Source organism: Macrobrachium nipponense, chromosome 13, assembly GCF_015104395.2.
Source record: "Macrobrachium nipponense isolate FS-2020 chromosome 13, ASM1510439v2, whole genome shotgun sequence".
NCBI lineage: Eukaryota > Metazoa > Arthropoda > Malacostraca > Decapoda > Palaemonidae > Macrobrachium > Macrobrachium nipponense.
The window spans coordinates 190,001-325,741 of record NC_087206.1 but is presented as its reverse complement, the minus strand read 5'-3'; the positions used below and the strand labels follow the sequence as shown (position 1 = coordinate 325,741).

The following is a 135,741-nucleotide window of genomic DNA, read 5'->3' as shown; positions in this document are numbered from 1 at the left end:
CATCGTCAGAAGAAAGGTGTCTGAAGGACCTTCACTTCACTTTGGCTTTGGCGAAGTCCCGTGGGACTTCTGGTCAACCTCGAAAAGTCGCATCTGAACCCACCCCAACACGTCTATCGTGTATCTGGGGATTCAGATGGATTCAGTGGCCTTTTCGAGCGTTTCCGTCCCAGGAACGACAGCTGCAAGGCTTAGAGAGAGTTTCGGCCTTCCTGGGGAGGAAGAACTTGCTCGGCGAGGGAATGGATGAGTCTGCTGGGAACCATTTCCTCGCTGAAAAGTTTGTTTTCCCTGGAAGACTACACCTCAGACCTCTCCAGTTTTTCTTAGCAGACGAATGGAGAGTCAGAGAGGATCTGAATGCGACCCTTTCATCACCAAATCGGTGAAGAATCCATCTAAGATGGTGGTTAGATCCTCGGAAGTTTCGAGAGGGGTTGTCCCTAAACTTCTGAGCCCAGACCTAGTGTTGTTTTCCGAGCCTCGGTGTCGGGATGGGAGCAACACTGGGAGGGGAGGAAGTGTCAGGCACCTGGAGGGGGGAACAGGTGTCCTGGCACATCAATGTAAAGGCGGAACATAGCGGCGTTTTTCTGGCGCTACAGTTCTTCCAACAAAAGGTTGCAGAGAAAGTAGTCCAAGTCAACTCGGACAACACACAGCCCTTGCGTACCTAAAGAAGCAGGGAGGTACACACTCCCGTCCTCTGTTTTATTTAGCGAGGGAGATTCTGCTGTGGGCAGATGCGAGACGGATAAGGATCCTGACGATTTATCGCAGGAGTCCAGAACGTCAGAGCAGACCTTCTCAGCCGACAAGATCAGATCCTGCCGACGGAATGGACGTTGCACCAGGACGTCTGTCGAGAGCTCTGGAGACTGTGGGGGTGTCCGTTAGTCGACCTATTTGCGACGTCGAGAACAAAGAGGTTGCCTCTTTATTGCTCCCCTGTGCTGGATCCGGGAGCAGTCGCGATAGACGCTCTGCTCTGGGACTGGACGAACCTAGACTTGTATGCCTTCCCGCCATTCAAGATCATGGGGGAAGTAGTAAGGAAGTTCGCGGCATCGGAGGGGACGAGGTTGACCCTGATCGCCCGATGTGGCCCGCGAAAGAATGGTTCACGGAGGTAATGTCATTCATCATAGACTTTCCGAGGACATTGCCCTGGAGGAAAGATCATACTCAGGTACAGCCCGCCCACTTCGCAAAGATATGCACCAGAAACCTCTCCTCTCTGGGTCTGACTGCGTTCAGGACTATCGAAAAAGCTGGCATCCAGAGCGAGAGGTTTTTCTAAAGCAGCTGCAAAGGCGATCGCCAATGCTAGGAGAACGTCCTCGAGAGCTGTTTACCAGTCGAAGTGGGGCTTCCTTCAGGGCATGGTGTAGAAAGGAGGGAATTTCCTCTTCCACTACCTCTGTGAGCCAGATAGCCGATTTCCTGCTTTGTTCCGACACGGCATACAAACCTCGGTCCTTTTACAATAGGAAGGTACTAGCGGCAGCTGGATAGGTCGTAAGCTTTCGAACAAGGGGTTCGGTAGTTAACTGCTTGTCCGACAGGCGCGTCGCTACGCGCGACTGGGAGGGTAGGTAACAAATCACTTTTGCTTTCCGCCTGCTGCGTGTGGAGTGTATCATCGCTCTCTGCCCGCTTCATCGTCGTTGCTTTCCGCATGGTTGTGTTTTTCTTTTTCTATTATCTAGTGAAACCTGAATTGTAAGTACAATAATTTCTATTTATTTCCATTGAATTCAATTGTGAATTAAAGGATCTTGGTTTCACCAACCCGCCCCACCGTTACCTCCCGAGTGCCGGGACTTGAAAGGGCGTAAGTGCGGGCAATTCATTTTCCCAGACAAATGATCTTCCCGTATTTGTGTTGATGCCGGTGCCGAGGGCGGGAGAGCGCTCGCTCTGAGCGTATATTTTGGTTGGAAATGTGTAGATGAAAATCGTAAGTAAGTGCTCTTTTCATTTATATTTTTTTTTTACCTGTATGCTCGTTGCCGAGCGAATGCGCTCGGCACGAAAACTTATTCTGTATGGAAGTGGAATCGCAAGTACAGTATTCTTTTTCATTTTCATATATATTATTTTGATTGTACAATACTCATTTTGGATCAGTTTCCGAGCTTACCCGAAATTGATCCTTTCCCCTTTTTAATAAAATTGAATGAAGTGAAATCGCAAGTGCAGTTCTTTTTCATTTTCATATTTATTGAGATTGCATTGTTACTTGGATCAATGTTTTCCGCTATCCCGGAATTGATCCTTCCCCATTTTATTTGTATGAAGTGAAATCGCAAGCGCAGTATTCTTTTTCATTTTCATATATATTTTGATTGCATCAATTCATTATGGATCAAGGTTCCATCATAATCGGAATGGATCCTTTTACCCTTGCGCTCGGTACGAGGGCGCAAATGCGCTCGATCCGAGCCCTTATTCATTGTGAAGTGAATCGTAATGCAAGATTCTTTTTCATTTATTCCTTTTATTATTGATTGCATCAATATTATTTGGTTCAAGTTCCGCTCAGTCAGGGAATTGATCCTTATGCCCTTGCATTCGGGCCGAGGGCACGATTGCTCTCGGGCTCTTATTATTATTGTTGGGTACATGGGTGCGTGCGGGGGGTGGGGAACGAGACCACCCCCCCCCCCCCCCCCCCCCGCTCAGCTCCCACAGATTGGCCCTTCCCCTTGGGGGGGAGGTTATCTGCGTTCTTCTCCTCGCCCGACCCGTCGAGCGCGGGGGAGGGCGCTCGGTGCCCGATGTACAATTGTATTCGGGTCTTCACTCGTTCGGAGAGGGCTCACCCCCCCGCGCGAGGGGACTTCCCCCCCACTAATCGCTATACTGTTATTTCCGCAGGTGCTACTGCACGAGGGTGGACCTTGGTGAGGTATGGCGTCCTTCCATTTGCAGGGCGTGCTAGTGTCCAGGGGCTGCGGTTCTATGTCTGGGCCTACTGCGGTCACCCATGGAGTGGTGACCACGCTCCAGGTGACGACGTCCCTCCTCACCTGGTGTACTCGCCTCACGTTGGTAACAGTCTTGCCTACAGCCGCTGTGAAGTGGCCGTTCGCCGTACCGATTATCCGAGGGCGGCGTGCCGCCGCGCTCGTGGTTGCCGCGCTGTCGTGGTTGCCCAGCGCTTGCCGCGATCCACACGTTACCGCTGCCCTAGAGCTCGCCCTGGACCTGCTGCCGGTACCAGGATGTTGCTGGCTGCTGCTCCACTTCCTGTGTTTCCGGTTGGTGCTGCCTGCCGTACCTGCCGATTCTGGGCTGACTGTCCATGCAGTTTGCTGCGCTGGCTGTCCCTGCAGTTGCTGCGCTGGCTGTCCCTGCCGTTGCTTGCGCTGGCTGTCCCTCTGATGCTGTGCTGGCTGTGCCTGCCTGTTCCTGAGATGCCCATACCTGCTGACGTCGTCCCTGTTCGTGGGGGTTACTACCCCAGACTTTGGTCTGTCTGTACAGGTGCGCCGGTCGCCCTGTGGCTTCGGCTACAGCAGCCCGGCTCCGCCCTGGATAGCAGATCTTACGTCTGTCCTGAGGAAGCTGACGAAGAAGAGGAGGAAGGTGTCGTCGTCGTCGTCTTCATCTTCTTCATCGTCGTCGGCTGCCGCCTCTTCCCCTTCGACTTCTAAGGCTTCACAGCCGAGGAAGAAGAAGGTTGCCTCCTCCTCCTAAGAAGTCTCCCTTGGGAGCTTCTCGGGACCTCCCCGTCTCACCTCGGTGGGACTGGAGGGTTCCTTCCGCTGGTCCTCCTGCTCCTTCGGGAGTGTGGCCCGTCTCTTCTCCGCAAGGAAGAAGACTACGGGGACCAGAGGGGTACCGGCTAACACCGGTACTTCCTCGCCTGGTGTCAGTGGTTCTGCTACTGCAACAGGGTCCGTCTCGGCCTCTCGTTCGCGGGAGGTACCGAGTGTACGGTCGCCTACCAGCGACCGTGCAGCCAGGAACCGACCTCTGAGTCCGCTCAGCGTCAGGTTCACGGCACGGGGGCGGAAGACTGGTGACAGCCGTCACTGCGACTCTCACCAGACCAGCTCTCGCTCTCGCGGCGACCAGCTGGCTACCCGGGGACGTGACGGTCCACGACCGGCCACGGGCTGAGGATGGGAAGACAAGGTCCTCCTCCCGTTCGCCTCCGGTGCCATCTTCACCCGGCTGGAACCAGCGCACGTGAACGTGCCGTGAGGACAAGCACCGGTCTCACTGTGACAGTGGAGCCTGCAGGTCGCCTGACCGTCGCTCTCACAGAGAGCGATCGGGTATGGCAACCAGCACCAGCTTCTTCTGACACTCGAGATCATGGGCCGCTGTGCTCAGTCCAGCCGTTCTCCACAGCGAGACGGTTCGACCAGGCCTGCAGCTCGATCGCCACCGCTGGGTTGACGATCGCTGCAGCCCTCCAAGCCTGCTGGTTCTGCCAGCGAGCGAGGAGGGAGCGTCAGGTCTGCCTCTCCCGTACCTTCAGCCTCCTCGGGTTACACCGGGAGGAGCGAGGTATTGGAGGAGTGATCGTGAGGGGTGCGCCCCTCATGATCCCACCACGACGCCCTACGTGCCAGGCACGGTTTCTTGGACCGGCCAGGACGTATGCGCAAGTGGATGGAGAAGACCGAGAGGGCTGTCGCTGTTCCCCCTTCTTAGGAGGAAGGTTCTCGGAATATGCTCTTGTTCGAAGGGCTTAACGGTCCCACTCTGCAAGATGCTGTGACTTCCGAGATCCAGAGGAACTTTGCCGAGGTTATGGCGCTGATTCGTCAGCACAACGACCTCGGGGAAGGATCGCCGCTCCCACCAGCAGAGCCACGTCTCGGCTCGAGTCGTTTTGGGGGCGGGGGCCCGAGAGGGAACCCAAATCGACGGTGGGGGTCTGCCAGCGATCGGAGCTTGCCGACTGTGTTGAACCAGGTAGTCTCTCGTCTCCGGACAAGAAGGCTCTCTCAGTTCTGGCCGGTCGAACAAGCTACTTCACCTCCTCTACTGCGACAGAGGCGTTTCTACGTGTCTTCGGACACCGTATTTTGAATACACCCCTTCGGTCCTCCTGAGGTTTCGACCTCGACGAGGACTGGAATGAGTCGGAGGACGGTATCGGCTCTCTCCTGTCAGGTGTCGATCAGCCCCACCCAGACGACGTTCACAGTGGCGGCAGACCCTTACCTACAGTATGAGTTCGTACCCTCCTCGGGAAAACGTTTTCTCCTGACGATACGTTTTCCCAGGCTCTGAGAGGCCATCGCCGTAAGGCGATGGCTGCTCCTTTTCTTCTCCAACTGCTAGTTCCGCTGGGAAGGCGAGCCAGTATCCAATTCCTCCCCCATTCCCTCTCTCCTTACGGCTACGAGGGAAAGGGGAGGGATCCTACAGAGATTTCTCTAAGATCCCACGTTAGGGGCTGCGCTACCGGGGGGACCTTCGGGTCCTACCTGACGTAAGCCCCGGTCGTTGAGGAGGGATCCTGCCCCTTTCTCGATTTCTATGGGAATCGGGAGGATCACCAGCCGATATCGTTTGATGAATTCGGTGGGGGGTTTCGCAGAGTGCTTAGAATTCTACGGAATTTCTAGCGCACTCAGAGTGTTCGAGTTTTTTTACGATCTCCAAACACTTAGGCGAGACCACGGTCCAAAGTGAGCGAGAATCCCCGATAATTGTTACACGATAATCAGAACCTCGCTTATGCTCGAATTCCTGTAATTTCTAGCATTTGGAAGAAGACTGCTGCTGAAAGAAGAGTATCTCACAGTAGGCGATTAACCTGGAATAGAGAAGAACGGACGGGAACTTCCAGTTTGGCTTGAACTATCGTCTTCGGTATTCTGTTCACCATTGAAGCTTTCCTTTGGGGAAGACTTCTCCTTCACTCTCTTGACTAGAGAACGAAGGCGGTCGATCTCCAATCCTTATTCTCATTCCTCGAGAGGAAAAGAATTTAGGATGGAGGTCGTGGTACAGAACCTACAAATATACTACGTATATTACCCTCGCGACATGATTCTTTTAACAGTTGAATTGTCCGGGGGGTAGGCACATACCGTAGTTAACTCTACGGTTTGTGACCGAGACGAATTGTATCTTAATGAACTGCAACTCGGGGTTGCCTGCAACCTCCCCAGCAGTTATCAGTTTCGATTTTAGATACTTGGTATTGTCATGACAACACCAAATCAGCTTTTGTATTTACCGAAATCCGTTTCAGGTTAAATATAATTGCCTCGAGCGTATTCTTTATGCTCGATGGTTCTAGCCGAACGCATTTCCTTCGTGGAATAATGGATTACTGGCAACTCAGGATGACGAGTCACGAGAGCTACTGCGTATTGAACTGCCTGATAGCGGCTCAGTATCAGCTAGGTCTCGGAGATGCACGGTCGGTTACGTCTCTCTCTCCCCTGGTTTGATTGACTACCGAACCGTATCTCTGCCCAACAATCATGGACTTAGGTATCTGATTAACGGGGATTCTCGCAATTTAATTGAAGGACCATCTACTGCTGTGACGCTCGATTTCATCGCCTTCGACATTGCGAGAATTTTCAACAGAGATATCTCTTGGACTCTTTCATCTTTCTGTTTACCGCACGGTAACAGAAGTCTGTACTAGTCACCCGCTGCATCGCACCGCGATAATGCGAATGATTTTTTGCAGACATCTGAGTTTGTCTTCAAAATATCTCGTATTCGTAGGTGTGCAATTATTCATTGCTCGCCCCGAATTAACAGATATGTCAGAAGACATCGCCTACTCTCCGACCTGACAGCTCTACTTCCAAATGTTCAGCCCATGAGAAGCAGTTCTTCAGGCAGTATTTCCCTGTCTTCATTACTGAAAAGCGCTCCGCTTTTATTGCAACTACGATCCTCACCGGACAGCAATGAATAGCGGTTAGCGTTCTCAGTCTTTGTAGCACAGGTTCAGAATCTTGAGAATCCTTCTCTCGGTTCAACTGTGAAGACGTAGGTTGCATTTTCTGTACACCTTCGTCTTCAACGACACATAGTGTTTTTTTTCCTTAGCCGAGAATCAACTATACTATGAGATATCTTGCCATCAGGGACCTCGGTCTCTAGAAGGCAATTGACTTTCGCCTGTTGGGCACATGCCTTAAGAGAGTCATCACCTTGCCTTCTGGCATCGGTGACGAACAAATTATTTGTTTAGTCTCTTGGCATAACCCTTTTAAGGCGAAGGTCACGTGACTTGCTCGGGTGCTTGGACAACTTGCCTCCTACCGAACGCAGTCAGTCGGCAGCTGTCAGAGCGCCCCAAGTCTGTTTACGAACTTCGCTGTGGACTTAGTTCGGTTGTTCCATAACAGTCTTTTCTTCGTCCTAACGGCTTGTCACAGTACCCATACCATCGACACCCACCATTGAGTGTCGGTGTCCTATCCACTACCGAGAAGAACAACTTCGCTGCAGACGGATAGACCAGTATGGGTACAGGACATCACCGAAGTCGAGAAGAGGGATAGGTCATACGACCATTCCCTTCTTTTCCTCTGAGGTAATTGCATGACTTTTCCTGCGAAGTCAAGCATCCAGGGGATGGGGATTCGTGACGCTCGATTTCGTACCGAATTCGTAGCGAAGACTCTGAACCCTTCGGTTCCTGACGATCGGTTTAGAGTCCTTCACAATCCCCTCCCTAATGGACTTCACCGCCTTCGATGCGAAGGAGATGCTGCTTTGTCCTGTGAAAGCGCGACCGCGCTTTCTGAAGAAACTCGACATCCCAGGCTGAGTGTTGAAGACTCTTCGTCAGCACCAAGATGACCTAGAAGTACACTCCCTCGAGTTACACAAGAACTTCTCCGTGGCGCAGGTACTGAAGGCAGGGGTCTGGTACAACCAGACCACTGGCACCTCCTTCTACCTTTTGGATATTGCCCACAGGTCCTTGGATCGTTTTCCTTAGGACCCTTGGTGGCTGCTCAACACGTTGTGTAGCTAACCCAGACCCTAGCAGGCTGAACAGCATCGAGTCCTGGTGTGACTGTAAAGAATAGATAAGTGAATGAGAGAGTGACTGGCTTCTCTTCCTATCTTTTCCCCCCCCTCTACCTGTGGGTAGAGGGATACGGTCATCACCTTGCTGGATAAGGACGAGATGCCGGTGAGCTACTCGACAGAGCCCCATCCTATCCCTTTCACTAGGGATGGGAGCGAATATCCACCACTTCCTCCCTACAAGGGGGGGGAAGTGGATGCCAACAAGAGACAAACCATAACTTTATGTTGCCTCTTGCAAATAGGAACTTGTTCTTGTTTGCTGGTACGAAGAGATACGCTTGCCTCTCTCTTAGTACTTGGTCCAGAGGTCTGACCATTGATCCTGCGGTGCACACCCCGATCAATCGGACAGAGGCTTGGATCCCTCCCTCGCTCTTACGACCAGGGAGGCATTCCAAGGTTGGGCGAACACCAGTCTGTTCACAAAAGACTCAGATTCCTCCCACCAAGAAGTGAGTCTTCCTATTGTAAAAGGACCGAAGGTTTGTATGCCGTGTCGGAACAAATGACAATTTGTCCAAAATTGCATTTTTCCTAACTATACAAACCTGAGGTCCTTTTACACATAGTCCCACCTCATGCCACCCCTCACTCTGCAGTTTTTGCTTGGGCCAAAAGCAAAAGTGATTTGTTTACCTCCCAGTCGCGCGCGCGCGCCTGTCGGACAAGCAGTTAACTACCGAACCCCTTGTTCGAAAGCTTACGACCTATCCAGCTGCCGCTAGTACCTTCCTATTGTAAAAGGACCTCAGGTTTGTATAGTTAGGAAAAATGCAATTTTGGACAAATTGTCATATTTTTAAGAAATGTACAGAAGCTGGCTGTCCCGACCATCAAGGGATATAAGAGTATGCTGTCGGCAGTCTTCCGACACAGAGGACTAGACCTGTCTGATAACAGGGATCTTCACGATCTCCTGAGATCATTTGAGACATCCAAGATACCTCAGGCGAGGCCTCCTTCTTGGAACTTGGACTTAGTCCTTAGACTTTAATGTCGAGTCCTTTCGAACCTCTACATGAAGCGTCTCTTAGGAACTTGACTAAGAAGGCTCTTTTCCTAACTGCTCTGGCGACGGCGAAGAGAGTTAGCGAAATTCAGGCCATTTGTAAGAGAGTGGGCTTCAAAGGGGACAATGCTGTCTGCTCTTTGAGTCCCACTTTCTTAGCAAAGAATGAAAACCCGTCGAACCCTTGGCCAAGGAGCTTTGAAATCAAGGGTATGACAAGCCTTGTGGGCCAAGAACCTGAGAGAGTCCTGTGCCCTGTCAGGGCTCTAAAGTTTTATGTCCACAAGACTAAAGAAGTACGAGGTCCCTCAGATAATCTCTGGTGTTTCGGTTAAACGACCCGATATCCACCAATTATCCAAGAACGCTTTGGCGTTCTTTCTGAGGGACGTCATTAAAGAGGCTCATTTGTCTTCCACACAGATCGATTTGAGCCTCTTGCGAGTGAAAGCTCACGAGGTCAGAGCTGTCGCAACCTCGCTTGCCTTCCAAAGGAACATGTCGATCAAGGACATCCTTGACGCCACCTTTTGGAGGAGCAATTCAGTATTCGCCTCACACTACTTGAGAGATGTGAGAACGATATATGAGGACTGTTGTTCTCTTGGGCCATACGTTTCTGCAGACACAGTCTTGGGGGCTGAAGGTAGCTCTCTCCCTATCCCTTAGTTAGGTTTAGGTTAGGTTTTAGTTGTTGTGTTTTTGGTTGTGGTGAGGCTTTGGTGAAGACCTCCCATCTCTTAGCTTAGTGTTCAGGGGGTCTTGGATAGTTGGTCAGGTGGTGGTCAGTTGCTTCGTTGCCCTCATTTGTATGGCTCTATGCTCTTGTCACATTGAGGTCACGTCCCCGTTGACAGAGCATCCAGAGCGCACCAGCACTACAGGTCTCCACCTGGCTGGCAACTCTGATTAAGCACAAGCAGGCTGAGGTGACAGTAATCACAGAGTCTACTTTGCTAACAGGTGAGGAACCAAGGTGTATATCATCTACTTAATTTAAGTTTCCTACAAATCCTATTCTGTCTCTTCCCACCATCCGAAGGTGGGATTCAGCTATATATATATCTGCCAAGTAAGTTTCATGAACAAAATGTTATTGTTATAATACAATTAAGTTTGTTCATACTTACCTGGCAGATATATATAATTAAGTGCCCACCCACCTCCCCTCAGGAGACAGTGGCACTGATAAAATATGAATAGAAAATGGGAATGGTTCCTGATATCCACCTCCCAGCGGCGGGAATGGGTACTACCACCTGGCCGCCCACTGCGTGTGCCGCGAGTTTTGAAATTCTGTCGGACTTCGGAGAATACAGCTATATATATATCTGCCAGGTAAGTATGAACAAACTTAATTGTATTATAACAATAACATGTTTACGGATTAATGTTTTAAGGCTTAGTAAATTTCATATTCATGGGAAAACATTTTGCATGAGCCAGTAAATGTCATGTAATAAGAAACTTGAACCAAAGAAAACTTCCTAGGTTCTTAAGTGAAGTTCCCTTGAAGGATTTCAGTTACACGGATGGGGTTGTACTACCAGATGGTAAGTGCAAATGTAGAAAACTTAGATGTTGGTCATTTCACAAATGGAAATAAAGAAATGTTAGACCTTTCTAATCTAAGTACGATGTTGATGAACAGAAAAATGTTAGACAGTTCTAATGGAAGCATTAAGTGAAAACGAGGTTTTAGATAGTTAAAACAGAAATTTACAGAATTTAATTCAAAGTTGTATCAGGTTATTTTTTTAACTAAGTACTATAGTCATTGCTATCCATTTTATGCACTGGATACAAATATCAAGCCTCATATTGTCTTTATAGAAGAAGGTTTTTCATAAAAAGTTGCTTTCATATAATAAAAATTAGACAATTAGATTTTAGGGAAATTCACTCAGTAGAAAGTAAAATAGTACATGGAACCCTTCCAAAAATGCTTATGACTTCCTGTTTTGATTCAAACACAGTTCTATCACAACAAATGCATTTAATCACCAAAATTATATAAAAATACAGTAGTTAGTGAGAACTATTTTTCAGTGAACAATTCCAAAAATTTTCTGCTAATAATGTGTATATATGTTCTTAAGAAAACCCGCTTATCCAGAACCACAAATAGGTGGTGGTCGACTGTAGTCTGTTTCATGTTTACACTATAATTTCTATCATTATTTTTCAATAAGAATATTTAGACAGAATTCATTTGCACTACTCCGATTTCCGAACATTAACGAATCATCTGTGAGGCTTAATGAAAATAAAATATTTACAATTAGACATTTATTATTCGATTGTTAACTCTTGGAGATTCTTGGTTCGTAAAACTCACGTCTGATTTGGTCTACCACATAATGTAGGTTTTGCAGTCATTTTCTGTTGCTCACCATAAATTTATTAGCGCCTCAGTGGCGTGGTTGGTATGGTGCTGGCGTCGTACCTTGGTGGTCGTGAGTTCGATTCTTGGGCATTCCATTGAGTGAGAGATGTGTATTTCTGGTGATTTAAGTTCACTCTCGACGTGGTTCGGAAGATACATAAAGTAGTTGGTTCCGTTGCTGAATAACCGCTGGTTCCATGCAACGTAAAAACACCATACAAACAAACCATAAATTTATTTTCGTCCACTGCATACTAATGAAGGTTTTAGTTTTATTCTGAAGTATTGAGTGCATTTGAAAATTAAAATTGTTTAAAAATTAAAACAAAAACATACTGTACAGTGTAGGCCGTCCCCGATTATCGGAGCGGGCTCCGTTCCCCGGGGGCTGTCGATAAGCGAAAAACGCCATTAACCGAAACTTGGTGGGTTATGGTGCCTCTCTTAGGGATGCCATGGCACCATAACTATTATTGGTGCCTCATGGGCATTGATAACCGGAACTCGGCCTGTTACGGTGCCATAAATCGCCAATTTTACAGCACCATAAAACCGGATCGGTGATAACCGGTGACTGCGTGTACATGTTAAAGTTTGCTGAGAGCAGATGTCTCCCCATTTCAGTAGATCAGTATTTGAAAAGAAGTACAATATCAGATTTATAAATTCAGTTTGCTCTTTGAAAAATTACAACAAAACTTCTTTCTTTTTGCATATATTTTTTTGCAATTTGTGAATGTTATTGCACTCAAAAGTTACGTATATATTTTTAACCAGACCACTGAGTTGATTAACATCTCTCCTAGGGCTGGCCCAAAGGATTAGATATGAATTTATAATCACCAGAAATAAATTCCTCTGATTCCACGTTGGCAGAGCGTAAAATCGAACTTCGTACTACCAAATCAGTAGGCGAGCACATAAGCCACTCGTCCAACGAGGAACTATTGCACACAAAAAATGTAAGGAAAAGAGGTGAACATTTTAAGATTCTATGCTTATAACTACTTTAGTAATAATTGTTTTGGAAGGACCCCACTCTTTTGGGTGGTAAAGTTAAACTACTTCCCAGCACCTTCTAGGCATCGTTGTAGTTCTACTTGTCAAAATATTTATGATTAATTTGTTATCTGTTGAAGACGTCACTGGAGTCTGAGGAAATTACATTTGTTTGAGTTATTAGAATCTCAGTTAAAATATACAGATTATTTATTGTAATAGACAGACATATTTGTTGACTGAAAACTATGACAGTTTGAAGTGAAGCAACTGGGGATTAATTTTCAAGGGTGTGGTTGTGATCCTCTCTCTCTCTCTCTCTCTCTCTCTCTCTCTCTCTCTCTCTCTCTCTCTCTCTCTCTCTCTCTCTCTCTCTCCACAAGTCACCCTTGTGGGTGCATTTAGGAACCAACACTATGTATAGGCTTTTATTAGTGGCTGCTCAGCAGCCTCCAAGAAATTAGAATGGAAGTGAGCGCATCGTTATTAGCCACCACTTTCCATATCTTATACTTTGAGGTCTCTCCTAGATTTTAAAAGAGGGAGCTGGTTCTTCCATTCAGTTGTGTCTAGTCCTATCCCAGGAATTTTAAAAGGGATCTGATTCTTCTAAAACAGAATCTCACAGGTGTCCTCTCAGGATCTGGCCTTGAGACAGCTTTCCACCAAACTTTGCTTTGAAAAAGATCCTCATGTTCTGTCATGAAAAAAAAAAAACTGCTGTTTATGTCCTATGTAATTGTGAAATTTACCCTGAAATTCTTTTGTCCAAAATATTGTAATTTACTGTGTCAAGACCTTGTTTACTGGTTTTTCATTTTTTTTATTTTTTATTTTGCAGATAAATGGCATTTAAATGCAGCTACTGTTGCACTTTTTTAGCTCACAAGAACGATGTAAGGAGAAAACTGTTCAGCTATCAAGCAAAGACATCTTAGTACCAAGATGACGACTTGTAAGGAGTTGCTTGCCGTAACTCTTCATAGATTTTCTTCTTGAAGTGTTTCATTTTTAAGACAAAGAGATACTACAGCATTTTCGTAGCTCTCACTTCCTCAGGAATTTGCAGTGAACTGTGTCATTTGTAAATACTAATAAGTAATAGATATCTATAGCAATTATTTTGCTACATTTTTTGCATTTCAAATGAAACTATTAAGTTTAAGGGTAATGATATTGTAACACTTATTTGTGTATGTATACTGTGTGCGTGTGCATTTCATAAAGTCTTTATAGCCATTTATCTTTTGACTTACAATTTTAAAAAGGAACTGATTGAATGTATAATCTGTCAGAACTTTTCACGCAGTGGTGAGATCTGTGTAATTTTGTAAGAAAATAATTACATTGTCGTGTTAGGGCTATTACTGTTAGTTGTAGGCAAGGACAGGGATATGAGTGTGCAGTTTGCTTTAAGCTTATATAGCAGGACCTGTCAGGTGTTTACATTTTTTCAGAATTTTGCTATGCATGAAATTATTGTGTGTTTTCCTTACACTTGCAAAATGTCAGACATATGCAAAAGTCTATCATTTAAACAATATGTTAGTAGTTGCATACATTGTATGCCACTTTGGTAGATATGTAGAGGTTTTTCATCAAAGTGACTAAGCTGATATGATGTTCCATGCTGACTTAAGTGGAATTTCAACAGTTATTCCAGGTATACCGACCACCTCAATTCATGCCCACGCCTCAACCTCTAGCGAAGACAAACCCTTCAACTGCCCCGAGTGTCATCGTGGATTCACCCAAAAGGTTCATTTGAAGACGCATCTAATGCAGCATTCCGGAGAGAAACCATTTGCTTGCGAAATATGTGGTAAAGGCTTCATTCAGAAAGTTCACTTGAAGACTCACATGGGTTTACACATTGATCAGAAAATTCATTCCTGTGCGCTCTGTGGAGAGGAGTTTCCGTTGAAGGATCTTTTGACTGTGCATGCGTTGGTCCATGCCATTGAGAACCCTTTTACGTGTATTGTGTGTAAGAAAGAATTCACTCAGAAGATCCATTTGGACACTCACGTGTCAGTGCACTGTAGAGAGAAACCTTTTGTGTGTACCCAGTGTGGGAAAGCATTCATACAAAAAGGACACCTCAAGACTCACATGATGGTGCACACGGGCGAGAAACCGTTTGGCTGTACTCAGTGTGGCAAAGGTTTTACCCAGAAGGTTCACCTTCAGACACACTTGGCAGTTCATTCAGGTCTAAAACAGTTCAAATGCAGTGTTTGTGATAAGGAGTTCACCCAGAGAGGGAATTTGGATCGGCATCTCAGAATTCATTCAGGGATTAGACCTTTTAAGTGTGCAGTTTGTGGAGTATCCTTTACTCAGAAAGCTAACTTGAAGTCCCACATGGTTGTTCACGCATTAAAGAAAAAAAACTCCAATGATACCGGGAACACAAATGATGTTCCCGAGGTATATATTGCACATGATTCTGTTTTGTTGCCATCAGAAATTAAACTCTACAGGTGTAATGTCTGCAGTAAAGATTTTACTCGTAATGGTAACTTGAAAACACACATGTCTGTACACTCTGGAGACAGGCCTTACCAGTGTAGCATTTGTCAGAAGAGATTTACCCAGAATGTTCATTTAAAGAAGCACATGGGTGTTCATGCCGGGCCGACAGGTGATGGCGGCTATTTGTCCAGCGCACAAGTGGCTGAATGCGTGTCCGGTCATTTCAGTGACGGAGGTTCTTTAAACAGGAGTTCTCCAGAGTACAATAAATCCTCTCCTTATTACGTCAAAGAGGAGCCACGTCCCGGGATCAAAAATGAATCGGATGATTTAGGGGTTCATGGTGAAATGGATGACCGACGCCCTGCTCGATCTGGAAAGCAGGTAACCAACAGTTCCATTGGTGTTAATACTCAGGTAGGTGACCAAATTGTTGGAAGCACCTTGCCTGTAAGGAGTCAAGCAAATGATCATATTGGAGCTAACAGTATGGTTGATAGATCACTAGCAAATGACCATGTACCTACCTCTGTGGCTGTTAGATCACAAGCAGGTGAGCCTGTTAATTCAATGGCAGCCAGAACTCAGACTAATCATTTACTCCCTCATGCCTCCTTAAATGCCCGCTCCCAAGCAAATGACCTAAGAGCCCAGGCTACTGGATACTTGGCAACTGTTAACTCTCTAGCTTCCCGAAACCACGGCACTGAATTGCTCGCAGCCAATATAATGGGCGTTAGGAACCCCGCCAACGGGCAGGTAGCGATGAATGCTGTAGGCCTCAGAGATATATCCCTCGAAAATCCCATGAATCGAAACCAGCTTGATCCAGTGAATGCCCTTACTGCTGACAAGGTAAATAGTTCAAAAGAAATCACTGCCCATAATAAGAAATTACTGATTAATAGTTATGTCTCCCCATTTCCTGCGTATCATTATCACAACCCAATTGTCTTGGCTGCAAGAGAGGAGGTTAACAAGTACGATGAAAGTAATGTAGATATATTAGGGTAGAGATTTCTTCAAAATGTTCTAGAGCATCAAAATAAGAAGTATTGGAATTCAAAACCACATTTATGTTGGTCTTGTACCCTCCTGTATAAGATAAAAAAGTACAGTAGTTTAGTATTGTCTCATGGTTACCCTTGTGTAAGTCAGTACGTACTGTACTACCCGAGACAGAGACATCTGCCGTGTGTCACATTTTTTTCTGTTCTTGTGCTACTTTGGAGTCTTTTACGAGGTGTGGCAATCATGACATCATGAAATTATATCCTGGAAGTCAGAAGAGAACACAGAAAACTTGTGATGTAGAACTTGTGCTTGAATTGCAACACAATTATCCTCAAGATGCACTCAAGCAAGGTACAGCAAGTGAACGTTAATAACACCAAATTTGGAGACAATATAGTTAAGTGATCTAAGTGATATTTGCGCTCGCCTACATAGGATAAAATTTGAAACTATCCAGGATAGGTGGCCAGCATCACAAGAGAACATTTCAGTTCTCATTTAGTATAATGCATGTGTTTCTTGTAGTGAAAAAAAAGCTATGGAACTAAGACTTGTATGTAATATATTGCCATTATTGCAGTTATCATGCTATGTGTTTGATTTTATACATTTAATTTTTTCTATGTGAAAATGAAAAAATTTTCTGTGTACTTTTCAAGATAAATACCGAATTCAGGGTAGAGGGACACGACTTCTTCCTAAGTGCATTCATTGCTGCTCTATGATCCTCAGTTTTTCAACGTTATGTCTGTCGGACATTTTATCATGATTTTCCATTATATCAGGGGGACTGGATGACCCAGTCAAACTACCTTCTCCATAGATCTTGCCAAGGTGTGCATGCCCATAGCATGTTCATTTAAAAGGGGATAAAAACAACCATTGAGTCCTGCTGAGGCACACCCTGTTCATTCAAAATACATGAAAGCACTTTGGCAGAAGACTTATTTTTGCTTTGAAGCTGGTGGGTGTCTGTCATGTAATTCATCACTTGGTTGAAGTGACCACAATGCATAAATTTGTCAATTTGTAAGTATTGCCGTAGGAATTTTATTCATTTGAATTTGAAATTTGCACAAATGTATATTGTTTCCCATATTTTTGTATGAATTGTATATTTGTTGTGTTTTAATTTGAAATTGTTTTTTTTTTTTTTTTTTTAATTTCAGTGAAAAGTTCATGTAGTACCATGTGAATTCATTTTAAAAGTAGGCTTGTGTAAAAATGCCCACACTGTATTATTTTAGATGCAAAGAGGATATGCACAATTCAAGTGATTGTTCATTGTAATTTGCAAGGTTAATTAAGTTGTTCTAGTACCAGAGAGGAAGAGGGTTGTATGCAGCATCCAATTATTTTGTGCAAAGGTAATTATTCCTTACCCTCAGCATTTTCTTCGTGTTATCAGTCATTATGGAAAACAATTTTATTTCAAATATACAGACTTTTGAGAAGCTAGTTCCTTGGCCTATAAGTTTCTAGTTGTAGATATTAAGGTAACTTGTAAATAAGTTGTGTGTAGTCTCATAGTCTATTTTTAAATACCGAATGTCACAGAGCAAGCTCAGCAGGCTGGGAAGTGTTCGTACTTGGTTGAAAAATTATGCTGTTGTGAAAATTTGCTTTGTGTTGAATGCAACTTTAGTTGCTGGTACGAAACTGTAATACAGTAATTACATCTCTTCCCATGAACAGGCTATACCTTGCAAGGTACAAGAAAACCCTGATCATTTTTTGCCATGTAAGGTAAGGAAGCTTTCGAACTCCCATGATAGTTTGTATTTAGGGAGCTGATTGCACTGGAGATCACAGTCCTGTCCTCTACTGCAATGTACTCTTCTGTCCCTTTGCCATATATATATATACATATACTAAATGTACAAATGGTACGTTCTTGTTCCCAGATGAGAGGTTTTTACATTTTCTGTTTTGTATATTTGTTTTGTGGAAGCATCCAGACAAGTGGTTTAGTCTCACAGCATGATCTTGCAAAATCTGTTGGAATAAACTATATTTGTTATAAGAAACTAATCTTGAATGGAAGAAGTGTCAGCATCACCTTCATTTGTAGTTGAAGTTTGTTACTTACTGCTATTGGTATTTGCCTGTCTTCACATTTGTTAGTACCAGTTAATTAGGTATGTGTACTATCTTGTTTTAATAAGAATACAGTGTTTTTTCATCTATTTTTGGCCAGACTTAACAATCAAAATTAGTGTGCTCACACTATCTAAAAAAACATTTTATTTATATATGTAATATGCTGCATCAAAAGAGTTGACCATCCATGATGTTTCATTTGGTAAAAAGAATTTTAGCAACCACATTAAGTTGCTTAATTGAATTAAAGATTATGGTATGCTGTGGCACTACTATGCTATACTTCAGTGTTGAATTTATTGCTGAACTACTGTCTTTAATCCATATTTGCACTTCCTTCACATACCCCTCCACAGGTAATGGTTAGTAACGATGGTTCTTGAAACAAAAACAAAGAATTTTATTTACAACATTTTAGTTGTAAGCAATATTTTTTCACGTAGACCTTATTCCCATTTTTTGGAACTTTGTGCTGGATACTGCACATCTTGTTATGTTAGTCAAACTTATCTCTTGGATGCAGACAGACGCACACCTTTCTTACATTTTGTACAGCCAAAAGTAGTAAGAGAAGACATTCAAAATGAGTCAAAAGTTAAGGTTGAAATCTCTTCAAGTGTATTGTATATTTACAAATGCAAGTAAAAATGTCAAGTTAAAAATATTCATGGGGGTCAAGGATTTCAAATGAATGATAAATATTAGTGTTATAAAATGCTTAACAGCCGCTGAAAATTAATCTAGCTTGACCTACTTTTTTAATAGTTTTTCTGGCATACAAGGATTTATTGTTAATTGCAGTTGTGGTACCATCAGATGTTTCTGTATTCTTTGAAATATAGTGTCCTTTTAAATTCTCCTTTCAAATTTCACCTGTTCATGGATCCTTGTTTAATACATGCAAGTGCAGAATCCAAAACAAGGAAAATTTAAGCAAAATCAGCAAGGTTCATGAGTGAAGAAACAATGTAAAGTTCCTGCCCATATCAACTTTACACAAACCAGATACTTATAACTCTACCAAAAAGTGTGGGCAGCAATTAGTACATAGAAGTTCTAAGGAGGTACTTTATGTCAAAGCCTCTAAAACAAAGTTTGAGCATAAAATTTTTTTTTATACTATCCTAGAAGAGGATGCATATAGACTATGCACGCTGCCCTCAATTAGTACCTTATCCTGCACTTCTTCCTCTGCATCTGACTTAACTGTCTCCATTGTCTTGACATTACCATTTAAATATGCAATTAGATAGCTAATGAATAGAAAGAGGAAGCGATCTATTCGCTGAAATACTGTATGGTTGACAATCAGGGTTACAGCCTGTCTGCAGTACATCCTCCTAGATAACATGCAAAGCTAAATTTCTTTACTTGGCAGCTTGGTGCATCGGAATCTTGCAAGTTAATCATTAAAAATTGTTTACAGTGGATGTTTTAGAATGGTATTTAGCCAGACACGTTGGCTTATTTCCAATCAGCAGGTTTTTATTCATATGTGCATCAATAAACTAAATTATAAACATTATTATTATTGCAAAGCACAAACTGTAATTGTATATTAAGTATGAAAGTACTTAACACTCTCTCTCTCTCTCTCTCTCTCTCTCTCTCTCTCTCTCTCTCTCTCTCTCTCTCTCTCTCTCTCTCTCTCTCTCTCTCTCTCTCTCAAACAAAAGATAAGTACAATTATGTAGTACAGCACTATATTGTTATCAGTTACTTGAGGTCAGGTTTATTTTCCCTTTGTAAAGAACATGTAACACTGCTTGATGTAATCTGCTTGAGCAGTTGGAAAATGGTGTTCATTTAACAAAAACATGCAGTATCTGTTGCCTTTTCTTCTGAGCCAGTTTATTCCACAGATTCGTAAAATGTATCATGATATGTACATCACATCTTTTATTAAATCCATTCAACATAAATTTTAGCTATGTAATTTAAGGTGCTTTACTTTGCTCTGGCATTGCTTATTTTATTTGCTTTTTTCTTTTAAATGCATGTAAACATTCATATTGTAGTCTTTAGTATTTCCTCCCCCTTGCAGTATTGAAAAGTGTGGAAATGTTGAGGAAGTTGCCAACATAGCTACAAATTTAATATGAATTTTATGTGAAATGATATTATAAAAGAAGGAAGATTTTTTTAACACCTCTTAGATGTGGGATTCATCTGCTGCATGATGATGTTCTGCTCTGTATTTTACGGAACTTGAATACAGTATACATGCATTTTACTAGCACAGGTCAGCAGCATGCGTAACATGCATCAATAACTCCTGGGCTTAGATGTGTTTGAAAGTCAGCGAAAGATCGGATGGTGTATGAGTCTTTTGACACAGCAGTAGCAAGGAGATACTCAAGATGATACAGACTGTAGAGTGACTGCGATTGCATTATGGATTTCTTTTTAATCATAAGAATTGAAACTTGTACATGATGCGTTAAATTATTTTTGGTATATTTTTATAGCACTAATTTATATTTATATGTGAATGTACAACTATGTATGGTGTATGAAAGCAGTTTAGTGCCAATTCGTGAAAACTTTGAATCTAATTAGTTTTATTCTTTAAATTTGAAATTTTAGTGTGTCAATTGTTTTCTGAATCTGAGGATGTACCCTACAAAGGTGGAAACTAATGGGGACCATGATTTTTAAAAGACTGTAGATGCCAAACCTCTCGGACATATAAACTTGCCTGGAAAGAGAACAATATATACAGTTTGTCCATTTTGAAAGAGTAGTGTTGGGTGCTTTTGGTGAAGCATGCGGTAAATGCCATCCATTTTTTAATTTTCAAAGCTGTCCTTGGCCTGTGTGAAGACTGTTCAAGTGCAATCAGGATTATTTAGTGAAAGTGTTCCCTGTGTGATTAACCAGTGTACTATCCTTGTTGCTTTGATAACCTCACAGAAACTGACAGTGTGGAGTCCTGTGCCCCTTCCTAAAAGAAGTGGATCATTATCACGTTACTGCTTCTTTCCAAATTGGGGGGTTTCATGCAAGTGTTTTATATGAAAACTTCTTTTGATGCATCTCAAAGGAGTGATTTTGTGATTTTTCGTTTTATTTTATTTTTAAATCGTGATAATTTATTTCAAAGCCTTTTAAGTGATGCTGGTTCAGTAATGGCTGTATAGAACATTCACTAGCTTACATATATTATACTGTATATAGGAATGTGTTATTAGTATTTGATCATTTGTATATGGAAAAAAATGGACGTAGTTGCGAAGGTGGGAAATATAACCCTGAATACATCTGATGTCTTCAAAGCCATAATTTTTACTAACCTGTAATATTTTTAGTATTAAGAAAATCATTAAATCAAATTAGCAAAAAAATATTGTTTTATTTTGCCATGTATTTACATATACAAAAGATGGTGACTGTTGGGTCCCTGATAATTGTGTGAACAGTGAAATTCAGAGCTTTGCGTAGATTTTTGACAGGCCATGATATATTATAGTAAAACAACACTTTAACCTTGGTTATCATGAATTGATAATTTCTTTAAAGATTAATTCTTAGACTAGATAGATAAAAAAGGAAATGTAAAAATTATGTTTTCAAGTAAATATGGAAGTAATGTAGTCATTTCATTAAAATAAGAGTTTCTAAATAGCCCTACTCCCGTTTTCTTTCAAGAGGCACTAAGATGTTTTACCTTAAAATCAACTATTCCCTAGCTGTTTTTACCTCCATTTCTTGAGCAATTTTACCTTGCATTTATTTATTATGTTTCTCGTTGGGGCTTGAACATTTTACATGAAAATACCACGATAAATTCACTTTAGATTTATTTGTTAATTTTACCATATCAATCTCTCTATATATTATCATGACTTAGGATAGAATATTTGTACATACTACATAAATGCATATTTCTTGCTATTTAATTTGTTTTTTCTTCAATGCCTCTTGCAAAATAGCAAGACCGCTTTTATCTTCCCTTCCTACCATTCCACAGGAGTGCAGATCACGATTCCCTGGCATCGGGAAAGGAGGTTCCAATGCCGTTTTTACAGGTATTTATTTTACTGACCGGGGGTCCAGCACGTACCAATGACGACCCCCAGGAATAAGGTCCTCGGTAAGTAGATGGATGCTGAGACTCGACAAGTTCAGGGAGGCGAATTACTACTACCAAAATCTTGGTGATTTTGGTGGCCATGTTTTCATACACCTTCCTACAGCTGGCTACGGGTGTGTATAGTTATTAATATATATAAATTATTGTTCTGATCTGTAATTTCCTACGCGTTTCCTCTCTCGGCTACGTTTCCACAATTTGTGCAAGGGTTATTCTGAGTTTGCAGAGAAGTGTTATTTAAATGTTTGCCTATTATGAGTAATGAAGTTAATGGCAACACTAGAAGGTCAAGCACCCATCCTGTTCTTTATCAACAGTAAAAACTAATATGAAACAAAAGAATTTATATGAAGTATTGAAATTAGTCATAGCTAGCTGGAAAGTGGTCTTAATTGGTGTAATATTGCCAAAAACTACACTTCTTAGTGTCGAATGTAAATGACTGGTAAGCTTCAAAGTATTACTATTTTTTTCAACGTGCCATGGGTCTTTTGGGAATTAATTTACCTGTTGACTGAAATGTCGAATATAAATTTTAAGATACCTAAATAATATGGGAGAATAGCGTTCGACTAACCATAAAACAGCCTCTACTGAACTTATCAAGAACCAAAGTTAAAGATTATACCATGTCTTGCGTAAGATGAACAGGCTATTAGTAACCTACACTGATCCTAACAGCAATAACAGCTTAATTATGGAGGTGGTTAAATTTGCAGTTGGCGAAGGACACGAAAAAGCTGATTTTGATTTTTATAAACTGATGTGCATTGATCTAGAGAAGGAGAACGGGCAGGAATATTGATATGCAATAATTGGAACCCCAGTTATTAGGTCTGGAAAGACTGTGAGAATCACAGCATATAATAAAACTTAAACGAAGGTTGTGGTACAAGGGCAGTAATTTGACCTTATCTATAGCACAAAGATTGTAGAATTGCCTGTTCTCGGGATACAGAGGAAAATAAAAACAAAAGTTTGACTTGAAAACCAAAAAGCAATATAGTATACGAAGAATCTGCATTATCATTAATCTCTGGTAAATGTCAAAAATGAAATGGACTCCAGTTAAAGGATACTTAGAAAAGCAAATGAATCAGTTTGAAAGTAAAACATATCCCTTTTCTGTATCACGAATTTTACCAAAAAGAGGATATGCCTCTGGTCTTCTGTGAAATTCATTACTAAAATTTCCTGGTTTATGAATGTAGCTGATCGTGAACACTTGTTACACGAGAAAAGTTTCGTTCGTTAGAATCAGTTAGTGGTCAAATAGCTTTCGACCTGACTTGCACAGCGTTTTAATCCTGTGAGTATGAATTCTATTATCAAGGATGAGATGGAAGGACGACCCATGGGACCAGAAACCCCGTACCTCCCCCACCCCATACCTCCCAAAAAGTGAGATTCTATTGCCTAATGGCGGAAAGCGCAAATGCCATATATTCTGCATTGAGTTACGCCATTACAAATGACTTATTTGAGTTATGAACATGAAGGGATGAGACGGAGGATAAGGACCCAACCCCCGCCCCTCTACATCCCCCCAAAAGCCAGATCTATGGTATAATGGTGGAAGGCGCAAATTCCATACATGTCACGTCAACTGACGCAATTGCAAATGTCCATCGTGCGTTATGAATATGTTTTATGCATTATCGCCCAGAGGTTAAAAAACGAGGCAAACAGACCCCTGGGGGAAATATATTCGGGCGTGACATCATCATGAAGCCCACCCCCCCTGGAAGAATAGGCTGTTTTCCCCATTTTGTTGCCGAAACGGTTTTCCTCGGGAGGGTGACGATCGAGAATACGCCTTTGTTTACATTCGTTCTGGGAGAGAGAGAGAAAGAGGGAGAGGGACGACCGTCGCTCCTCTCGTCCCCGTCGCTCAAATGACCGACTTTCCATCCTCCTCCTGTCCCGATTTACCTCCGAAGGCCTCCGTCGTGGAAGTCGTTTAGTCCCGCCGGAGCCTCCTGTGCGATTTTGAAGAGGATAGGACGGATTTCGCCGCCTCGCGAAGATGAGCGACTACTCGCAGAGCCGGACCGACGTAAGTGTCAAAAGTGACAAGTTGAACACTCTTACGTTGATATTATTCGTCAATTTTCCAAGTTTCCCTTATTATTTGCTGTTTTGTATATATATTGTATCAAAAGACACTTTCCTTTGATTGAAAACACCCCCAGGTTGTCCTAAACACTTCGGTTAGACGGGTTTAGATTGAGTTAAACAAAGAGTACGTTCTATGATCCTGTAAGGACGACATTCGGGTGACTGTAGGATCTTAGGTCAATCAGGGTCGATCAAAATGACCTCAAAACGCCCCCAGATTGTCCTAAACACTGGTATGACGGGGTTAGATTAAGCTAAACAAAGACTACGTATAGTCTATGATCCTAGCTAGCTATAGGATCGTAAGTCAATCATGGTCGATCAGAATGACCTTAAAAATACTTTTATTTACCTATATATATTTTTATCAAAAGACACTTTCCTTTCATTATAAACACCCCAGGTTGTCCTAAACACTTTGGTATGACAGGTTTAGATTGAGCTAAACAAAGACTACTTAGTAGTCTGTGATCCTATAGGATCTTAAGTCAATCAAGGTCGATCAAAAAATGGCCTTATAAAACTACGTGTTTACGTCAGAATGAGACTATAGGCCGATGAAACTTTACACGTCCTAATGTCTTATCTTTGTCTGTTACCTTTTCAGGCAGTAGAAAGGTTAGCTACCTACCTATTTTATTTACATCAGAAGTATAAGTTTTCGCTCTCCTGGGTTTATAACGTGATTGTGAAAGTAGGCCTACTAATCCCCACCTAAGTATCGTATTAGGTATGTCCAGGACTATCAAAAAAATTTATATCGTACCAAAAAAGCGCCTCGGTGGCGTAGTCGGTTAGCTCTTGCCCTACCACCTCGGTGGCTGCGAGTTCAATTCTCAGGCATTCCATTGAAGGGTCAGAGATGTGTATTTCTGGTGATAGAAGTTCACTCTTGGCGTGTTTCGGAAGTCGTGTAAAGCCGTTGGTCCCGTTGTTGAATAACACTGGTTCCAGGCAACATAAAAAGGCCATACAAACAAAATATCACACCAAAAGACTTGGTAGTGACATAATGTAGCTATGGCCTAGGTTACCCTTTAGTTAATTGGAGACAGACCTCATAAGTAAAACTGAAGGCTACTGCCACACAGCTCTAGGTTTGGTAGGTACAAGTTTACATACAAAATGACCTTGGTCCCATGTTTAGTTCCTGCGTCTTGGGGATGAATTTATTCTCAATTAAAGATAAACATTATAAACCTAAACAGCAGACATAAACATTAACAAAGACATGCCTAAAAGGTGGTACTAATTACCCCAGTTGGCAACTGGCAGGAACCAGGCCACTGTAGCCTAGTAGGCCTAGTCTCTAGTTTTACTGACTTCATATGAATCCTTTGAACCAAAGCTAGGTTATGTGCACTGAACAAAAATGCGCTTGGGATAGGCCTAGGGAGAGCATAGGTTAATTTGTGTCATGCTCCTTCAGATAGGTAGTACTAGATGATCTCCAGATCATAATTATCTTATACAATATAATTGCTCTTGTTTAGCAATTTTCTCAACACTAAGTCTTACTTGAATGTTTTGTTGCTGTCACGCAGTTGTGGAAATGTTGTCTATTGCCAGTGATAGATTGAAATGCAAATTTTTCAACCTAATTTTTAGCATGTAGTAGAATTTTCACAAATTTCTCTTAATTTATTTGTTGTGTTAAGAACTTAGATGAATATGTCGGCAGTTAGGAAATAAAAGATATAAATGCTTCTATTAGGTAGGCTATTTAGGTAATACGCACAGTTCAAATGTAAAGTAAATGCTTTCTTATAGTTTTTATGGTATTGTGGAAAATTTATGTTAATTTCAATTCCAAATTTTTTATTTCAACCCCCCCCAACCCCCCCCCACCCCCCCAATTAAATCTAACAGTGATGGGGACACGAGAAACGAGTTTATGGGTAGAGGAAAATGCATATTAGCATAATGCAGAGCATCTTAATCTAACTTCACCTGGGCACCAAATCTCCCGCACTGCTCAAAGAGGGGGATGACCAACTGGAAACCCTCCCTGCCACCTTATTTCCCCCCATCTACCCTGACCTAGGGCACACAGAAAATCAGAGTGAGAGACTGGGTTGCTTGCTAGCATGCTAACATAACCTAACTTAACAAAGGGTTCGACATCCTGTTTGGACCAGGAGCTTTCCCTCTCTTAGACCCCACCCACAAAGCCTAACTAGGGTGGCCTAAATCACAGGAACAATAACAACAACAACACCCATTAACAACAAGTTAAATGGTGGCCCCTGCACCCAAACAGCCTAACCAAAACCCAGAACTCCCTCCTTGGTCTCCTATAATTATTAGGCACATGGGGCCAGGATTATAATCCATTAACCAGGTGTTTTCTAAAGAAATTGATGTCAGGTTGTCAGAATCACAAAAAAACAACCGGGAAAACTATATTTGGCATATCAAGTCATGTAAGTAGTACTAGCTTTAGTGTATTGTAAGTGCCATTTTGAAAACCAATATACCTGGTTTATTCTGTATCGAGTACACTTCACCGACTGCATAGATGCCTCATTGGCTAAAAAAATTTTATGTGAACCAGCATTTTTGAAAGATTTTTACAATTCTTGAAATGTTACTATGATGGTTCTGGTTAAAGATTGGGAATCTGTTATTAAAAGCACCTAAACTCTTGCGAAACTAATGCAAGTAAGCAGGGAAAACAAGAAAAGAATGAGTGACAAAAAAAAGTTTCAGGAAACATCATTACAAAAGATGTATTGACCACATTGAGCTGAATTTTACTACTTTTTCTGCTTCCTTTCTTCCCTCTTGCTGTATAATCTTTTATCTTGCTGTCTTACCATTCCAACTCCCTCTTTTCACTGTCTTGAGTGTTGGAAGGCTGAAAGTGACCCAATAGTACTTCTTTCATTTATTTGTTCAACAATGATGATCACAGAGAAATTTTTATCATTTTTTGTTTTTGCAGAAAGGTGAAGTAAGATTTTTGAATATTCACAATAGCAGTGTTGAAAAATGCTTAAAGCAAAAGAGAAGTAGTATGAAGAAGTATGCACTTCCTGTGTGTCATTGTTAGAGAATAAAAAATCTCAGCATCCTACCTGCTGTAGGAGGGGTCCCCATTTAACAGGCCGCTCATCTGAGCAAGGACCTCTCCTGGCATAAGGACATTTTTACTAATCTGAGCTATCAGTGCAGAGCATCCTTCCCAACCAGCCTTCCCCCCATCCTCTAATTTATCTTAAAAGTTACTGATTACTTCATATTTGGCAGTTTTAATGTTTTGGTTGTTTACTACCAGAGTGATGGTCTTTGAAAGTTCAGTGTCAACAATGTATAGTGCTTATTTCTCTCTCTCAAAAACTCTCTTTAACATATCCACTTACATGGCTGTCTATATAAGCCAGGGCACAAGAGTAGGACCATAATGAGCTAGCCTATACAAGGGACAAAAACATTTGTTTGAGACGGTGTTCCATGCAAAGCATCCTTTTTGGGTGTATAAATTGTATTCAAGGCTTTTAAGTGTGTGAGGCAATTTATTGAACTTCATCAGCATGCATTGATGGCAAACTTCAGTCACTGGAATGAGACAGACAGACAAGAGAGAGCTAGTCCCAAACCCATCTGTATTTTTGGTATTACACATGATTATTATTATTGCTATTTCATGGCAAGTGTTTGTTTCAAATGAACTTTTCACTGTCGAGACTTTTAACTCGAGGCTTTTTTATTTATGGTTAAGGTTTAATTTGTTTAAAAGATGTTAGAACTGTACAGTTACATAATTCTAGTTCTTTGAAACGCTTCCATTTATTCTTGTGTTTTTATGATTTCAGCACTACAGGATGACTTATATTGGAGAAAATCAGCCACATGAGACAGGGAATTCGAAACCATTAACTCAGTCTCACAGCTTACAGGATCAAGCACATTTAATGGCTCTGACATCTGAGTGGGGACATAGCGTTTTTGAGGTAAGGGCAACTGTCTATTTACTTTTTTCAGTTATTGACTTTTGTTTTATGTTTGAAACTGTAAAGAGGGAGAAAATAAAATGAGTAGTGATCGATAGACCATCTTTTGAAGATATCAATTTTTATTTTTAAACCAAAGTAAATTGAAGGACTCTGGGAACAGAGGAATGCAATTTTGTGTGATTTAGAAGTAATGCTCACAAAGGAGTGATCAAATTGGTAAATTTTTCCAAATACGGTAGAGTCTGGTAATTTGAGATTTTATACATTCAACTTCCCTGCCAGATATATACTTAGCTATAGACTCCGTCGTCTCCGACAGAATTTCAAATTTCGCGGCACACGCTACAGGTAGGTCAGGTGATCTACCGCCCTGCCCTGGGTGGCAGGACTAGGAACCATCCCCGTTTTCTAATCAGAATTCTTCTGTCGCCCGGACCATCAACATTGTTGTTGGTTCCTCTCGATTGGTTTTTCTTTTTTCACCGGCAATTGATCTTCTTGACCGACTTTTGGTGACGTATCTGGATTGTTGGATTGGCATACGCTTTTGTGGACTGTTTTGTGGACTTGATTTTGGAATTTTCTTTAATAATGTCTGACTCTGGTATGGTTGTGAGACGTTGTGTGAATGTAGGCTGTAAGGTGAGGTTGCCGAAAGCTTCGGTAGACCCTCACACGGTATGCAAGAGGTGCAGGGAGTATGAATGTTCTTTTACTAATACTTGTAAGGAATGTGAGAACTTGAGTGAGAACGAATGGAAGAATCTAACTACTATTTAAAAAAGTTACACAGAGAAAGAGTGAGGAAGGCTTCTCATAGAATTGTAAGTAGTTCTAGATCTGAACTAATTCCAAGCTTGGGATCTTCCCAAGGGTAAGTATTGCTACTTCTCCTTCCATTGCAGCCCCTTCTCCTATTGCAGAACCTGTAGATCCAGCAAAAGAACTTGCGGATCTAAAAGCAGCCTTCAAGTTGATGGAAAACAAAATGGCTGCCATACAAGGTAAGGCTAGTGATTTTTCAGTGGACAGTGATATGAGTGTCCCCAGTTGTAGTGGAGGGGGCATCTGGTCGGCTCAGCAACGCTCCTAGGTCTAGACCTCTTCCAAGCTCACATGCCCAGAGGAGAAGGAATGTCGAAAGCCGAAAGGAGGTTGTGGAGAATCCCCACCGATCAGGTGTCCCTTCGGCGGTTTCTGTGACACCCCAGACTGCCAAGGACCGCTATTGTAAAAGCGTCCTACGTGAGTGTTTCTCGTCGTCGGGATCTTCATCACCGAGACGTGATTGGAGAGATTCAGATCGATCTCGGCCTCTCAAGAGGAGTTGGAAGGCTCCGAATATTGACTCGAGCCCTGAAAACTTCCCTGAGGAGTCTCCATCGGGAGTGAAGAAGGCAAGAAGAGCCATTCTTTCAACTAGAGTGAGAAGGAGGCAGGAGGTGGAGGCTATGGACTCCTCCCCTCCTCCTTCCCCTCCTCCCGAAGAGGATAAAGAGGAGGCTACAAAGAGGTTCATGATGGCGATGCAGGAACAGATTTCGTCGTTTGTAGGAGTCCTGTCAAAGGAGCCTCCTAGAAGGAAAGACACTTCCCTTCCTATTAAAAGATCCTCCAGGCGTATGGAGGTATCTGCCTCCAGGATCGATACTCCTACTCGAGGTGAGGTTTCCGGTACGAACCTGGATGAAACGATCAGACGTCTGGCACCGGCCAGGAGTGAGGGAGTCACCCAGGAGGCAGGAGCCAAGAGCCAGGAGGTGAGGAGTCAACCAGGAGGCATGAGACCCCAGAGCCAGGAGTTAGAGGCTGCCAGAGGCAATCCAGGCATGAGGCCAAGGGAGACATGAGGCAAGAGGCCAGGAGGCAAGGAGGCCAAGGAGGCAGGAGGACCGGGCAGGTCCAAGGAGGCCAGGAAGCGGAGGCAAGAAGGCAGGGCCAGGAGTCCGGAGGAGTCAGGAGGCAGGAGTCCGGGAGTTCAGGACGGCAGGACGTCCAGGAGGCAGGAGGAGTCCAGGAGCCAGGACAGGAGTCAGGGATGGACAAGAGTTTCCAAGAGCCAGGAGGCAAGAGGTCGGGGGGACTCGTTCCTGGAGGTTATAACTCTTTCTCCAAATTATGACTCTTCTCCAAATAGGAGCTCCTCTCCTTCAGAACATAGGAGGTCTTGGAAGGACTCTCCCTCCAAACGTGAACTTTCTCCTTCGTCTGATCGAGGGTTAGACGAGTTGTCTGATGACGAACCTCCTGCTAATGAGGGACTTTCTAGTTATAAAGTCTTAGCCTCATTACTACTTCAAGAGTTTGGAGATTCTCTTAGTCCGGCGGCTCCTCCTTCCTCCTCGTTCGCTCTTTTCGAGCTCAGCTACGGCAAAATCGTCGGCCTTTTTAAAAATGAAGCCTGCGATATTTATGAAGAAGGCACTCCATTCTTTAGATTCTTGGATGGACAAGAAGAAGGAGTTAGGAAAGACGGTATTCTGCATGCCTCCTTCCAGATTGCACGGGAAGAGAGGTATTTGGTATGGGACAGGAGAGACTATGGGTCTTTCTCTACCTGCCTCTGCAGATGCCGACTTTTCCAATTTAGTGGAGGCCTCTAGACTTCACTCCTTAGGATCGGTCAGAGCGACGTGGAGCACTTCAGAGTTGAACCACTTTCTAAAGGGACTTTTTGTCACTTTAGAGGTGTTCAATTTTCTGGATTGGTCACTCGGAGTTCTGGCCAACAAATCTAAGGATCCGGAGTTTCTGAAAAACCCAGAAATTCTCCATAGCGTCCTGTCCTGCATGGACAAGGCAGTACAGGACGGTTCGGGTGAAGTGGCTTCCCTTTTTGGTGCTGGTCTCCTGAAAAAGAGATCAGTTTATGGATCCCTATTATCGAAAGGGGTTTCTCCGAGCCAGAGGACTGCCTTACTGTTCGCTCCTCTATCAGATCATCTGTTTCCTTCTCAGTTAGTGAAGGATATATCTCGCTCGCTAACTGAGAAGGCGACACAAGACCTACTAACGCAAACGTCCAAGAAAGGACGCCCTGTAGTGTCGACGGTTAAGAAGGAATCTCGTCCTCCTCAGCAGCCCTTTCGTGGAGGTGCAGCGGCTCGTCCCCCTGCCAGAAAGAAGAGCTCTGAAAAGAGAGGAAGGTCTTCATTTAGACCCTGCAAGAAATCAAAGTGACTTGTTGCTCCTCCAAGCACCAGTGGGCGCCAGACTCCTGAACTTTGCAGGAGTATGGGCAAAAAGGGGAGCCGACCCTTGGTCAGTGTCGGTCCTGAAGAAGGGATATGTAATCCCCTTCGACGACAGCCCGCCCCTAACATCTACGCCTCGGGAACTGTCAGCGAGGTACAGAGACCCGTTAATGAGAAAGACTCTCCTTCAAATGGTGGAGCAAATGTGGGAAAAAGAGGCCATCGAACTTGTGCAGGATCCACACTCCCCGGATTTTACAATCGCCTTTTTCTAGTACCAAAGGCATCGGGGGGGTGGAGGCCAGTTCTGGACGTAAGCGCTCTGAATCGCTTCGTACAGAAAAAGAAGTTTCGCATGGAAACGTCCGCCTCTGTAATGTCGGCTCTTCGTCCAGGAGATTGGATGGTCTCTCTGGACCTGCAAGACGCATATTTCCACGTTCCCATTCACCATTTGTCAAAGAAATATCTTCGCTTTGTAATAGGAGACAAGATCTTTCAGTTCAGGGCTCTGTGCTTCGGTCTGTCTACAGCCCCACAAGTATTCACCAACCTGATGGCGAATGTAGCAAGATGGCTTCACCTAGAGGGGATAAACATCTCCCTCTACTTGGACGACTGGCTGATCAGGGCCAAGTCGAAGATTCAGTGCTTGGAGGACTTAGAAGTAACAAGGAACATGATAGATTCGCTAGGGTTGCTCGTCAACCTCGAGAAGTCACAACTGATCCCCAGCCAGAACTTGGTCTATCTGGGGATTCAGATGGATTCTCGGGGTTTTCGGGTATATCCTTCGCGAGAAAGAATCGCTCGAGGTTTGTCGAGAATCTCGAGCTTCTTAGAGAGAAAGAACAGCTCAGCGAGGGATTACCTGAGCCTTTTAGGGACCCTGTCCTCATTGGAAAAGTTCTTCTCGCTAGGGAGACTTCACCTTCGCCCTCTTCAGTTTTTCCTCAAAGAGGTGTGGAGTTGGAACAAGACGGGTCAACTCTCGGACATCTTCCAACTTCCACAAGATGTAAAAGATCATCTGAAGTGGTGGATCCCTCCACTTCAAAAGAACGAAGGCGTATCGCTTGCTCTGCAGAACCCAGACCAAGTGTTATTTACCGACGCTTCGGAGTCGGGATGGGGAGCGACGCTAGGAGCAAGGGAGGTGTCAGGCACCTGGACAAAGGAACAGGTGTCCTGGCACATCAATTGCAAGGAACTTGTGGCCATACACCTAGCCTTAAAGTTCTTCGAAGAGATAGTCAGAGACGGGGTGATACAGATAAACTCGGACAACACCACGGCTCTGGCTTACATACGCAAGCAAGGAGGCACGCACTCTTTCTCCCTCTATCAGTTGACAAGAAACCTGTTAACCTGGACGGAAGAAAGAGGCATATCTCCCTGTGGGGGAGACCTCACATAGACCTGTTTGCGACGTTCCTCTCCAAAAGAATAGAGATCTTTTGCTCTCTAGTGGAAGATCCGAGAGCCTTCGCAATAGACGCGTTTCTCATGGATTGGTCGGGTGTGGACGCATACGCCTTTCCCCCGTTCAAAATCTGGGGGAAGTGCTCAGGAAGTTCGTAGCTTCGAAGAGCACGAAGTTGACACTCATAGCCCCATTTTGGCCAGCCCAGGAAAATGGTTCACGGAGGTACTGGAGTGGATAGTGGACTTCCCCAGATCGCTTCCAAACAGACACGATCTACTCAGACAACCCCACTTCGAGAGGTTTCATCACAACCTCCCAGGTCTCGCTCTGACTGCCTTTCGACTATCGAAAGACTTGTCAGAGCGAGAGGCTTTTCTCGCAAGCTGCGGGCTCTATCGCTAGAGCCCGCAGAGCTTCGACGAGAAGAGTATACCAGTCAAGTGGGAAGTCTTTAGGAGGTGGTGTAAGGGTCAGAAGCTGTCCTCCTCCAGTACCTCTATAGTGAATATTGCCGATTTCCTCCTCTTTCTGAGAGAGGAATCACACCTATCTGTCTCGACAATAAAAGGATACAGAAGCATGCTGTCTTCAGTATTCAGGAATCGAGGCCTGGACATTGCTAACGACAAAGATCTACACGATCTAATTAGATCTTTTGAGACTTCGAAAGCAGCTACTCCTAGAACACCTAGTTGGAATCTAGACGTGGTCCTGAAATTCCTTTCATCGGATAAATTCGAGCCTTTACATCTGGCGTCCTTCCGCGACGTCACTAGGAAATGCTTGTTCCTGGTGGCTCTCACTACAGCCAAGAGGACGAGCGAATTACACGCTCTGGATTCCACGGTGGGGTTCAAAGGAGATGCTGCCATCTGTTCTTTCCAGACAATGTTTCTGGCAAAGAACGAAAACACCCGTCAAAACCTTGGCCCAGAAGTTTTGAGGTAAAAGGCCTATCTAACCTGGTAGGCAGAGAGATAGAGAGATCTCTCTGTCCAGTGAGAGCTCTTAAATACTATTTAGAGAGGAAGAGACAGATGGGAGCTTGTCAACAAGGTCTTTGGTGTGCGGTGAAGAACCCCAAAAGACTCATGTCCAAGAACGCCTTGGCTTTCTTTGTGAGAAGCGTTATTACGGACGCTCACAAGAACTGCTCGGAGGAATCCTTCGGTCTTCTAAAGGTCAAGACTCATGAAGTGAGGGCAGTAGCAACGTCCTTGGCGTTCCAAAAGAATATGTCTCTAAAGAATATCATTGAGACTACATATTGGAGGTGCAATTCAGTGTTTTGCATCTCATTATCTGAAGGATGTGAGAGTGACCTATGAGAAGTGCTTCTCGCTAGGTCCTTTTGTATCAGCAGATACAGTACTGGGTCTTGGAGCAAAGACTGATCCTTAATTTTGTGTTTTTATCGTACATAAACCCTCTTGTCAGATATGTGCTTGGTTTTCTATTAGCAAGCTCACTACTGTCGCACGGGAGCAGAGTGTCATTGCTGGTAGGGGATCAAGGGTATGTATGACTAGTAGGGGAGTACAAAATTTTTTTGTATATTTTGTAATGAAAGTGTAATTATGTTTCGAGTTTTTGGTTGTTTGTAAGGAGTTTCGGGGATAACTCCTTACAATCTTAGAACTAACATGCATGTTAGGATCAGGTGATCGGGATCGGTTTTGTGCTCCTTGAACAAGGTGTATTGTCATGTTAGTGGAATAGCACCCAAATGACAAAGGCCTTTAGGCTCTGCCGAGTAAGTGGATAAGACCCCATTGGCAGACCCACAAGAACTCTTAGCCATAGATCAATATCTCGCTGAGGCTCTTGAGGCTAAGCAGACTCCAAGGCAGTAGCCCGCAAGTCTTCAGCCTAATAAGGTAGGAACCAAGGTTTATTAATACCTACAACATATGTTGTTTACCTGTCTATTTCAGTTGTTAGCTGTCTCTTACCACCACCAATGGGTGCTAATCAGCTAAGTATATATCTGGCAGGGAAGTGAATGTATAAAAATGATATTGTCATGTTACAATAAAGTTTTATACATACTTACCTGACAGATATATACGATTAATGGCCCACCCAGCCTCCCCGCAGGAGACAGGTGGAAGAGAAGAATTCTGATTAGAAAACGGGGATGGTTCCTAGTCCTGCCACCCAGGGCAGGGCGGTAGATCACCTGACCTACCTGTAGCGTGTGCCGCGAAATTTGAAATTCTGTCTGAGACGACGGAGTCTATAGCTAAGTATATATCTGTCAGGTAAGTATGTATAAAACTTTATTGTAACATGACAATATCATTTTGAATTGCCCAACATGATTAAGGAAGGGAATGAGCGCACAGTAAAACAAGAACAGTTTACCCATTAGCACATAACAGGTTGAATTACTTTATTTTGGCGTGTGTGTATCATTCATTTAATGTGGGTAAGAGATATTGATAGCTTATGAAATATCCGCTTATGAAACACTGGATTGTTTGTAGGTTAATTTTCTTACTCATGCGCTATTTCTGCTCTTTTCGGCATTATGCATAAATAGAATAAGAGGTTTTATACATTACAAGTATTAACTAGAATGTTTATATTTTGTGCAGTGTGGAGGGGCAGGTATAGTTAGTACTTGTACTTTATCTAATTATACCTGCCGCCTGAATGGATAACTTCAAATATCAATCATAAAAAGAGGTGACCCAGGGTTTATCATTTACTAGTTTTTTTTTAAATTCTATTTTGCAGCTCCACGGTTCCAGGGATAGCATAGAACGTAGTCATGGAAAGCATGTGCCTGATGTTCCTTATAAAATGCCTATATATGAATCACAGAATATTAGTGGCATGATCCATAATACGGAAGAACCTACGTATGTACGGCCCAGTTACATGTATAGGCAGGAATCACATGCTAATAATAGTGGACATCCTTATCCTGTGCAGGAGAAACTCAAAGAAGAGCCAGAGGATGCTAACTGTGTAGAATATATACCACAAAAAAGTGATAGACACCAATCTGAAAATGTGCCAGATAAAGTTGAAAAGCATTATAGCCCTGAATTGCCAAAAGAAAAAAAGTGTAGTCCAGAAAATGTTATACAAAAACCTCCATCTGTTCCAAGAACTATAAGTCCTAAATGTAGGCCTTCACAATGGAAAGGTACAAAATTATCAGATGATGAAATTTCATCAAAACGAGCTGCTCAAGCTGCAGCGCAAAGGGAAGTTCGGCGTCGCAGAAGAGAGAAAATGACAGAGGAAGAGATCAGAGCAGAACTTGCAGTATTAGCAGCCAATCAAAGAGAATCACGACGGCGACAGAGGGAAAGAATGACAGAAGAAGAGATACATTTAAGGCGAACGTTAAGTGCAATTACTCAAAGAGAAATACGTAGGCGTAGGATGAGCAACATGTCTGAAGATGAACTCAAATCTTACCGATCACGTGAAGCACAAAGACAAAAAGAACTAAGACATCGTAAACGAATGGCAATGACTGAAGAGGAGCTTAAACTTGTCAAGGCCAAAGAAGCTGCTGCATCAGCAGCTCGAAGGGCACGGCGATTAGGAAAAGAAGTCAAAACTTCTCGTCTTAAAGTAGACAAACCGGACTCCTCTCCTAGTTGAGGTTAAAATTGCAGCATATTCTTTAGGAGGATTGACATCTTATCAAACATGACTTTGTCTCCTTAAGATTTAACAGGTTTATTACAGGAAAAGTCCGCAAAATAAACTGAAACAAGGAAGAGGAGCTATTACAAATAAAGTCTAGTGCGATAACCTTCAAGCATTAGAGGTTTTGCTAGTGGACTTTATATATATCAGGTAAACATTGTTCAGTCAAAAGTACCTTTACAGTTTTAGTCCAGTCTTAGTCTTGTACTTTTCTGATTGTTTCGAAAACAGACACCAGTTGTTTCATTCTTTGTTGTTGTCTACAAAGATTTGAATTAAATTCTTAAAGGCAGCTGTACTTGATATACAATCCAAGGTTGTATCCCAGCTTGCACAGTTGGTGAATAGATTATAAAGCATTATTTAACCTAAGTCAATAAATAAAGTATGTGAAGATTTCATCAGCATCTTGGGTCTTTAAGACCATAAGATGCTTATGTGCTTTTCTGAGGTTTTAGAGAAACTTGATCAATAAATGAGACAATTTTTTACCTTGACAACTTTTCCAACAGCATCCTTTCAAAACTGACACGTCACCCATTGTCACAGAACAGGTTACTACTCCCAGTTACTCATTGTGTATAATTAGGACTTGGGTTTTGATTAAACAATTGGCCTGCTAAGAAAAATGGAATGCTAGGTTTTATGCGATGGTATTACCAGTCATTCAGGACCAGGCATTCATGATTTAAAGCACATTAGTTAAAAAGTAAATTTTGTTGCTGCTGGTGTACTATCCAGTATTTGTAGCTTTAGTAATTCCTCATCATTTACAAATAGGTTCTTAGGAAGTCATTGCAGATTTCAGATTTTCTTATTACCAGTTGTAGTAATCAAATCCTGAAAAAAATTTCATTTTCTCTGAACAATAAAGTCTTAAAAGATTGTTATAACTCTTGGCCTTCGTATTTTGTGGTTACCGTGGGCTTGAACATGTTGCATAAGCCACCCCACAGAAGCAGAGAATTTATTGCTGGATCTGATTCATGTACCTCTTAGCGAAGTTGTTGACGATAAGCAGCCGCCTTGGAACGGATGGCGTACAGGTGCTAACTCATAGAACCCCACTGAAGTAATCACGTCAGTGTGATACAGTTGTCCTGTCAAACTGCTTTTTAATAGGAATAATCACATTTCGGTATTCATTTTATTACCCTGTAGACATTGATTTTATACAAGTGATCTGTATCCTCTCCCTTTAGAGTATAGGAACCTTCACCTCTGTTTTCTTTAGCTATATTGATGATTGTCTCCACCTTTGTGATTTTCTTGGAGCCTTCAGAGCAGAAAATTCTGTTAGGTCCCATAGAATTTATGGAACACATTTTCTCAGGAACATCACTCCTCCATGCCAAGGAAATAAAGTCAGTGATGTCACAGATTTTCAAACTTCCAATAGTCCAGCGTGAACAAAGTTTCCAAGTCAGTCGGAGGGACACAAAGTACATAGTGGCTATTGAGGCCCTGACCATATGTCAAATTTTGGAAAAAGTTAATGGTTCGGACATTTTTTTATTGTGTTTAGGTATTGAACAGGTTTATTCAACATTAAAAATACTCCTGAAATTAAAGGGTTCACCCTTTGGAGACAAAAATAGGGTTGTTTCAGTTCCAGTGTGTAAGGTATTCATACAGATTTCTTTTCCAGCTCATGTTCTGGCACATTTATGTACGTTCTTTTACCCTTTTCAGTTGTTGATGTGTTTTAATAATTTGGAAGGAATGTCACCTTCTTAAATTTAGCTTATATCTTTGCACTGTCAGTTATGATCGGTATCCAAAATATGTAAACAAAAGAATAATACTTGGCTGACAGCAAGGACTGTCTCTGCACATCAGGTGGTAGTGGAATATTTTTGTTCTTGTTAGAATTTTTCATGCTGTGTCCTTGTGCCTATAGTGAGAATTGGCATTAATAATTATTTTTATATTTCTGACTGAGTTTTTCCAGTGCCGTATTGTGCTTGTTTTTTTGTTTTCAGTATGTCATCTACAGCAAGCAGATAGAACCAATAAGGCTGTAAAGGAACAAGTTTTGTGTAAACTGTTTCAGTTGTGGATGGTGGTTACACTCGTGTTAACCTACCTATAGGGACACGACTGCGCTTTTTCTTTTCTTAGTGGAGAAAGTAAGGAGAGGAATAATCTTGCAAAATATCAGAATATACAAAAGGCTGATCAGTTTCTGAAAATGTAAAAATTATGGGTAAATTTCTTTGACCAATTTCCAATTTCAAAATTTAGACAACTGGTTAGTTCTTGCCAGTTCATTTCAAGCAATCTCCTCTGCACAAGTGAGGGGTATCTTCCTACAAGTGGTATTTGTTAGTATAGTAGATGTTTTAAGGCATCACCTGGTTGCTGTGTTATAGTTACACAGTGCAGAACTTACTCTGACTATCTGGATGACTTTCTATAATTCTTTTCCTGCCTCCTAAGTTTTATTTTGTCGATGTTGATTAACAGCCCTTTTCTCTCCATTCCACTCCTCCACTTTGTAAATTCATGACCTTTCTCAAATTTTGCAGTGAACACTAGGACATTGCTGTAGCAGCTCTCATGAACCTCCTTTTCTGTGCTTTTCTGCTCCATTACTCAGGTAGACATCTGAGGGCTCATTGCACATAGTTAATGGACACCAAATTTTATGTTCACATTATCTGGTACACCGATCAGTCTTCACTCTGGTTGAGTGTTATGGCAGAGTAACATCAATAGTTTAGACTCATTATTTTTCATGGGATTGATATGAAGTGGCTTTTCAAGAGCTACAAGTAAGTGGTAAAATTTGGATGTCATACCCTAAGAGAAGTAATGTATTTGGCTGGTTCAAAATTTTGTTACATGAATACAGATGCCTGAACTCACTACCCATCTAAGAAGGTACTTGAAGAGTGCCTTGTCTACCCTTCATGCTTGCATGTCTTTACATAGTCAAGATGTCTTTGTATTTATTTGCCAGGATTTAGCGTCTAGGTGATTTTTACCATAGTGCATCCATTATTAATTTTGTGTGCATTCCAGCAACTTTAATTTTTACCAAAGTATTGTTGTACCATTTCATGTGTTGAGGGCATCTAGATAGTATGTTTCACCAGTTTGACCAAGGAAAAAGGTCAACATCTGTTCACTCTGCTTAACCTAGTAATGTATCAATGCTTTTGTTTTCAGTTTGTCATGTGCCTTCACTTCTCTACCATGTGTAAAGGTTTTCATTAGCTTTATATAATTCATTGTTTGTATTGTGGTATATATTATTTCTGATCATGTTAATTACCTTGATTTTTTTTAACACTGTGGTTTGAGTATTTCTTATGGCTAGCATTTCTTCTGGATTAATTGGTTGACCAACAGTTTCAGCAGGTTGCCATATCATAATTGTGGTTTATTCCTAATTGGATTATGCCATGGTGGTCACAGTAATCCCCCTTCCAGTGACACCTGTACCATCACCATGTACTCGATGGATTCCTCAAATTTATTGTTTTTCCCTGCCCACTGCCTGCTTTGTTCGTTTGTTTGTATGGTGTTTTTACGTTGCATGGAACCAGTGATTATTCAGCAATGGGACCAACAGTTTTAAATGACTTTCCAACCACGTTGATAGTGAACTCCTATCACCAGAAATACTCTAACCCCTCAGTGGAATGCCCAAGACTCAAAATCGAACTCGCGGCCACCGAGGTGGCATGCCAAGGCCATACCGATCATGCCACTGAGGCAAAGCCCATTGCCTGCTGCTGCTGCTGCTTCTTCCCTGCTTTTGTTAGTTGTCCGGCATTCTCATTGGCCACGGTTGGCCTTCAATGGTTTGTTTGTATGGTGTTTTTATGTTGTATGGAACCAGTGGTTTTATTCAAGAACAGGACAGCTTTACGTGACTTCCGAACCACGTCAAAAGTGAACTTCTATCACCAGAAATACACATTTCTCACTCCTCAGTGGAATGTCAGAGAATTGCAATCGGTTACCAAGTAGAACAATTAAGTTTGGCTTTAATGGCTAGTGAAATGCATGAATGCCTTCAAGTCAGTTGTTAATGCTGCAAGATTGTACCACCTTTTCTAAACATCTGCCGAGGTTGTGGTGCTTCCGTTTGTTGGCAACCAGCGGAGGCTACGTCCTCCTGCTTGGTGCACATTCAGTTCTACCAGTGAATCACCGTTCCTATTTCTACTGCTGTGCAGATGGCTTAGGATAATTTGTATTTAGGATGACTTTTGGCATCATCACCAACTGGCCACATTATCCCTTCAGGGTACCTCACCACCATAACTGCAGTGGATGCCACATCTCTACATCTTACTTCCACTGAACTGTTAACAGCGTTATTCATCACTGGGCTCTTTGTAATGTAATTTCAGGGCTAATGAAACCCTTTTGATAATATGCATGTGTATCCAAAACTGTATACTACAGACAAGGTTTGTAATCATACTTTCATTTTCATTGTCATAATTTAGCACCGAAACTATTAGTCTGAATATTCGCATTTTAAAATTGTATTTCAGGCAGTGATAGTGAAAGGATACAAGTAAAACACCTAGTTACATATACTATAAAAATTCTTGGGTATTTATTTGTATTTAGAAAAAAAATAATTTCATTGTTTTCATCTTAATGAAATAACAAAATTGACCTTAAAGCTGTAGAAATCAACAATTCTAAGCTATTTACTTTAAGGAAAAATCACTCATTTCACATTATTCAATAATGCAATAGAAAATGGACCTTAAATTAAAGCTGTAGGAAACATTCAATCATATAACAACTGCATGCATAAATTTGGTCAAATACATTTCAGTCACTTACTACGGTATTCATTGTATACTTGACAGTCCACAAAAGGATTTAATAGCAATGTGAATAAAGATGGCCAGAAATATAGGGAAGAAAATGAGACTAAAGATTTAAAGTGAATACGTACTATACAAGTTACCTGCATTGCAAAGGAAATTAATTTGGGACTAGTTATTGAAAATGTAACAAACAAAGTGAAGACCTAAAGGTCATACAATACTGAAGTCTAACTTTACAAAAATAATAAAAACACTGAGAAAGAAAAATGCAATTCAAAAAGGTATAAGTTGTCTGTAAACACAGCCTCAAAACTTCGTGAGTGGAAACTGCCGAAATGTTTAAGGCACTAGACTGTGTTGTGACATTGGGAGGAGTGACAGTAAAATACATGGTAATGGGATTTGGCAGCACAAGAAGAACAGACCCTTCAAGCTCAGGCACAGACTGAGGTACAAGGATGAGTGGCTAAATGATACTGAAGGTGAAAGGATTAAAATATATCATCATACAGAAGAAAATGTTCCAGATAGCATTGTTGTTGAAAGTCTGAGCAAGCATTATGACGATAAGGGCACTTACACTGAAAGAATGAAAATTCATGAATTGCAAGACTAGAATTGGAATTCCTCGACCAGTCACTTATGAGCTAACCAGGAGACACAAAACAAAACCAACAAACAAGAATGTAGTGCAAGGAAAGTTTGACAGCAGTAGGGGAATGGAAAGATGGGTATTTTCAAAATACAGTACTACTGTCAGAGGTTCATGAGGAAAGTTTCTGTAAGTTGAATATAGCTTTCAAAAGCACAAATGCCTACTAAAGAATACAAAAACAAAGAGGCAGTTGCTATTATGTAGCAACTCGATGAAAAGTACCATTCAAAATATCAGTTGCACCATTTTATAACATTAGCATATTGAAAGCTGTTCATCAGGAAGAAATAAAGCTGGTTCTATCTATATACAATAAATTTAAGTCTGCAGTGAAAAGTTATGTACTACTGGACCAAAATTTTGATAAACGCCTTATCTAGCCGACTGTCTAAACAATAAAACAAATCCAAGAGTGCAGTGAAAATTATATATCAGTAAAAGATGCTACACATAATCCCTATTAGGGACCAACATTAAGTCTTATTGCTCTTCATGCTATTAGAGGACATTAAAAAAAGAAAGAAAAAAGTGTTGCAAGGAGAACCAGAAGAAATTGTTTCAAGATGCAAGATTGCAAAATATGAGCAGTTTCTTCAATATCTCGATACACTGATAAAGACCTACTACAACACAACAGAATTCAAGCAAATTGTGCTCAAGACACTGGAGACTTAAATGCAGTACCACAAACAAATACAGTAGTTTTTCAAATTTCACAGTACAAGTACCACTTAACTAATCTGAAATGCTAATTCTATTCACTTCTGCAATGGCTCAATTGGAACTGCATTATGTATACGTACAATGTTTGATTATTTCTGCTGTCTCCTAAGTGCCATTTTTTCATGATTTTGTGGGTCTTTTGCTTTCATTTTTATTTTAATATACTTTTGGACATTAAAAACCTCTACTCAAATTATCTTTTGCAATCCTTAGCACTTATATGCTTACATAGATTTTTTTATCCTCATCTCTCTTTTCCACTTTCCTCAGGTTCTACTGTTAAACACTGTACCATCAATCTGTAACATCTTATAGAGGCCTCGTTTTTGTCCTCTTGTACATTTATTTAGTCTATTTCCTTCTGGAAGAGAACATGGCAAATAACATTACAAATACATGACTCAACAATATATCCTGGGATCTTCATATGTCCCAAACATCACAAAAAATTTATGCAAAAAAAAAAAAAACAAAGGGGGCCCTTTTGAGCATTGCAACATAATTTTTTTAACACGTACATACAAAACCAATAAAATGCATTAAAGAATAAACATGAGCATTAGCTGTACTGGATGGTTTCAAGTGAACTTGTCTGTTTCATCATTTGACTGAGTTCCATATGACAATTATTGACAATTACCAATTAAAAAAATATACAAGCTGAAAGTTACCAAATAAAAAAATTGACAAGCAAAATCTGCCCATCTACATTGTTTAATAATTTATACCCATATTATTACTGGAAACTTGACTAGACCACTTAAAGCATCAGTTAAAATATCCATATCTATATTTAAATTTGTATAACAAGTTTACCTAAGCCAAAAATATAATCCTCTGAGAATTTACAATAAAAAAAAAAAAAAAAAAAAAAGGGGGGGGGGGGGGGGGGGGGGGCTGCATAACCTTGATATGCAACACAAATTGAAAGATATTGTAGCCAGGAATGGCAATGGGTTATCATAATCCCTGTCATGAGAAAAATATCGGACAATTAGTGAAATGTAAGGTGTCTGAAGTAATTTCAATGGGCAATATCTTCAAATAAAAAAAATAAAAACTTAAGCAAAAACACCAGTCTTGAAGTATGAGGTATTTGTAAACCATATCAACCATGGGTTGGTTAGCTTTTCATTTTCACTATGAAATGTTCATTGTAAAAATACATTAATAGAAGTACCTGAACCAGAAGATTAATAAAATCCTAGCCAATATGTGCAGCAATTTTGTCCTAATGCAGCTTTGTCTTCCTTCGATAACTTAAGTTACACAGCCCTAATCCATCCATGCTGTTCAAGTACATGTGTGTGTACTAAACATCATCACATTGCTGAAGATTTCAGTCTTGTCATAATCTTCATCACTTCAATATACAGCCAATAACTTTCAATACAAAAACAAATCAAACCTTCACATTTTTTTATATAATTTTGGTAAAAACCACTACTGCAATTCATATATTTTCAATCTACATTTTCAAAACACAAGTACTACATAACTGGAATTCTGAAATGTATTTGGCCAATTACTATCTAGGAAAAAATAATTCATTAATTACCTACAACATTAAACTACAAAATATTTTCTCAGAAAAACTGAAAGACAATGGTTTTTTGAGCTTATAATTATTAAAAATAAATTCTCCTCTTCGGCAAATGCCATATTTTTTTTTTAAGCCAAGGACAAATGCTGACAATGGTCATGTAAAATATTTGGAATTGACATGCATGAGCAAATCTTATCTTAAAAACATATGTGGAATGAACTGTTACCTTTGAATCAAATACTCATCTTTAATGTTAAAGTAAGTAATCTATAAATGCTATCATACATAAAACTAAGGTTAATTAACACCAGCAAAATGTTGAATACCATCATCAGCCTTGTACATTATTTTGTCATCTTCTAGGAAGTTCAGTAGCAGTCTTATCAAAAAGTTTCTCTCTCGGACTCTGCAAAGAACAAATTTTTACAACAATGAATGGCCAAGATAAGGAACTTTTTGTACTTGTAAAGTTGCACATGGACAGATGCTATAAAAATGGTGTAAACTATATGAGAATAACAGACGATTCATAAGAACAATTACTGTTAATAAATAATTTAACCACACCACAGACTTTACATCCAAACTCAAAGACTGACCCAAAAGGTTTGTTCTTAATGATATTGGATCCTAAAATAAAATGTATAAAATTAAAATTATAGGGAATCTGATGAAACTTCTTTCAAGGATATGGTCCAATTTTCGGCATATGCATTTGTTCATATACGAAACAAACCTTTGGTCTTAATGTTAAGATAATACTAGCGCCAAGCTGGAAACCGGTAGGAATTAAAATTAAACTTGTGAGATCCAGGGACTATTGGCATCTATATCAGGTCACGGGGCATGTATTACCCAGAATGCCCTTGGCGTCCCATGACCCACCAGTTACTTTCCAACCACCTTCAAGATAAGACGCGTTACTTTCTATCTGTTTTAAAGCAGATTTTAGTTTGCCCGATTTCATTTCATTTCACTTTTTAATTTTTCTATCTCGGGTGTGCTCAGTGTGGGTGTGATCTGAAGGGTGTGTACATTGCGAGATGGATTTTGTTGCTTCATCAACGGGAACTTCTTCCACTTCTAGGAAGTGACAAAGGAAATGCCCTGGAGTGAGTGGGTTTCCTTGTTCAATTTCTAACTTCGGTGTCGACAGATCCTCATCCAACGTGTAGTAGGTGCAGAGAAAACGTATTGTTCAGTTTGTCGTGGTTGGTCGGTGGATCAGGAGGAAGTTTTATGAGAAAGGCCAGTACAAGAGAAAGGAGCGACACCATCTTTGGATGACCAAGCGTCGCTGGCTTCTGTTGTGTCGGCAATACACCAGACTGCTCCATATGTTTCGTCGCCTGTTTTTTATTTTCCCATACTCCTTCAGTTTCTTCTAGTGATTCGCTATCGGAAACTCGAGGAGGGGTTTTGGGTAATTTTATAAATAATTACGCTCCGCTGTCCCGGTAGGGAGGGGAGGAGCATCGCCATCTTTGTTCCAGGTGACACCTCCCGATGCGCAGAGAATGGAAGGTACGTGGACAGCTTTAGGCCTACCAGGCATACCAACCTTGGAGGGCTTGCGGTCTCATTATATGGCGTCGCGATTCCAGCAGAGCCCGACAGCGCTGAATGTTCCCCATCCCCCTGGCCTGCACTTTATGGGAAGCAATGCCACGGCTACGTCAACAACTTCAATGTTTCTGACAATGCAGAACATTGAAGATAGTTTTGCTGCAAACGCAGGGATGCCAGCAGCAGCCTCCCAGTCACTCCCTACAAGATTGGTGACGTCACAACAGGCACCACAAACCAACATGGCAGATGCGATGACGTCACAGCCTACTGCTTCTCGATCTACTTCGCTACCTCCTGAGCCAAATACGCTTTCTGACTCGTTGGTACACACAGTCATGAAGAAATTGCAAGATCTAGAGAAGTTGGTTAAGAAAGACAAAAAGAAAAGGCTGATTCGTATTCGTCTTCTTCCTCTAGCTCAGCATCATCGCCAAGTTCGATGGCGTCACTGCGTGTACCAGTCAAGCGTTGGAGGATACGGGACTTCATGACTGATCCTCGGGCCAAGAGGAGAAGAGTGAATTCTTCATCTTCGGGCCAGGACTGTCACAGCCCAGTCAGCAAGAAAGTCAAGAAGTCAGTGGCTGGTAGGCTTAAAGCTAAAGGACGAAGCCGTTTACAAGCATTCGAACGAGCGAAAGCGTCGACGGTCTCTGGGCTAGCAGCCAACGCGGAGATGCCAGTAGAGACTACAAAGAGTCTAAGAGAGACTACAATGCCGTTGGTAAAATCAACGATGGGCGCAAAGAGTGCAACAAAGAATACAGAGCAGATACCAGTTTCGCCTGTGAGACCTTTTAAAATACGGAGAAAGGATGAAAGAGCTCTCATTAAAAGGTCGAATAATAGAGAGTTGGTAACCTCGTCAGGTACGTTGGTGGAAGGCATTGTTCGCCTAGATGAGGGATCAAGGTTGAATTCTCCGACGCTCGTTGGAGACGATATCAATAGTCATAGAGAGGAAATCAGCTCGGTTTCGAGAGAGCCTTCATCTTGGAGGTATAAGCGAGATTCTCGCTCTAGATCTGCGAGCAGAGAAGGAGTTAGGCAGTCTCGTTCTCCTAATGACTATTCGGGATCGAGCCGTCGGCGGCCATCAGAGATCAAAGATGCCATGGCCGTAGGATCAGACGGCCATGAAGCACCCGGACGTTTGTCAGCGGATAGTAGTGAGCTAGCGTCTCCTGTGGCTGAACACAGTACGTTAGAACCAGAGGTGGGAGAAAATCAAGTGTTTCTGGCTTTGTATGCGGAGGCGATTGATTTGATTCGTCAATTCAATAACCTTTCAGGGAGCACGGAGACACCTGCCAGTATGCTTCCTCCGGGGATTGACATGGTGTTTGGATTGAAAAAGGATACGAAAGTGTCGTATGAATTGCCTTGTTCAAGTCATGCGGAGTCCGTTTTACAACACGTAAATGCATGGATTGCAGGAAGGGATAATTCCTTAAGAACAAACAGATCATTTAAGTTTATCCCACCCCCAATGATGAAACAAGAAATATTATACGACACCAATGGTTCCTTTGCTATCTAGACAAATTAACCCAAATGTGGTAAGGTAAGGCCTGGATTAACCTTGGATCAAGTTGAGATGGAATGCCCTTCGATGACTTGCCAGAAGGCTGCTACGTTAGAAGCGACGGCTTCTTCCGTCTTTCAGACTGCTTCTTGGTTGGATCTTTGGTCAACAGCAGCGGTGAAAATTGCATCCTCAGAGGTAACGAGAAAAGTAGTGGATGAATCAATGTTTATCAGGTTGCTACAATCAGGTTCCAAAGCAATTGCGTAGTTGACAAATTCAAGTGCCAATGTATGGGCAAATATCCTGTTAATGAGGAGAGATGCAGCTTTGGCTAGATTAAGCCGCACTGTTGATTTGGATTCCCTGCTAGCTATGAGGAATAGGGATATCCCAGAGTCGCAATTGCTGTTGCCAGAGGGCATACTGGAAGAGGCTATAGATAGAAGGATGGACACTAACGATAGATTAGTACAGCAGGCAGTTAGAAAAACATCCACAAGTCAAGCTAATCCTATTGAGGTAAGGCAGCAGCGAATACCTCGAAAGAAGCCAGTAAGACATAACATCCCTAATAGAGCAACAAGACCCTCTTCCCCAAAGAAGTTAGCACACCAGCCCTTTCACGATAGAAATAACAGAGAAAGTGGGATTAGGGGAAGAGGGAGAGGTTCAAGACGATAGGATGGGCGCCTCTCATCACTCAGCCACACCAGTGGAGGGTTGCCTGGCAAATCACTGGAAGGTGTGGCAGGAATTTGGAGCAGAGCAGTGGGTAGTGGATTTTCTCAGGATCAGTTATTTGATTCTGTTCGAAGTAACCCCACCCCTGACAGAACCACCATTACCTCACCTAGCTTATGCTCGGGAACCTCAGAAGGCATTTATTCTGCAAGCGGAAGTGAAGAAGATGATGGAAAAAGGGGCTGTGGAGCAGGGGCTGTGGTCAAGTATCCATTCTGTCAAAGGGGTTTTACAGCAGGATTTTCCTGGTCCCCAAGGCCAACGGGGATTGGAGGACAGTAATAGATCTGTCAACATTTGTTTATAAGAAAAACCAGATTCAGGATGGAAACCCCAGAGACGGTTCTACAAGCAGCCAGGGTCAAGGACTTTATGTTGACAATCGACTTGAAGGACGCATACTTTCAGATCCCAGTCTATCCGTCTTCCAGGAATTTTCTCTGCTTCAGTCTTGCAGAGAAAGTTTTCCAGTTCAAAGTCCTGTGCTTTGGATTGACGTCTCCTCAAGTTTTTACAAGTGTTCACTCTCGTGTCAACATGGGAGCATGCTCAGGGGATCAGGCTAATAAGATACCTAGACGATTGGCTGGTGATAGCAGAGTCCAGAGAGGTCCGGAGAGAAGTTACTTCGGAACAGGGTGACCCTCCTGCAGTTTTGTCACAGCTTTGCATTTTTGGGTTGTGGCTTATCCCTTAACGGACGGACCACCTCATATGGGTAGCAATAATGCATTCACGAACAGACCACCCTACATGAGTAGCAATATCCACTTATGGGTGGTGGACTGGCCCAATCCTGGTGAGCATCAGTATTACAAGCCATCGATTTGGCGGAATCAGGCGGGGAAAGAAGTGCCATTACTTCCATAGGCCATAAATTCACTAATGGCAACTTTTAGACTAGCTAAGATCAAGGAAACTGGCTGCTCAGGGATTACAGCCAGTTAGTAAATTTACGTAAATACTTGGCGACGAATATGCTCAGAATTTGTTACTGATTTTAGTTCTTAGTTTTGATAATGTATGAGCTGTAATTCTAACTTTACAAAATAAACTTATTAGAAAAAAAACATGTATGTTTAACTTGGTCAAATTTACGGTTCTCACAAAAGAGGCCCAAAAGGCGTTGTAAACAGTCATTTTCAACTTCTCGTAGAAGGTAGGGAAAATTTTTTAAATTTATCTTCCTCTTTCCAAGGATGAATTTTTTCTTAAAGTAGTCAACCTCAAAGTTTACCATGGCCTGGGGTGCTGCTTATTGATTATTTAGCCTGCTCTTAATGATTAATTATCAGTGTCAATGGTTCATCAGATGGTGGAACGAAATTAGAAGACCAAGTAATATTACTTTAATGTGGAACAATATTTGGGAATGAACACCACCAGAACCCCATGGTCTTGTGGATAAAAAAAAAATTGATAAAAGATTTCTGGTATAGACTATATTTACATGACTTGTCATCAGTAGTATGAAACAAAGACTTCTAATATAGACTATATTTAACTTGGCTTTTCATCAGCTGTATGAAACCAATCTAATACCAACCTCAGAAGTCTACTTAAGAGGTCTGGTAAAACTAAGCCCTATTATAATTATAATAATGACAAATTAGGTAATCAAATTGCACAAGAATTGGGTTCAACAGAGGCAAAAGCTGCTTAATGATGTCCATTGTACTATTTCTAATGGTTAACCACACAATTAACGAACTGTTGTAAAACACCACTATTGGGTTTCTGTTTGGATAAACAGGAAAATGCTCCTGACAATGACAACTGTGGCAAAATAAATAATATTTATGAACACTGAGGATGTAATGCAACTGGTTAATTGTTAACTTATATCATAAGCGTCATTTTTTACATTTGGACTTTATGATGATTAATTACCTTATGTAGACATTTGTTTTAGGATTAATTATCGTAAAATTAATCATCCTAAAATCCAAGTTTACTTTCCATTCTTATCATTATCCATGAACATTTTTCTGTTTATCCGACCAAAACCCAATAACGGTGTTCTACAGTAGTTTGTTGAGTGGAATAGTAAAATGGACATAATTATGCTAATAAGGAGAGCAAATAACAGCTGCTTATTTCTCATGGCCAAACCATATAACAAAAGTGAGTCGACTGCAGGCAAAAAATTTGGGAGTAAAACAATATTAAAATACTTCTCTCACCTGTAGAGTCACTGTCAGCTTCTGGATAGAGGAGAAGGTCTGGGCGGTTTCTTCTTAGATGTCTGGTTGCCATAAGGCCATTCACAAACCTCTTGACCTCTGGCTCAAATTCAACAGGAACCTAAAATTCAAAAATCAAATGAACAAAAATAAATACAAGACCTACAAACACTGATAAAATTATACAGCCTGGAGTGCAACAAACACCAACATAACCATGAAATAATAAGGTATTATCCAACAACCAACAATATACATCTTACAACTGCACAATATATGATAAAGGACTCTTTCACCAGTGATAAATAGCCCTGGAGAAATGTGTACTGTAACAATAAAATTTATGTAAATATATTCAAAAGCAAGTGTTCCCTTAAAAAAAAAAAAAATCGTGCAGGCCTGTCTATCCTCAGTTGGTGGTAGTTCTATACCATTCCTCATCTTCAACACAAAACCCTATAAATGAGTACAAGTCACCCATGACAGATGTTAGTTATATAATCCTCATCAAAGGAGAAGCCTGTAAATGTTTCAATGATGGAAGGATATCGTCCAACTCAAAAATACTAAGACTGTCCAGTCAAGATATCTTGCAACTCAATAATGGAGTTGAAAATAAAAAGGAATTGTTGTACAGCAAGCTGCAAACTAAACTAAATCCCAAATTTGAGATGGCTACACCTGAAGAAAATCTGGAATAGAGTCATTGTGCATCTTGGGTTCTAAATGCATTCCATGTTTAAAACCTACATGAAATACAGAAGGGACCTAATCATCATAAAATCAATTAATTCCATTCTCCTCTATCCATTGCACTTTTATTTGATCCTTGTTCTCCTTGGTTCCACTTTTCTCACATAGAATATAAAATCTAGGAAAAAGACCAAGCACTGGGACCTATGAGATCATCCAGTGCTGGAAGGGAAACTGAGAGCAAAAATGTTTTAAAGGGGATAACAGAAGGAATGAAAAAATACTGTTAGGAGAGTGTGGAAAGTAAGGCTGAGGAGAATCTGAAAGGGGTTGCAGTTTGGGGCTTAATGCCATGCAGTGCATTGACAGCACTACCCCTGTACCAATGACCCCTGCAGGGCCTTTTTCTTTCATGATTTTCTTTACCATCTTGCTGGTAAGAATTACATCAGTGTGCTATGAGATGGCTACTCTCTCTTATGATGTGACAAAACCATTTAAGCAATTTTCTAGCCTATGAACTCCATCAGTCAATCTCAACACTGTGGCCACCTTTCCCAAATATCTTCAGTCATGAATGAAGAAGCAAAATTTATGAATTACTCTTAAAAATTAGAATATTACAGACTTCTATAAGCTGAAATGCATACCGATAGGAATACTTACAGATATATTAACAAAACCAGACTGCGCTCGTGGTTCAGTTCTCTCAACAATTTCCAGCTCAAATGTCCTGGTTGTCCTTTTACGCTTCTGTCCAACTTTAATTTCCGAAGCTAACTGCCTAACCTGTAAGTGGTAAATACAGTTATATGGTAAAAACAAAATTAACAAATTCCATTACAGTGTACAGAAACAAATCAGCATGGTACAGAGAGATACTTGGTTACCAAAGAGTTGATACACTTGTACAGATATATGGTTACCTAATATTTGATCGACTATGAACACTGGTAATAGCAGAAAAATACAAGAGACCACTCTTGGGAGGCTCTTTGTTGATTTGTACAAAGAACAACAAGAGTATACATACCCTCTGACCTGTCCCTTCATCTAGACTTGGTGCATTTACTGTGTTATTTGAATTGGGATTTCTAGTTCTCGTAGCTTGTCTCTCTTCATTCACCATGTCTCGGTATGGACACTTACAACATTTTATATCCACAATCTGTCGGCCAATCACCCTTCCACTCTTACTGCAAAGTAAACAAGTAATTTGTAAGTATAGATTAGTTTCACATTTAAAATGTAAAAACCTCTTTACTTAATGCGTGCATGCCCAGCATAAGACATAAGACACACTTTTGTATTTTTACACAGTAGAATATTTTTACTCATTAAAACCATGTACTCATAAAAACCCCGTTCCAAATATGAAGTTCGTGCTTACGTCACAAACATTATGAAGGAATGAACACAAAAATATTTACACAAACCTGCAATGAAGTGTTAAAACAAGACTAAAGGGTCTTCTGTTTGGTCCTCCAATGCAAGATGTCAGGCACATTAATTTGAAAAGTATTGTTGAATGACTCTCCCCTGGTGGTGGTCGAGGCAAAGGTACAGTAACAACCCGTCGCTCATCAGGAAGCATTCTATAATGGCAATGTGAACTCTCTATCTGCACAATATGATCAGCTGCCTCTATGTCACCTGTTAAGAAAAATAAGTCAACTGTTCTTAAAGTAGTAATTGAAAGACTGGAATCAATAAAATGTAAAACTTGAAGCATCATTGTTTTCTTGAGTCACAAGTGAGAGTACTTTAAAAGTATCAGCCAACTGGGAAGGAGTAGCTTCATGTCAAAAAAAAAAAAGGTATCAGGCTATGCCATAATTAATTTTGCTATCACACGTTGAGTTTCTAATAATTACCATTAAGAAGTGCAATGCAAACTGATCTGAGAGAAAACAAACTGCACATTATCATTTAAATAAACAACCAAACCTCATAAGCAATACCATAAATGAATTTAGGACACTCATTATCCGAACCCAACAACTTGAAAATTGTATTCTAACAAGGATCAAATTTCATTTACATGGCTTCCCCTTCTTGGGCCTCGAAATGATTTGTGGGTTTGCATTATATATTACAATATATACCAATATACATCCAAAACACACAAGAAAAAAGGCAAAAACTCAGTGGTCTGGCAAAAACAAGCTGGAGGCCAGAGAGGGACGAGAGGGACTCCAATTACAGCCAACATCAAATGTACTTAGGAGCGAGTCTGTAATTGTTCCAAAGGATGTAGACTAACCAGGAATGCTTCCCAAGCCACTGGCCAGATTACCTATTGCCACTGGTTACCACCTACTCATGGCAGCTGGATTCAGAACAGGTTCCAGAGAACATGAATACATGGGATATACATGAACCTCTGACTCTCCCATAGTACCTCTGGGAAAGCTTAATCACCAAGGCAAGAGTTTGTGCCTAAGAAGAAAGAGAAGCCGGATTGTGAGCAAGCAAAAATGCAATGTGTTATTCCCCTAATATTATTCTTGCATTTCAATACATTTTAATCTATTCATATATTTTTCTTTTTTAATAAGTGGGATCTCTTCTTCATGTATTACCCTATACCTTTTCTCACTTCTTCCTAATGAACAAATATTCTTAGGAAGCTTAAATTTCAAATCAATATCCCTCGTCGGCTGTTCCATATGGATAGGTTTTATCTTCTGAATAATAAAATAATAATATCCAAGCCAACCCCACCTAAAGACATACGTTCACAGGGAGGTGATGTACGTAGTCATCCCCACTCATATGAAGTCTTCACCCCCACCCCTCCTAAACACGAGTTCCGGTCTACTCTCCTACAAAATCTTAAGAAAAGGTCAAGGCAGATAGATGTCAAGACCAGACCTACCAGGAATAGGAGGAACCACAGGGGGTTTCTCCAACAGGAATCAAAACAGAAATGGGAGGGTCAACATGGTTGACTCCTTGAGCCAAGACAGCACGAACATCAACATCAAAACCAGTGGATGGACTCATTAACTGAAAGTGGTAAAATAATGTGGGTATTCCACAACATCTTATGCTGTTCTCATGACTCCATGGCCATACTCTGAGGAGCCAGCACAGCAGGAGCAGGCACAGACAAACCACAACCCATGGTTGGAAAGTGCATACTACATCATCTCCATGCATTCATGGTAAGGGTAGACTTCAACAAACAAACGCACGGGCTGCCGAGGTCAAACAGCACAAATTGGGATACCTCCACACACTCTTCCCCTTCATTCTAGGAAACCAATGGAGAACGAGCTGAAGCACCGATTTGTCAGATTAAATGGACCTAAAAAGGTTTAGCAGTACTAAAAGATGAGTACCAAATTTCTGCTGCATAGCATAGTATAAATGCAAACTTTCTATTTAAAATTCTGCAAAAGCTAATAAGAACAATCTAATAATTCTTACTCAATCATGTTTACAGTCAACAGCCAAGAGTTCTATCAGTTATGGGAGACCAAACCTATATAACTACAATTTTGGCTACAATATGTACATGAACACCAAATTCAAGACGAAACAAAATTTTTAAATACTTGTTCCACAAGCTTAACAGAAACTTCAAAGTCTTTTATATCAGTTCTTGGGCCTTAAATACCGAAGGCATAATAGTAAGGAAGTATACTGTACCACAAAAATACATTAAATGCCTTTATGAGATCAACATTTACTATCCTTTTGCCAGGAAGCTACCAAATTTACGACAGCACGTAGTTGACGTCTTACCACTGCCATTACTTTTGCAGTTGTAACATCTCATAACTGGCTCCTTCATGTGCTGACTCTGCTTGAAGACTGGGGTAAATGTAACAGACCCCTCAACTAAGGGATTTACAGAGATTTGCAATGGGACTGCTATCTGAGACACAACATACAGCTTGTTCATGGTCTGACTGTAGCACCACTGGAAGAGAAAAAATTTACACAATAAGGTTACCATAGCTAATAAAGAAAATCCTAGACATTTACTATGGCTAATAAAGAAAATCCCAGACATTTACTATAGCTAATAAAGCTAATAAAGAAAATCCTAGACTTCCTCAAACCAGCTAAAAGCAACTGATAGATCTGCAGAAATATTCAGTATATTAATAAACTGTAAAAAAAAAAAATCACATTTGTAAAACAAAAAACACTGTATACATAAAAAATATACATAAGATAAAGTAAACTCCTTAGAAGTGGGGAAATACTACTATGAAGGTTGCAAATTCAAATTCTACCAAATAAAAATTGTTTAACCTGTCAGCTTCCGAAGAACACTTCCTTAACTTTGACCATACAAACAAACACCATTACAGCGTTGCCTTTCAAGCTTGAAGGAAAGGCCGAAAGTACGTATGTTGCAGATACATACCTTATTTCTTTCCTTATTATCTGCAGTAATTGAGGCAGTGAAGTTAAACTGACCACTCCAAGGTTGTAGAGAAGGCACTTCCAATTGTAAAACAGGAGCAACTGTAGGAGGTGCCATTAGTTCTGGTAATGATGAGTCACCAATAAACCCGGATCTGCTGACATCTGACGGCTAGATATTAATGTACTTTACTTTTTTACATATAGTAACACTAAACTGAATACAAACGTTAAATTTCATTTTATAATGACACTAACTCTAAGTAAAGAGGCAGCTAGACACATTCCAACCTTAGTGAAACACATACTCCAACCTTAGTGAATGTTAAACTGTCAAGCATGTGTCATGGGTACTGTATAAATTAAGTTTCATTACTCTTAAAAATCACATACAAATATGAAGCAGTATATAGTACTTAACAGGCACCTTGATTAGTGAGCAATTCAGTTAAAGGAGGTTTTATTCCAAGACATACCCACTCCTTTACTGGAACTTGTTCAGCTAAATGGACTAAGACAATCAACTAATTCACATATGAGAATAATGCATCATGTGTACAGTTCCTAACTGCAACAAAGAGGTGGTTTCAATCTACATGTGGGTCTCAGTGTACATCTCTGCTAAATGATGTTTTCATTTTGACTATAGAGTGCCGAGTACAACTGTATGCAACAGAATATTTCCTTGAAAGATACCATGTCAAAGCTTTAACAAATCACAAGATCGCAGAATAAAAACGTTATCTCTGCTTTTAGGAACATTTGACACTCCACACAAAAACAAACATTACTGGACAGGTTTTTAGCGCGGAAAAAACATGGTGCACCTCAAGAAAGCAGCAGCAAGAGATGGAAGAGAGAAGAACCCCTAGAAACACAGTTGCCTGTTGCTTTTATAGTTGAGGAACCCCATTCCAGCTAACCTTCCCACAGGCTATCAACTCTGCAATTACTATATAAGCCCTATACATTCAGTTCAAGAACAGCCTTCTAGCCTACTACAAGATTAAGTCCATTAACTAAGGTCTGACTAAACATTTTATACTATCATATACACTACATGTTATCCCATACACACCAGTGTCAATGCATATACATGCATCACATACAAATGTAAATGCTTGAAATCTGGGAATACAGTACAACTCTGTTCTAAATCAAATTTACTCCAAATGCAAAACAAATCCTATTAGTGAGCTTTTGAACTCGTGCAGAGAGAGGGGTAAACTCTTGCCATAATTATACTATCCTGACTGGACGCGAGCATGAATAGCTTGCGACAAATATCAGAACCATCATTTAACCAGTATTAATAGTGACAAGTTTTTATAAATCAAATCAAAACATACGAACAACAGACTTGACCATGAAGCAAGTATCAATATAACTAAGATTCAAGTATGGGTGCAAGATATAAGAAAACAAGTTCCCATGCACTGTAAAAGGTGTAAGTATAAATGTGCGGGAAAACCCACCAACATTACTGCCATACTACCATGAGAGGAAATTGAGACACCTTAAAAGTACTATCTCATGACCAGCAAAGAGAATTCTTAGATTAAGCACATCAAATAACATTCACCAGGACATTACATTATACTACTTAAAATTCTGCCATAATCCATGAAGTACTATACTGTACTATCTCGTGACCAACAAAGCGAATTCTTCGATTAAACGCATCAAAAAGGTTTACTAGAACATTACATTATACTACTAAAAATTCAGCCATAATGCACGTACGTAGTACTACATATACTTTTCAGTCACTCACCATCTCCTCCACTGAATCCCATGGCGTAGTGTTCATTAACGGCTGCCCGTCTTGATAATTATCTACTAATTGTTGCACCTCATGATTCTGTTGGCCCTGGTGCCCATCAAAGCCCTGTTCAACCAAAGGCTCTCTCTGCAACTGATTTGGGTACTGAATGTTCGGGTGCTGACCTTCAACATAAACTGAAGTGCCTTGATTATACTGGTATGCTTGTAAATGATTGGTCAACACCCTCTGTTCAGCAGGGAGTGGAGATTCTACCAACCTTGCAAAGTTTCCTGTTATCCCATGAGAGAGACCTTGATTACTTATCCCATGTGAGAGATCTTGGTCACTTATCCCACGAGAGAGATCTTGGTCAATCATATCGTATATGTCGTCACTCAAGAGGTGCTCTTCTTTTTCCATTTTCTGTGAAAAGAAATGAGAAATTTTTTTTAAAATACACATGACACAAACACCATCACAGTGTCAACTCTGACTAGTAGAAGTTGAATGCAGAATTCTGATAAATTTAATGCATGTGGAGTACACAGTATATGTATGGATGAAAAAAAAATTTTTAAAGTTTACTATAGAATTCAAGATTAACTATACAGTTTCAATAAGTTAAATTAATAGAAATAATCACAATACTGTATACAATGCACGTCCATTCTAAAGTCAAATAAAATCCTCACATCAAAAACACTAGGTTCATTTGCTGAAATAAATGTAGCTTTCAGAGACTTTACTTCACTTATAAAAACATTCAATACGAAGTCCACTCATTTCACTCTCTTAGAAGTCATATCTTTACATACAACCACTGATGATGGGTGCAAAAAGCCAGTACTACATACATGGAAAGTTAAAATTACTAATGGATGCTGTAAAAAGGTATGAGGGCTGGAGAGCATACCAAAAACTCAATGACTACAATAGAAACGAATCAGGAGAGACCAAGACTTTGTATACCTGATGACTTCAGGCAGAAAACACAAACAACAAGAGTCAACTTATTACAGACCCAGCTCATATGGGGATGTACTCATTATTTGTAGAGATAGAGAGAAAAATAAAGGTAACCTATTCTGCCAAACCTCGTCAGAAAACAAGTTGTACTTAACCCTTAAACGCCGAAGCGGTAAAAAAAAAAATGTCTCCCGTGTGCCGGAGACTTTTCAGAGTGAGCGCGGGAGCGGAAAAAATATTTTTTTCAAAAAATCATAGCGCGCTTAGTTTTGAAGATTAAGAGTTCATTTTTGGCTCCTTTTTTTGTCATTGCCTGAAGTTTAGTATGCAACCATCAGAAATAAAAAAAATTATCATTATCATATATAAATAATGCGATATATGATAGCGCAAAAACGAAATTTCATATATAATTGTATTCAAATCGCGCTGTGCGCGAAACGGTTGAAGGTAACAAGTTACTTTTTTTTTCGTTGTAATGTACACTAAATTGCAATCATTTTGGTATATAACAAATTGTAAAACGATAAAAGCAACACAGAGAAAATATTATCACAAAATAATGCATGAATTCGTAACGCGCAGACGTAAACACATATTTTTTCAAAAATTCACCATAAATCTAAATATTGTCCTAGAGACTTCCAATTTCTTTCAAAATGAAGAAAAATGATTGAATATTACTATACTGTAAGAATATTAGCTTACAAATGCAGTTCTCGACCATATCTGACGAGTTAAAGTTGACCGAATGTCGAATTTTTTTATATATATTTTTTTATATGCAATTATTTCGGAAATAAGAAAAGCTACAACTTTCAAATATTTTTCGTTTTATTTTACATAAAATTGCGCACATTTTCATATATAAAACTCTATGAAATGCCTAATATGAAACGGAGCAAATATTCCGAGAATGGGACTTACGCATTTCGGAGATTTGTGGCGGAGAATCCGCGCGCGGAGGGAAGGAAAGTTTTTTTTAAAAATTCACCATAAATTTAAATATTGTGCTAGAGACTTAGAATTTGTTTCACGATGAAGATAAATGACTGAATATTACTAGACTGTAAGAGTTTTATCTTACAATTGCGTTTTCGACCATTTCGGTAGAGTCAAATTTGACCGAACGTGGTTTTTTTTCTATTTATCGTGATTTATATGCAAATATTTCAAAAATGAGAAAAGCTACAACCTTCAACTATTTTTTGTTGTATTATACATGAAATTGCGCACATTTTCATATATAAAACGTTATGTAACGGCTAATTTAAAATGGTGCAAACATTACCACAATCGCACGTATGATTTTTTCGGAAGAGTTACCGCGCGGACGTAAAGAAAATGTTATTTTTTTCATAAATTCTCCATAAATCGAAATATTGTGCTAGAGACTTCCAATTTGTTGCAAAATGAAGGTAAATGCTTGAATATTACTAGAATATAAGCGTTTTAGCTTACAATTGCGTTTTTCGACCATTTCGGTAGAGTCAAAATTGACCGAAGGTTGAAAATTTGTCACATCATTTTTATATGAAAATATTTCAAAATTGATAAAAGCTACAACTATGGGTTGTTTTTTAGTTGTATTGTGCATGAAATTGCGCACATTTTCATATATAAAACTTTATGTAACGGCTAATTTAAAATGGTGCAAACATTACCACAATCGCATGTATGATTATTTTCGGAAGAGTTACCGCGAGGACGTAAGGAAAAAGTTTTTTCATAAATTCACCATAAATCGAAATATTGTGCTAGAGACTTCCAATTAGTTGCAAAATTAAGTTAAATGATTGAATATTACTAAAATATAAGCGTTTTAGCTTACAATTGCGTTTTTCGACCATTTCGGTAGAGTCAAAGTTGACCGAAGGTTGAAATTTTGGCACATCGTTATTTATATGAAAATATCTCAAAACTGATAAAAGCTACAATCATGAGTATTTTTTTTGTTGTATTCTACATAAAAATGCGCACATTTTCATATATAATAGTCCATGTAACGGCTAATTTAAAATGGTAAAAAAATTATGTCAAAGTGACGAAATAATTTCAGAGATGTGTCACAGATACTTTTTAGTGCGGCAAGAAAGAAATTCGCGCTTGCGCGCCTGCGTAACGATTGTAAACAAAACAACACCTTGATCCGTGAACTCCCAGCATCCCCCAAGGCGCGTGATTCAAGAGTTTTCGGCTGGTAGGCCTAAAAGTATTTTTCCGCGAATTTTTAAAAAAACTTTTGTATGTCGACGTAAAATACGTCCAGTCGGCACCCGAGAGACAAAAAATGTCGACGTAAAATACGTCCAGTCGGCGTTTAAGGGTTAAATGCTAAACACACATGAAATAAGAGAAATTAATGTGTACAAATAGCAGTGATACTACTTACTTTCATTATAAGTGAGATATATTAAAATATACTACGTATTGACATTCTGATCACTGTTGCCATTCAAGTCCAAGGTCCTAGGTTGGATAGTTAAAGAGGGGTTCAAGTACACCCAAGCTAAGGTAGGACTGGAAGTGCCAGGTTAGGAGGTTACATGACTGTATCCGTGTGATTTACAAATAGCTATACCACACTTTAAATGCCTGAATTTACATTTCCATGTTACTCTAATTCTGTCACTGCCTCCTTTGCATCAAAAATTAACAAGAGCTGATCCCAAATACAAAAGTGCATAAGCCTTCAATGTGTATTTTGTGCTATTTATAGGTTGTACCATAAAAACCATATTAAATAACTAAACTGACATCTGAAATTACCATTTCACTTCAACTAATAACTCGAGTATTCTTTGCACTGAACACTTACAAGTTCCAGATGCACCACAGCAGGCCAACCCTCATCACGGTGGACGGGTCTTATTCACTCGATATTTAATTGGTGAAACAAGAATACAATTGCAACTCTAAGCATACCATTTAAAAGACTGAAGTTTCGTCAACATAATGTGATATATGAAAGCCCCATACGAACTAAAATAAGCATGTGAGCTCTTCGTAAAATATGTTTTCAAGGCAGTTTTGAAATCCAATATGGCGGCTACGTTTTGCATGGAAGGTTCTCATCAGTGACGGCCACCATCTTTCCCCAGCCTTCCCAGCACTCATTTGAACAATGTTAGCGTATATATGTAACGTTTATTGATCTTACTCAAGATTGCAGTTGTAATCAGCACAATAAAACAACATTTTGTTGCCTGTATTAGTGGAAGTATGAAACTTGCTATTCCCGGGGTTATGGTTGGAACTGAATTCATTCTTACCTTGTAATCGGTGGTTTTTATCCTTACTGCCATCACAACTGAAACTCCACAGTGCTTATTTGATTGTAATTATACACATTTTGGTCTTAATTCACTCCACGGTGCACTTGAACCACGCTGTGGTTCCTGGTTCCTAAGCACTCACTCCGCAAACACAGTTACGAGCAGCAGACGACAACACTGATTATGCGATGCAAAGCTTTATTCCCTTAATTGTTTATTTTTACTCAATATTTAGTTTAACTTTACTTCAAAATGTTTATTTAATTCATGTCTATTATCCCTTTTTTGCAACCAAATTAACCCCCAAAAATTACAAATGTTTCGGATGTATACTTACGAGCAGACGACGTGAGGAAAAATGACTCATCGTTGCCAATCTAGTGGAGCGTCACACATAGGCCGATGCATTTACAAACTGTTTCGATGAATTCTAGTTGTCATAGTAATGCAGTAATGATAAAATTGCTGTAATATGTACGTATATATAATACAAATAGATACGCTAATTTCACTTATTTCCCCGGTTTTGTGTAAGTCTTATACCTAGTTTGGAGGGTAAACACATACCAATTGACAACACTGATAAACAATTGAAGAGCACAAAACGCCGCAAAGAATGCCGTAGTCCCCTTGAATAAGTGCTGGTAAGAGGTTGGTTTACGATTGTTGTGATGAAAGTGCCCCAGCGTCTATGGGTACAAGTGGTGTGCAGATTTAGCACAGGAAATGGGAAGTTTGTTGACACAAGCGACTCCGTAAACATCAAGATGGCGTCAATCTTCGAAACATTTTTAGTTGTAAGTAAAAATTTCTAAAGCGTTTTGGTGAGATTTCCACTGCCGTAGCCACCCTTTTCACTACCCTCTGTTTAAATCTTAAAATTTGGCCTTAATTTCTAACTTTGGAGAAAATACTTACTTCGAAAGGAGAGAGGTCTAGGCTTTAGCTCCGTTTCTCACCAACAACAAGTCGCGACTGATGCCCATCTCCGGTGTCAGGACGCGTTATAATGTACTTTTTCCGAGGGTGGCAAGCGTTGATTGTAGGTGGCCTGTTTGGCCTGCTGTGATGTTTTACCCTAAGTATTTTTTTTTTTTTTTGCTTAAATGAGAAATTTATAAATGTATGAACAAAAGTAGAGGCAAGGGTATTAGAAGAATGATAAAAATCTGGGCATTCACTTAGGCTGTGGCTGAGGACCTATTTCTGTTCAACATAGAAATATATAGTATTGGGTATTGGGGGGGAGGGAGGGGGGGCTGGATGAAAATGGTGGAGAATCAAGCATGGAAAACCAACTTTAATTTTGAGCCGATTGGAAAGAAAGCAAAGCAAAACAGTACAGTGCAGAAAAAGCACCTATTCCACCAAGGTCAGTTACTGGAATTGGAATACAAAAGTACATATTCATGGTTACAGCCCGGTACACAAGGTTTGCAGTGGATGAACTTCTGTATTTCACCTTCATGACTTATGGAGCTAGGACAGGTTTGCTATGGCAGCCCCGTTCGGGTAGGCTGGGTTAGGCAAGCTTAGGTAAGATGCATCTCTTTAATTATCACAGTGGAATGTCAAAGTGACTGATCCTCTTTTATTAAATAAGACGATACATTTCAAAAATCCCTTATACAGTATAGGTCCCTGTATCCTACTGGCATCTCCCCATGAGAATAAACAAACACGTATAGCCTTAGTTTTGTGCTAAATGAAACAGGCAGCAAAGACATAACTTGGAAATTTGCAACATCAACTAGTCAGAAATTACATAAAACATACGACAGCCAGTTAGGGGAAATAGTATATGACTTATTTAATAGGGAAAAAATTGGTTAGCTATCTGACCACTTTGCTAAACCGGGTCAGGCAACTTTGGGTAAGCTACGACGCCCAACGTAAGTGTGTCCAATCCTTACAGATGCAATAAGGGGCATTTAATAACTTTGATAATGGTTTATCTGTAATCTTCCTGAATTTATATAAAACCTCTTAAAATAAAATATGAAGTGTCCTTACGGGCGACATTCGGAAGCGATCAAAAACACCATCAAATCGGCTGGTTATCCAGTGACTTGGATATAACCTTGATGCCGGGAGTTGCCAATCCTGCAACACACGGAAAATTCCTTCCAATGAGAAGCGCCTTACCTTCAAATACCGCGTCCGTCAGTTCCAATACTATGGGCTTATCTTTCCCGTCTAACATCCACCACTTAATAGTAAAAACAAAGCATGGGGCGTTCACTTAAGCCACTCCTAATGACACGTTCACACTCCGAAGCTCGCACTCGAAGACTAAACTCCTCGGGCTGCCTCCCAATTACTCACGTGGATTTTAAAAGCTCGCGCCAACCCCAACCCAAGACCAGATGGCCCACTACACTTTACCGAACTGTTTCCGGTGTAAATATAATTAAAATTGCAAGAGATACGGTGCCTCTTGCATATATTTCAATAGTAATGATAAAATTTTATAAAAGGGAAGTCATGCACACACGACCTGCACTCCTTGAACTGCATGTCAATAGTTTGTTTTTAAAATAGCTGGCAACTAGATGTGGTGATGAGTGGCCACTGTTGCCCGAGGAGAGGGAGAAGGAGAGAGGAACCCGAGGCGAGAGATAGAGAGAGAAGAGAGGAGAGGAGAGAGAGAGAGAGACTTGGTATGCCAGCAAAGCCCATACTACACTATGTATAGCACTGGTTACGGTCAGTTTCTGCTTGCAACTATTCGGTAACATTATGTTCAGGTTCAACACAAAACAGCAGCAAACTACTTTGAATAAAGATCTGCCACATATTTATGATCATGCAAAGGAAGTAAAGTAAAAGATATGAAGGATGATGGCAATTCTGTGTGAAGACGAAAGCTACTGGGTCGAATTACTATTCAATGCATTATCAATAATAATAACGAATACACTGAAAATGCTTGTGCCAGTATAAAACTACGTCATCAAAAGACTTGTTTGCTGTAGCACTGAATACAGAATTTTTGACGTAATAACACATATGTAAAAGACCTACAGAAATATGCCAGAGATATCATAAATACAAGTGAGGAGTTTGGATAAATTTTTAGATGATTTGGACTATGCAAGGCGACAATGGACAAAAATAGCCTGTGATATACAGCTCCCAGATTATTCCAAAAGACGCCCAGGCACCGAAAGGGAGTGAAAACTTGTGGACACTTGAGAAAAAACATCAGGGTTTATGCTATGTAGTGTTTTACTTTGTTATTTCTCGTTTTTTTTCCTTTTGGGATGTTTTAGTTATGGGATCACTAATGCAGTCTGAATACTGATGATGATGATATATGATGATAATAATAATAATAATAATAATAATAATAATAATAATAATAAGTTGACGTTCTTGAAGAACGAGTCATTTAAGAAATATATAAATGTACTTCGTAAGTTAAGGAATCTTTAATCTAAACCATCCCGTCTCATTGAAGCCCAGCCACAGTAGTAGGGAGGAAGGAGAGAGAGAGGAGAGAGAGGAGTAGAGATGAGGAGAGAAGAGAGAGAGCGAGAGGAAGAGAGAGAGAGAGACGATGGGATGGAGAGAAGAGAGAGAGAGAGAGAGAGCTAGGGAGATAAATATATAGAGAGAATTATCTTTTAAGACAAAACAAACCCACACATACCACGAAGACAGCGAAACTGGGAGGGTCAACTCGCTCCAAAGTCCAGCTAGAATATGATGCAACGGCAATAACCAACTCCCAACCCACCTCCAGGAAGCGGGCTCGTACGTGGCCACCGAGAGATCTCTCGGTGGCCACGGCTCGTACCACACTTTGGAAGAACGTTCTGACTCAAGAGTCCCAAAGACGAACGATATACACGCATTATAATTGGTGTTGCACACGTACTACCCCATCCCAAAGGCGACCTCATAAGGTCTCTCTCTCTCTCTCTCTCTCTCTCTCTCTCTCTCTCTCTCCTCTCTCTCTCTCTCTCTCCATCGACAAACGTTTATATACTGCGTTTGCACCACGTATTGAAAATGTAAACAAAAACCCTCTTGTCTTCCAACGGTTGACTCTACATGGCATTTAACTTGTTTAACTAATTCCTCGCGGTGACTGACTCACGAAATGTTGACAAAACGCCGCCAATTTTAGTAGCAATAAATCCATCAGTCAATCTACGGGTCCATATGTGATTAATTTATTGTAGTACTGTTCTTGGTAGGTGGTCTTGATATTAGTTACGGAAATTCACGCTTATCGGTTCAGTGAATTTAAAAAGCATATTTTTTTTTCATATTTAACCATAAACGTAACCTAATATCAAAACTACCATTTTTTTTTTTTTTTTTTTGCTTTGTGTAAATTTGATCAGTCAATCTGATTAAGCAAGTCTTGATACCATGATGGGCCTTTAAGGAATTACTTATGGAGCAAATCACTGACTAATCAATATCATACAAATTTTTAACGACAGCAAAGGCCTTCGGGTGCCCAAAATCGCAGAGGGGGGGAGGGGGTGGACGGGTGCAACGATACGTTTCGTAAAATGTTGACGTCATTAGTGGTCTGTACTTTCCTCTCTTGGACGCGAACAGACAACAAAATGATACAGAAATCGGTCCGCATTACCATATACGTCATGGCCTTCTTCCTCTAATATATCAAAACTAAGCAAGTTACAATTCCATCACTCATTTTTTTTCTAGACTTTTAGACAAGGGCTGTTCTCTGCCTCTTTGTTAATACGTAATCATAATGTCTCAATTACCAAGACGTAAAATAATCTCCCTCCCATTCTCCTTTTGACGTAATAGTGATTGTACATTCTATAAAATGTTGGTTACTTATAGGCCAATACCTTGCAAATGTCTACAAATCTGACAGCCACTGCAATTACACATTGGCCTATTTAAACTTCCATTAATTTTCCAAAACTCCAAATTGACGTCCCATTCGTTATACGGTAACTAGACGAGTTTGCATTTGTCAATATTCGCTATTTTATAGTTGACGTTAAATTACGTACATAATGATTACAGGTAAATATATAAATAAATACGACTGCTCACTGTAGTTGCAGGCTTGTACTACTATGTAATTTTCCCCTTTTTGATCGCAGATAACTACTGATCGTCAATGCTGATGATGACAACAATGGAACATCGTCACTTAAAGCATTTGATTGTTGCAGTATCCCACGCACAAGATTTCTTCTTTTGTTTATATATTTGTTTTTTATGAACAAGATTTTTCATATTTTTAATCATGAAATGTTCGAAGTGGTGTATCACACTATTGAGGATCGACCGTAACAGGTAAAGCTCGCACATTTAACGGGAGACAGGTAAGTAAGAATACCATAAGTGCAAAGGACTTGAACACTCGGCCAATTCCTAATTTTCCTCCCACGGAGGGGAGGGAAGGGGTCGATCTCGGCCTAAGTAAAACGACACAATAAAAAGTAGCCAGTCATGAAGGTCTACAAAACAAAAGATTAAAAATGCAGTAGGAGTCTGAAAACGGAAATGCGTCACGGATTTACCGCTGATCCCGATAATGGCAGAGTGAGAACGTTTTCGGTAGAGATGAAAGTTGCCGGCCCGCTCCCGTCCCTTCCTCTGAAAAAGCTTTGACTCAAGACAAACTACCGACCCCCTCCCCCGGGGTCTAATAAGACCTAGCTTTTGTATACCCCTACCAGAAGGAAGATGAGCTGGAGTCGAAGGAGAGATAAAAAGGGGTTGTTCTAAAGACATTTTTACGCATTCAGGAGTACTTTGATGTATTTCCCTGCGAAGAGCATTATCATCTCATTGTGTCTTCCACAATTTTACAGATAAAAAAAAATGTAAATAAAACCGCTTTCCACAGAGCAACTAAAACGATGAGATTTTTAACACTTATCCAGAACACGTGGGGTACAGGACACCCTCGCCTTAGGGAGGGCAACTCTCTCTCTCTCAAAAAATAAATAAATAAATACAAATAAACTATATCTGTGCCTGCTAAGCCCTAATCACTCACGAATGATATATACAAATTAGTGTCAGTTCAACGAAAACCTACTTAAGGTAACACGAAGTAGTCTATAACCAACCAGCTTGGTATAAAAACTAAACAGCAAAACAAACGAAGAAGGTAATAATCACCAGAGATAAGGCCGCTTGGGAACTGATAAAATTTTATACCGGTACGTTTATACGCGGACGATAAGACGACATCACAAGTCGTAGATTTCTTGCGTGAAAAAAGTCGGTAAAGTTACTGAGGGGAGTGTGGCTGTGTATGTGATAAAGGCTAGAGGAGAGAGAGAGAGAGAGAGAGAGAGAGAGAGAGAGAGAGAGAGAGAGAGAGAGAGAGAGAGAGAACCGTTGTGCCAGACTGAACACTATAAATCAGAAGAAAAGTATACCTATAACTATTTCCCAGGATCCAAGATAGAAATTATGACCCAAAAAAAGTAACACCCTTAGAAGTAAGAAACAAAGGTCACACCTTCAAAATAAAGTAAGTTCCTGAAACAATCTAATAAACCAAAGGAAAAAAAAAGATCAACAAATGAAGATTCATTTTGTTTGATGTTTCTGAAACTAGTAAAATTACTTGGACATAAATTTCATGTCCTTGGACCGGTCACCGAATTCGGTGAAACCTTGGAGGGTGAAACTGGCGGAAAAGGGCTTAAACACAGTAGTACCATTACGGTCTAGACCTGCGAGTACCATCCACACCAAATAATTATCTTGTTTTCAGGTATTCTTGGCCCGTGAGGTTAACAGAATTTTTTCAAGATTCTCTGTATTCTAAGACTGGTAAGAGCGCAAAAAAAGTAAAGGAATAACAATTAAGAGAAAAAAATGCAGTCATAAGCCTAAAGAGAGTGCTTGTGGGTGCGTCGGTACAGGAAAACCTCGGCCAACGGTCAAGCACGGAGAAGGGGTGGAAAGGGGCAGAAACGAAGAGGGGGTGGGGGGGATATTTGTGGGAAGGGACTAAACAACAAGGATCTTGTTGCTTGGCGAGACAAACAAGTACCATCCTCTCCCATCAAATCCTTGTTTTGCTTCTTGGTAACAAACTCGAGAGAGAGAGAAACTGGTCTGGTTTCTGAACTGACTTGTACACAAGTGTTGTGGTCATTACTTGTTTGCGCTTTGATGGAATCAGGTGCAGTATTTCGTCTAAAACTCTCCGACGAATAAAATACATCCACGGCTGCTATACTATATACTATGACAGTCGTTATTTCTGCCTAATTTGAATTCCCCCGAGAGAGATTTCCAGGGGATTACGGAGTGGGGATAAACACCCATCCAGGTATACCCACCTGTTTGCCGTTTATAAACTTTAACGCGGTTTTAAAAACAGCGGCTCTATAGGCCTATTCGCCGATTACAAACTGCGTTAGTTATCAAAATTTATTCGTTTAAATCCCTTTGTTCGTTTCCCGAACTGAATTTTCACCATATTTTTATGTGGTAACGTGAGTTATAAAGCTATCTAAACGTCTTCTAATCAGAGAGAGAGAGAGAGAGAGAGAGAGAGAGAGAGAGAGAGAGAGAGAGAGAGAGAGAGAGAGAGAGAGAGAGAATTACCAACAGCCTAAGGGCAGAGAAGAGAGGCAGGTTGTCGACACCTCTTTCGCTGGCTAAACTGAAGTCCCTACCAACTATTGTTCCCGATGCATTTAAAAGCACAGGTCCTCCAAGTGTAGCTTCTATATTTATTTCAATGTATGAATATAAATATGTCAGTTTTCATTTTCTTTTTTACTGGTGAAAATCTGGCCTTCAGCCTGTACGAGCTTTCGCTCTCAGTTAAAGGACGAAATTTCCAATTTCTATATATTTCAACCTGCTCTCTCTCTCTCTCTCTCTCTCTCTTCTCTCTCTCTCTCTCTCTCTCTCTCTCTCTCTCATACTGCTGTAACAAGACTATGACTACATAGCACAGCTAGTTTCATACATGTCAATAAAATTCTACATATAAAAGGGAAAAAATTAAACGTGGTCTTGCCGAGAATTAAACTTGGATAAAAAAAAAAGGCTTGAAGGTCAATCCACTGATTTATAAGTTAACTGAATTGTTTTTGATATCGTTGGAAGTAGGCGTACACGTTCACTAAACAATAACTTGACAGGTCGTACCACATTCGAAGACTACTGGAATTCTAAATGCAGTACTACATATGTGGTATACAAAAAGCGTGCGATGTCTGAAAAGGATTCACTACAGTGTATAATGTATCATGAAAGTGTAGCAGTTAAACCAATTTAATTTGAAGACAACGCCAGTGCTTCAGTCTGGTATAGGCCTAACCCACAAGCTGAACGAATCTGGGAGCATCCAATAACAGACGTGAAAGTTTAATGTAAAGTTAGTACTATAGACGGCATACCTATAACGTAGACAGTATTTTTCTGCTGGGGAAAAAGATGCCATGAACACTGATTTTATATTTCATGGGAAGAAACGGATAAAACCGACGAAAAACATTTCACAGCATCCCACAACATAATTGAAACGGGACTAGTCTCACACTACATATCCCAGCTGTAATCCGTAGAAACATGAAACTAAATACTAAAGTCTCCAACCCAGGATGAGAGAGAGAGAGAGAGAGAGAGAGAGAGAGAGAGAGAGAGAGAAAAGATGAGTGTGGAGAGAGAGGAGAGAGACGAGAGAGAGAGAGAGGAGAGAGAGAGAGAGAGAGAGGAACCGGGTTCCCAGAAACCAAGGCTGAAGAAACTGATGCTCCCCACACTGCTGAATATCTTATAAGGATTATCGTGGGCGACCATTTGGCAAATGTATATATAGAAAGCTCAAGAAGGAAGTCTTCAAAATTGAATGCAACGAACGGTATTGAAACTATCCACATTTATGAGTCTTAAAGGTTTATACTACTCGACCAAAGGAAATTTACCACAGAAAATATTTACATATGAATAGCTAGGTTAGTCAACTAGAGATAATTTATATTTGAAAACTATGACCCCTGTTGCAACATAAATGGCAAACTTAAATGTCAACAGACAACTATTGCAGTCACACCCCATCTTAAGGTGCTGACAACTGGATTAAATGATGCAGAGAAATAGTCTTCACACTTTCTATCTAATTGTTTAATTATTCCCACAAACCTATCCTAATTCCATCCCTCTTATATTTCACATTTTCCCCATATGAGAGGCCAATAAACATTAACGCTGAGAATATCAACTAGCGGTCTCAAGTGGTTCTACTCCTAACACAAAAACCACTCACAGAACTATGTGATGTTAAGAAAGTCCGCCCAAAACAACGTCGTTGGGCGATAAACATTCAGCCGGCTTCCTTCTCGTCAGCCAACACGTTGGATATCATTACTATAATATTCTAACGTTTGAAAAGCGTAACCAACGGTCATAAAGTATGATGCAATATTATACGCCTTCCTGTGAACAGTTAAATCACAAAAATATATTTGAATCGGTCATTCGTTGTCATTTACTTTACCAAAAAGAGATGAGACATTTCATGGTGAAATGCATCATGACTACGCTCGATGATAAGTTTCGTAACTAGGAACATGTACTGACATGTTCTTATCACCAGGGTGTTAAACTAGTCGCATGGTTTCGTGCGTCCACCAACACTGAACAAAAAGTTTTTATCTATACTCTCACTTCCTTACTGACGACGAGAGCTCTTTTGAGATACGTATGGCTCTCTCTCTCTCTCTCTCTCTCTCTCTCTCTCTCTCTCTCTCTCTCTCTCTCTCTCTCAAACAGACATACACAGAAATAACGATTACGTTACGGATCTAAAATGTGGACCTAGTTAACGCTATATACCATTTCTGCTACAACTAAAACGACTATTGACAATTCAATTAGACCTAAACTACACTGCATCAACTGATCACGACGACTGCACTTATTACTATTTCTTCCTTACATCTAATACAACAACATAGAATGCACAAATATACAGGTGTATTGTATTTCGGTACTTAAAAAAAGAGCCACCTCAAGCCGGCAATGCGTAATGTAGCTTAGCGCGACCGACTGACATCATGGGAGCTATCTTTAGTTCACATACGTGATCGTATAGAGCTATCTTCGACAATGCCGTGTGTGTGTGTTGTTTGGCAACTCTCCCCATTGGCAACCTTGTTATGGGAGTGTTGATATCTTGCAGGGTTTCGTTTAAAAAAAATTTTTAATAAAAAAAAAAAAACAATGATTAGAATTTACGTCCGTCAAAAGCTTAGGAAATGTGTTTTGGCAGTAAATTACAATGACTTATTAGTCATCAGTCTTCGACGGTGTATACCTTAGTTTTAAATATATATAGACCTACATATATATATATATATATATATATATATATATATATATATATATATATATATATTAGTCCAAGGCAGTGACTTCCTTAATAAATGAACAAATTAGTCCAACAATAAAGAACATGATAGTCCATAAACTTTCTAAATATAAATATAGGTCTATTATAATATTTTATTCAAGGGCGTACAAGATATTATGGTACTATAGTCAAAATTATATACTACACAAGGAAACCATATAATACTCCGGATTACACATCGGAATACCACCACAAAGCCACCAAGATAAATTGATAAGTCCCAAGATTAAGAAAGTCCGGTCAAGACTAAGCACACTTCACGCTCAAGTCCTTGGCTGATAAAGCAGCGATAAAATAAACATATCGCGTAAAGTTAATCAAACAGACCTGAGAGAGAGAGAGAGAGAGAGAGAGAGAGAGAGAGAGAGAGAGAGAGAGAGAGAGAGAGCAACTATGTCCCGGCTTTTCCAACTCCCTATGCAATCAATCACAAAAGTCATGCTCAACATCGTTCTGTTTTTCTCCCTCATCTAAATTCGAGTTGATGCTATCTAATATATTATGCTTCAGCCTAGAATAAATATATTACCTCACATATATTATGCTCCAGGCTATACAATACGTAAAATTGAGACTACAAACCTCTGAAGTTAAGAAAAATAAATAAACATACATTCACCGTAAACATTTGAAAAAAAAATGCATTGCGAACAAAGAGCCAAAGCTATTATCAGATCCTCCCTGGCCAGAAAAAAAAAAAGGATAAAATTATGTCAAACCCTGACTCTCCAGCAGGTAGGAAGGAAGGGAGGTTGCCGATAATGAGTGGTCAGCATCGATAATCATCTCACAATACGTTAAAATGAAATTACACGCCTTCACAACCTATGCCACGGCTAGAAGGCTTTCACAATACCCTCTGGTTGACTTGCTACTTTACCCGTGTTCAACTGCAGAGAGAGAGAGAGAGAGAGAGAGAGAGAGAGAGAGAGAGAGAGAGAGAGAGTTGGCAAGGAGCCTCTGTAAATTTAAGAAAAATGTTCAAGTATAGTATATACCCTAGTGTACGAAAGAGTTCACTATATCTTGGATATATTTACAACAATCTTGAACACTACTTCATTATATATATATATATATATATATATATATATATATATATATATATATATATATATATATATATATATATATCACACAAATTTTTTCACATGGCAACCAGAGAGATCTATATAAATGTAGTTGTTATTGACGAAGGTGAAGGAAAAAATTCCTTTTTTACAACAATGGTCAGTTTCTGGTTTAGACGGGAACAACCGCAGGTCATTATGATTTGAAGCTCACAAGGGTGCTGATGCTAAGAACGAGAGAGAGAGAGAGAGAGAGAGAGAGAGAGAGAGAGAGAGAGAGAGATTGCATAAAGCGTATGCAGAGTACATGGGCGCATGCAACACGTCAAAACGCGTAAGTTGACCATAACAGACGCGCGTCCCTCGTTTCTAAGGACGCTCTTCTTCAAGTACAACCCCCCCCCCCTCACATCTTCCCACCCACCCAAACAACCCCCCTTCGCCAACCGAGAAACCCTTTCGCCCACGCACCCATCTCCATCACCATCCCCTCCCCTCCCACGAAACCACCACCACTACATCTCGGGATAGAATACAAACACGTGCATGCACCACCAATTACGCAGGCCAAACAACACGGTTTTCAGAGCTTTATTTGAATACCTCGATCATTATCATTACATTCTTCATTCGTTATGTAATGGTAATAGCGAAACATATTAAATTACAGCTTTCCAAGTCAAAGTGTCTTTTCCCTTTGACAAGAGTGGCTGTACTAAATACAATGGGACAACACAAAATTGGTTTCTGTCATATTCATACTTCGCAAAGTGGGTTTTTCATAGACGTACTAAACTGCTTTTAAACTGCTTTTCATATAGCCTATACATATTTTCTTGTGTGTATGTGTTTATGTATATAACTATATGAGAGCCTATATGTTAGCCTATATAGTATGAGTATATAAGAGTATATGTTTATATAGAACGAGTGTATAAGTGTATGTTTATATAGTATGAGTGTGCAAGTGTATATGTTTATATAGTATGAGTGTATAAGTTGTATATGTTTATATATGTATATTTAACTTATATATAACTATATAATGTGAGAGAGAGAAGAGAGAAGAGAGAGAGAGAGAGGAGAGAGACGAGAGAGAGTAGAGAGAAGAGAGAGAGAGAGAGAGAGAGAGAGAGAGCATCGTGTCCCTACTCTACATACTACTCGTATATACAAGAAATACAAACTTAGTACTATACTTATAAAATAGGTTATATTAACATATATCATATATTATATAATATATAATATAGACCTCTGACATATGATATATAATATATAATATATAATATATATATATATATATATATATATATATATATATCCTGTAGGCCTAAAGTTAGTACGTTTGCGTGCATATCGGAGCCAAAAATACCCTCTCAAAAACCCATTAGTGGAAGGATACTGTCAATTAGCAAGGAAGCAGCATCCAAAGGGCTTAATCAGTGTGACAGCTTGGGGGGGAGGGGGGATATCAAGTTTCTGTAACACGAATTCGGCCAACGGGTTCAAAACAGGTTAGAGTGGGAAGTTGTGGTAAACGTTTTCGTTCTCAAAGTGGAGGACAAATTGACGATGAGTATTACCGGACAGTAGGGTAGTAACAATTGTTAAGTTTAGTTTTGCATTGAGGAATAGGTAGTTAAGTGTTAAAAAAAATGGTTCCCAAATTAGACTTAGCTCAAACAGAAATTGGTTACCAAATTAGACTTAGATTAACCCAAAAAATTGGTTGCCCAATTAGACTTAGATTATCAATATTTTGGTTACCAAATTAGACTTCGATTAACCAAAAACACCGGTTACCAAAATAAACTCTAAGATCTAAGATTAAGGTCCAAAAATAATCGTAAGCCTGAGGTTCTGACTTTAGACTAGGACGAAATTTAGACTGTTGTAGGCTAGAAAACAAAATGTCAGCCATTACTAAAGTATACAAAAGAAGAAGGACGCCCATGGGTGTGCATGCCCATCATGACAAGTCTGGCAGGAAACAGCAGCAGGTGCAGAGCAGAGCGAGCAAGCGATACACAAGGCCGCAGGCTACGACACAGAAGGAAGGTCGTTCCCAGTTTTAAAAACCTCGGGTCTAAGATAACTTTTAAAATTAACAACAAATTAACTTTGCAAATGACATTAACAGCAATAAAAACCCACAAATACCTTTCTTGAAGCTGGTACGTATCGGAGAAAAAGTAACGTCTTCAAAACAATCCAAAAACCAGCGACATCGACTAACAAAACACGGGACCACGTGGTTACTTATTTTGCCGTCGATTTGCGCGGAGCACCGACGTAGCCAACCTACACTGACGACATCGCTGTCCCTACTACTACCGCTACTACTCCTCAACCCCCCTTTACCTTATCCTTCTTCTTCCTCCCAAGGAAGAGAAGCCGGCACCCGGTCGAAAACTGACCAATCAGAGGCTCGGACGGGGATGAAAAAGGTCGGGTGGCCGGCGTCAGCCCTGACCTCCTGGCCAATCAGGACGCCCATATGCGCCTCAGAGGCGGAGCCTATGTGAAAGAGGCGAGCGTTTGGTTGATAATGTTTGTTTTTTTCTTTACCTTTAAAAATATGACAAAAATTGTTTTTTTTTACCTTTAAAAATAAGATAAAAAAAAAACTCGCGGTTTTACTGTTCGGCTGCATTACGAAGTTTATTATTTAATTATATTGAAAAAAATAGTCCGCCAAGTTTAAACTCGAAAAAATTATATTTACGAAGACTTCATTTAATTCACATTCTATCCAATAAAAATATAACTATAAGCTAAATAATAATTATCAACAACCCTCTGATATCGAGTGTGCAAGAAAAATAGTTATGGATCAGAAAAAAAATAACTAGAATGGATAAGTAAATGCGATCGAGTGCCATGATATACAATACAGTGAGTGACATGACATCAGCTTATGTATATGGGTGCGATTTTGGCTTCAAGAAGTATCAAATTCTCTCTCTCTCTCTCTCTCTCTCTCTCTCTCTCTCTCTCTCTCTCTCTCTCTCTCATGATCAGTCACGCTCCACAAACAATAAAAAGCACGAAAGGCAATGCTAAGATCAATGAAAAACAATGGAAGAACGAGCCCCAACTGTGTGTGTGTGTGAGTCACCCCCGTCATCAAAACAAAATAGTCCCGCCATGAGCGAGGAAAAAGAAAGCCTCGGACGTTAGCATAAACCCGACCTCGCCCAAGCAGCAGTGCATTGCGTTGTTGCATCACCCCGTGCAACGTAAATTAGGAGTTTGTGGGCGTACATCTTGACTATTCTGGACGCGCGCGTGATTAAATGGAAAGAGATATTATTGAAGAAACTTTGAACTTGTGACCCTGTTCGTGCATAAGTTCGATGGCAGCCTCTAGACTCGTGTGCATGGATCTAGTTGTGCGGGTTTATTTACACACACACACACACACACACACACACACATATATATATATATATATATATATATATATATATATATAGTATATATATATAGAGAGAGAGAGAGAGAGAGCGAGAGAGAGAGAGAGAGAGAGAGAGAGAGAGAGAGAGAGAGAGAGAGAGAGCAATGTTGGTTATGAGCCAAACCAAAACAGTTATATTAGCCCTGACAATAATCGTTACCAGTTTTAGATGACTCAGAAAAAAACATAAATTATAATCAAACAAAACAATTACTAGCCCTGACGATAATCGTTACCAGTTCTAGATGACTCAGAAACAAAATGCATTATCATAACTATATTGTACTTAAAAAAAAAAAAAAACGTGCTAGAGAGGTAGACCAACATCACCATGATGTATCACACCGTGGATGAGCTGGTGCATGAATGAGATAAAAAAGCGCCTTGTTTTAATGGGTGGGTTTAGGATCGAGTTAAATCCTGATCGTGTAAGTTACGGAAGGAGGAGGAGGACGCCTCTTCCTCCTCCTCCTCCTCCCCCGTCGCCTTCTCCTCACAGGCCTTGGCGGAGCGGTAGGAGGGAAATAGTTTTGGTGAGAGGTGACGTTGCAGAGAGGAGGAGAAGGGAGGGATAGAGGGAGTTTGTTGCGTTTAACGTAGACGTTCGGTAGGAGGAGGATGATGGTTACTGATGTCCTGCTGCATAGCAACATGGGCGTACTTTGGCGGGAATAAAAGACGGTTGGGTCTAGAATGAAGTCGATGGCATCCGTTGTTTCAGGTCTAGAGCATATTTAAGATTTTATGATCGTAGGACTAATGAATTTATACGAATGATTTTACTTGAATGTGACGTGACAGGGAGTATTTCCAATGCAAAAATACATTATGAAAAATGTTCTGACTTGTAGTCTATGGTACATTCTTACTCAAAATCAAGAAATCTAAAAAAAAAAAAAAAATCACTAGTCCTATACTCAAAACTGCTTTCTAAGCTTATAACCAACATTCATTATGACTCTTGGACTTTGCATATATAAAAATACAGACTAATCTAAAAATAAATTATGAAAATAACAACAAATTGCTGCTAAATGGTCAAGATGCCCAGAAAAAGGGAACAAAACAATACAAGTATGTCATTTTCGAATACCGCAGGCGATCAAAGCCTTGACCTTCAGCGCTGCAACCGTCAACACGGGGTATCGAGTTGCTGACGTGCAGAGTAGAATAGATACATGCTGCTTACACTTATACAGAGTGTGTACTTATACAGAATGTGTATTTACACGTATTTATGTGTAACTTCTGGTATGTATACTTGATGAAATATAGACAAAGAATTCTGCTACGAAACAACCACTCAAAGAAATAGTAGGCCGATGTACGACCAAAACTTTAGCTGTGCATGACAATCAAGTCTTTTATGCATTCATCTCTCTCTCTCTCTCTCTCTCTCTCTCTCTCTCTCTCTCTCTCTCTCTCTCTCTCTCTCTTGTAAGAGTAAGTAAATTGTATTCATTCATTCGTTAAGAAACCTAAAACTGCAAAATAAACGGGTTAAAAAGTGTGAAAAGGTGAAATTAATATAATAGCTTTTGAATGACAAAAAGGAAAAATACGGCTGCATAGCTTTCTTGTCAAAACAGGAAGAAATCACTGGCGTTAGGTTTAAGCTCATTTGCAGAATATTCAACAAAGCAATGAGTCACGACCAACGCAACTTCCGCTCTAAAGGAAGTTTGCAAGGAGATGCGAAGTAGAGAAGAAAAAAATGAACGATAGAGGAAACTTGGCCAAACGGAACTGAGATGAGACGTTCTCTCTCTCTCTCTCTCTCTCTCTCTCTCTCTCGTTCTCTCTCTCACTCTCTATATATATATATATATATATATATAGATAATATATATATAGATAATATATGATGGCATCAAAACACAGTACCGTGTCTCAGTTATCTACAGTAACGTTCACAGTCATAATCTTGATTTAAATATGAAATGTGTATATTTTACAAATACACTTTTTTATTATATTCAATATTTTAACAGTGGTCCTACTGTAGATTTATATGAATATATTTACGTATATATATATATATATATATATATATATATAGGTATGGAGGACCATAGGAAGCTATTAAACATCACTGAAAATAAGTATTTAAAATTAGACTAAACACACTCGACTATGCACAGATTACACTACTGAATTCGATCAGAGCCACCCAACCACACCAGCATTCAATGGAACCTTCAGAGCCTTCATTACTCTGCGTGTAATGAATTAGTAATGAGTGCATATGAACAACACGGATGTGCTGGTAGGTTCCTTCTTTTATAAAATGCAGAATCACGCAGAGGAAATCCAAGAGGAGGAGAAGAACTAACGCAGACCGTCGACTTTCTTCCTGCTAAACAACTGTATATCAATGTTTGTGTTGATTTGTTGTGTTGCTGAGTGTATGGTTTTATGTGTGTGTATATATATGTATGTGTATATATTTACACATATATAATTATGTATATATATATATATATAGATATGATATATATATATACATATAATATATATATAGTATATATAAATATTTATATATATCTATATATATAGATATATATAGAGAGAGAGAGAGAGAGAGAGAGAGAGAGAGAGAGAGAGAGAGAGAGAGAGACTATATTCCAATCAACTCAAGTTACTAAGCATCAAATAGTTTTAACGCAACAATGATTAAAAAAAGACATGGAAAATATATCATCTATGTTAGTTCCCTAAAGTTCACAGGTCCACACCAAGCCTTTTGCACCCTTCAACAATTCTTTGAGGCAAGAGTCCGTGCTGGCTACATAAGCCCTCCTTTTCCAGGATGTTTACATGTTTACAAGGGTTAATAACAACGTTGGGACTATAATCAAGGTCTCAAGTTATTTTTCTTCTTATTATTATTAATTATTCGATTTTCGCTCTAGATTTATATATTCCGAGAATCTAAACAAGGGGTTAACGAGATATTATCTGTTTATTTCGCATAATTATAGGCTGGAGCGCTGCTCTCTCTCTCTCTCTCTCTCTCTCTCTCTCTCTCTCTCTCTCTCTCTCTCTCTCATTACGAATTCAAATGCAACTGCCTTCAATGAAAGAAAAAATATTAAGGCTTGGTTATAGCTTGACGCTATGTTATGTCTACATTAAGAAATAGATGTTAAAGTATTTACGCTTACTCGGGGAGTAAGCCTTTCAAAACGGTTTGAATAAGGATAGGATATTTACGATTTATATATTAGAATGAATACGTAAAAAAATAAACAAAGCGCATCTTAAACTGTACAGAACAATGATTTCTAATAACGTTCATCGTATTTATTTTAATTTTTGTGGTGAAACAACGCTCCATCTGGCCGTAGATTTTAGCACGCGCCCCCGAGTAAGCTGGAGGTCGGATGACGCCTTGTTCTATCTGACCTAAGACTGCTACTCGACATCGTCTCGTGAACTTCTTTAGGGACACCAGAGGGTGGAGGAGATTCGTGGAAGTGAAAACACCAGAATTTCACACCCAGACCATTTTCGGAAGCGATAATGATAATAATAATAATAGGATTATGATGATGATAATGATAAGGCGATGACGACGAAGACGATAATGATAATATATGTTGATAATAATAAAAATATAACCAACAACAACAATAATAATGATAATAATAATAATAATGTGGTGATGATGATGATGCTGATATGATGGTAATAAAAACAATAAAAAAAGATAATAATAATAATAATAATATGATGATGATGATGATGATGATGATGATATGATGATAATAAAATAATGAAAAATAGATAATAATAATAATAACAATAATAATATAATAATAATGTAATACTAATAATGATGATAAGAATAGATGATGATGAGATATGATGATGATGATGACGAAAGGGAGAGTGATAAGTGAAAACCTCCCCTGTACCCCACTTGGCGTCGCTAATAGGCTCAAATAGATAATAGTGATCCTTCAACAAACAGGACACCAGAACCCTAAACTTCAGTCGCCCATTCGAGAATGAAACAGGCAGGATTATTATTGTTATATTTCTCTCTCCTATATATATATATATATATATATATACTATATATATATATATGTGTGTGTGTGTGTGTGTGTGTGTGTATGTATGTATGTATGGTATGTATGTATAATATATGGCCCATATGGTGGGCTTGTTCCATACGAATATGGTTCATATTCTGAATAATAATAATAATAATAATAATAATAATAATAATAATAATACTTTATTAAAAGTAATGGCTACTTCAGCAGCGTTACACTTGTAGAGATTCTAAATAGAAGAAATCTCTACAAGTGTAACGCTGCTGAAGTACCATTACTTTTAATAAAGTATGCTTGAGAGAGGGTCTGTTTCCTAAGTACAATAATAATAATAATAATAATAATAATAATAATAATAATAATAATAACTACACGAATTAAAAGGAGATTCAACGACTTGGGACACCAGAAAAGAATCTATTATTTTTTTCATTTAGTCGAACACAAAAGACCCTATCAACGAAGGACTGAACCTGACGGTCGACTAAATTCGACATCCGACTGCCCCCCACACCGCCCCCCCCCCCCCCCCAACTTCTCGCACGTCCAAAACGCGTTTGGAGTGCGCTTTGTGCTTGCAAGAAGCATATCTATATCTACAAATACGTAAATTAATTATTTTATTACTCAAAACAGTCTCTAAGTCAGACCCATTTCGGGGTAAAACGTATAAGTTTAATAAAATGTTCACAGGACATTTTAGAATTGCCGAGACGATACCTCTGAATCAAATATGACCAGAGGGGACATGTTAGTCTTGCTTATACGAATGATCTGAATTGAATACGACCAACAAGCATCATAGTAAAGCCTAGATGAATCTGGTCTAAATATGACCAGAGGATATTTATGAAAAGCTGATATACACATATATTTTCAGGGGTACTTACACGAGAGGAAACCAACTCATATTTCGAGAGAATTTGATTGTTTTAGCCTTTTCGATATTAAAAAATACCATGGTGTCTTAACCCTTCTTCGATTCGCACACGTAAATCATACGGGAGGAGACGGCAAACGGATTATTTACACAGGAGACGGCAAACGGATTATTTACACTAACTTCTTCAAAATCCGTTCTGGAGATATTACGTTAACTTTCAAATACAGAACCTAACTCAAGTTTATAGGTTACGACAGCATTTCATGCCGTGGAATTTTTCCCTGTCACGAGGGACGCTGCAAAGAATGATCGTATGTTGCAGAACGTTTTCCCCTCTATAATAGTTCCTTTCTCTCTCTCTCTCTCTCTATAACTTCGAAGCACGAGCTTCGGACATGTCAAGAACTGACTTACGGTCAAAGTTCGGAGCGAGGAATATTCCGACGAATAACGACGAAGACACAAAGTGTTCCTGAACAAGCCAGGTTTCGTGGGTAAAGGTGGCTGCAATTTTTGAAGTCGGTGTAACAGGTGGCAGGTGGTAACAGGTGTCAGAGACTTTCCTAAGATAGCGACCGCCACGGGTTTTAAAACCCGGTACGTATCCACCTCTGCGCGCGTTCGGTACAGGTCCGTCTGGGATGACCGTCAAAACATAAAACAAAAGACTGTCAATATCATATGACCCCCAAAAGAAATATTAGTCCTAGACACCATCTGGGATAGATATGAACCGGTGTCAGTTCATTTGGTCAATCCCCAAACCATCATTCACCTTGAAATGATGGAATTCAACACCACCTCCTGTGTTTCCAAGATCAGATAACCTATACGGAACTTCAAGATGTACTTTCGTTACTATTAACGGTTGTCATGTTTACGTTTTTTATCCTGATGTGGGATTTCTGCTAGCACAGGATAATAGATTGAATTATGAATAGTGGCGTCGTAATCATTATGGTCAATGACGTTCGACCATCTACGTTTTCCTTGTTGTCAATAAACAACTGAAGTAAACAACTAATATTCCTTTTTACAAATATTTATTAACAAGCTTGATGGCATGCTCTACGCTGCGCTGGAACCCAGGGTTACCCGTCAGGTCTAACCTATTCCCTCCCAATCCCTTACCTAACCTGCCCCGAACAGGGCGGATGAGCATGTTTGCAGGAGGAGGGTGGATGTGTCATGTCTCTCCTACCCTCCAGATCCCCTACCTATCCCACCATCAGTCAGGGTGGACAAACATGTTTGCAGGAGGAGGGTGAATTTGTAATGTCTCCCATACCCTCCAGATCCCCCACCTTCCCAGCCCGGACCCGGGGCGGACAAACAAAAAGATCCACTCGGATTCAATCATTATGGAAGATAGGCATTATAATGAGAAAGGCCAAGAATTCATGCAATTAAAATCAGCAACTCTTCCATTGCATGCTTACTGAATCTCAAGGAGTCGAAGTGGTAGCATTTCAGTGGCGTGATCGGTATGGTTTTGGCCTGCCACCTTGGTGGCCGCGAATTCGATTCTCGGGCATTACATTGAGGTGTGAGAGATGTGTATTTCTGGTGATAGAAGTTCACTCTCGACGTGGTTCGGAAGTCACATAAAAAGCCGTTGGTCCCGTTGCTGAATAACCAGACTGGTTCCATGCAACGTAAAAAAAGCATAATACGAACAAACAAAATCAAGGAGTCAATTTGGGTATATTGTGTTTATATTCTGTAGTGAACAGGTAATACCCTCCTTCTTTTGCTGACTGTATACCACGTGGGGCAGCGCACCAAGCGTCACTTGCAAATAGCCTTCAACGCGATGCAACACGCTGCTGGTACTCCCTTGCAAGTTTGCAACCATCGGTAAGTGGTGGGGGTGGGGGGAGGGAGGGAGAGGCGTTGTTAGCAACACAGCACGCCCTCCACCCCAACTACAATGGGTGGGATTCTTGCGGTCGAAGCGACATAAAACCGAAAATGAGTTGCGTCCGATGCAATCTCGAGATATGAATAGAAAACAACAAAAGAATGACAGTTTATTTTCATAGGTTTGGGAAAATGTAATTTGATGAAATCCTAGATTGTATAAGAAATTTTTTTTTAAATGCGAAACTCATTTTCCTTACTTTAGGAAAATGTAATTTGATGAATTATAAAAATGTAAAAGAATTGAAAAAGAAGACAAAGCTAATTTTCCTTAGCTTAGGGAAATATAATTGATGAATTCATAAAGTGTAAAAGAACTGAAAACGAAGACAAAACTCATTTTTCCTAAGTTTAGGAAAATGTAATTCGATAAAATCTTAGATTGTAAAAGAAATAAACAAAAACAAAGCTCGTTTTCCTTAGTTTGGGGAAATGTAATTAGATGAAATCTTAGATTTTAAAAGAAATATATACAAGAAAAAAACTCATTTTCCTTAGTTTAGAAAAACGTAACTTGAAGGAACTGTCAGACGAGGAGGAGGAGGAGGAGGAGGAGGAGGATGAAGAAAAGGATGAGGAGGAGGAAATATGATACCATCCCCATCCTTCATCCCAAAGAGGAGCAACAAGAGGAAAGAAGAAGAAAAGTTTGAGGTCTGAAAGTGGGTTAAAAAAAGGGGGGAGGGAGTTGTGGGTGGGGGGGGAGGATCATGGGTCGGTCGGTCGGTGGGCTAATGGGCTGATAATTGGGTGGTCTCCGGTGCAGTGTCTAAAATAAAAATAAAAAAAAAGTAAAGGTTCTTTTCATGACTGCAGACCTGACGAAGGGCCAGGATTGAGATCCCCAAAATTACGAATGACCTCGCGGTTGCAAAGGGACCGAGTCCTATGCATAATTACATGTTAATTCTTGACTAGAGCTCTCTCTCTCTCTCTCTCGGACTTATTTAATCCCATGTTAGCAACAGAACGTTACGTTTCCTTACCTGACAATTTGGAAAGAACCTAGTTGATTCAGTTTGGACAACTCCCAAACCTCTTAGCTAATTCAGTTTGGAAAATACTTAGCTAATTAATTTGGAAAGTACTTAGCTAATTCATTTTGGAAAATACCTAATTAATTTAATCTGGAAAGTACTTAGCTAATTCAATTTGTAAAATATCTATCTAATTTAATTTGGAAAATACCTAGTTGATTTAATCTGGAAAACACCTAGCTAATTTAATTTGGAAAGTACTTAGCTCATTCAATTTAGAAAAATATCCAACTAATATAATTTGGAAAGTAGCTACTTAGTTACTTTAATTTGGAAAATACCTAGCTAATTTAATTTAGAAAATACTTAGCTAATTTAATGTGGAAAGTAATTAGTTAATTTGATTTGGAAAATACCTAGCTAATTTAATTTGGAAAATATCTAACTATTTTAATTTGGAAAGTATTTAGCTAATTTAATTTGGAAAGTACGTAGCTAATTTGGAAAATATCTAACTAATTTAATTTGAAAAGTACTTGGCTCATTCAGTTTAGAAAATATCTAACTAATCTAATTTGGAAAGTAGCTACTTAGCTAAATCAATTTGGAAAGTAACAATACTCTGTTTATTTTCCATCTGTCCATCCGCCTGTAGTGTATTCGCATGGTAACACTGCGTCCCGGGCTTTAAATAGTTACGCTATGTGTAAGTTTTAGGTAAATAAAAGGATATTTGGGTGTACATTTGCAGCTGAAAAGTGTTTTAATAATTTACTGTATGTGAATTACACCGTTAATATTCGAAATAGGATATTATTTAAAGCCCGAGACGCAGTATTACCATGCGCAAACACCACAGGCGGATGGACAGATGGAAAAAAACGGAGTATAGTCAATTTGATTTGGAAAATACCTAACAAATTTAATTGGGAAAATACTTTGCTAATTCAATTTGGAAGGTACTTAGGTAATACAATTTGGAAACTATCTAACTGATTTAATTTGGAAAGTACTTAGCTCATTCAATTTAGAAAATATCTAACTAATATAATTTGGAAAGTAGCTACTTAGCACATTTAATTTGGAAGATACTGAGCTAATTTAATTTGGAAATTAACGGGTTAATTTGATTTGGAAAATACCTAACTAATTTAATTTCGAAAATACCTAAATAAATTAATTTGGAAAATACCCAGCTAATTCAGTTTGGAAAATACTTAACTAATCTAACTTTGAACTTTGAAAATTCCAAGCTCATTTCTAAATGAGAACGGAAATGTAAGTACTTTTCTGGTAAATGTATTCAATTTCCATTGTCTTTTAAAAATCAACGAAGTATTTTCAAATTACATTGGCCAGAAAAGTAACTTAAATATTCACCTTCAAATAAAACAAATTTTACGTCACGCATATTTGGGGGAAAAACGTCAAAGTTTTATTTAAATGAAACTGGAAAAATAAAGAGCCAAATATTGGTAAACCAAAAGGATTAAACATCCATTTTTTTAAATAACGCACATATGAGAAAAGATAAGGTTTACGTTGATTACCACGATCTAAATGAAAGTACAGAATACTCATTCATAAGTGGCGAGGATGTATACAGATTAATCGTAAAGTTCGACTGTATTTTTATCTAAGTGATGGCGACGACCCGAGTCCAGCTGGAAAACTAGTGCGATGTTATTCTATTCAGTGATAAGGTGCTTTGTATTTTGCCGTCTTGCTGACAAAGTACTTTTCTAATGGTTATTCCTTTTAAGCCAAACAGATTGTTTCGTAAATACACAGAAGTACTAAGTGCTACGTTGGCTTGTTAGTACTAAACATGGCGGAAGCTCCACTGGACGCCGTGTTTAGTACTATAGTAGATTCAAATCAGACCATAGAGCCCTTCGGGGTTCAAAGTCGTATATAAACTCATTTATATGTATGTTGCGAGGTCAGCAAATTATTGTATTAATAATAACCGATATCTTCGTGTGGCCGACTATTTTACATTTACCATTACGGTGTTTAGTACTAGCGCCTCCGAGAGGTGGCGCGTAGATAACAGGCCAAAGTAGCATCTCTCTCTCTCTCTCTCTCTCTCTCTCTCTCTCTCTCACACACACACACACACATCTGACATGACGTCGATTCTCCTATGTGAGTACTGATTTAGGTCCCAACCCACGCATGTTAGCTCCCTAACTTGTACTTGTACGTACTGGGAAACGGACTAGCGTACCGTCCAAAATACGATAACAAAGAGTAGGCTAAAGGCGCTGTCACACTAGCGAAATTTCCATCGACTTTTGAATTTGACGTCGATTTTTCATGTTTTGACGACGACTTTCTGGTGTCGTCATCACGAATTTTGAAAACGGAACCGATCGAATTCAACCCATCGCTACCATCGACTGTTTATATCTTGGAGAGCGCGCATTTCAAGCCATCAGATGCAAGATGGAGTTCTGGTACAGTGGACAAGATTGCCAGAACAGTTTTTTGGTCGAAGATATGAGGGAGAGACGATGCTTATGGGACCATAAGCATGATAGTTTTATGAAAAAGGGTCTTAAAAGAAAAATTACGAAAAAATCACCACGCGACTCAGGGAAAAGTTTGCTGAACTAAGCATGCTATATCGTGAACATCAGATTGTTATATAGCCTAGGTCTGCTCTCATTATAGTTTTTGCTTGCATTAACAAATTATATAAATAAACATCTTTAAAATTTTTGCAGTGTTTCTCTGGATTTATTTATAATACAGTCTGACTGTGGTTATGTAAACAAACGAATAGCCTATCAAGGCTAGCCCTAGCTTATTACTTCTAAATAAAACTTTTCACGTCGTTTTAACTAGGACTGAACCCTAAGACTTTTTTTTTTTTTATTCTATGCAGCATCATTAAACACATGCAAGCACGACCCACTAGTTGCTTTGTGTTATAAAGCATAGTTGTTTTATCATTCCGGGTAGTCACAGCTCAGATGGTTTGTTTAAGTTTTGACGACGACAACCGCGGGATGAAGAAGAACGTGTGTGACAACCAGAGTGCGGAATGACGTCGACTTCTTTGGAAAGTCGACGACAAACTCAGAAAAAGTCGACGGAAATTTCGCTAGTGTGACAGCGCCTTAACCTCCTAACCCCCCCCTCCCCCCCCCCACCCTCGCAACTATAGTAGAGTCACATCAACCGTGCATCTGATGTCTCGGCCAGTCAGTCCCTTACGACGCTCCTGATTGGCTGTTGATAAGCCAATCACAAGGCTGGAAACTCTCCTCAGTCTCTCTCGAGTGTTCACATAGGCAGGATGTACGCTCCACCTCTCCTGAGGGATACGTCTTTCAAAAGCATCCCACGGGAGAGGTGGAACATTATACATCCTGCCTATGTGAACTCTCTCGAGAGACTGAGGAGGGTTTCAAGCCCTGTGATTGGTTTATCAACAGCCAATCAGGAGCTATGGACAAATCCGAAAAGGAAAGATGATTTATTAAAAGGACCCCACAACCCATTTTCTTTCAAAGGGACAAAAGTTTCGACTGAGAAAATGTATTATAAAATAGAGTAATGCAACAATTTTATCTTTTTTATGACGAATAAATACAGTTGCTGCAACAAAGTTATAATTCTGTAAATGAATAATCACGTCTCCTTTAACTGAAGGACAAAAAGAAACAGCTACAGACATGGGGGTGAAATTGGGAAAGTGAAAAATGATTTAAATTTGGAAAATAAGATGTACTGAAATGTGGAGAGTTGAAAATAAATGAAACTATGAAAACAAAGACCTGATGAAAATGGGGAAATAAAAAGATAAAAATCAGTAACGATAACAAGAAGATAAGTGAAAGTCATTTAAAAGTTAATTTAAGCATATCTTAGTTTGACCGGACCACTGAGGTGATTAACAGCTCTCCTAGGGCTGGCCCGAAGGATTGGATATTTTTTTTACGTGGCCAGGGAACAATAGGTTACCTAGCAACTGGACCTACAGCTTATTGTGGGATCCGAACCACATTGTATCGAGAAATGAATTTCCAATCGCCAGAGACAAATTCCTCTCATTCCACGTTGGCGGAGAAAAGCATTAAGCAAACGTATATATGTATGTATACACAATACACAAATAAATAAACTTGCTCAGTGTAAATACACGGGCGACGCCAAAGGCAGCCATTTTGTCCTGCACCGAACGTTCGTCTCACCTTAGACTCGTCCGTACGTGTCTCAGACCGGTTACGAGAGAGAGAGAGAGAGAGAAAGCGCACAGGTGGTCTAAGGAACAAAGGAAGTCGACGCGATTGCGACTTCGAGACAGATCACTAAACGACAATGTGAATTTTCCTTCATATTTAAATGCTTTGTTTGATTCGACTATTCCCCCCCCCCCCTCTCTCTCTCTCTCTCTCTCTCTCTCTCTCTCTCTCTCTCTCTGTGCAGGATTTCTTTCTCTATCAGCGGGACCCCTCGAAATACACAATTTGAACAAAACTTAACCAAACATCACGAAGGAAATGGAATAATAATAATAATAATAATAATAAACATAACAGTTAAAGTTCCTCGTTGGACGAATGGTTTTCGCGCTCGGCTGCCAATCCGATTGTCCGAAGTTCGATTCCCCGCTCGGCCAACGCGGAATCAGAGGAATTTATTTCTGGTGATAGAAATTCATTTCTCGATATAATGTGGTTCGGATCCCACAATAAGCTGTAGGTCCCGTTGCTAGGCGACAATTGGTTCCTAGCCACGTAAAAATATCTAATCCTTCGGGCCAGCCCTAGGAGAGCTCTTAATCCGCTCAGTGCTCTGGTAAAACTAAGATATACTTAATTTCAGTTAAAGGCCATATACAAGGTATATACAGATTAGAGACAATAATATACACAGTCTAGATACGCGAGATGACGTGCTAAAATAAGGATAAAATCGGCAATATACACACAGTTGCTAAAGAATGATAGAAAATTATATAGGCTATTCACAATACGCAATGGGAAGTGACCTTTAATACGTATTAGAAACCGATAGGTCACCGAGTTGATTTCGTACGATTCTGAGAAGTTAGAAAAAAAATTTTAGACTGTCATTATCATGCAAGAATTTTATCGTCGGTAGTTAAATTAATTTTATCAAAATGGCGTAATAATAATAATAATAATAATAATAATAATAATAATTAATAATAATAATAATAATAATATAATAATAATATAAATTAGATAAAGTACTGTTTTATATATAGGAGACTAACAAGGCGTTATCAGACCTACAGCTTACTTGGGATGCATGCAAGATTTTTCACTCATGCAGAAGTTGTAAACATTATATTCCTAACTTATCGTAAATTAAAACGTGCTAAAATCTACGGTCGAATCGAGCCTGGTTTCACCGACGAATTTTGAAATAGATAAGCTAGATTTCATTAGAAGTAATTGTTCTGTACTGTTTAACAGGCACATTATATTTTTTTTTCCTATTTTACATTTCCATTCCAATAAACAAATCATAGATATCCTATCCTAAAATTCCTGTACCTTTAACTCAACGCGAACCACCTTTTTCAGACCTTTTTAGGCTTCTTCCTCAGACCTTTCCTAACTAACCCCCTCCACCCCCCCTCACCCAGCCCCCTAACAACAACACCAAAGTAGTTTGTAAGCTTATTCGCCGAGTAAGCGAAAACTGAAAATCTTAGCTAAATATATGTGTAATAATAATAATAATAAAACAAAGTACTGTTTGATATATAGGATAGTGAATACTGAAATCTTGAGTAAACATACCTTTATATAAACCATAATAATTATAATAATCCAAAAGAAGAAACCTCATAATCACACGAGTTAATAAAATAAAATGGAAAAGAAAATCCACAATAATATGTCTGTTTGATCTTATTTAAAATACAAAGCAGAAAGCTTTCGATGACCTGCACGGTCTTCCTTGTCAGGTCATCGAAAGCTTTCTGCTTTGTATTTTAAATAAGATCAAACAGATATATCATTGTGGATTTTCTTTTCCATTTTATGATAATAATAATTAATAATAATAATAATAATATAATAATAATAATAATAATAATAATAATAATAATAATAATACTCTGCTACGAGCTACATTAATACGTACGAGAATAAAGACGCCGACCTAAGGTAACGTTTTGAAAATAACCAACAGGATGCGAGAGAGAGACAGACAGACAGAGACTGAGACAGAGAGAGAATCGGAAATGAAATTACGTATACGTATCATATTCCAAGGTTTACAGATAATTGCGTCTCAATACAAATAATATTATTGATAATGATTTTGGCAACTGAAAAATTTTATTGATAACTTAGCAATTTCATCCAAATTGGCAAGACTTAATTGACATCAATTTATTCGCTATTGCTAAAGAGGAAAGTCTGTACCACATTGTATACAACTATGCAACGTTTTGTTGATATATTGCGCAACAATTGGAAATTTCAGTTGAATTCCACTACGTTTTTAAGTAACATCAGCTTGGCATATTATTCCTAGAATGAAAACTGCCTTAGGGAATATAAAGTACATTACATTTGATTATAATGGGTCGGAATCCATAATTTTCTGTAAAAGTAATTTCCAAAATTTGCTGGAAATATTTACAAATTCTGCTGTAAATGTAATTTCCAAAATTTGCTGGAAATATTTCCAAATTCTGTTGTATAGGTAATTTCCAAAATTTGCTGGAAATATTTCCAAATTCTGTTGTATAGGTAATTTCCAAAATTTGCTGGAAATATTTCCAAATTCTGTTGTATAGGTAATTTCCAAAATTTGCTGGCAATATTTCTAAAATCTGCTGTAAATGTAATTTCCAAAAACTTGCTGGAAATATTTCCAAATTCCGCTGTAGATGTAATCTACAAAATCTGCTGAAAATATTTCCAAATTCTGTTCTATAGGTAATTTCCATAATTTGCTGGCAATATTTCCAAATTCTGTTGTATAGGTAATTTCCAAATTCTGCTGGAAATGTAATTTTCAAAAATTTGCTGGAAATATTTCCAAATTCTGCTGTAGATGTAATGTTGCAAAATCTGTTATAAATGTAACTTCCAAAATTTGCTGGAAATATTTCTAAAATCTGCTGTAAATGTAATTTCCAAAGCTTTCAATAAATGTGATAAATATAATTTCCAAAATTTTCTGCTGTAAATGTAATTTTTTTTATTTGCCATAAATATAATTTCTCATTACGATCGTAATTAACCCCTGACAATTATCTGCGGTATTATAATTAAGTTTTAAATATGCAATATGATTTCTTCATTGAACGAAATAGCTTTTAAATGTCTGCGACCTTTATGACATGCATCTTACTGTATGCATACGAATGCCCGACAAGCGTCATACAGTGCAGTGCATACGGATGCCCGACAAGCATCATGCAGTATGCATACGAATACCAAAAGTATGCTTGCTTGCATCTGCCTGGATTGCATAGAATCAGTATTCTTTGTGTTTTCGAATAGATAATGAAGAGTTTTTGTCCAATATCGTTTTTGGTTAACAATTATAGATATATGTATTCTCTCTCTCTCTCTCTCTCTCTCTCTCTCTCTCTCTCTCTCTCTCTCTCTCTAAATGCCTTACTGGTTCAACCGCTCAGTAAACAAGGCACCCAGTAGACACAATCAACATTCGTTGAAAGGAAGGATTGTTCATTGTAAGCAGCCTTCTCTATACAGGATTGTTTGGCCTTTCCAAACACTTTAAGGTGTTTGCTAAGCGATCAAAAAAAAAAAACCCGAGTTGTTTATAGAGGTTTACTATTATTATTATTATTATTATTATTATTATTATTATTATTATTATTATTATTATTTTCAATTTGATTTTGGCAATGCATGGTCGTTATGGTAGATACGAGGATATTTTATACAGGAGATTATTGGTTTCTTATATTTCATTATGGTTAAATTATGAATTCCATTCTCTCTCTCTCTTTATATATATATATATATATATATATATATATATATATATATATATATATATATATATATATATATATATATATATATATATATATATATATATTATATATTCTTAAATGTAAGTTTTGTAATGCAATTATAATTGTGGTAATATGATTAATTCACCTCAGAACCTTATGAAATGTATGTTTTTGTTTTCAGATTCCTAAATTTAAAGATAACATGTGTTAAGTAGTCCAACTTTTCATTTTGAAGAGGGATGTTTTCACATCTTTGAGAATGTCTTAGCTAAGCTGATTTCTTTATCGGCGCAAACACGTGCATAGGGACCTCCCATGCCGCATCGAGTCCTTTGAGAACCTTCTCTACGATGATGTTTAACATAGAGAGAGACTGCTTTGTCCGAGCAGAACTTGCTGTTATTCAGCCCCTTGAAAATAGATGAGTTAAGCTAATTTTTTATCGTCCCGATCGGGCCTGTAACAAAACAAGGGCCTTGTTCATTCTGCTCAATATCCCTATAGAGATGATGTAATATGTTTTTGTCTCGGACGTGTACGCTCAACTACCCCCATTCACCCTGATAAGCATATTTACGCATATAAAAGATTCATACGCTTTTGAGACGTAGCGGCGTGCGTTAGAGAGTGTAGCATTGCTCTCAAGTCTCTCTCTCTCTCTCTCAAAATCTCTCTCTCGCGCTCTCTTGGTTGCGAGGCTGTTTCATTATCTTAACGTAGCTCACATTAATTTTGTATTTGAGAAGGTCACTCAGTAACTGTCTTAATGTATGTGTTGTTTGTGTAATCTGAACATAGTATTATTTCTATTAGTTTTGTGAAGGCGCCCACGAAAGTGTAAAAGTGTGTAACAGGCTTTTAAGCTGCAGCTGCATAAACAGGTATTTTTACAAATGTTTTGAAGTGCACTTCGAGGTTTTATTTCACCATTGGATAAAATTATAATTTTTAAATACATTTTTCTTTTGCTTTGTTCTTTTGCCATATCCAATTTGATATGCTAAATGTTTGTACTGTCAATGCTTTAATTGTTTTCATATTATGCATTATGTTTTTGCATTGTCTTTATTTTGTTTAATTAGTTTGAATAATATTCTATTATGTAATTGTTTGAATCTAACACTTGCAAATTAATTTGTAGTTAATTAAATATAATTTCAAATTTAATTATTGTTTTATGACTTAATTTAATTAATTTTCTTGATAAACTTTTATTTAATTTTGCTTAATAATTAATTCAAGAATTAATTAAACTTTTGTTTTCAAGTAATAACAATTTCCCTGAGAAGTGAATTTCACTTATAAATTTTGAATTTAGAAATAAAATTTTGTATTTGAAATTTATATGAGCATTTTTTTATATCACCAGTATTATAATATTTTATTTTTTCGTTTAGGTAGAAATATAGTGATAATTGTGCCGTTTCCCACAAATAAATCAGAATCAGGGAAATACTTAGATTTGACATTGTAGAAGGAGTGATGCCCTTTAATTAAGATTACCTTATACCTATTTTAATGAACTTAGACTGATTGTTTTCTTGACTGTTCAGTTATAAAAGGGATCACTATTACCTTTAGAGTTTTCAGTCGTTTAGTATTTGTGATGAAGGGTCAGGTGTCTGGCTGTAGTAAGGTAAGTAACACCCAGGTACTTGAACAAACTGTGCTCTAAGTACAAAGGGTGTCCCAGACCCAGTAATAAAAGGGTCTCTTGTACTAGCAAGTACAAATGGTAAGTGTAGTAACCAGATACTTGGCAATTTGGGTTAACAAATATTAATGGTGTCCAGACACAGATCTTTGACTACTTCGTGTACCAAGTATTAATGGTATCCAGACCCAGATACTCTATGCCACTTCGTCACAATATATATATATATATATATATATATATATATATATATATATAATATATATATATAGAGAGAGAGAGAGAGAGAGAGAGAGAGAGAGAGAGAGAGAGAGAGAGAGAGTAAATGAAATGCCGTTTAGAGCCACAGAGAGATAGAGAGAGTTCAGAAACGGACTCCTTACCGTCAACCTTAATTAAGAAACTATTTGTAACACCGTAGTAATGTCAGGTATGTTTAGCGTTTCATAAACTAAATATCCCTCTTGAAAGAAAATAAATGAAAAAAAAGTCTATTGAACCAACTGAACATCGTTATAGTTCTACACTTAGGCCTATAGGAGTCCAATAGCCCGCTGCGCCAAGTAGATGTAACTAATAAGATTGTTATTACATGTAAATGTACTAATATATTTCTTCATGCTCCCTGTATTCTTTTTCTTAATAATAATAAAATTAAAGAAGATATTTGTTATATTCCCGCACTATGCCTATGCCGGACTATCTCGAATACAGATGAGAAATGTATCTACGTTACAAATAAGGAATAATTAATTTGCGAAGAGACGGAAAAAACTAAATTAAATAGAGGAACAGTGCGAGTTAGGACTAACAGACTATGGAGTGTGTAATCTAGAACTAGGATATCCTATCTCGCAAGAGCGGTACAGTGCTGAACCGCACTTGCATGGCCCGTGGCTTTGGTCTACCACCTATTAGTCAACTAGATTATAAACAGCAGTAATCACCATCTGATATTTAGGATATTTAAGCAATTATGAAAAGAAATATCTAGGATGATGAGCTTTAAAGTGAAGTTTAAATTAGACCTATAAAAGAGTGTGTTAACTTTATTATTTTTATTATTCTGGAATTACTTATGTGGTTTAGCAACACGAAAAGCATACCACAAATGTACGGCTGGTTATAAAATCCCTGCTTTCATAGTGATTACAAAATCCAAACCAAACATTTCATTTATTTAAATAGATATTTGGTGATTTTATACTGATAAATCTATTTCCACATTTCATAAATTATAAGACCTATTCAGAATGAACGTCTTCAGACTATATAAACAGACAGACTGACAGACAAACAGAAAGATATCCAATAGGCCCACAGCACTGACTGGAAACCACTCAACAACTGTAAAAGAATTCGCTAATTGGCATCGATTTACTTTTTTTTATCTCGATCAAAATCACTATCAGCGAAGCTCTGAGAAGGCTGCCGGCGGATGGCAGGAGAGAGAGAGAGAGAGAGAGAGAGAGAGAGAGAGAGAGAGTCTGACGTCACTGACAGTAAAGGGAGAGAGGAAAATCACTTCCTCTCAAGTGTTCACAACAGCGTATATCTTCTGGGTGAATGAAGGGAAATGTGCAATGACCTTGACTCGAAATTCGTTAAATAAATGAGGAAATAGGAATGGAAGTTTTTGTTATGTTTATTAACTTAAAATATGGACGGATGATGAACCTAGAAATATCAATAGGCCTAGTTTTCATTAAAAGCAGCATTTAACGTTATAATACCCAAACCCGGACAGTCTTGAGATGTGTGATATTTGATAAGTATATGTATAATAATTTGTGCCTGAATTTAATTAATTCAATTTCATAATAACGCTTCGAGACTACTATTGTAAATAAATTAAAATTAGAACTATACAAACGGAACAAATTATAGTATAAGGACAAATAAAAACATAAAGTTGTACGAATAGCGTCTACATTCTCCCAATTATGCCCAACTCGCAAAAACAACAACCGCCGTTTTTGCCACATTTGGGTCTAACCCATGGGTCCTCCCTTTAGCCATCCCCCGGGAGTTTCACCTACCCCCACCCCCCCCCCCCACGTCTACCGTTGTGTGGACCGGTCAAGTGTGTCGACATCGCGGGCGAGGTTTCCCGCCAAAACTGAGGAAGAATGCAGGCGGTGCCGGCCACATTTGAGCGCCGAGCGGGAGGTGACAGGGCAGCCAATTGCCCAAACCTTTAAACCCACTGGAAATTTTCCAGTACAGTGACTAGAGAGTTATATTTATTTACCATGGACATAATTAAATCTTATCAATGATTTTTATTTCACGAGCAAGTCGTCTGGAAGTTTAAAAAAAAAACAGACATGTTGGCACTAATGGCCAACATATGGCACTTGATTTAAAGGAGTGAATCTGCTCAAGTTCGCAATGACGAGAGAGAGATTCAGATTAATGAATCAGCTACATTTTGGGAATCAAGTCTGCGTACTCCACATATCGCAATGACAGAGACATTACAAATGCGCAGCATTTACATATGAACATTATGGTACTCAGTTAGAATACCATATTTATCTCCAAAAAGTAACGAGTTATTTCCTCTACCGTAGGCAAGTGAATAATTGTTCATTGTGCTTAGCACTGTGCAAGAATACATCGTTCTTTACTGACTATCTATTAGGTCTACTGAACGAAAGGATATGAGGGTGAACAATGCAAAGGATATTTCCACGAATCCTTGACAAGCGGGGAGAGGAGGAGGAGGAGCCTCTGGTTGCACTAATCCTATGCCTTAGCAACAGTGAGTCTAAGTGTGAGTGAAGTACCACTCACTGTCTTTATGAATGAATACGTGCGTTGGAAGCAAGTTCAATGTTAATTCGCATAAAAAAAGGAAAACAAAGTTTGCTGAACTCTTGCAAACTAATTCGGTATTATTTCTGCGAAGAAGGAAAAGCTTGTTAGCTTTTATAACTACAAATTAAACGAGTGCTTTGTCCAACATCAGAAATCACAATAAACCTTCAAAAAACAACGTTGAAAGGTTTAAAACTAACTGTATAACTATCTCCCTGAGGTTCAAGCGGAGATACAATACATTTTCACCCTACACCAACTTGCCTTGCATTGGTAATAATATATTTACAATTTTAACTGTATTTTATTATTAATTTGTTAATTTATCCTTTTTCTAATAACTTCTCTTCCTGTATTTCCTATTAACTTCTGTAATTTCTTTCAAATGAACAACATATTCTTTTGAAGTTTGAATTCCAAGTTAATGGTTCCTGTAGGATTGTGACATAATGTTTTAAAAGGGTTTATCCCTAGAAAATAATAATAATAATAATAATAATAATAATAATAATAATAATAATAATAATAATAATAATAATAATAATAATAATTGAAGATCGTAATTATACTGAATTACATCCTGGCATGAAACATTAAAGAAAATGGTGATGAACAAAAAGCTTCAAACACGCTAAGTAGGGTATATACTTGACTGCAGACCGCCATTGTGGTATGCAGGTCACGTTGAGAGGGAGCGATGATTTGCGAATTCCGTCAGGCTGTATGAGACTAAGGGCGCGCGCATGCGTACAAAACTGACCTGGTCATCAAAATGCTACAACTTTATTATCGTTATCGCCATTAACGATTAATAGCGATGTTGGTATAAGCTTCAGATATGTTCTGGTCTGTTGGTAGTCTTGACCATAGGCCTACTTAATTACCTTAAGATAACTTATTATTCCCAGTGGTGTACTAAAGAGTTGAGAATGGAACTTCTTTATTAATTACTTTTTCCAATATCCGGAGGACTTGAAATGGCTATTTTAAAATGTTTCAGTGTTCAGCGTTGCAAAGTAACTAATGAGAAAGGCTTTTTGACTGAACTGTCCTTATGCCAGCGTAGGCTCCAACCTCCGTCTTGCACCTGGAGTAGCCTTTAAACTGTAATTGTTTAAGAGAGAAAGAGCGGCTTTGATCTGGGCTAAGTCTCTCTCTCTCTCTCTCTCTCTCTCTCTCTCTCTCTCTCTCTCCTCTAGCTGCGTTAGTCATCTGGATTATGGTGGAGCATCCCTGAAGGTGACTCCCAGAACCAGGAGGACTTCCTCAAATCTCCTTAAAGGTATTTCCGATTTTTTTGAAGCTCTCTGGACGAATAAACGGAAGTCATGTTTTTGTTTTGCTTTTTATCATGATTTGCATTTGTAACGGAGTCACTCTTAAAATTAAAATGTTAACTATGAATCGGGTATATAAGTTTAACTTTATATAGGTCTAATTTAGATGTGGGTTTTTCGTATCCCAACAAAGTAATTTCTAATATTACGTAAAATTGATAGAGAAGCTAAAACTACTCTTGGTGAAATAATTTAACGAGAGAGAGAGAGAGAGAGAGAGAGAGAGAGAGAGAGAGAGAGAATTGGGTTGGCTGCAAGCGACGTCCTTGGAACACTTATCATTGGAACATTACCCCTACGACTTGTTCAACTCTGTCACTTTTTTTTTTTTTTCTTCCAGGATCTGCGCTCATGACAAAGATGGCTACGTAGAACCTATTGATCAGTGCGCATGCGTGCATCATCACCATTGCTGTAGAGATTTTCATGTTTTTACGAATAGCGTTTGCATTTGTGTTGTTTTTTGTTGTTTAAATAGCATTATTGTTATTTATTATTATTATTAATGCAAATGACGATGATATTACTAATGAAACCAGAAAAACGCAAAATATTCCCTTCCGAAATAAATATAGTAAGAGTAATAAAATGGCACCGAATTCGCGGAAAAATAAAAATCTTTATCGTCATCATAACAAAAGCTGGAGAGAGAGAGAGAGAGAGAGAGAGAGAGAGAGAGAGAGCAGCAACCTGAGATTGAAAATAAGACTACATTTACGGGACATCTCTGGATGTTTGTAATGTCCAGAGGTCCACAACAGGCCTCTAATGCGCTTTAACGGTGAACCATCAGTTTCTGGTTGCCATTGTGCAAGAGCCCGTTCAGGCATAAACCATAAACTAACCAGAAACCTACAAGGCATGGAAAATTAACTATAGTCACAGGGCAAATATACAGAGTAAGTTTGGTATAGACTCACGTCTAAAGTATAGACTCAAGCGTCTAAAGTAAAGACGCATGCGTCTAAAGATTCATACGTCTACAGTATAGAATAGAATCACACATAAACTCGTATCGACACAAATTACCTAGATGGTGCAACACCAGTTTTAGTCACAATAAATCAATTATAGACTCATAGTATCCTTTCAGGAATCGGAATGGGGTGTATGAAGGTTAAACTGTCAAATTATTAAAAGTATGGCTTCTTAAATACTGTAGTACAATAAGCAGTTTGAACAAGATGTCGACACACATAGCTGAAGTCTAACTTGCAAATACTAACCAGTACAAATGTAAGACTAAACAACTAAACAAAATAGGTTTCTGTGTAAAGCCAATCACTCGCACATACATACATACGCACACCAGAAAACGTACATAAAGACAAAACATAACTTTAGTTGCTATGGTCTACGAGAGACGACGGTCTGAAGGGAGGTTGCCCCTGGGTATCTCCACACATGTTAGAACGTGTTTCGAAACACTTGTTTGGCGTTATGACTAATTTTTACCTATGCATTTTTACCCACATGCTTGATAATTTTGTTATGTGCAATTCAGGATACAAATTACTGCCATTTATTTACACATACACACTCACAAACACACATACCTATTATCTCATCAAGTCGCCTTCTCTGGATAGGAAGTATTTATTATTATTATTATTATTATTATTATTATTATTATTATTATTATTATTATTATTATTATTATTATTATTATTATTATTATTATTATTATCCAGATGAACCCTATTCATATGGAACAAGCCTATACAGGCCACTGACTAGAAATTCAATCTTCCAAAGAATACGGTGTTCACTTTTAAGAAGTAACAACAGATAAAAGTTAAATAATCCAGAAAAAAGAGATCAGTTATTATGAAAGAAAAAATAAATTACCAAATTAATAAATATATATAAATGTAAGTAAATTATTAAAAAAGAGGGAGAATTATTTTACGTTTCTATAAATACGTCAACACACGCGAAAGTTTTATTTATACCTATTTTTAAAAGACCTACTACTTACATCAAAACATGATAATAAAAGATAAAATCAAAAGTTTCTTTATTGTACCAGACATTTCATTAAAATATTGATGAAGTTGTCGGTAAGAAAAAAATTTTTTTATTCCCATTTACACAACGAATTCTCCTCAAAAGAATAATCAAGAGAGAAATGTTGAAGTATCCCATATTATGTTAGTTTTCTTTTTTCCAGAAAATATTGATAGAAAATGAATTTTCTATCGTGTACTTATATAAATTCTTTAAACGTAAGTAGTAATTCGTGTGTGTTTTGTAATTATAAAGCCAGCGATTACATTTTAATGGCATTTATAGTTTTTATACGATTATTACTCATAAGGAAAACCCATAAGTGCATGTTTATACTAGTGTCAAATAAAATCCACTTGAATTTGTATAGAGTATACAGCCTTCGTAAGTTTTTACAACGGACGAGAATGTAGGTATCTCTCTTACTTAAATATAAGTTTCTACTTACATCTTATGTTCGTCAATGCCCAGCAAGAATTCACAGTTTTCATTTGCATCAAAACTTCTGAATGGACGATTCGATACCTGTAAGACGGGAGGGAAAACCAGGGACGATTATTCTGCTAGAATAATTCCACAGGTACGAAAATAATGAAATGAACAGGGGCTATAGTAGATTCACATCCGCCGTGCATCAGATGCACGGTTGATGTGAATTTACTATAGTAATATAGTATTTTTTATATAAATCAACTTAATTTATACGTTGACAGAAAGATTGCTCATAAAGTGGACAGATAAATAACTATAATGTACAGTTACTACACATCGATGATTATCGCCCATACAGCGGGTAGAAATATAATTATTATTATCATTCAGAAGCCTCTTCTTATAGAACAAGCCCACCAAAGGGGTCACTGACCTGAAATTTTAGCTTACGAAGAATATGTTGTACACATTAGGAAGAAGTATGCAATGTATAATTGCATTTCTGTAACTTTTTTTTCATTTTGTTTTACCTGGCACGTGCAATAAATTGCTCTCAATTCTTACATTATCTCTATATTTTGTTTGGTAACCAATTTAACAAAATGCACTGCAATTTAAAAGGCAATGTCATGCAACTAAAAATAGAAATAAAAAATTTGCTTACAGTAATAGCAATCCGAGTACTTTTCAGTAAAAATATAAGGTTGCATAATTTTAAGTCAGTTTCGATGTGTTAAAAACCAAAATACCCAGAAAAAAAACAAGTAGAAATACCATATTTAAATTCGGAGATACCCAAATATGAAAATGCAATGCGGTGACAAGTATTATTCGATTTGGAAAAAAAAGACAACAGATAATACCAACCCGGCCCCCCACCAGCCCACCCCTTCCCAAATCTCTTACGCCATGGTCCGGTCGGAGTGGTTTTATGCAAGGAAATTCAGTATTAAAAAAAAAAAACAAAAAAAAAAAAAAAATCAGAACTCATCCTACGTAGCCCCCAAAAAGGTCATATTACGTAACAACTATTCACAGCTCAGAGGGAGAGAGACGCTGTGGGGGGAGGGGGGGTGGAGAAGGACTCTTCTCATACAGCCAACTGGTAGTTGACCTGGTTTAAAGGTCAGAGTGAGTCTAGGGCACTCACTGCAACGGTTACCGTCGGAGTTGATTGAGAGATAAAGTTTCGTAAGGCCCCGAGCATGCTGCAGTTTTCGTATTTCACAAGAAACTGGTATGGAACGACGGAGAGAGAGAGAGAGAGAGAGAGAGAGAGAGACTCACCTATCTACGCACTATCGCAAGCACAGTAAGAGCATACCCACTAAATGGCAGAAAAGCGTTTTCACACTAGACCTATACTGTCATTCACATTACCACTACAGAATTCTGGAACTTCAGTATATTAGCATTCATGTGGCGTCTGGGTCACTACAAATGGCTTAAAAATAAGACTTTTCACTCTTACCAATTTCACTCTTACCAAAAATTCGCACACAAGCAACTGGCGAGTGAAAGCCGCCAAGAGAGAGTATACAGCTTTCCCTAGCCACGAGAGGTGAAAGCATCTTATTTGCCTCGTGCATTGAAAGGTTAAAAAAAAAAAAACTTGTTCCACTTTTTCAGGCATAAACTGACAACGCTGTAGACTCATGTAGGCCTACAGTGGAAAATCGCACTACTTTGATATAGAAAAAAATGTTGACGAAATGGTGAATTGCATTATATTTTCTCATCCAGCTAATTCGTGAGACTATTGTACTAGGCTGACTCATCAGAATTCGCAGAATTTTCATTTGCTGGATCCAAAAATAAATTATGGGCCTTCCAGCATATTTTTACGAGTCTGACAACAATACTAGATTGCTCTGCTACGAAGAAGCCATGTTATTTGGGAATGATCATGACTGTACATTATCTACTTCAGGTCAAAGTAAGAACATACTCCGATTATTGCCGCCAAGGCCAATATCGGTCGAGTTGCCAGTTTGGATGAATTTCAAAACCGCTGAATTAATTGTTTAAATTAGGATGGAAGCTTCACAGTGATGTTGTCTATGACACATTTATATGAACACACAAATATATTAAACTAGATGATGGATCGATTCCCAACACAAACTAAGGTGAAGTAGAATAATTTCTGAGATAAAACTCGACTTGGCAACTTTTCTCACGAACCTTTCACAAACTGGTTTCCGGTAAAACCACCTCCAAGTTTCGTATGGGCGTCAGATAGTTGTTAGTGCCAGTGAAAACATCTCGTGGCTCGTCTCCTCCTGTGGAGGTGAGAAGATAAACAAAACTTTCCTTCGGACGTTCTGCATTTACAGGTAAGGCTTAAAGCTCTGCGCAAATTATGCAAAGCTAGAAATATAGGCCTAAGAAACAACTCTTGGTTGCAGAGAAGTATTTCCGGTTAAGAAAAAACATGCAAAAGTCCGTGATTCATTTTTTCCTTAAGTGTTGAAACGGCACCGAATTATATTTCCTGTGTTTTGCTGTAATTTATACATCATTTTAATGAGTAAGAAAGCTCTGGGAAATCATTAAAATTCAGGAGATATTCCTCATAAATGTAGGTTAGGAATTCTATCAATGATTTACGACGCGAATAGCCTACGCAATACTGCTTTCACCTACAGTGTGTGTATGTATATATATATATATATATATATATATATATATATATATATATATATATATATATGTGTGTGTGTGTGTGTGTGTGTGTGTGTGTGTGTGTGTGTATTTAAAAAAGAAGTGCGGGAAATCGTTCAGAAAATCAAGGTAATGTTGCAGTGTAAGTGTTCAAAGCTTGAATGTGTATGTAACCAGTCATAATGTCATTCAGTGTTACCATCATTTTCATTTATATTTCAATTCCTCTTCACGTTTTTTCACTGATTAGGCTATGTTAACTAAAAAAAATCATCAACCCTCTTACCCAGAGTTTTCAGAGAAGCCTGCCTGCCTGCCAGAACGCCTACCACCCGCAGGGGTCATCTGTCAGGCGCAATTTTAGCCAAATTTCACCAATTTTCAGAATTTGAGAATTCACCTCGTCATTAGTGTGAGAATAGATCCCTAGGCTGAACGTAGTGGATTGCTACGTCCTGTCTTCCGTTCTACTTTTGTGTGTGTGTGTGTGTGTGTGTGTAGAGAGAGAGAGAGAGAGAGAGAGAGAGCGTTGGTGTTGATTTTCCCCATCGTCACATCCTGAAGGCAACCTTGAAGGCATCTTTCATGCGTGCGAATTGAGTCATCAAGCACTCCAGACCTTAGACCCAAAAACAGATTACGAACGAAAAAATGAAAGCACACTTTCCAGGCATTTGCGAATATCTGAAAGTAAGCTAGTCAAGACTGATCGTGGTTTTGGAGGGAACTTAATTAAATAAGTCTCTGTTAGATTGGGAGTCCAGATGTTTCTAGAAGGTCGGTTTAATCCAAAGGAACACGACTTGACGCATGGCTTGATTTCGTGTTTACTGGGATCGTTCTTTTGTGACAAAAGGAGATGATGATTACAGATAATTTTCTGTTTACTATTGCTTCATTTTCAGTTGTTATTTTTTACTGTCTTCTCTCTCTCTCTTTTTAACTTTTCTTCTTTTTTTTTACTGAATGACTTAGCATAATAATAATACTAACTTTTTCAGTGTAGCCTGTTAAAACAAACGAAGATATATCTAGATAATGAATTAAAGTCACCTTCACTGATTTCATTGAATCATAGATAGAATTACTTTAGAAAGCAAAATTAAAATAAAGTCCGTATTTTCTTTTATTTAGTAGTGATGCACATTAATTAATTTTTATTTGTTTTAGCCCTGGTTATTGTATAAAGCTTAATTACGTATTTATCTGTCTTTCTTTCGAGGTATTCACTCTTATTACTTCAATTATATAAGATTTTTCTGTGTGGTAGCCCTGCTGAGAGAGAGAGAGCATTAACGCTTTATCACAGAGATATAAGAACACTTCAACTTTTTTTTAATAAATTCGGAAAATGCTTAATGTAATAAAGTTAATCTTGACATGCGTCAATGAACTCCCACGTCCTCAGATACAAAACGTATTTATAAAAATGATAAAATATAGGTTTCTCATGAAAAAAAAAAAAAAAAAAAAACGCGACATACTGTGGACAGAATTGATCAAATGCTTTCTAAATGTATCTCGCCATTTTCAGATAACGCATGACGATGGCTCCTACACTGGAAGGAAAATTCGCGTTGACCCTGATGGTGGGATTCCTCCTCTTCGCGTCAGCAGCCGAGAGAGAGGTTCTGGGCCAAGAGACCAAACCGTCAACGGAAGACGCAGGCCTCGTTAACGCCCTCCGTCAGTTGTTCGAAGAAGAGACGAAAGGTATAGCGGTAGAACGTTTAAGGTTTTGTTGTGACTGGATGGATGCTTTCAGTTAAGGGCAAATTAGGTTGGAGATCATACCTAGAGCAATGGTTCCCAACCAAGAGGGGATTTCAGAGTTTCGGGGGGACGGGGGTTGGATGGGTGGGGGAGAATGTGACTAAAGATTGGCAGGCTCAAGCTGGCTCTAAGAACACACAAACGCAGTGTGTATCAATCCGCTCTACTGAGAGGTCACGCTGGGGCTTTCTCTCTGCTAGCTTGTGTGTTTGTGTTAGTATTTTTGTGGCCTATTATTTGGGATTTGGGGTGCACCTTTTGAGGCAGATAATTTTGGAAATGGGGTGTGTGGTGGAATGACATTTACATTCTGACAAATGGTGCATGGTCCAAAAAAAAAAAAGTTGAGAACCACTGGCATAGAGTATTCCTAAATAAAATATAAAAGATGAAGAATAATTGAAAAAAAAAACTACATGTCTAACTCTGGCACAACTGCAGTAAGATGCCTGTGTTATGTCAGTCACCAAAACTAGATGTCCTGTATTAAATGAACATCCGAATACTTTGAATCCATGTGAATATTTCCCAAGATTAGCCTTTATCTTTTAGGCTATCACAGTTATCTATAGACAAACCGAATCTACGGTGTTTATTTGATGGTCATCTGCCACCTTCCTTCTTCAGGTTTCAGGAACTGCCCTCCGCCCTACACCCACGTCCTCGGCGAGTGCTTTTACATCCACATGTACATCCCCCTCCTGACGTGGAAGGAAGCGCAGACCTTCTGCAAGCAGGCAGGAGGCATCCTCGCTGAGCCCAAGCACTTCGGAGCAGTCGTGGCTCAACTGTACAACAGCGGAAGTGAGTAGTAGTTCTTAAAAGGCAGTTCAAAAGATTCGGACTAATCCTGATTTTTGTTTATTCTGGGGTTTCGTTTTATGTTCGTAAAACAGAATATTGAATTTAGGTCAAAGACCAGGCACTGGGACCTATGAGGTCATTTAGGAAAGGGTTCAGGAAGTTACGATGGAATGAAAGGGGTTGCATCTAGGGGCCTAAGGAAGGAACGTCACAAAGAACCTTAAGCAATGCCTACAGTGCACTGCGTGAGGTGTATTGATGGCAATATCCCCTTACAGGGGTAATTCTTGAAAAGCTGTTCAAAATATTACACACATATTTATATAGGTAGTGGCCGGGGGTTCCGTTTTGACAGCTTAATGATTAGCAAAAATGGCCAGTAAATATGTAATTGCGCCAATACTCTATTATCGGCGCCGGTAACCGGAAATCAGCGCATTTCGGCGCTGAATATTCCCGATTTTCGGCGCTAGACAGCGTCATGAAACCGGATTGCTGATAACTTAGGCCACGGATAACATTATATATATATATATATATTATATATATATATATATATATATATATATATAATCACCAAAAATTAGTTGTAGAACATTTAAAACAGTAGCCGTTGTAGTGAGACTTACCTTTCTCTCATCCTTCAGTGGCCGAAAAAATCTTCCGAGGCATCTTCAACCGCCTGTGGGTCGGCGGAGAACGGGTCAGCCCCAACAGCACCGAATTCAAGTGGACCTCCGGTCGTACCATCGACGACCCCGTCTCTGGACTGGACCCAGTCTACGACGACGGGCCAGGCGACTGCGTCATGCTGACGATGTACAAGGACGGGCCGTTCGAACTGAAGGCCAAGGACTGCCAGATCAAGACGCATTACGTCTGTCAGTTGCCCTAGGGAGGAAGGTGCATCAAATGTTGTTGATTTCTTGGAAAATCTTAAGGTTGTACCAACTGATTGATTGCTTTAAGGCTACTAAAACTGACGTCACAAGTGTAAAAATGTTCGTAATTAATCGAATGTATTGAGGTTGTTTTATTGATTGATGCACGGCGTCACAAAAGATTGTCGCGGAGTGTGAAATTTATCATAAACAATTTCTAAACTGAGCTCTCGTGTTTTTCGATCGAGCTGGAAAACTGGAAGTTAATTTTATTTAGCCATTATTCAAATGGGACTTGACATTTAAAAATGGAACTTCATCAATACTTACTCTTTTCTCTCTTTTTTGAGATTTGGTGACTATTTATTCTTGACGAATTCTGGCACACGGTATTTGTATTGCAAACAGTTGTCAGTATTAAATAAATCATAACTATTTTTATGAGCTTCTTCTTGACTGAGGTGTGACCTCATGCCACCACAGAATCTCTCTCTCACCCAGAACAGCCTGTAATTGAGAGAGGTGCACATTATGAAGAGAGAGAAAGAGGGAGGGAGTGAGTGTATATTTGCAATGAATGGTTTGGATCTATTAGCAATGTATCAGGAAACAAATAGATTTTATCCAGTTTAAGAAAATTGGGACACGTTTATCAGTAGGCTATAAAAAATTCCCTTGATTTTAAACAAGGAAAACGAAAATTTAAAAGTTAATTGAAATGTTAAAATCCACAGGTTTCATTTAAGCGTTACAGGTGGGTAGGAGGAGAACAGGCCGGCTCCAAAATCATTCAACACAATTTGACGTCAAGTGGACGCAAATTCCTAAAGCTGGTTTCACACTAGTCATTTCTTGCTCGCGAGCAAAAGTGTTGTATCGTCACACTAGGACCTCTTGGTTTCGAGGAGCAGTAGGAAAAAGTAAACAAAACTGATCAGCCGATATCATCATGGCGCCCAGAAATTGTTGGATTATTGCAAGATGTGCTGCAGTGATGTGTTTTCTCGGAATCTGATATGAATGCAAGAGTAACAAAAAACATTTGTAGGTTTGAGAGTGGGTCAGGAGAAGAGAAGCCAAAGGTCTGAGAGTACGTCCTATCAGCAGCAGCCATCTTGTTTGTTTACACTATGCGGTCGCTCACGGTTTGTGTGCGCTGCTTCCCATTCAGTCGGGAAGCAAAAATCTCGAGCTATAAGCTCCCGGTTTTCCATTTTCGCCAGCAACGGCTCGCTGCTGGAGAAAAAAAAAGGCCTAGTGTGAGGCCACCTTAAGATGTATAGCAAAGTCCACCTAGCTCTGCAGCTAAGCCCCGCCCACTGCACGCCAGTGATTGGCTAGCTCTCGAAGGGGGATTGACGTCACACTAACAGTCCAAATCATTACCAGTAAAGATTTGAATCATTACACCACAGATTTAATTAAGTTCCCGGAATTGTCAAGAATGCAATAATTGCATACTTGACAAGTAACTTTTGTCCAACAGAGGGTAATATACAAGAATGCCCCCAAAATCAAGTGATTCCTGGGGCTACTCTCATGCATAACTTTCTCAGCTATCATTTATTTGTTTTATTTCGTTAAGCATCTTCTGATGCCTTCATTTTCATAGAAATGCTACAACAGCCTTATATATTTACTCATCACAGTAATATAATGTGATATCCCTTTAGTAACTATATTTTCAATAATTCACTGAGAGCAGTTTGATGGCTGTGTGTAAGGCTGAAACAGTCCTGAGATTGACCTACTATGTGTACCCATCGGCTACTTGACTAGGAGTTTTCCTTTTATTCTCTGGTGTAAGTGGCGTTGTATCCTAATATTACCAATGGCTTGGAAGGTTAACGCTCCGTGCCTAGTATAAGGTTGTGAATCCTGTGCGAGTGAATAATTGACCGATTTGTGGTTGTCAAAATTGGCGTCATGACCTGTAGGTATATATCCAGTCTATATCTAGGTGTAAATCCAGTCTATATGTAAACTAACAACACTACTGACTCCCTTAGGTCCTACGAGAAAAATAGCAACATTTTGCTAAACTAGAAGTACAACTAACACAATATTAATAAGGAGGTTAGTACAATATTCTTTTTATTCAACTAATTCTAGAAAGTACATAGTACTATAGTAGATTCACATCAACCGTGCATCATCTGATGTCTAGGCCAGTCCCTTATGACGCTCCTGATTGGCGGGCTGGAAACTCTCATTCACTCGAGAGTTCACATAGGAAGGTTGCATGTTTCACCTCTCCTGAAAGACGCATACCTCAGGAGAGGTGGAAGATAGATTCTACCCATGTGAACTCTCGAGAGATACTGAGAGTTTCCAGCCCTGTCATTGGCTTATCAACAGCCAATCAGGAGCGTCGTATAAGACTGGCCTAGACATCAAATGCACGGTTGATGTGAATCTATTATAGAGTGATTTACCAGAAGTATGTAAGTCCCACCCAAATCATTCTTTAAACGAGTTACTGAACATAAAAATTTGGTCTCTTACGAAACGAGACCATGTTATTGAATGTAATTCAGAGTTGATGACGACTAAATTATCTGCTTAGATCAAAATAGACTAGATTCAGATTACTGTCACGAAGGACTATTTGCTATTACCCAATCAGTACAATAAGTGTTCAAGAACGGAAGGAAACCTTACACTGATGTAATCTTTAACGAACTCGTAGGTAAATACGACAAGACGTCTTATAAGCCATGGGATGGAACAATTCTCAACATGGATTGAAGCGAAGAAGAATGAAAAGTTGGAAAACACGACTTGGCAATACTTCTTTCAAACCTTTCGCATATTCTAGTTTCTGGTGAAACCTCTTCCAGAGTTTAACAAGGGCGTCAGCTATACCGAAATTGGCGCCCTTTGTCAGGTGTTCAATAAGATAGTCAATCTTTCTAAACAAAACTATTAAAGAACAAAAATATCCGATATGATATTCCCCCCTTGATAGCTTTACCCTATAGGCCTAGGTATCTTTCTGTATCCTGCCTCGGGCTTCAGGACCTGACCTCCTCCGCCCTACACCCACGTCCTTAGCGAGTTTCTAACGACAAGTACGTTCCCCTCCTGACGTGGAAGGAAGTCCAGGAATTCGGCAAGCACGCAGGAGGAGGAATCCTCGCTGAGCCAAAGCACACTTCACGGCTGTCGTGAAGTGTCGTTGTTTGGTTGTTACATACAACGAGAGAAGAGGATAATCCTTTATAAAGTAGTAGTTCGATTTCACGCTATTCCTGGCGTTTCTGTCTGTTGTTGGAGTAAATAATCCTCTGGTTTCGAGAAACAATCTAAAATGTTCTCAAAAGGTTTTTCCTATAGGCATACAAATGAGTGTTCTCTGGTGAGCTTAAACCGTTTTTATTGCCTTTAATTATTTTTTAAGCTCAAGTAATCGCGTTACAAAGAAAATATATATATACTGTTTGGCAAGGAGGTAAGGTAACAGCTAGTAACGTAACTTACGGCATTACGTAGTGTACTGTTACCTATCAAGCCCGTAGTCTTGCAATATTGTTAATAATACCAGCTAAACCGCATATAGCTAACATTAACAAGGAACCTTGTATAGCAAATGTTACCTCCGTCGAATTTCCCTTTTAATATTGCCATTCATCCATAACAACCATGAGTGATTCTCCGGTTTACAAGAAAATTACCCTTAAAAAAAATCGCTCCTTAGGGGGTATAAGCTCTGTTAGTGCACCTTATGCGGTGCAATGTAAGCAGTATATCCTTTGCAACGTCCCCTTCCATTATTCCTTGTGCTATCCCTCCATCTTATTTTCCTCAATTCTATTTAAAAAAACTGTTTCAGCATTACTTTCAGCGCTCAACGACCTCCTCATAGGTCTACTAGGTCTAGCGCTTGGCGTATAGGCCTAAATCCCATATTCCAGCACCTGTTTAATTCAACGTCAGACGTTATTTGTAGGATGTGTGTAGGAGACTGAAGCACAAGGACCACATATTTTCACTTGTCAGTTGCATTGAGAAAGAAAAAGAAAAAAATAATGTTAGTTTATTTATACTCCTCCCTTGAGAGATTATCATTATCGACTGTTCAATTACTCTCTGGCCCTATACAGTCGAGCTTGAAACTGTAAATATCAGGTTTTAACCAATTTGACTTGACTTTTATACAATTTTTACTCCGGATATCTACGTATGTCAATATAAACGTAAGTCAAGGTTCTTGATATATATACGTATCTTATTGATGTATTTAGTGATTATATATATATATATATATATATATATATATATAATTATAGATATATATATTATATATATATATTATATACATTGTGCATGTATTTACGGGTTCTATATAATAAGAACTATTTCCATTGATACTTAACTACACAGAAAACAATGAAAATCTCAACCCAGTGTTACATTCCAAATTCCGTAATAGCTATAGGCCTAACTCATTGACAGTCCATATGAACAAAGAGTTAGGCCTATTCAAAATGCATTTAAATGGAATCTTGTCTAGGATATCAAATTACTATAAAACTCAGTGACATGTCTCAGTCGGTCGTGCTTTGCAAGGTTTCTACAGGCCTTTGTAAAAACGAAAAAAAGTGCAGGCAATTAATATATCAGTTACATTGCAGAATTATCATTGCTACTTCTGTAATAAATTTGCATTTCGTAACAATACAGATTATTTGCTGATAATAAGAGCATTAAAATAATACGGGAATCAGTATATTGTAGACGTATTTGAAATGGAAACAAAATTGAGAACCATGTCCACGCTAATTAGCCAGGGATAACAACCAATTCTCAAGTAAAATGTTTAACTGAACTGAAAAGTTTCCTGCACACCATTCTGTCCGGACTTCTAGCCCTGTCAAAACTAGGCCTACGTTGAAGAAACATACGTAAAGCTTTTAAAACAACCTTTCTTTAGGTAACATGAATATGAAATCGAAATGTTAAATATAATTTACGCCAAGATCCAAGCACTGTGACCTATGAGGTCATTCTACGCTTAGAAGTCGAGATAAAAGGTTTAAGGTATGACATTGTAGCATTGTGAGCAATTCCTAGACCTATTTTCGTAAAGTATCATATGACTTTATTCAAAACGTTTTTGTTTTAGTTAAATGTTACTTACTGGCCCGCCCTTCACTGGTCACAGAGGAACAATCATTGCCGTTCAGTAACTGTCAAGCCAATTGAGTTCTACTGACAGCGCGTAGAACGTTAATATAAAATATAGGCTAAGTAATGGGACCTACATGACGTCATCAGGGCTGGAAGTGAAATTAAGAGTAAAAACGTTCTTGTTATAGTTATAACAGTTGGGAAAACATTGCGGAAGCAATATCAAACGATTTTACAAGTCTGAGGAGAGTAAGATGGAAGAAAGAGAATATAAATGGAGGTACAGTAAAAAAAGAAAAAAAAAAAAAAAAAAAAAAAAAAAAAAAAAAAAAAAACGGAATGAAAGGGGGCTTCAGAGAGCCCTATGGAGCTTCGTTAAGTATATAAGTAATGGCCACAGTGCACCCCGTGAGGGTTGTGTATATATACAAATCTAACTTCCTACTTTCAAACGCACCATTATCTCTCTATTGTTCTCATATATAATCATTTTCTATAAATTCACAAAATACAAAAGTCGAAAATGAGGAAATTATCTCACCATAAATGCGCAACGAAGGAAGGAAGACGTTAATGGGAGTTTGGGACGTTTAAGTCGAGGATGGAATGGCTACTGAATGAGAACAAGATGCCAATTACACCATTCTAATGACACTTAAAATAATCTTTCGTTACTTAATCACTTTCCCTCTATTATCTCGATGCTCTTACTGTTCATTTTACATTCTAAAACAGATTTGGATTTGTTTTTCAAGGCAAGTTAATTTTAAAAATTTAAAGAAAAATTATAGTTGGCAACTCCTATAAAGTTTCCCTTCTGTCCATAGGTTAGTCGGTTTAGATAAAACTTTATTTAGATGAAACTGGTCTTATGCCAGCGAGGTATGCTGTTCAATTCAAAGCAGCGCTTAGAAGACGACGGTCGGCCGCACTAAGATGCCGTTAATTATTAATATATAATACTAATTTTATGGTTAAACAATATGAAACGGTGTATATATCCAGTACAGGTGAGATAGTTTAAGAAATGTTCCTAGCCAACGAGATGTCTCCCGCCTTTTGTTCACGTTTTTACCTCCATCCCCGAGGGGCTGGTACTAAACATGGCGGAATAGCTGTGGGACTCGCTGTTTAGTACCAGCCCCTAAGGGATTGAAAGTAAAAATATACACAAAAATGCCAAACTTCTTATTATCTCGGTACATTTCTCAAGTTACCTCACCTGTAATGCGTTACGTACATCATTTTCTTCATTCATTTGCCATCAAATCTCGACGAATTTCATTCCTTAAAAATTATGCCTATTGTTAAATTTTTCCCCTTTTTTGTGGTATTCTTGTTGGCAAAACGTTACCAGGTGAGTAAATACGTTTACCGTGTTTCGTAATTGGAACGAACATTTTTTACCTTGTCACAGATAACAACAATTAAGTGTCCTATTTTATTTCGATAGCTTAGGCCTATCCTGGTTTCTCCGGATCGAGTTAGGCCTATGTGATTTATTACTAGTATTTGGCCTAAGAATTTATATATTTGTAACGAGCTTCATATCTCATGCAGGTATATAGTACCGCTATTCATTTAATGTGCATCTGAATTTCAATTCTATGTAGTATAGTGGCATGAAAAGTCTACGTTTACATAAGTTTCCCATTACATAGTGTGTATAGTTTTCTATAAACAGGATTCTATATTTTCTATGCCATACTATCATAATCATATGTTCCATCGTGTTTGGTGATATTGTTTAAATTGTTATTATTCTTTCATATTATAGGTCTTTATATACAAATAGATGTGCATATAAGAAAATCATAGGCCTATGTCAAATTATATAACAAAATCAAGCCCACAAACCGATAATGAAAAAATTGAAAATGATGCAAAAAGAAATTCAGGTAAATATATAAATGAAACACCAATGTACCTATTAACAATATATAAAATTCCCAAAACACAGTGTTCCAATGCTGTAGAAAGTAAACATATATTGAAAAATGTAGGCTACGTCCACTAAGATTAAGATAAATTCAAGAAGTATGCTAAAGAATATAGTCAGTCATGGCCACTAGCTTATAAAATATTTTAGTCCAATACATTTTTTAATGTCTCCTCCAGTACCTTTGGTAGAATTCAGTGCACGGAAATGACAGATTTTCATTATTTTGGAAGAGGATCATATGAACTTTTTATTATTATATATATATATATATATATATATATATATATATATATATATATAATATATATATATATATATATTACTTAAATACTGGTATGTTTTTTGTGCGTTGTCCTCAAGGGATGGTTCTCCTAGGGCATCTTGGGTCTCCTCGCCCTCAGTGCTCAGGTCCTCCCCAGGGCCACTTCCTCCGGGGAAGCAGCCTCTGAAGAAGTCCATTTCCAGGCAAGGATGTCCTCAAGGGATGGTTCCCCTAGGGAACCTTGGATCTTCTCGACCTTGGGATTCAGGTCCTCCTCAGGCTGCGTTCCTCCAAGGAAGTAGCCTCTGAGGAGGACCATTTAAAGACTAACCATCTGTAACTAGTCTTGTATACCAGGTCGATTTATTGGTTGTGTAAACTCTAGTAGGTCTCTCATATACCGGGGAGAGCCGGTCTTAAGAACTTGATGGGTCAAAACACACGACTTGAAACCATCTCTTGTATCAATCCACGATCGTCTAAAGTTGGAATGTCAGCTTTACGCTGCTCCGCGAAGTAGTCAGGCACTACGAATTTTATTTTCCATGATAATTCTGACTGTTAAAGTCTTATCTTCTTAGTTTGCGCAGCTTTTCGAATAAACAACAGCATCCTCTCTCTCTCTCTCTCTCTCTCTCTCTCTCTCTCTCTCTCTCTCTCTCTCTCTCTCTCTCTTGTCTTTCCAGGAGCTGGAGAATCCTACATAACTGATCATCCAGGGACACAAAGATTCTTGTGAGCTACAAATAAAATTGTTTTTACGTAGACCATTTTGGCCACGAAACGAAATACCTGTACTTTCAGAAAGAAAGAAAAAAATTGTACAGCCAAGAGAAAGGAATAATTATTAGCAAATGTCACAGAATACGAGATAAAAGAAATATGAGAGAAGATTCAATAGACAGGTATTTCAATTGCATATCGACTTTGCATACATAAACATGCATGAAGATCACTGATAATAGTCTTAAAGTAAGGATGATAATTCGTATATTAAAGGCACTAATTATTATTATATATTATCAATTAAAAAGGAAATCATTTTCGTATTTAGGTCACGCTGTGGATCAAAACTGATTTATTTCGAGTGAATACTCTCTAATATTGAGGGCACATTGAGAGCCCAAGACCTCGGAGAGACATTGCAATAGATAACCTATATGGCAGGTAAATGAGAGAGAGAGAGAGAGAGAGAGAGAGAGAGAGAGAGAGAGAGAGAGAAATAACAGGGTGAAAGAGAAAGAGAGAGGGAGGGAAATAACAGAGACAGAGAGGGGAGATAAAAAAAACAGGGTGAGAGAGAGAAACAAAATAAAAACATGGTGAGAGTGATATATAGAGAGACACAGAACTACAGGCAGAGAGAGAGAAGAGAGAGAGAGAGAGAGAGAGAGAGAGAGAGAGAGAGGATATTTTCGTCTCTGCTCTCCCAGCTGGCTTCCCCACCCACCTCCCCCGAATCTACAAGGGGACTTCCAAGTGATCAGAGAGAAATAAAGACAGAAAACGAGGATGAGGAGGGGGGGGGGGGAGAGAAGGAGGTGGGGGAGGAGAGTAGGAGAGAGAGGTAGAGAGGAAGATGGCAGAAGGGAGAAGGAAGAGGCGTCCGAAATATTGACTGCCTGATTGATGCGCGCGAGTTAGAGAGAGAGAGAGAGAGAGAGAGAGAGAGAGAGAGAGGGTGCGCGAGTGAGTGTGTGTGTGTGAGTGCTTCTTCTTAAAGGTGAAGATCAGGCCAGTCAACAGGTTTTCCCCGCTCCGCGAAACTCTGCAAGCGAGAGATGATGATGATGATGTGTGTGTGTGTGTGTGTGTGTGTGTCCGTTGCTGGCTAAATCTGGAATCCGCGCTTTTAGGCCGATTCGGACACACGCTTTTATTTGGGGGCTTTGACGTAAATCCAGATAAAGATTATTATTGTTATTATTATCATTATTACATTGAATTATCATTACTTTTATTTTTCATTACTTGTATTTCAACCACAGTTGGTAGGCATGTTAAGTATCAGAATTCTAAGTAGAATAGCCATGTTTATAGAAAAATATATTTACACACACACACACTATATATATATATATATATATATATATATATATATTATATATATATATATATATATAATTTATACAGTAAAATGTTGTCTTAGAAAAAAAAAGGGTGGCTCTAGAATAACAAACAAGACAACAGTCACTGCACATTCACTATCCAACTGATGAATCGTGGATGAAACTGCACTGCAGAAGGCTTCCAAATTTTACTCTTTTTTTTCAACACCCTGTTGTATTCCATTCATCCCATGTGATTAGGCTATCTCAAAATACAGTACAGTACTCACATATGCTACACAAACAACTGAGCATTCGTATTCTGGACCAGAACTTCACTTCCTTAAAGGAGAGTTAGTTAAACAGGGTCTTTATAACATTTCCACCTTGGCTTACGTAGAGACAGCCAGTCCCTTTTCTTCTTATATGAAAACCATTTGTTTATTAAGGAACGCTCCCTTCTGCATTTATTTGTCGTAGAATCTCCTGAGATGATAATAATAATAATAATAATAATAATAATAATAATAATAATAATAATAATAATAATAATAATAATAATAATAATAATAATAATAGAATATTTCGCCTTTTCAAAGATGGTAGAAAGCTCCACCGATACGTCATGAAATAAATGAACTTAAGACAGCTGTTTCATAATTTACCTTCCGCCACAAAGAAACTATGCAAGATATTAAGAAACTCCGTTACAAACTCAACGGCATCCAGACGGCCATATCAGTTAATAATAATAATAATAATAATAATAATAATAATAACTAATATAATAATAATAATAATAATAATAATAATATCTGAGAGTTCGAATGAGATCGCGGGAGAGACTATGAGCTGTGTATACCGTGTTGCATCCCCTTGAATAGAAAGGTGTACATAGTCGGTTGGTTTTCTAGCATTCTGCAATATGGTTTTGCTGTAGCATTTGAATACTCGCATATCGAGCAACGGTAATTATGTCCGCTCTCATTACTTCTTCGTAATTATTATTATTATTATTATTATTATTATTATTATTATTATTATTATTATTATTATTATTATTATTATTATTAGCTGTATAGTACCATTGTTATTCATAATCATATAGCAGGTTTCACCTACTTTGATGAATATAGTTTTCTGTATATTCATCATACCCAACAGGCTTTTTTATTATTATTATTATCTATTTCATTCCTATACATTCTGCATTTAGTTCACGTCTACTGCTAGGTTTAAAAATATACCATAAAAAATCTTGTCTTATATCAATATTTTCCCCCCAATAAATCTACGAAATCTTTAGTAATTCCGATCAGTAATAAGATTTAAAAATGCCTGCCTTATTCGCGACATCATCACCTGGAATGCGTTTTAAATTTAGGACAAATTGAAAAGAAAGCAAAACGTTATTTTAAAGGAACGTTGAGAATTATGAGAACGTTGGTGAGTGGTGCCACCTGTGAGTCACAGGACGAACTACGGAGGAATCACTGACGCGGTCATGTTGGCCCAAGAACTAAAACCTAGCTCGTTTTAGTAGCGCAAATTTAAGACGTTGCTACGGTTAGCTATCTAATATTCTCTGGAATACTTTAAATGTCATTATGTTATAGCTGTTATCGATATTTATTGATAACATTTATCAGTGTCAACATTTAAGCAGAACAGGTTTTTTGTTTTTAACGTTCGTATATATTTTGACACAACTTTCCTCCATGTTATTTACAGGTATTGCATTACGTTGCTTGCTGGCATTTGCTTTTCTTTTGAGATTTGATCAATATGTTGCATTCAGGAGGACCGTGCATGCCTAAGGGTCGCATCTCTCTGCTTTCGTGCATATGAATGCTTGGATGCATATGTAAAGTAAATGTAGCTATTAAAATTTCCGCTCACGTGTACACACACACATGTACAGTATATGCGTGTGTGTACACGTGAGTGAATATAAATATATATATATATCCATATATATATATATATATATATAATATTATATATATATATATATATGCAGGTAACAAGTTTGTTTACCTAGGCCTATGTTATAGACGAACCAAAGGGAGATTATGTTGCTTACCTTCAGTGAATAGGAGAATATATATTGTTATCAGTTCACTGTCTGGATAAAATTGAGCTTCCCTGATTTTTAACAACCAGAAACAAAGCACCTGCATAATGTGATTTACCAGTTTTAGCACCAAAATCTCCCCACGGTTCTATCTGGTTCTACTGCACACACTAAAAAAAGGAATCGGGAGATCCAGAGATAAATCCAGCCTGAACCACTGCATATTCATGTGTTAAATCCTAAAGAGACAATTGGCCTCCACCAAAAAGTAAAATAAAAAGGACATTTATAGAATAAAAAGAGAAGAGCGGTTGATGACAATACGGAGGTAGGTTGGATCTGAGAATTGAACTGAGCTCAGAGAGATGGCACAGGAAAGAGACGTATGGCGTGAATTCGTTGAGGCCCTATGCATCCCGTGGGTGCCAGAGGATTAAGTAAGTAAGTAAGTATAGGTAAATAAATTAATAAAATAAAATGAAAAGGAGCGGGGATAAAAAGCGTCGAATATTTTGGCGTATTCCGCGCCGTTTCCCGCGCGTGAAGAAGAAGAAGAGGAACTGGTTGCTTGCAGCACTGGCGGTGGTGGCGGGTCGTTCGGACGAACAGCGCCAGTTTGACTCAGGCATGGGAAGTGAGGACACGTGTGTGTGAGAGCCGCTCCAAGTATGGGGCTGCTGCTGGCTTTTCCGAAGTCTAGTAGGGGATATCAGTGATTATTATAATATTAATAATAAGATATATATAAAGAAAATAATAAGGGAAAAAATAAAGTGTCGCGAATCAATCAGTGGCGATTTAAATATATAGATAATAATGCCGGAGTCTGAAAAATCTCTAGACCTCAAACTTCACAGTCCTGCTGGTGTGGACCCCATTGTATATCACTGGCCGCTGACGTCGGGTTCAGGAGCGGTGAGTTTTGCTGCTGTTGTTGCTGTTTGTTGGTGTTGTTTGTCGCTGCTGTTTGTGTCGCTTATAGCCGTTCGTTTCTCCGTTTAACTGGCTACGTGATGACGTCCCTTCCGAGGCGCTTAGGACGCCAGGACGCGAAGGAACAGGTGTACAATATAGGACATATAGGACTACAACTACTAACTAATGTGCTGTCGCTGCTTGTACACTTTACCAATGGTCGTCTTGCCGAAGCCGGTCGCTTTTCGTCGCGTTTTTCACGTCTTGCAGATGCATTCTTCCTCTTACCTTCTACATAAGCTTACCTGGGCGTGGATTAAAACTGCATTGATCATCTAGAGGCGTTCAATGCAGCAAGAATTCTCGTCCAATCGTCCACTTAAGCCAATGGTCGTCTCGCAGAAGCCGGTCGCTTTGTCGTCGCATTTTTCGCGTCTTGGGGAGTCGTTCTTCCCCTTGCCTTCTATATGATTACCCTGGACGTGAAGTAATACTGCATTTGAGCTTTTAAAGGCGTTTGGTATACGAAGAATTCTCGTCTAACGGTATACATAGGCCTACGGACGTCGTTAAGGCAGACTTTGGTGTGGGGGGGGGCGAAAGAGTTCGAGTCTGGTCTCGTATTTGTGGCGTCGTTAGGCCTACAAGGCGTCGTTCAGGTTTCTGTGGAATCACGTTTAGTAGACTGTATAGGCTTACCGACGTAACATAGGCCTGGTTGGCGTAGGCCTAGTTTATATATAGCTGATTCCAGAGGATGTTTTTGGAGGTGCCTGCAATAGACCTATAGACCCAGAAGCACCAGCATAATCTATTGTCTGCTTGCTTGTCTGTTCTGCTCTGTGGTCTCGAGACAGACGAAAATGCATTGCCTGTTTAGTAGGACCTTCCCAGGACCTTGAGTCTCCATCCACAATTTGGAGGGGAAAGGTCCCATCTGGAACATGCCAGCTAATACATAGGCCTAAACTGTTGGGCTACTATAGGCCTACATGTCTTTGATTGTCTACTTGGGGGATGATGATGATGTTGCCTAGTGTCGACTATGGCATTACGTCTTTTGGGGGGTTACGGGCAACGAAATTGTGTCTTACCACGTGGATGCACGTCATTTGGAGGCCGTAAGGAAAAGTTCCGTGACTAGTGAGTAGCAAGGTTTGGCAGATTGGTCTTATCCTAGGCCTATTCGCAATTCAGTTTTTCAAAAACACTTGCCTTTGTTTCGTAGTCACCTTAAAGTGGGCGTACTGGTTACTGAATTGGAAGCAACTTGTCTGCCTTGATGCTCGGTGTCTTATTCATGAAGATTTTCCTCAATTTGGCATTGTCTCTTATACATTTAAAGGGTTGTAATGCATTTTAAAGGTTGTCTTGGCCTATTCGTCCAATTTTAGCATTGCAGATTGAGGAGGAATGACAGCAATAGGCTGTGATAGTGCAGAGTATAACAAGATGTGTATTAGGGCTGTATATACTTTAGCTACATATCTTCTGTCCTATATGATCAGATGTTGAATGTCTTGCTTAGTTAGTGCTAAAAGACCTGAACACTCATTACTTGTTATTTATATATTAATAATGAAAACAGATAAGGACAATAAAGATTTGCCTAAATTACACAACAAACAAATGGTCAGGTTGGTGTATTTTGGGCTAAGGTTCGAAATTTCTTGTATGCCCTAATTAATTACCTCCACTCTCCCCCCCCCCTTTTTTTTTTAAATCCCTTACATATGCCAGGTATTTGTTTGGCAATTCTAGTTCCTTGTGAATATTGCTCATTGATTTTGCAGTCCAAAATTGAACTAACCTAATGTGGAAGTGATACCAGATGGCAGCTTCAATTAACTGTTTTTGCAGCTGAAAATACTTACTGAATAATGTATATATGTTATATGTAATAATATTTGTTATATATATATTGTATGTGTATGTGTATATATATATATATATAGTTATATATATAATCCTTGACATTCACACACTGCCTACAAACGTACCTTCAAGGAGAGGGAAGAGATTTGCATCCTATTGCAAGGACAATACTAATTTTACTCTGAAATTTATTTATATATATATATATTTATATATATATATATATATATATATATATATATATATATATATATATTATATATTTATATATATATATATATTTTATATATATATATATATATATATATATATATATATATATATTATGTATATATATATATGTGTATATATATATATATATATATATATAATATATATATATATATATATATATATATAATTCAAGTGTATTATTAGCTTTGCTCTCTCTCTCTCTCTCTCTCTCTCTCTCTCTCTCTCTCTCTCTCTCTCTCTCTCTCTCTCTCTCTCTCTCTCTCTCCCACGATACGCAAGCAAATATTGCAGGGTACGAAACTTTGACGCTAGTCGAGTGTGGAAAGCTAATTGTGCATCGTAGGAGAGTGAACAAATTACAAATGGCACGGAATTTGCCGTAACCTATATAAGAAGAAACTGGAAAACGTTGTGATTTTTAAGTTTTGGCTAAATTCTCATTCGTAATCGAAAGCAGCAGTGTCTGGTTTAGGTCTATCTTCAATACCCCTATTCCCATGACAGGTGAATGCATTTAGTTTGAAGAAAGTGTGTCATAGGTCACGTATTAATTACATAAGAAGAATCCCTACTGTAATTATGTATTTCCCCAAGGGCATTAAATCTGTTGTATCCAGCTATGCATGTGTTTAGGCCTGTTGTGGTTTGGTAATTTGCTCCTATTAGTTCATTATATTATATTGTTTATATAGACGTCATGTTATGTCATATATATTGGTTATATAGACATCATTTTATGTCATATATATTGTTTATATAGACGTCATTTTATGTCATGTTGTTTATATAGACGCCATTTTATGTCATGTTGTTTATATAGACGCCATTTTATGTCATTTTGTATAGGTGTTATATATATTTGGTAAAATCTGATTTGTGGAATAGTAGTGGACGCTGCCATATATGTCTATTATAGTTGTCTGCCATTCCATGACCTTGAGAAGTCGTCAGTTTGATATACGTCGCGATATTCAGGCCGGAATGTCGTTTTTGTTGGTTGAAGCCTCTATATGATTTATTTGGTACGTGTTTTCCTCGTTATATACCCTATAACATTATCTACAGCTTTGAAAGTGAACAGAATACTCGTATCCTACGTGTCTGTTTATGTTTTATCTTTTCGTCTGTCGCGTCTTAGTGGAAGCTACTTCTAGAAGCAAAGTCTCCTTAGAATATTTCCCATTTTAACAAAACGTTCGGCCAAAACGAACAATATCAGCGAATGCAACTCCTGAACTCATGTTGGCACCCCTGATGTACTTAAACGTCGCGTGCCAAAATAGATATCAGGTTCCAAATTTTATATCGTGATGTATTATATTGTTCTCCGCCAACAGATCAATGATTGCGATACCACGTTTGCATTGCTGATCATCATCACTTGCTTTTTATTTTATTTTGGGAGTTTGTGAGAGTGTGAAACGACTGTTTTTATTCCTCCAGGCGTTTTTTGGATTTTGCAGTGTCGCGATGTATGGTGTGTTGTGGGTTTTGTGCTAGCAGTGTAGTCAGGGTGGGGGTGAGACTGGTGGATTAAGGGGTTAGTGCTCGGCTGGGTGTTGGGTTGGTGGGTGGCGGGACGGTGGGGGGGGGATGTCAACTGAGGCAAGTTATTGATTTTCAAGAGTACAGTACACCCAGTCAGTCCTGGCAGTGTATTGCGTATTTCGGTTCCTGCTCTTTATTTCTGGTGAATTGATTCGTGTGCGTTTTTGTTTTTTTGAAATGAACAGCAGATGCTCTTGAAGTTATATAATACATTTGTCAGTTTGTTTTCATATTTGGTGAAGTTTGAGTCGTTCGTTTTCTTGATGATTGAATTGATCTTAGTTTTTTCTATAGTGTTTTGTCCTAGTTTTTTCTTTGTCTTTAGTTTGTTATTGTGTTATGTCTTAGCTTTTTTTTCCCCCATTCCGTACTTGCAAGGTAGTGGATATTAGGCGTTATAGTATGTATATGTTTAGCTCTATGTGTAAATATAAATGTGAGTATCATGTTTCCTCGAAGCTTAGATTTTTTTTTTATAAGTAATTTTAACACCTGACAGGTGTTTGCAACTGAATGCTTACGAGTAGTTGAACTGGTGCTATGCTTTCCTCATGCTGTGCACTCTGTTCCCTTTAATCCATGCTGCTGCTGGCATTGTATGTTTATCGGGAAGGATTTGTAGTACTTCCTCTGACATGCAACTAAAAATTTCCAATAAACAGGTTTTTATTTGCACGTAACAAGTGTTGTAACTTGTGTCATATGAACATTGTGTTACAAGTTCTGCAACTAGTTTGTCTTATAAACATTATAGTTTGTCTTTATAAACATTATTTTGTGTGTGTAAAGAAAAGAAGTGTAGCGCGTGTGTGTGTGTGTAAGGTTACAGACAAGCACATGGCAATATTGTTTAATGATATGAAGACATGAGGTTTCTAAGAAATGCATTGCTATTCTCTTGGAATGCGTAGTACGATATTTTCTGTTTATCGACCCTATATAAACACGTTTCAGGCAACAAATCCATAATGGGTTTAGTCAGACATAATAAGAAATTATATTCTTAGTCTGTGGTAGAAGTAGTACGTCCAATTTGAAGAATATTAGGGAACTAGTACTCATACATGAAAGGTGCGAACATTCTTACAAGTTGAGGTTGTAGTAGTATACATATATATATATATATATATATATATATATATATATATATATATAATGTGTGTGTGTATATATATAATTCTATTTTTTGCTTGTTGTACAAACCTGTTGTCATTGGTAGAGCTTTGTCTACAGAGACTGATATAAGTGACCAGTTATGTTAAACAGAACTGGAATACGTTAAGGCTCGTCAACATCAATCAGTGTTTATGAGTAAAACCCTTCATCGTATTAAGCCGGAAGTTATCGACCTACTTTACTACGTGATTTTATAACAGAAATAGGCCAACATCATATTAACAACATCAATATTCCGTTATAGATTTACACCTTGTGTACTTTGCTTACTACTTGGCAAGCTCACTTTTCATGCGATGTTGGATACGACGGCGAAGAATTAAGCTTCTGAGGGCATGCAGACGAAGCTTGGCATTGTGCCAAACACCTTCCCTCGTACGTTGACGTGTAAACCCGTCATTACGGAATGTGTCTGTGTGTGTGTATTGCTTTGGTGAGATATCCTCTCCCGCGGTTTCCTGTTTTAAGAACCACGAAGAGTTCTTGTCATTTCTATTAATATATAATGTTAATGTTTTTTTTTTTCGTCACTTTAACCTGCTCTGTGGTGATTTGTGAAGTCTGTCTCTCTTTACTTTTGCATTGTAGGAAACTTTCATCACTACTTTCCACCTATACCTGTGTAATCTAGAATAAGAGACACCGCGTTTTCTGTATCCCAAGTGAAAACTAAAGTATGTGGTACCTATAGGCAAACACATGACTAGACAGTAAGAACGTGTAATTCAGTGTTACGTGTGCCTTTTCATATCTCAGAAAATTGTATTTTTTATGATAGGGGTTATCTCTCAAGGTTGTAGCATGTTGATAAACTATGCCACCAGAAGGGACTCTCTCTCTCTAAGAAAAAAAAATCAATCACTCAGTGGCTAAGTCTCTCTCTCTCTCTCTCTCTCTCTCTCTCTCTCTCTCTCTCTCTCTCTCTCTCTCTCTCTTCCAAGAAAGACAATGTGAAAATAATAATCGTGTTTACCCATGGTTGGTCAGGCAGTGGTGTATTTATACCTGACTCAGGACATTTACCCTTATAATCTCTGTTCCTATCACCTCCAGTAACCAAAATCGTTGCTTATCCTCTTTAATATACAAAGGTCGTCTTGATCCTCGTCAGAATGGATGGATTTTGATAAACTGCGTCTTGTTGATGTTTTTGGGTCAGTCTCTTGATTAGATGCTATGAGGAGCTTCCACGTTTGATGGTCATGTAGATGGCTGCGTTGCATTTGTCAGGCTTTTTCATTTGAATTCGTGGAAAGGTAATTGTTCTCGGTACTACCTTGAGTCAGGATCACTAGTTTTCCCAAGTTGGTATTTATAGATAACACGATAACGTCATTTCCTGGGAACTGCTGCAGTGAAAGTAGTGTCCATGTTAGGTTGGTTAGTTTTCCCCGTTTGGTTTGATCGTTCGAGATAATTTACCAGTTTTTGTTGTTGTTGAATCCATCCTTCAAATTGTATCTTTGCAGATAAAAGGTCAGATCAGCCTTACTTTTTAGTCGTCATTGCTGACACAAGGTCAGATCAACCATTTTAAGTAGTAATAAGTTTGTCAACGTTTGCATGGTCGTAATTCATAAGTTTATGAACATTTGTATAATCACATACTCGAGTATTCACTTCGAATTGTTCATTCTTTTAAAATTAGGTCACGTATATTTTTTTTCGTTGTCTAACTCCTAATTCATTTTCGTCTTAACCTCTTGAAATAGTGGTCAAGTAGTAGCAGTAAGTATAACAAAGATCGTACGTACATATAGGCGTATGATCACAGAATATATTTAATCTCATAATTGTCATTATTAATAAGTTCCTCTCTTTCCAGGACAAGCACGATGGAGCCTATGAGATCGTGGAGACAATACGGTATGTATAAAGGATAAGATGCAGAACTGTCAATTTTATTCTAAGTGTTGTCTTGGTAAGAAAGAAAATGAAGCGTTTTCGTCAATTGGGGTGACTTAAGGAGTGCAGAAAGGAATCCTTGAGTTTAAGTGTATTTGTAGTAGGAATCTCTCTGACATTCCGTGTCAGAAATTGCAAATGCATCTTCTACCAACTACTATTACTACTGAAGTATTTGCTGCCTTTGGGAAGTCGAGGGGCTTCGGTGTCACGAGTTTGCGAAGGGGCGAGTCAAGTTACTACTGTATTTTTAGGAAATTTCTTGGGCTTCTTCAGGTAACCGTGACTAGTCTCGGCTGTTTCTTTGTTTTTCTTTCTTATATAGTAATTTATATATAAGTATATATGATCTACATTTGTGTATGTATGTATACTTATATCTCAAGGAGGTTGACATATTTGAGTTATGGAGAATATCTAAATATATAATAATATATATATATATATATTATATATATATATATATATATATATTATATATATGTGTGTGTGTGTGTGTGTGTGTGTATCTCCAGTAGGTTGGCATATCTGAGTTATGTAAATGTTCACTGTTGTCAGATATATAGGGAAGGAGGGCAAAACCAACTTTAAAGACTTGATAACTGGCGAATGTTTCACGTTAGACATTTAAATAGCAAAATGAGGACATTTCTCGTAAATTGTGCTTGGATATACCATAGACATATAGGTGATAGACCATACTCTCTGAAGACTTTATGGGCAGGGCTGAGAGAGCTTGTATGGTGTTTTCAAACCTGTTTCGCAAGGACGCGAAGGATGATTTGGAGGGGTTGAAAGAGTGGTCGTTGGTTCCTCCTTCACAACTACCTCCTCCTCCTCCGTCCCTCCCACCTCCTCCATGTCCATTCCCTCTATCGTACACCACCCCAATACCTATCCCACCTCGCCTTCCGTCCTCCCCCCCACTCTCTCTCTCTCGTCTGGTCGTTCTCAGTAACCCCCTTCCTCCCCTACCCAGGCTGGAGCTCCCAGCCATCTCGTTCCTCCCAAGGCTCGCCTCTCCTTCCCACCCTTACGTACCACAACCTCCCCCTCTCCCTCTCCTCCTCCTACTCCCCTGCCTCCTCCCAGCCTGATCCTAATTCCATGGGGCTGTGTTAAAGCTGCCCTGACATCAGGCGTTCACTCTCAACCTCCGCCACTACCACCAGCCAGTTCTGTTCGAAATGACACCCGCTAGAAACAGACACACACAACACGTTCATATACACACACAAACAGTACATAAGTAGTGCTTTTTAGGTGCTCTTATCGCCTTCAGTAGGAATGAACGGGAATACGAAATAATCGTGAGTCGTTAGATCCCATATATAATGGTTTTCACATTGAGTTCAACAACGTTTTAAGAATTTCTTTGTTTGGGTCATTCGTCCGAGAGATATACAGTGTGTAAGTCTCTAGGGTATGGTCGAAGGGTAATTGCTCATTACGTCACATAGGGTGTTTGTTTTGGTATGTATAGGGTAAGAGTACTTCGTACAGTGCTAGTGGTATTTTGACCTGACTGAAATTTGGTTTTGAGGTCGTCCGTAATCCGATTAGTGTCAGAATTGAGCTGTTTGAATTTTATTGCTCAGTAGATGTGTTTAGGATAAATGGAAGTAGTAGATAGTTTCATTACCTACTAATCTCCAAGTGAACCTGACATTTTCGTGGGAAGAAATGATAGCGTTCGTTATATTTATAGTAAGAGTTGCGTGACATTAAAGGGAATGATCCTCCAGAAGGTGATCAGATCGTGTTGGGTTGTTAGTTTCGAGGTTCCCACCGCTGATTTTGTATCTTCATTCTCGATTACAGAACTCGTTATATACAGCCCTGCGTCTTAGACGAGTGGAATGATTATATATGTGTATTTTATATGTATATATGATTATATATATATATATATATATATATATAATATATATATATATAATATATATAATATATATATATATATATATATATATATATATACACCTTGCATCTAGTTGTTCCGGTGTGTTTTTGTGTCTGGGCGTTTGGGCAAAGTGTATGAAAGAAGGGCCTTGGAGACTTGAAGGACAGGTTCAATTTTTGCAACTGACGTTGTGAATTCCAGAGTTGACGTGTGTGTGTGTGTGTGTGGATGGGTGAAAGTTCCGGAGATGGAAAAGAAAGGTTTGGCTCTGTGGAGGTAATAGCATTTGCTTTCTCTCGCTTTCTCCCTTTTGCTTATGTTTGGTTGTTTTGTCGTTACATCCGCATGTATACTTCCCTCAGTTCTTTGTAGGAACCCACGCAAAAGTCGTGTGTGGTTCATCACGGGATGGTCTTGCGCTCATTAAACGGCAGTTGATGACCTGTATTTTAGATTTGTGTGTACAATCCGATAGCCATGGTAATCAGCAGTGTAACTGGATAGTATAGCTGCTGAGGTTTTTGTTTTGACACTCAATATCGCGAATGCCCTCAATGACGTTGATCGAGTCCCCTACGTGAATCTCAATATATTAGCAGCCCTATCAGGATTTTAAACTAAAAGTACCCTTATTCTTCCGTGTTATGTGACAAAAACGGACCGTTATATAACAGTATTTCAAATGGTATGTCTTAAGCTTATCGTTATGGGCAAGGTTTAAGACCATTCTTCAAACCTTGATTTCATTGTGTGTCAAGGTCCCTCATTATGGAGGGATTCAACTCGCCTTGCTTATTGTTTGATTTGCCGACCGTTTTGTCTGTGTACCTGTGCCCTGATTATCCGCTGTTTCCTTGCACCCAGTTCTCCAGGGCAATAAAATCCCACGTCGTAGTTGATGATCAGATCTCCATCTATACTATATACTACTCTATAGTAGGTAGCAGTACAAGTCACAGTAACCCAGTCGACGTGACTGGTGGTAGGTAGGGCTATGGCGGATTTGAGGTTCGGGGGGAGGGTAGGGGGGGCGGGGCTGGGGGAAGATGGTTATGTTTGAAGGAGACCAAAATGACTTGCACTATAGGGGAAGGTCCCTTTTCTGGAAGGAAAGGAAGAGATGATTCAAGGATGTATTGTTTATATATTCAAGCTGTGCGCCTCTCGAAGTAGGGATTATTCCCCCCCCCACCACCACCCCTTTCAATAGATGTCTCCGTTTTCTTGTGTCATTCTTAATGGGGGGGGGGGGGGTGGAACGACGAGATCACCATAATAAACAGCGGTTTTGCGTTCTCCCCCCATTCGAGCAAAGCTACGGTACTTTTGACGCGAGTTGCCAGGTAGGGTTTATGCCTGTCTTCTTGATGTCAGCTGATAGCACGCTATACTAGGGATGATGGCGGGAAGGGGAAGGGGGGCAGCTGAGGGGGAGATTGCTCCCCTGCCACATTATAAGCATTCCTAGGACCTTGCTAAGAGATGGCCTTCCTTTTCTTTGGCTGTTTATGCGTTACAAATGTAAATCTCGTTCCTTACACATCGAACTATAGTATAAACTTTGTGATTTGGAAAGAGTTGACTGAAATATAGAAATTGTGTGGTTTATTGTGTTAAAATCCCTTACAGCTTTTGTGACATTTTGATGGATATTCCCTAAGACATTAAGAAATTTGCAGATGCATAGTTTAATTTCTGTGAGATAAAAAAAAATTCTTCAGGTGAAGCATTAAGAAGCAATTTCTTAAAAAAATGTATTTTTCCACCGAATGGTTAGGAGGAAGTGGAACTGGCCGACTGTTGAACAGTTAATTAAACTTTATTTATATAAATATAGAAACACGAATAACCCGTATTGGAAGGCGTTTTGTAACCCGATTCGAGGCAATGTATAAATTGGAAGGTGGGGTCATAAACCCCGAGAGAGAGAGAGAGAGAGAGAGAGAGAGAATTATACCAGGTGGTTACACTTCAAGTGTGGGTGAACGGGACTTTTGGGGAGTGAGTTTTTCGTCATTTCAAGGTTTTTTGTTTGATTTTGTTACAGCAAAAAACCAAGTTCTGATTGAAGATCGTTTATTTTATATATATATATATATATATATATATATATATATATATATATGTGTGTGTGTGTATATTGTAAAGCCTTTTTGTCGGAAATTATAATTCTGTAACTTCAACAGCATTCTGCTCTTAAACTATGTGAATGAACCAAAGGGTCTTCTCAGAATATGTATTGCATGTCACATTGATCATTTATTTCTGGGAATTTTTTTTTTTTTCTAAATCATTGTTTCGAAAACACACCACATTCTCCTCCCTAATTTCCTGTTTCGTTTCCCGAAGCCTAAAGGGGCAAGACCGGATATTAGATCAATAGAAAAACTTGCTTATGAGAGAGAGAGAGAGAGAGAGAGAAGGGGGCTTGGGAATAGGAAAACCTAGCATAGGACGAAAGCCGAGTATTAGGCATCTTGCAAAATAATGGCGATGGAGGGATGATGATGATGTTGGCCGGGAGCGAAAGTTCCGAGGTCTACGACCCAACCCTCCTCCTCGTCTGGTTGGCACAGTTCATGCATGGGAGACGGTGTCGCCCGATTGGTTGGGTAGATGACGGGAGGGGGGAGAGTTGAGACAGTTCCGGTGTCGTCGTGTGCGTGTTTGAGTCGAGTGACTGGAGTCCCCCCCCCCTCTTTGGGAAAGGGAATGTGTGAGACACGTTGTCTTCGACCATCAACCCCTGGAGGCAAAATTTCTAAGAATTTGGGAATAACGGGTCACAGGGTGCATGTTATACGTAGTCTGTATTGCAGTTCAGTTGCACGTGTTTCCTATCTCCTTCCTTCGAGGTGGAGGAGGAGAACTCGGCCAGTAGTGGGCGGAGGAGGCTGGGTTGAGTGGGTCCTGGGTTAAGCCGAGGGTTTATTTAATCTTTTCCGTTCAGCCCGAGCTGTCGTAAGTCTTACGTACATAACGTTCGTTCCAGAATGGAATGGGTAAGAAGGGAGGGAAGGGTTGGTACCCCTTTGCCAAATGGTGTGTCTGTGTAACCTTTGAAGGAGCCAAAATTCTCGGGCGCGAGGTGCCAAGTATCACAGATGCTGTGGTATGCGCATGCCAAATGCAGGAGCCAGTTGAATATACTCCGTGCATTTCTCTAGATTTTAGGTGGAATTTGATGTGAATAGTATGCTTTGAATTCAAATTTACTTTAAGTTATCACCTCTGTATGGTGATTACTTTAAGTTATCACCTCTGTATTTTTCACCAGCATGCGCAGTTTAGGTGGCGTCTTCATTTATATTTTATTTTTTTTTCGAGTATCGTTAAATTACTTTTAACATTTAATATACCCTATTTCAGGAATAGTATTTCCAAAGTTTAAGTAAATATTGTTCTAGTTTATTTGTTATATATGGAGATTGCTTTGTTCGTTCCAGTGGTTGATTCATTTCATTTATATTTCCCAAGCTACAAAGATATTCAGAAATAGCTTAACATGTGCCCAAGTCATTTATATTTTTTAATCTTTTATTAGAAAAATATCAGTCATTATATAACACGTAGGTTGTTACAAAATATTACAAAATTAAATATGCATACAATATTAACAGTTACTATTGGTTAGAAAAAATTGCAATAAAAATCAATTTACATTTTTTCAAAATAGATCTTCAATTTTTTCTGTAAATAAATTTCTTAACAGCCACCTGTCATAAGTTAGTTTACTTTTAACATAGTTACACGTTTCTTCTTTTGTGTATTTGTTCCTCTTACTAATCCAGACTGCATATTATATGTCTAACAATCATTATTATAGCACTATTCCGGTCTTCTTTGAAATTCTTCAACTAATGGCTTCCTGTGCACTTCAGTATTTTTGTCTTGTAGTTAGTAGTCTGGCAGTCGTTTCATGAATAATTTTTGCTCCCCTGTATCCTGTGGATTGACTGTGGTTTTATCTATTTCATCATACATTTTTATTAGTATTTCCCTTACTTTATTTCTTATAAGTTATTCAGTAGAATTTTAGTAAATAGATATCGCAACATCAAAGTACCATTAGTTACCAGGAACTGGTACATTTCCTATAAGTGATATAAGTAGGTAAACAGACAACTAATCTTCAGGATACACTGTCACAATGAGAGAGAGAGAGAGAGAGAGTCGTCTTTCCTGTTTCCCGCCAAGACAGTCAGCGAGCGACGTTTGGTTCAAAGTGCTCGAATTTCCCGCCAAGGATATCCGTCCGTCCTGTTTCGGCGTCTTGGGAAGCCAGTCGGCTGCAGAAATGTCGTTATTTTATGCATAGTATATATATCACCTTTTATGCTTTCCTCCTCCTCCAACACTTGGCTGTGCACCTGGTGTGACCGGTGCTGTGATCCTAGGACACACCTGCACGGGCGTGTTTCGAATATGTATGTGTGTGCGTGTGTGTGTGTTTAGTAGTTTGACATTCCTTTGTTTTTCTGCCCTTCAGATAACCAATGTCGTAATTATAAAGGCGTTTGTGTGATGTTTGGTCACGAGGTGTCGTGGAATATAAGTGCGGTTTGGTTAAACGGATTTTCGCCATGTAATCAAGTGTTCTCATCGGCAGTTTCGTATCGTGGGGACTTCGCACGGTAATTCTTGTTTGTATATAAGATTTATCATACGTTTCAAGATATGGGCTTTCAATAATAGTCTGTGCCATGTCTTTATGGACTTTCTATTATTGTGTGTGCCATATCTTTTATATGAGGAGTGCGCGAGAGAATTGAATGGATGCTGAATTCGAAAATATCAGTTCGTATCCCCGACCACAAAGTACGATTGAGAATGAGAACTTTTGCCCCAGTTCACCCGACTGGTGGTGGTGTGTTGGTAACCCGTATTTTGATCTGGAAGGAGATTAATCGACTGTATTCAGACGTGCCGTTACATTGGTTTACAGTCTTACGGGACCAGTGCTAAGTATAAGAGGACTGTTATTATTATTATTATTATAATAGTCGAAACGTTAAGACCATGGCCTCCTGAAAGAGTGAACTTTCACTCTCGGTTTTCTTCTTCTTCCATCACTCCACGTGGTCGATGCCGGGCTGGGAAGCGTGGCAGGTGTGTGTGTATGTGTGTTTTTGTGTGCGTGTAACCGTGTACGTGTTCGTCCGCTCGTCCATTCAAGGAAGAGGAAAGGAGCTTCCCTTACCTTTCAAAATTTTTATGGTCGTTGATAACCCGTTTTTCCTCTCTTATTTTTCTTTTGTTAAGGGTCCCCGGGTTTTACACCAGGTGGGTCTGTCTGTCTGTCTGCTCGTCTAGGCTAGGTTTGTCATGTCATATATGTGTATATATATAGTGATTGCTTAAATAGGAAATGAAAAGCTGGCCCAGTTCTAGGTGACTAATGGTTCTTGTGATTTTGCGATATCTTTTCATTCTTCCTCTTTTATCATATCCTGTTTCAGACCTTGTTTTTAGTTTATTTAGTTTCATATCTTCAGACGCATCCTTATGTACGAGGGTTCCTCTTTGTTGTAAACTGGTGTACAGATTAATGTATTGGGGAGGCTGACATTTGTTGCGGAAACCATTTATTTGAACGATAAGAATTAGAATTGAGAAATTATTACCTTACGCCCACAATTACAAGTGTGTCACTCAGCACGTGACCTAGAGTTTGATTTTAGAGGTGATTGGAACGATTTTTTTTTTTTTATAGTCTGTATTTCTATCAGTATAGCCTCTGTTTTTATAATATGAAAATTTTTTTGTATTTCTATCAGTATAGCCTGTTTTTATAATATGAAAATTTTTTAATTTTGAATTAATTGTAAAATATGAACATGCATTTCAATAAGTGAACAAATATCTTAAAAGGTGAAAATATATTTCAAAATGTAAACATGGTTTGAACTGTGATTTTTTGAAATTTTAACATTATTAATATGTGAACATGCATATCAAATTGTGAATATTTTTAAAGATATGAATACGTTTTGAAACGTGAACATTTTTTTTTTAAATAAACACGTGTTGGCCATCGGGTGCAATGATATCATGCCTTTGACAGAGGGCTCTGTGCCACGTATGTGTGTTCCAACTCAGGATAAACAGCTGTTTTGCAGATGCACCCTCGCACAAGTGTTCGGAAGGTGTATATATGTGTATCTTCGTGTACCACCACCACACTCCTGATTACTGGAAGTTGTCCACGTTGCCATGTCTGTCCGTGGGGTGGAAGAATTGAAATTGTCTTAGAATGATGATGGATGACGTGCGTTATATTAATATTATTTCATGATTTCTTTTTGTTTTTTCATTGAGCTTAAATTCCGTATTAGCCCTTCATTTGAAATAATATCAGGTTGAAATGCATTCTTAGACGAATGCGCCTCGCTGTCGAACTTCTCAGTTCCCAAGGGCCTTTATTCCTGACACTTTTGAACTGTGGAACGAGGAGCCTCCCTGAGGATGTCGTGCAGTTGGGACTTCAGAGGTTCACACGAAGGTGTAATGCATCACTACCTAAACACCATTCTCCTTGCATTTTGGCAATGCACTACTTACATTTTTTCTATTCATTTATTAATATGTTAATGTTTTCTGTTTTGATAAGTGATTTCTTTATTCTGTATATACTTCCCCATTACCTTTGTTAATCCTCCTTATGAACTGCTTAATATTCTTTGGAAGCTTGAATGTCAAGTCATTGACCCCTGTGGCGTGCTTGTTCCATATGAATAGGGTTCATCTTCTCTTCTCAATAATAATGATAATAATAATGTGCCATTAAAAAGGGGAAATGTATATTTACCAAGGTATTCAAATGTGATAAGCAGTCGACCGGAATATATTCACATTTTCCTATTTCAAATGGCATGACTAACCCAACCACTTTCGCCTAGCCCTGCTAGTAGGTTCACATGTGCACGGAGAGAGAGAGAGAGAGAGATTTTCTTTTGTTTGATGTACTAGCTAGACTTAATTTCGTTTAGTAGCGGATGTGACAGTTGCGTCTTGACTTGCAATAACCGGAAGTCGCTCAGTCAACAAATCTGCAGCTGCTGAAGCTCTCTCTCTCTCTCTCTCTCTCTCTCTCTGGCCACGTGTGTGTGTTGTCTTGCCGGCATAAACACATCGGGTTTGTAAATGAGCTGAAATTGGGCCAATTCTCGACGTTGAATGGGTGCGGTAGAGGAGGAGGAGGAGGAGGAGGATACTTCCGCATATCTAGGTTTCTGTAGAAGTGGTATGTTGTTTAAAGTTAGCCATAATCGTGCTTCTGGCAGCGCAACAGCACAGGCCACCGCGACCGGCTTGAGACTTTCATGGGCCGCGGCTCATACAGGATTAGGTATACCGAGACCACCGAGAGATTGATCTATTAATTTTCGGTGCCAGAGATTATTATAAGCTGTACAGAAAACTAGATTGCACATTTGTTACTGTATTTTCTTAATTGCCTTTATCTCCTTCAACCTGCTAATGTTTTATTTATTTCAAGCGACTCCTGCCAGAAAAAAAAACAAAGGAGGTAGGTAACGTCTTCACAACAGCAGCTGCTGGTTATGATAACAGCAGTTGTTTTTGAACCTTTTTTTTTATTTTTTTTATTTGCGATCCGTTGTCGAGATGGCAGGTGCTGATAAGGGCAGATTTTGTCATAATGTGATGCTGATGTTATCGTTCGTTTCTGCCGTTTGTTTGTTATCTGTTTCCTGATTGGGTCATCTGTCATCGTCTGACGTATTGTGGTTAGAATGTGTTCGACTGTATGTATATTTGTATGTTTTTTTTTTTCATTTTCATTTTATTTATTTATTTTTTGGTTCGTGTACGGTTAGTACACGATTTGTCAGAGGTTGTATCTGCGTATTACACTTCTTATATATGTGTATGTATTGTATGTATATGTATATATATATATATATATATATATATTTAGTATAATATATATAGTAATATATAAATTGTATGTATATATATATAGTGTAATTATATATATATATATATATATATATATATATATATATATTACAGAGAGAGAGAGAGAGAGAGAGGAATATCATGTTCTACCCTCAATCGACTTCGTCTTGATCCAAAGGCAAGGAGGAGGAGGAGGAGGCCTCTGTTCCCATTGATTCAGATGCTGTAACAAGCACAAGCCATCCTTGGAGGGAGGCCAGTGGTTGGTCTGTACCTTCTGGTGGCTGTCCTTTCATTCCTTCCTTCCTACGGCCGCCGCAGCTGTTGCTGTCGAAGGTATAGCAAGGGGTTGGGGTTGGGGTGTGGGGGAGGGGAAAGAAAATATGT

General features: G+C 39.0%; 5 protein-coding genes across 14 annotated transcripts in view; 4 read left to right on the top strand and 1 right to left on the bottom strand.

The window, feature by feature from the left end:
• LOC135225582 (gastrula zinc finger protein XlCGF57.1-like) overlaps window positions 1-19,676 on the top strand; it is a 30,787-nt gene extending 11,111 nt beyond the window's left edge. Inside the window, exon 2 of the mRNA XM_064264862.1 lies at window positions 13,273-19,676. Within this exon, the coding sequence (XP_064120932.1) occupies window positions 14,049-15,920 (1,872 nt within the window). The 5' untranslated portion in view covers window positions 13,273-14,048 and the 3' untranslated portion in view covers window positions 15,921-19,676. The remainder of the gene's footprint in view (window positions 1-13,272) is intronic.
• Window positions 19,677-23,790: 4,114 nt separating this feature from the next.
• Window positions 23,791-52,641, top strand: LOC135225581 (uncharacterized). Of its 2 annotated transcripts, XM_064264861.1 has the most exons (3): window positions 23,791-24,169; window positions 28,047-28,184; window positions 35,547-43,127. In XM_064264861.1, exons 1-3 carry the CDS (start codon window positions 24,140-24,142, stop codon window positions 36,426-36,428), a joined length of 1,050 nt encoding a protein of 349 aa, XP_064120931.1. In that variant the 5' UTR covers window positions 23,791-24,139; the 3' UTR covers window positions 36,429-43,127. The 2 variants fall into 2 exon arrangements, with proteins under 2 accessions (XP_064120931.1, XP_064120930.1); XM_064264860.1 differs by lacking the exons at window positions 23,791-24,169; window positions 35,547-43,127 and adding an exon at window positions 44,563-52,641 and having other exon boundaries at window positions 28,049-28,184.
• On the bottom strand, window positions 41,024-65,065 carry LOC135225580 (cellular tumor antigen p53-like). The gene is made up of 9 exons (XM_064264859.1): window positions 64,952-65,065; window positions 57,068-57,481; window positions 55,295-55,465; window positions 54,664-54,841; window positions 52,350-52,566; window positions 51,947-52,109; window positions 51,580-51,702; window positions 50,221-50,341; window positions 41,024-44,605 (listed from the first exon to the last, which is right to left on the bottom strand). Exons 2-9 carry the CDS (start codon window positions 57,476-57,478, stop codon window positions 44,583-44,585), a joined length of 1,407 nt encoding a protein of 468 aa, XP_064120929.1. The 5' UTR covers window positions 57,479-57,481; window positions 64,952-65,065; the 3' UTR covers window positions 41,024-44,582.
• A 40,271-nt stretch (window positions 65,066-105,336) lies between these two features.
• On the top strand, window positions 105,337-106,436 carry LOC135225546 (uncharacterized). Its single transcript, XM_064264815.1, has 2 exons — window positions 105,337-105,541; window positions 106,189-106,436. The coding sequence occupies exons 1-2, from the start codon at window positions 105,337-105,339 to the stop codon at window positions 106,434-106,436; spliced, it is 453 nt and encodes a 150-aa protein (XP_064120885.1).
• Window positions 106,437-118,505: 12,069 nt separating this feature from the next.
• The window catches only part of LOC135225578 (histone-lysine N-methyltransferase, H3 lysine-79 specific-like), a 173,194-nt gene continuing 155,958 nt past the window's right edge, over window positions 118,506-135,741 (top strand). For all 9 annotated transcript variants that reach the window (XM_064264853.1, XM_064264851.1, XM_064264850.1 and 6 more), the window contains exons 1-2: window positions 118,506-118,793; window positions 125,452-125,492. In XM_064264853.1, coding sequence (XP_064120923.1) covers window positions 118,695-118,793; window positions 125,452-125,492 — 140 coding nt within the window. In that variant the 5' untranslated portion in view covers window positions 118,506-118,694. The remainder of the gene's footprint in view (window positions 118,794-125,451; window positions 125,493-135,741) is intronic.

Bases quoted from the DNA above. Each gene is read 5' to 3' on its own strand.
- LOC135225546 (XM_064264815.1), top strand. From the start codon at position 105,337: ATGGTCATCTGCCACCTTCCTTCTTCAGGTTTCAGGAACTGCCCTCCG. The intron at 105,542-106,188 runs GTGAGTAGTAGT...CTCATCCTTCAG, and splicing joins TCAACTGTACAACAGCGGAA to TGGCCGAAAAAATCTTCCGA.
- LOC135225581 (XM_064264860.1), top strand. From the start codon at position 46,208: ATGGCGTCACTGCGTGTACCAGTCAAGCGTTGGAGGATACGGGACTTC.
- LOC135225580 (XM_064264859.1), bottom strand. From the start codon at position 57,478: ATGGAAAAAGAAGAGCACCTCTTGAGTGACGACATATACGATATGATT. The intron at 52,110-52,349 runs GTTTGTGTAAAT...TTTACTTTGCAG, and splicing joins GTTTTAACACTTCATTGCAG to TAAGAGTGGAAGGGTGATTG. The intron at 44,606-50,220 runs GTGAGAGAAGTA...TGTTCTTTGCAG, and splicing joins AGCTGACAGTGACTCTACAG to AGTCCGAGAGAGAAACTTTT.